At 42.2% G+C, this 125,181-nt stretch overlaps 2 protein-coding genes across 2 annotated transcripts; one reads left to right on the forward strand and one right to left on the reverse strand.

The window, feature by feature from the left end:
* Nucleotides 1–69,820: 69,820 nt before the first annotated feature.
* ASIP (agouti signaling protein) lies at nt 69,821–76,941 on the forward strand. Its single transcript, XM_076351990.1, has 3 exons — nt 69,821–70,001; nt 75,007–75,068; nt 76,765–76,941. Exons 1-3 carry the CDS (start codon nt 69,821–69,823, stop codon nt 76,939–76,941), a joined length of 420 nt encoding a protein of 139 aa, XP_076208105.1.
* Nucleotides 76,942–91,083: 14,142 nt separating this feature from the next.
* On the reverse strand, nt 91,084–120,082 carry AHCY (adenosylhomocysteinase). The gene is made up of 10 exons (XM_076351760.1): nt 119,994–120,082; nt 117,956–118,146; nt 115,003–115,078; nt 112,967–113,119; nt 106,587–106,699; nt 103,481–103,688; nt 102,539–102,626; nt 101,516–101,633; nt 95,217–95,411; nt 91,084–92,073 (listed from the first exon to the last, which is right to left on the reverse strand). Exons 1-10 carry the CDS (start codon nt 120,019–120,021, stop codon nt 91,942–91,944), a joined length of 1,302 nt encoding a protein of 433 aa, XP_076207875.1. The 5' UTR covers nt 120,022–120,082; the 3' UTR covers nt 91,084–91,941.
* Nucleotides 120,083–125,181: the final 5,099 nt, after the last annotated feature.

Here is a 125,181-nt window from a genome sequence, read left to right on the forward strand (position 1 = left end):
CCAGCAGTAGGTGCATACCCTGGTCCCTGATGTATTCTGAGTGTTAGAGCTGAAGATCTAGAAACAGATGGATTCAATCAGTTTTGTACTTGCATGTAGGGGACTGTGCCATGCAGAGTTTTAATTTCTTTTAATTTTAAATTGGCCAGCAGAAAGACTGCACAGCTGCAAATTGTAGCCACTCTTTAGATATATTGATGGATTTTTTTTTCCTGTCTGTGTTCAAACTGCACCATTGTTACACTGTCATCTGGCGCAGCAACCACACATCTTGAAAACAAAAACTCATAATCCCACTGGATTCCAAGATAAAATGAGTAAAAATTACTTGTTTTCTAGCTTTCTCCTCAGCCCTTTCTATCACATGTAACCAGACTAAAGCTAACATTCTCTTCCATCAAAGCATTCAAGAGGAGACTGAATTGTTAACTGACTTAACTGTAAGCATGCAAACTGCTTTGTTTTCTAGAGGAAAACCAGAACATTCAAGCAACTTTGAGAGTCATTCTAATTAGTTACATTTGGTTTTACGGAGTTTCTGTTCATGGGACTCACATTCAAACCTGTAACTGCATGGAAAGTGGTTGGGAATCAGCAGATCTTGCCTGTTTCCTTCACTGCATTTCCACATATAGGTCACTTCACCACTCTCTCTCTCCTTTTCCCCATTTGTAATGATGCTGACTTCTCTTTGTAAAGCATTTTGCAATCTAGTGGCAAAAGATTATATATATAAGAGATTATTATTAAAGCAATAGTACCAATGTAATATAGCCAGCGTTCAGAGAGGAATGCAGCACGGTACCCAAATAGTGATTAAGAAACTAAGAACCATACAAAACAAACAGTGGGATACTAAATAGGTTTAAAATGACCAATAATGAAATTAGAATCAAATGCAGTTAGAAATGGAGAATTATAAGACTGGCCATATTTGTTGGGGGTGTTTTGTTTTGTTTTGTTTTGGTTTGTTTTGTTTTTAAATGAGTAAACTGGGAAACTATAAATCATGAAAGATGGAGAGGGACAGAGGAGAAAAAATTGGTACAAGACAAGATGGATCTTAGAAATATCCATCCAAGATGGTCTTAGAAAGCTGAGTACAAACAAACAGCATGATCAGCAGTACAGCAAAATGTGAAGGAATGCAGGTAAGAGCAAAGGACGTGGGTTATCCTTACAAAATGCAGAGTCCTGTTCTGGGAAAGAAACTTCAGAAAGAACTTCCATGAAGAAGAGGAGACAGCAGAGTCACAGCCGCTAATCAGCTTACCATGAGCTCCCCACATGTTCCTGTGGTCAAGAAGGTTGTGTGTACAGCCAGGAGGATTGTGAGTAGGAAGAGAAAGTCCTGCCTATGGCAACATGGCAGCTCAGCTTGCTCTCAGGATGGGGAAAGTGCTGTAAACCACTTCCCATCCCTATGCAAAAGCATCTTACCTTCTTAAAATTTGAGTCCGGGGTTTTGAGATATGGTCCTTCAGGAATACTGGACCAGCACTCAGTTCGTAGTTGTGGTGTTCCTCAGAGTGGACTTAAAGTAGAATAGAAAACAAGGAGCATTCTGGAGAAAGAAGATCGCTCGATCACATTTTGCTCATGTAAAAGTTCAGCAGGCAAATAACCAATGACATTTTGATTCTCATGGGCAACGATTTCAACTGCTTGCAAAGAGTACTTTTCCCCAACCCTTCCCTGAGCCTGGCACAGGCAGTGAGCGAAAAGGCATATCAATAGCATAATTTCCTCAAATAAATCCACTCTTACTATTTTCTCCCCAATTACTTGCTATTTTAAACTCCTTCTCTATCAGAGGATGTACAGTCACCAAAGTCTGATATGTCATTAGAATAGAGTTTCCCACACTAGAAGAAAACAGTGGTGTTACTCCTTCCTTCTTCCCCTACAGCTTAACTTATCCCAAGAAGGGCACATGCCAGCTCATTTCAGAGATTGCCAACATGCCTACAAAGGGTGAACTCTTCAGCAGGCAATGACAAAGAGCAAGGGACAGTCCCTCCTTACACCACCTCTCTCTTGTTGTGCACCAGTTAAAGCTGGATACAGGTTTGCACTGGGCTTATTGCAGCACTGTTTATCAAGATATGGAGGGCTGTGCTCTTTGAAGTTTCTTGGAGTGGACTCCGAGCCTATTTTATTTTTACTTTCCCCACTTTTGAACATAGAGGTTGATCTAGATGTTTCAAGGAAACATGAAGATGAAAATTACAATTGCCCTGGTGCAGCAGACCCTCTGATTTGCATGTGAAAAGTGACTGCCAGGCAAAGTTATTGTCCCAGAGTTAACCCGGCTGGTGAGGAATCCTTCTTCAATTTAACACGTGGTAGCTTAAGACCAACACAGATATTTCATATATTGTTGTCCAGCATGTCCCCAAGCTGCCAGGTGTATGGAAAATCCACAAGCTGTAACCCTTACAGAAGGCAAAAATCCTGTGCTAGTCAGGAAGCCAGGAGAGAGCTGGATTCTTATGAAAGAAGAATTGGGGTGGCTCCTTCACCCAAAAGGAACAGTGCCCACATTACCAAAAAAAAAAAAAAAGAGAGCAAGAGTGCAGAAACACTCTATTCAGAAAACTTAAAAACTTCCAAATTCACAGCCACTCTTCAGATCAAAAACCTCCTTTTGTTTCTGGGAAAAAAAAATCCACCTCAAACTCGCATAAATTCCTTCTTATCAGGTCCATGTATGTGCAGGACACAGAAGAGCATCTCAAGAAAACCCCAACACTTGCTAACTGTGAGATGTTGAGGAGGGAGAGCTAGATTCAGGGAAAAAGACTTTGTTTATGAGCAGCATACACTAGCTTTGCACTGTTGCGCAATAGTCCTCATTATTGAAACATCAGTGTGCAGAACAGAACTGCCTGGTGAGTACAGCCAAGTGAGTACTTGTTGAAGATGGTCATCTGACTAATAGGGATGAAGAAAAAGCAGAGGCATTCAATGCTTTTTTGCCTCAGTCTTTAACAATACTGATAGACCTTGGGCTGCCCGGTCCCCTGAGTCAGAGGACCACGAGTGTGGGAACAGTGACTTTCCATTTGTGGACACTGAAACTGCGAGGGACCAGCTGTACCAGCTGAATGTTCACAAGTCAATGGGGCCTGATGAGATTCACCCCAGAATACTGAAGGAGCTAGCAAATGTTATGGCAGGACCCCTCTCAATCATCTACCAAAGGTCTTGGGAGACTGGGGAGGTCCCTGCTGACTGGAAGCTAGCCAATGTTATTCCAATTTACAAGAAGGGCATGAGGGAAGACCCAGGAAGCTACAGACCTGTTAGTCTAACCTCAGTTCCTGGAAAAATTACGGAGAAGATTGTACTGGGTGCTACTGAAAGGCATTTAAAGAATAATGCAATCATCAGGCACAGTCAACGTGTTCACAAAGGGAAAGTCCTGTTTAACTGATTTTATATCCTTCTACAATAAGGTCAATCGCCTAGTGAAGGCAAGGCAGTGGATGTAGTTTTTCTGGATTTTAGTAAGACTTTTGATACTGTCCCTCACAGCATCCTACTGGACAAGTTGTCCAGCTGTGGGATGAGCAGGTACATGGTGCACTAGGTGAAGAACTTGCTGAATGGCAGGGCCCAAAAGGTTGTAGTGAATGGGGCTACATGTAGCTGGCGACCGGTCGCCAGCGGTGTTCCTCAGGGTTCAATTCCAGGGCCAGTTCTGTTCAATATATTTATCAATGATCTGGATGCAGGAGTTGAATGCACCATTAGCAAGTTTGCCGACAATACCAAACTGGGAGGTGCTGTCCACTCTCTTGAGGGACAAGATGCCTTGCAGAGGAACCTAGATAGGCTGGAGCATTGGGCAATCATTAATGGGATGAAATTTAACAAGAACAAATGCCAGATTCTGCACCTGGGATGGAATAACACTGAGCACAAGTATAAACTGGGAGAGGAGTGGCTGGAGAGCAGCCGTGCAGAAAGGGATCTGGGGGTGCTGGTCGGCAGCAGGCTCAGTACGAGTCAGCGGTGTGCCAAGAGGGCAAACCGCATCCTGGGGTCCATCAAACACAGTAAAACCAGCCGGTCAAAAGAGGTGATTATCCCACTGTATTCAGCGTCGGTGTGGCCTCACCTTGAGTGCTGTGTGCAGTTCTGGGCCCCACAATTTAAGAAGGATGTGAAGGTCCCTGAATGCGTCCAGAGGAGGGCAACAAAGCTGGTGAAGGGGCTGGAACAAATGTCCTATAAGGAGCGGCTAAGGACTCTGGGTTTGTCTAGTTTGGAGAAAAGGAGGCTGAGGGGTGACCTCGTTGAGCAGGGGAAGTGGAGAGGGAGATGCTGATCTCTTCTCCCTGGGATGCAGTGACAGGACACGTGGGAATGGTTCAAAGCTGCATCAGAGGAGGTTCAGACTGGACATTAGGAAGCATTTCTTTACCAAGAGGGCGGTCAAACACTGGAGCAGGTGGTCAATGTCCCATGCCTGTTAGTGTTTAAGAGGCATTTGGACAATGCCCTTAATACCATGCTTTAAGTTTTGGTCAGCCCTGAAGTGGTCAGACAGTTGGACTAGATGATCATTGTAGGTCCCTTCCAACTGAAAATATTCTAGTCTAGTCTAGTCTAGTCCAGTCCAGTCCATTCTAAGAGTGGCTGGAAAGCTGCCCAGCAGAGAATGACCTGGGGGTGTTAGTCGACAGCTGGATGAATATGAGCCGGCAGTGTGCCCAGGCGGCCAAGAAGGCCAATGGCATCCTGGCCTGTATCAGAAATAGTGTGGCCAGCAGGAGGAGGGAAGTGATCGTGCCCCTGTACTCGGCACTGGTGAGGCCGCACCTCGAATACTGTGTTCAGTTTTGGGCCCCTCACTACAAGAAGGACGTCGAGGTGCTGGAGCGTGTCCAGAGAAGGGCAACGAGGCTGGTGAGGGGTCTGGAGAACAAGTCTTATGAGGAGCGGCTGAGAGAACTGGGGTTGTTTAGCCTGGAGAAAAGGAGACTGAGGGGAGACCTCATCGCTCTCTACAACTACCTGAAAGGAGGTTGTAGCGAGGTGGGGGTCGGTCTCTTTTCCCAAGTAACAAGCGATAGGACGAGAGGAAATGGCCTCAAGTTGCATCAGGGGAGGTTTGGATGGGATATTAGGAAAAACTTCTTCACTGAAAGGCTTATCAAGCATTGGAACAGGCTGCCCAGGGAAGTGGTGGAGTCCCCATCCCTGGAGGTATTTAGAAGACGTGTAGATGAGGCGCTTAGGGACATGGTTTAGTGGTGGACTTGGCAGTGCTGGGTTAACAGTTGGACTTGATGATCTTAAAGGTCTTTTCCAGCCTAAACGATTCTATGATTGTATGATTCTAAAACAAATGAAAATAATGTGGAAAGGTTACATAAATAAAACAAAACACAGAAATAGGCAGAAGAATACATATGGTCGTTCCGAGAACTTAGGGACAGATTGAAATAGTTAGTAGAGCTTTTAACAAAATTGTTGACAGAAATAAGGAAAATTTATATAAGGGGCCTTTTTATTTAATTACAATTGTTTCCAAGGAACAAGCAACAGCAAAACTTGCTTGGATTTAAGAAATTAGACATTCACATAATAACAATCACATACGCAGCTCTACCAATAGCCTATTCAGTTTCAGAGTGATGATAATTTATCACCTTGTGGTATTGCTTCAAGATGAGCTCAAATACAGCAAGACCAGATATAGCATAGGTGGAAGTTCTTAGTGGAGCTGCAACAGCTATGGATTGTAATGCAGTAAATAGCAGCAGATACATGGAGCAACGCAGTCAACACTTGAGAAGCCAGCATCCACAATACGCACTTTGCAGAGGTTTTACTTTAGTCCTGCTCTAACCTGGTGCCATGACCTGAATGGCAGCTAGAGGTTGGAGTGCAAGTGCATTAGGTGGGCTCCTGGAGTGCATCTTTGGGTGCAGTTTTACTTGGAACAAACCCGGTGGCTGCAATGCAAACCCAAGGGGGAGAAATGGGGTCTATCAGGAGATCTTTAAAAAGTGTGCTCTTGGTCTGAACTAAGACACTAATGTAGGAGCATGCTTTACTTTGCACCTACACAAAGCAGGTAGAAGCAGTTTCTGGCATAATTGCCTTGTCTTCACTAGATCCAGACTCTTACATGCAGTTTTAATAGCTACTATGTTTCTTAATGCTTCTCTCAGTGAAAAATTACTTCCAAATTGCTATTAGTTATTGTGGAGAACTTTGATTAGCTATAGTCTACCTGGATTGCTCATCAGTAACCACGAGGAGAGAATATGCAGGCTGCATCCCAGCTAACACTGTTTCTTATTCAACTTCCAAAAAAAGAGAAAAAAAATCCTTAAGAAGCAAAATCAACACCTTTTGGTCCAAAAATAATTTAAAAAAGACATATATCCACCACTTCACTTAAGTGACTTCTTACTTTCTCACCCACTACCATCGGTGCAAAATAAAACAACTGGAACCCAGCATGATTTTAAGATGACACGTGATTCTGTAATCAGAAATAAAGTTTTACACAACTGTCAAATAATTGCATGTCCATTTGGTAGCACTTACATACCTAACTACCTAACTGTTTCCAGGAGAAAGTTACCCTGCCAGCACGACTCCTTTAAAATGATTTCCAGGTGCAAACTTCCAGGCAGACTTGAAGTCCCTTTGAGAAGACAGGCTTATGGTTAACCTGTTACACCATAATATCTGGGGTCATGTTCTCTAATATTTGCATCATCCAGCCACTGGAACAAACCTGGGACTATCATGCGGGTAGCCCAGTTACAGCACCACGGGAAGAAGGAGGGAAAGTACCAGGGCAGCAAACGACCCTTATGGTTTAGCTCACATGCTTTTCTTAAATAGCATCTCTTCCTGCCACTGCTGGAGACAGAGTACGGGGTTAGGCAGAGAGCTAGTCTGCCCTGGTAAGCATTTCTTGGTTTCTTATGTTCATCATAGAACTTAACCTCTTGGATGGCACCAAGGATAGGGCTTCATGGGAAGGGCTGGCTTTCTGGGACTCAGCTCTTCTAGTACCAAGGTCTGAAGTTAATCCTCTGCCTTTTTTTCCTTCTGTTTTTAAGCAAGGTAACTTTCAAGTTTTTGTTTATGTATATGAGTACATGCTTTAAAGAGTCTGTGGAGATTACAAGTGGGGCGATGTATGGATGAGCTACTAATTTAGATACACCTGTCCTAAGGATTAGGTAGAGGGATACCATGAAAAAACATTTAGGTTTTTCAGTGGACAGCCAGGGGAAAAGAAAGAAAATGACTGAGAAGAGATGGTTAGATCATGACTACTTACTCTGCTTACTGTGAGGGAAAAAGTGGCTGACCCTGACTGAGATTGCATTGAATCCTGCCCTGGGGAATGACATGCAGACATCACACAAAGGTAGGCTAGTCCTTAATTACAAAAACTTAAGTGGTATTAGAAGAAGAGTAAAGAAACTAAATGCAACCCAAAGAATAAAGAGGTCAACACTTTGCTTGGTGTCCCTTACTGTCTGAAGGTGCATCAGAGCTGCAGAGACTGACAAAGAAATGCCATTAGCGGGAATTCCCATTTCAGCTCTGTTGCTTGGAGGAGGATCTCAAAAGATACATGCAAGGAGCTGGAGGAAGATAGGAGACCAATCTCTGCTCCCGAAGCAGCAGCTCTGAGATTATTTTCCTTCCTTTTGTTCAAGATGGATTTTTTCCTCTTCTTTTCCCAGTATTTATTCACAACTTCTGTTTCGTACTGTTAACCAAATAAGAATGTAGTTGAGATTATATCTTTCCCCCTTGCTTGTTCTCTGAGCTTCGATATCTGCCACTCCCTATTTAACAGAGGTTAGATTTCATTGCCTGATCTTTAGGCCAAAACAATACAATTAAATAATAAGAGCTTGTCAGAAATCAAGCTCATGGCATTTGAGACCTGACAAACTATATCACAAGAAATAGTTATTTGAATCTGAAGTTCAAAGTCCAAACCATCTCCTTCCTTACCAGCTTTTGTTAGCTTAAAGATGTTAGTCACAGTGATTAATCTGAAACAATTCTGAGCTGCTGTTGACACCTGTTCATATGTTAAGAATAGAGTATTGCACCAGTTCACACTGAGAAGTTGTTTTCTACACAGAGAGAAGGATGTATTCTAGCAAAAAGACATCTTCCCTGAAAGCCTCATTTTGGAGGGGGAGGGGAAAAAACCCACAAAACCAACAACAACAGAAAAACAGCCAAGCGTTTAGGGCCACTATTCCAAAAAGAGCACAAATCCAAGGCAAGAAGTCATCAAAAAAGCAGGCAAGACGTCATCAAAACCTGTTAGTGTTTTGGAAAGAGTTCATTGCAATTAATACATTTCTGCAAAACATTTTGATTTTATCAAGGTAGCATTTTCTGATCTATGCATAATTGACACTGTCTTTTTCTTTCCTCATTTTCAGTGCATCTGAAAAGCCAGGTTCTTGGAAACTCTACGCTTCAAAATTCTTCATTACAAAAAGCATAAAATAAATCTGTTTAAGATATTACTGCATGATATAATAATTCCATCCTTGCTGTTTTTAAAACAGAATTAGAAAAGAATAGCAGAATATAAAATTATATCAGAAGACAAAAAGATGTGCCGGTAAACACACAAAAGAAAAGTGTCTTTAAGATTCGGAGTGGAAAGTAATAACAATTACAGGTTTTTTTCTGCGAGCACGGGGAGTTGATAAACACCGGGTCAGCTGACAGAAGAAGTAGCAGAAATTTTATAAGAAACCAAAAGTCATTTTCAATTTGGGGTACTTTGAAATAATGGTCCTCAAGTAATATCATCATATTGGTAAGGTAGTAGCCAAAAAGAGCTATTTAAGTGCCTGGAATAAACCAGCAAAATGATTTTTTTTTTTGCAAGGTAGCAGTAACAGCCACAGTAACAGCCTCAACATTGGCTTTCCTACAGGTTTTCTTTTCAGGAAACACTCCAAATCCTTGTATGATATGTGCATTTAATTTTGGCAAACACATGATTATAAAATAACCTGATCTGGAGAGCACTTTTCTGAAAATTTGCCTTGCAATGACAAAATTCCACTTAGGCTGCCTGTGTGGATGAGAGTGAGTACAATCACTCTCCCTTCCTTCTTCTACTCCTGCCCCAGCAAGTTAATTAAGAAGCTTTTTTTTCTTCCTTTGTTTTTCCTAGAGTACTTGAAATTAAACATTTACGAACATTAGGGCCAAGTCAAATAGAACATTTTATTACCAGTGACAGAACATATTCCACATTTTCTGTTTTCACAAGGAAAAGCTAAACTTTGTGCTTTTCTCCCCACCCCCCATTTTTCAGTCAAATAAATAAAATAAAAAAAATTAAAATCATCTGCCTTCCTAGCCAGAAGGGAAGTAAAAGAAATAAGAGCTACATCGCAGTTATACAAATCTTTCACTTGCAATTGCTTTCTTTTATGAGCCTTTAACTTCTCACAGACTTAACTTCACAGACCCAATGAATGTCACAATCATAATTGATTAACATTGATGCAGATATACTGGGGAGAAGCCTGGCACATCATATTATGACAAACAGAATATTGCACTTACAGACTTCACAGTCCTAAAATCTGCTTGCTGAAGTACTATCAGCGTTGCAAGCTTGTGTGGGGGTCCTGGGATTTCTAACAGCAGCTTCAATGTGGCACTCCGCCTCTGCAGCATTTAAAAGAGAGTCAGTTAAAGAGCACCACTTTAAAAAACAACATCTTGCAGTATTACATCTCGGCCCGTAGTAGATCCAGATCACATATATCCACTTCAGAAGCTCACTTACAGAGAAACAAGAAACAGTCCAGAGCTTCGTGCCTGCCCTGCCTGCATTTTATATTACTCTCAGTCAAAACAGAGGTTTTATCTTTGTTAAGATAAAACTTCTGTTAAGATGCTCATTTGCCTTCCAGTTGCTGCGATGATTGTAGACCCTTCAGGAGTAAGAGTCGTTTCAAAAGTATCTAATCGCTGCTGAAACAATGTTGAAAAAAACTGTGATTTCATTGTGATTTTTGAGCTGTTTTTTCCCTTAGAGTATCAGCCTTTGCAGATGGGTAATTATATTAAGATTATCACTATAGGTGTATGTTCTTATTCCCATAACTCTTCCTCTCCATAGCAGTAACCACAGCTTTTCCCTCTCCCTCACCCTAAGTGGTCTGGTTTTAATTGTGAAACTATGGTCATTTCAATGCCGTAAGTCAGGTATCTCGGGAGGTTTTCTTGTCTCTTCATATTAGCTCAGATAAGACGGAGAGAAGACAGAAACGAAATTATCAGGTCAGAAGTACAGCCAGAACGTAGAAGTCAGGGACTGATTTCCATACAGCTGGATGCAATCTCTGGTCCAGCAGGGAGAACTCCTCCTGAATGATGAAGCCAATATCCAGCTTCCTCCTCCTTATGCTAATGAACATTGGTATATTTGAAAAAGGGTTCATTCAGAACTAAGTCTTATCCACAGCTCACATCACACAAGATTTTACAGTTAAAAGCACACAAAATAATTCCTTTCTATTCTGTGTTTTCAGACCTAAAGGTTTCCCTTTACTTTTTTAGTTAGATGATTGAATTCTCACTACTGACTTTCTTTTACCTACTTATGTGTTCAAACAATGTAAAAGAGGTTTCTGTGAAACTACTTAAGACGTTAACAAATGACAGATACCATGAACCCAATGCTCATAACTACATCCCCCACAGAAGGTGAGTGAGCCTAACCCTGCAAAAACACACCAACATGTGCCTCCACATTTATGAGCCAATGCTCATTAATATCCCTTCAGTAATAAACTAGGCTTCAAAAATCAAGACCCGACTTCACTATAATCAACAAGAACAACTTAAGGAACACATCTGTACAGTAAACAGCTTTTTTAGTTTTGCAGAAGTAGGATGATACCTGACTGCAAATTGAAGCTAAACTACCAATTAAAAAAAAAAAAGCATATCTTTGGAAAGGAGCCACCAGAGCCACCTTCTTAGATATGCAATAGACTCTTTATCACCTGAAGTTTTTAAGACAGCTAGGCACTCAAATGGTTGAGGAGGAAACTGCTGTTATATGGCAATACAAAGCTCTGATCTGCCAACAAACAGAATGAGCTGTAGGTTGCAACGAACAGCTGGGTTTTTTTGCAGGTCTTCAGGAGTATGGTATCTTCTTTAAATTATACTTGTTTGATTAACCTGAAGAAGTGGAATTCAGATCCTCTCTTTTTTTCTCTTAAAAAAAACCCAACAAAACCAACCCAACCCAACCCAACCCACCAAAATTTCTCAGCCAGCAGTGGGGCAGAAAAACCTGAAACCAAGACACAAATGTATACTAAAGGCTTCGAATCTAGAAGAAAATAATCCAGTATCTTTTAAGCCTTCTGATATTTTAAAATCTTGCTTTCTGCAAAGACTAATAATAATTCAGTATTTGGGACTGTAGATGCTGCTTCTAGTTACATAATATTTAAATAAAACTGAAGTCAGAGATGTTAGAGAATGAAACGTTTCCCAGTGGGGATGATTCTGGGGAGAGACCATGGAATTTTTTTCAAAAGTGGAGTGCTAACAGCAACATATTAACAACAGAAGTATATGTTGCCACTTCTGGAGAAAGAGGTGCCATCACCTACATTTATGAAGCTGCTGAAAAAAAGATAACTTGGGCCAAGAAAAGGCACTAATAGGAAGTACTGCGTCCAGTGACTACAAAGGTGAAATCTCTAGACAGGATCAAAACTTATGTACAATCTGTAGATCTACACTAGCTTTAAGACTTGATTTTCAGAGGCAATGACTATCAATAATTCTGTTGTGCCCATGAACATGGAGGTGCTCAACAGCACCTAAAATCTAGAGACTTGTCTCAAACAGGTTTTTACTATTTATGTGCTTAATGATCATGCATGAATGTGCTAGCAGGCTTCAAAAAAATCTTTTGACTTATTAACATTCTTGTGTCAAAAAAAATCAAGCTAAATAAGAAACCAATAATCTCTAGACCATGCTTCTAATTACATATTGTGTGAACAAACACATTATTTAATTGATAGTATAGCAGATGAAAAATTTGTAACCACTTATAAAAAATATATATAAAACTGTGATAGTTAAAATAATGAAAGTACCACTTTAATGATAGCCCTTTATATTTCTGTTATCTGTTTAATGCCTACTGGCTAGACACTTGGAAAAAAAAAAACAACGCTCCAGTATACAACTAAAAAGTGCCACTTTGAACACGAAAACCAGCCAGGAATACATTGAACTCGCCAAGATTTAAGCTTCTGACTTTTGAAAATTCTGCTCCTTAAACTACCAATTTTGTACTCACAGATGCCATAGTAATGAGTGCAACGGCCATCTGGAAGAGGAAATATTTTAAATAAGTTACTCATGTTTATGAATTTCAAATTTACTAGGAGAGGGACTGGGAGTTGTGCTGTACATAAGTAGTTTCACCGCCCACTTCCCTCCGCTGCTGTCTCAGACCCTTTTCCTGAAAGGGGCCAGTACAGAGCTGGCTGAACACAGGAAAGAAGGTGAGAGAGATGCAAAGGGATCTGAACAAAAATTACTGGTTCCCAAAGCAAAATGCATGTGGAGAAGAGAAAAAAAAACACTTTAGTAAGGGCGGGGCTGCAAAAGAAAGAAAGAGTAAGTGTACTACTCTTAAGTTATCTCAAACCAAGGGTGAATTGCTGACATTACATACTTCTAGAAAATGTTGTTCAAGTAACATTTAGAACTCAGATCTAACCTCAACACATTAAGAGAGCCATTAATATCTCAAGCCCTTCAACTTTGAAAACGCAAGTTCTTTAAAATCAGACCAGGATCGTGAAGTTAACAGAAGCTCCCCAATTCCTGCAAAGAACTTCACTGCAGAGAGTCGACAAAACGTTGATTCCTCTCTATTTCTTGTAAAATATTCCCTTAGGAAAGAGCTCTTCAGCTTGTAAGCTTCAAATGCTGTTGAATGCAGCTGACTCATTCAATTGGAGTTACAAGAAGAAAACATAAATAGTTGACTGAGCTCCTAACTTTCTTCATGGAAGATAAGGGGAATTTCTGATAAAGATTGATTCAAATGCTGAATCACTGTGAGTCAATGAAAGAGAAGAGGTCAGGGCATTAAACTGCTGTAATTGTTTCTATAGATATATAGAGGCACAACATTTGTAGTAAGAGGTAATGCATTAGCTCATCTGAGAGAGGCATCTAGCCTCTGAAGGGTTTTTTAGTGATGCGTGCCATGACATGCCTCACTTTGGCTTGTACTCAGCAGTCTTGAATAGAAATTAATTTGGTATTATTAAGGGCAGAATTACAATAAGATAGAACAATGCAGTATTATTCTCACCTGAGTATGGGCCAAGGAATTAGTGTCATATAAAGCCGTACAAGTTAAGTTGAATGATTGCCCACATACTCCACTGCTGTACTCCTGGCAAGCTTGCCCTTTCTGCCCAGTACTGTATGCCAAATTTTCTATGCCCACATGGTGAACCAAATGTTGTGGCTTTAACAGAAGGCACAAAAGACATGGTGATTCCAGATACTTTTTCTTTGCCTATAAGTATGTCTCAGAATTAGTCCTATCCAACTTTCTTCACTGGCCATCGCCAGTAACTTCTCTTAGCACCAATTAATTTTGTCTTTAGCACTTAGTGATACAGAAATTCCCTCTTGCCTCAAAGCACGCTATTTTCAGATAGCATGAGAGTTTTGACTACATGTGAAAAAGACCCATTTTTCTATATGTAGATCAGGCAATCTCTGAAGGCAGAGGATGCCAGAAATACCAATCACGGCACATTGGAAGTACCCCGGTCAACCAGCTGCTATAGCTGTTCCTTGGAAGGAAGAAAGGCAATTTTCTTCTTTTGTTCTAAATGTAGTGAAGGAAGTATCATCCGTTTGGCTACTTGGAATCACAGTCTTCAGGGCAATATTATAACTTATAATATATATGATATTATATGATACATAATACATTTTTATATATATAATATATGGGAAGGAGCCAACAGTGGCATTTAATATTTTAGGTATAATGTCAAAAAACAACCCAGAGTCTTTCCTAGTGTTCCTCACCTGTGGCCGTGCTCCTAGCCATGAACATGCCAGACCAGGTCTAGGTTTCTTTTATCCAGTTCACAGGCATCTAAATCTAACAGCAGTTATGTAAAATGTTTGCAGCACTGAAGATTCTGAAGTGGAAGACTGATGAACCTCATCCCTCGTCTTTGTTCTGAATTCCACTTTGTGCAGAGCTAGTCTGCCACAAAAACCTTCAGGTCACGCTAGACCTATTCAGGGCTCTGACAGGTCCAGGAAACCAGATAAAGTTCAACTCAGGCAGCTGGAATATGACCCCTCTTGTGTGTCTAATTCAGAATATTAAACTATGGGGATTACATGGATGAAAGATAGCTGAACTGGCTGCATCAGCCAACAGAGATCACTTGGATATACTAGTATATATTAGCTGAAAACAAGCCAAATTGGTGAAAGGGGCCTGAAAGTGTGTAAGCGCACTCTCCTCCCTATTTTGAAAAATAAAGACAGCTGTTCATTTAGTAACTTTCAAATAACTAGATGCATGAACTGCTCAGGAACAAAGCTTCAAACATTCTGGCTAAAAGTCTTTGCAGATGTGCAGAGTTTTCTTTCTATTTCTAAAAGCACTAAACACACTCGTGCTTTGGCTAAATAAGGGAGAGCAATACCACTCCACTGTATTGCACAACAGTTTGTCCTGGACTGCTCTCAAGATAAGTAGACCACCTGCCATGACCACCAAGCACGGACCCCTCAGCAAGTACATCCCAAGCGACCACAAGTAATCATAAAACAGGATGCTTCAAGAGGAGTGATTTGTGCCACTGCAGAAAGCAACTCTGAAGTGTCTAGAGCAGGACATAACGGAGGGGTCCCTTCTGACACATCTCTGTGTGTTATGAAGTTTGATTTTGACTTAATTCCCAGTTCTCTTGATTGTGAGCATTTCAGCACATACTAGTCAGCACCAGAGGGATATCCATGTGGAACTGAGAGCAATTTTCCTCCTGGCAAGCATATTTTTGTAAATGACTATTCTTATTCCAGCAAAGTTTATTTCATACTTCAAATTAAGAGGGGAAAAAAACAACCCCAAAAAACAAAACAACCCCAAAATCCCCACCACACCGTAGCTTAAACCACTTTGTCTTGACAAACAACAATTGGGCTGGTGGCAGCAGAGTGACTGTGAAGCTGAGATTAAGGAACGGCCAGCAAATGCTGATAGCTAAATTCTCTTTTTGAGATCGCAGTTTGAATTACTTGAGAGTAATGAACACGGGCTGGGGTGAAAAGGCCAGACAGGGCAGCTCTCTGCTCCCATTCCTACAACATCCTCTGCTCCCATACCTCTTGCTGCACTAGGTGACTAAGATATTTGGTAAATACTCACTCCTTGTGCACTGCTGGAGTCAAAGCGAAATGAAAATTCAGACTAAGAATTTGTGCCATGGGTGATGCTGAGAGACCTTAAGCTTTCAAAGGGACGCAGACCTGAACTAAAGCTTAGTACCTGCACAGCATGACTTTAGGAAGGGGAACAGTACTTCCAGCAGCAGATTAATAGCAGCTATCTGTTAGGCTTGAGCAGAGAGTGTTCATTTGCTGTAGCACGGCTTGCAGAGCCACCATCGGTGTTGCTGGGGCAAGTCCCACACACTTCAGCTGCCAGTATCTCATTTCAACCTGTTTGATGAGCCTCATCCAAGTATACTTCTCAAAAGCCAAGACAGAGATCTTTCTAAAGAAACAAACATGTCAGAAAGTCTTTCAGTTTTTTGTTTTTAAGACAGAAAGCTTCATAATTTATATGAACTCACCCTCATCAACTGAGAATTTGCAGTGGAGAAGCTGCTGGAAAACACTGAAAGATTTCAGGTTTTACTTACTTACATACACGTGTGCCAATGAAGAAGGGACAACAAAAGCAACACTGGTTTCCCAGCAGTCACACTACTGCATACGGTTTTCAAATGATACGTTCCTTGCACAGATACTATAAAATCTCTTTTTTCCGCAGGGAGACCCTGCACTGTGTCACTTCCAGATGTTGTCCTACTGTGGCACATGTTCAGTTCTCAGCTGCCATCCACAAGCAGATGTTTCTCTTCATGCTGTAGTCTGTAAACATTTTGCCTTCAGCAGAAATCTATTTAAGCAGTATTTTTGAAGTTCAAAGGACTGCTTTATTTCTCGTTCAGTCTTGTGTATTTCTATCTTTGAGGAGAAATGGAGAACCATAATTTCTCCCTCCTTTGATTCATGCTTCACAGACAATCCTCTATTTATCACTCAGCTCGGCGTGGAATTTTACTACAAAACTGACTGAGAGGTTACATTTTCACTCTATAAAATTGCAATCAATAATCAAGTTTAAAAATGCATGTTTAAAAAACCTTGAACTTCTCTTTCATTGAATAAGCACACAAAGCAGTGGGGGACTGTTATATGAACCCAAGCTCAGCTAAATAATAAAGGAGTAATTTTATTCTTTGTATGCTGTGATCTTGGTCCCACAAACCACTTTATTAGGTGGACCATATAGTTCCATCTCCATAAAAAATGATTTCTTTCAAAATTTGATTAAAAACAAGTCTTGTTTTACTTTAGGTATAAAGTTTATTTATTACCACCACCACCACTATTCCTATTATTTCTGAATAAATAATAGGAATTATTTATTATTATTTCTGAAGTTAATAATATTTCTGAAGTTAATAATTATTTTTATTCCTATTATTTCTGAAGCTAATGATATTTCTATTTCTGATAATAGGTTATTCTCAGAAATAGAAAGATTATTAACTTCAGAAATAATTAATATTAATTATTAATAATAATTATTAATTAATTATTATTTCCTATAATAAGTAATTATTATTTCCTATAATTCCTATTATTTCTGAAGTTAATAATAATCAGACACCTTGAATTCAGCAAGAATTTTCTACAGAAAACAATATGTTTTGTTTCACCAGAAGTATAAATGGTATGAAACATTTTCTTTTTTTTTTGCTTTTTTGCATATTATTTTGTTATTTCTTCTCAGACAAATCTGCATGATAAATATTTTAAAGAACAGCTGTGATAGACTGAATTTGCTGTTATTTGTAAATGTTTACTGTTCTTAAATATTCAGATGGTTGTTCTATATTCGGGAAAATATTGCAACCTGTCAAACTGTCATTTTTGCAAAATGATAATTCTAAAAGTTTAGGTTTAAAACCAAGTCATTATTCCATATAGTCAAAGTTGTGTTTATGCAAACAAGGAAAAGAAAATTCTGCAAATACTGAAAGTCTGCTCAGCAGAGGTTCCAGTCCCTGCAGAAATGCAGAAATAGACAACTACCGGCTTAAAGTTCCTATAGGCAGCTTATTTGAATGAAACACAGGAAAATATCTCCAGATATTCGCTTTTGATGTCACTGCATTTGCTTTGGGATCTAAAAAGACTTGGTTTCATGCAGTCAGAGAGATGGTAAGTCACAAGCGTGTTTCCTCCCAAAATAGTTAACGTTTCAAATATTTATCAGATATAGCGCATTGCATTGAAACACACATCCACAGTAAGTCAGTCAAGAGTCAGATAAGTGATTATCTGAGGAAATCATAAACTGTCTGCACACCATTTAGGAAAAGAAGTGTTACCAACTGGACTGGGTCATAAAAATAAATGCTGGCTTTTGTGTAGACCATCTTGAAATCACTTCTCTGTTAGGTATCTGGTAAAAATTTACCAGAGCTCAACTTTTAGTTTTCTCTTTCCACCTTTAAATCCACATAAACACAACACAAACTTGAATCCCATGGCCAGAGCTCAGATGCTCTTTGGCCCCTATTTCCCTCTGGACACTTTCATCTCTTTCCAAGCATCATTCTGAGATTTACCTCCTGTGAACATCTACTCTGCTCTTTCCAAACTTTGCAAGAGGATGTTCTTCCCCCTGTTCCCAAGTACTGCTTATTCTCCTGAGGTCTAAGCAAAGTTTATTAAAGAGGTCAGAGCAGGGGACCAGTTTTCTGCTCTCACCACCTGACATCCATCATTACGAGTTTCAGTTATTCTTCCTAATTCCCAACTTCTTTATTATACTGTGCCTGAATATGTTCAGTTTGCCTTGAAGTAGGAGAGAATAAGCAGAGCAAGTAGGGACAAAGCCATGACAGCCCTTGGAAACATCGTCCTATTTGGACGTGTCCCAGTAGCATGATTTTCTTCAAGCACAAAGGAGATGGCAGAGGACACCTGAGACTCATTAGGAGGTAGTCAGGGCAGGGCAGCTCTCCAGCCTGGTCTGTGTGCGCACCCGAGGGCAGTGCTGTACTGTGCACGTGCCGCTGTGCACATGCCGCTGTCAGTGCGGAGATCCGCAGGCTTCACGCTATGCAGTGCTGAGCAAGAGAGGGTTTATTTCTCTTATTTCCTCTAAGGGTCTTTGGTACAGGTTGGTCTCCTTGATACCAAAGTTATAAACCTCAGCAACTTCAAAGGCATGAAGTCTGGGACGATATGAGTGTAAATTAAATTTCATAATCAGAATAACTATGACCAGGACAAACTGAAAACATATTTTTATTAGCTTCCTAGACCATTTTACAACAAGCTCCACCTAGAGAGAGGAGTGAAAGAGAGGACTCCTGTAGAACAAACACACTGATAAAGAAACATAGAGTTAGTTAGTCAGTTAGTTAGTTAGGATGCTGCTCTAATTTTGCTTGGTTTTTCTTTTTAAGCTCTGCTTCTTTGAATTGAAGTATTGTGCAGCCTGTACTGCATAGGCATCTTGCTCAGGTCTATGCTGACAACCTCACTGGATGGCATTTCTGACCTCCTTCTTTCTTGAGGTTTTTTTTTTTTCCATTTAAAATAAAGTTTTTGTGTCTGAAAAATATGTGTGTTCTTGCCAAGTCAATAAACTTAAGCCAAATAGAAATTTACAAACTTCTTTCTCTCCCTGCGTAAAGGTTACATTAGCAAGTTATACCAAGATCTGTATGTCAGTAATGCTCCTTCATCCAGCTGAACATTGTCTAGAGTCTCAAGACAAATTTGAGTATTGGTCTGTGGTCTTTTACCTTACCTTTTACCACCCAGAGGGAAAAGCTGCAAAACTCAATATTTCTAGCAAAAGCACGAGCATATGCATCACTGCTGATGCCTTTAAATAACCAAAGTCTGCAGGAGCAGAAAGGGTTATCTTCCCTGGCCAGTCACTCTTGTTTCCACCTGCTGATCACCAGATCAGGGTAATATTGTGATCTATTTAATACTAACTTGGTTGTATTAATTTCTGATAATCACACTGAAATTATTAATAGAGACTCACAGTTTTGTTAAATAGAAATTGGGAAGTTGACTTTTATGGAGGAGGGGAGAGCAGAGAACACTGTCTACCCCAATATTTGTGTGTCCAAGTTAGGACAAGACAGTCTGGATGGTTGGAAAGCTAGATAGGTAAAAATCTGGTTGAACGATTGGGTTGAGAGATTAGTACTTAATGGGTCATACGCCACCTGAAGACCAGTAATAACTGGAGTACTGCAGGAGCCTATTCTGGGACATGTCCTGTTTAATATCTTTATCAGTGACTTGGAGGAGACAACAGAGCACTTGCTGTTGCAGTATGCTCAAGGGCATGGCGGCCATCCAGAGGGACCTGGACAGGTTGGAGAAATGGGCCAAGAAGAACCTTGTGAAATTCAGCAAGGACAAATGCAAAGTCCTGCACTTGGGAAGGAATAGTCCCTTGCAACAATACAGGCTGGGGACGGACTGGCTGGGGAACAGCTTTGCTGGAAAAGACCTGGAGATGTTGGCGGACAGTAATCTGAACATAAGCAGTGTGAACAAGGGGCATAGCCAGGAGATTAAGGGAAGCGATTATCCCTTTCAACATTCCCTTCTATCCTCACTAACCCCCATATCAACGCTCACTGGACCATGTGTAGAATACCTCATCCAGTTTTGGGCTGCCCAATACAAGACAGACGTTGACAAACTAGAGTTCAGCAGAGGGTGACCAAAGATGCTCAGGGCACTGGAGCACTTGCCCTGTGAGGGGACACTGAGAGACCTGGGCTTGTTGAGCCAGGAGAAAAGAAGGCTTCAGGGAATCTAATTGCTACTAAAATGTAAATTTGAAATGCACAATACAATCTACAGGACATCTGGTGACAAAAGAATTCAAAAGAATGCATAAACATAATACCACTACAGAAATATTAATACAAGAAACAAAATTCCTTCCATCTACTTGCAAAAGAACTGGGGAAGGCAGGCACAGTCAGAGATGATTAGAAAGTTCATTCACACTGATTTGCAGGAGGGAAGAAAAAATGCCTTTAATAAAACCAAAATTTTCTATAGGAAAAACATCAATGCTCTTCTCCTTTACCTCTCAACCTCCCAGGTAAGTTTTTTCAGGGAAGATGAAGAGGTGGACCTCCAGCTACCCATCCTGGAAGATTTTTTGATTTAGTTTTTGTTTATGTAAAAGTAGGATGCCAGAACCCTGCCAGGGACTAAGTCCAAGCTCTTGGCCAGCCCTGGCTGGATGCTCAGTGGAACGCAAAATCAATCACAGCCTTCTCGGTGAACAGACACAAAACTACAATATTGAAGTTTCACAAAACATGAAATGAAACTTTTCATTGTTTTCCCTCCAAATCAGGAACAGGGTAACACAGAATGGTTTCCATTAGAATGCAAGTTGTCATTTTTTTCTTTCTGGTCATTAGTTTATACAGTATCTCGGTTCTTACTGTCCAATATCTCTCTCGTGCTTTTTGCATAAGGATCTGCAAACAAAATATATTCGTTTCATAAAATAATTCACAGACACTACTCGTATATAACCTCTTCTAATCAGTCTTCCATTAATCACTACTTTACGAACTGCTGACTATCATGTATCAATCAATGCTGATTTTTAAAGTGTTAAAAGAGCAGTGTTTCCTTGAAGGTTTTTTTTTTCAATTAGAAAAAGAGTGGAGTTTTATCTCTGAAATTCTAGAATCTATTAAATTGAGAAACTGCCATAAAACTTTGAAAGCAGATGATAACTTCAGTGCCAAATGCTGTAAAAATTATGACACACTAATAGAGTCCTTATTTGAGCCATATCAAGCAACCCTCAAAGCTAAAATGCTTCCTGATTTTACACAGGCTACAATTACTGTGGTAACTTGTTTAGTAATGGTGTCAGAGAGTACTTCTGATACAGATTAATTTTATATAACCTAATACTTAAGTGAATGCAGACTCTAATAAACCACTTTAATATATCAACTACATTCTTCCCTAATCTTTTTCAAAGGGGTCAGAAAAGGTTCATTGGAAGAGAAAATGCGTTATTAGAATGTATGCAGAATATTTGAGCATCTTGAAAGAAACCAAGCTGCCAAATAAGAGATTATCCTATGCATTTTAGAAGCTGAAAAAGCAGGTAAATGCACTGTATGGGGCTTTATTTTGACCCTGGCAAAAGCTTATATTAGAGATAACTTCACACAAAAGATTAAAGGTTTACCAAATGGAAAGTTTCCTTTACTCAACAAAAATGGCTGAAGTTGCCGGCGCTTTGACACCGAAGGGTTGGAGTGTTTGGCAGAAAACAGCAAATCTCATCCTATTAAAGCTTCTGTGATCTTAGGAGGACCCATATACCTGCTCTCACTTGGGAGGTGGGAGATAGCCATACACACACCTTTGCTCTACCCGATTCAAAACAGAGATTTTACACAACAGGGAGCTCCCAGCACCACACAACAGGAGAACATGGTGCCCACTCAACTGCAGCACAAATGCAGATTCAAGCTGCTCATCTTCCAAATAAATATTTTTTGAGCCAGGACTTGAACGGTGGCATCCCACATCCCCAGCCAAAAGCCCTGAGCACTCAGTTACACAGTCCTACCTGTCTATATTTAGATAGCCAGGTATTAGTTAATTCAGAGCTAACTGCTTCAGTAGAACGTGTTTGTTTGTGGAAAGTGGAATATTAAAATCATAGTGCCCAATCTGATAACTTTGATGATGTGCAGCTGCCCTTCCTGCTAAATTAAATACTGTTTTAGGATACATGAGTATCTTTTGTTTTGCTAGCAAAAGTGTACCCTTGTTGAAAGGGGTACTATATCTCTATGAATTTTTTTCATCTGAATAAATTTATTGAAACGATGACTCCTTTTATCAAAAAATCCCTAGTAAACTTCCCTGAGGCACCATGAGTAGATCCTTGCTCACTCTCTTGAGAGCAAGACCAGGAACACCGATTTTTTTTGCTCCCCCTTCTGTTATCATCTCCAGGGCCCTCTGTTTCACCCACTTTTGTAGGAGTCTCAAATTAGTCTTCTGCCCTGAAAGTGCCTCCATGTGCAGATGACTCCATTCTTCTCCTTGAACCAGCAAAGCTCCTACCTGCACTGTACGTATCATCTTTAGTCCCTGCTCCTATTAACGTAGGTCTGAGGGTTTTCCCCAAACTACCCCGTACCCAGGCAAGTCATAATGTTGGCCAGTTCAGTTCAGTTCCTGTCTACACTTGGAATATATGAAATTGGTTCAAGCCTACAAATCTGCAGATGCATTCAAGCATTCTCAATGTAATAGTGTTTTCTGGCTGCTTGACTATTGATCAAGTGGTTTTTGAGAAAAGAAAACAAATACCTGCAAGCAGCTGGGAGCATCCCATGAATCCGCTAAAGCTGAGGCTGCTTCCAGACCAAGGGTCTGGAAGAAGAGTTTACGTGAACTTCTTATGTTAAAGACTTAAATATTTGACAATCTGCTATTATGAAACAGTTGAAAAGAGGCAGTGAAGCATGACTGAACCTGTACAGAATAACTAAAAATTGTGGACCACCTCTTCAAAGGGATGTCAGTTAAGATCTACTGCAAGGGCTCTCTCTTGACGATTGACAATGTCAGACCCCAAGCTGGGAAACAAATTGTATATCCAGAGATTTAAGTACCTTCCTCTGGTTTTGAGTATTTGTCTTTATCATTGCTTTCTTCAGATTATTTATTTTGATGAAAGTTGAGGTACCCTTTGTTTGTCAGGGACAACTGAATTAACCAGCAAGTGAACTTGTTAAAGAAAACAAGATTATTCTAGAGAAAGAAAAAAAAAAGAAAGAAAAAAAAACCACCTCTAAACCAACTTCAGCAAATCAAAACATAAGAATAAGTTATAAATTTAGATTACACACACCCATCTCTAACACATATTGAACTGCTGTCCACTTCCAGAGGGTTACCTTTTCGAGTGAACTCCTGAACGGAACCAATGAAGTTGGTATCACAGCCCTTGCTACTGGCAGGACCAACACATTACAAAGACCTTCCGAGTTTCTCTTTTTATTCTGAGCCTTCACTAACAGCAGGTTTTCCTCCATCGCTTTCCAGGTTTTGTATTTGGTCCGAGTCACAGTGCCACTCAGGCTAGGGCTCTCCCTGGGACCCTGAGCTTGCAAGTCTGCTGTGGTGTGTACTCAAGGCATTCCTCCTAGCTTAAAAGAGGAGGAATGAGACCTTTGTAAGGACTAGATGTGTTAGGCTGAACTAGGTGTTCAGCCATCCCCAGGAAAGCAGGGCTCCATCATGCATAACGGTGGCTTGGGAAGACAAACGCCATCACTCCGAACATCCCCCCCTTCCTTCTTCTTCCCCCAGCTCTATATGCTAGGAACGACACCATATGGTGTGGGATATCCCTTGGGTCAGTTGGGGTCAGCTGTCCCGGCCGTGTCCCCTCCCAGCTTCTTGTGCCCCCCCAGCCTGCTCGCTGGTGGGGTGGGGTGAGAGGCAGAAAAGGCCTTGACTGTGTGTCAGCACTGCTCAGCAGTGACGAAAACATCCCTGTGTTATCAACACTGTTTTCAGCACAAATCCAAAACACAGCCTCATACTAGCTTCTACGAAGAAAATTAACTCCATCCCAGCCAAAACCAGCACACTGGTCTCACTTAAAAGAAAAAACACCATAGCATTTTTGCCAGGAAAATATTTTTCAAAACAACCCCAGCAAACTCCATTATTTTCCTGGTGAAAACAAATGCTGTCTTCAGTGCTATCTGGCACTAGAAGACTGATTGTTAATTTGGCTGGCTGACTTGAGCAGAAGTCATTATAATTATAATTGTAATTATAAAGGAGAACAATAAGCTAGAAAGACCACCAGCCTACTAATAATCAAATGTAATTGCTTTGCAACCATGAATCAAATTGAGGTTTATTTTATTAGGACTCTCTTCAGAAAAATTAAATCACCTGCTTCTGAGTAGAACAGACTTTCCTGACTGCAGGTGAAGAGTTCAAACCCTGTTTCTTCTCCTTTTTCTCATGGATTTACAACCAGCTCAGTAACAGATAGTACTTTCAAACATTCAGGATTACTTCCATCCTGGACTTGCCTCCCATTTCTCATTCAGCTGCAAGCAAGTATGATTATTTCCGCTTCTGTCCACCATCTCCTGCTCAGATCTTGCACTACACCTCTAACTTTGGATGTCTCGGTTGTCTCCCTGCTCCACATGTAATGAACCTAATCTGACTAATTTGCCTTCCATACTTACAGTCACGCAGGCTGGGCCAAGTTGTCTCTATCTGTCAGACAACTGTCAGACAAGGAATATGGTAATTTACCTGCTCAGACTGCATTTCTGATTATCCTGAGTTTCCAGTCAGTGAGAATTTGCCTACCTAGAAGCTCTATGTGCAGTTCAACCAGTGGAATTGCTCTAAAAAGGAAAGCAACCCCCATGACCTGCATGTTTTTCTGGTCAGCCTCTAGATCTTCTCCTCCTAAAAAAAAAAATAATTAATGAAATTATCTTTGCTCTGAGCACAGAAATGGTACTTGGCTCCATGTGCCTTTTATGGTAAGGCGGTATGGTATTTGCCTTAGTTAATTTGCCCATCCTTAAGAAAACCTACACCCCCATGGGGCAAGAGAGGCAACCTCAACAAAGCACTGCAATGTTTAACAAAATTGAGCCCTTAAGGAAGGAGAAATAAGAAAAAAAATGTGTCGCTTATTAAGAGAACAACAATAAAGCATTGACTTCTTTGCAAAGAACCAAAGTATGAAAACAAAGAGCATTCTTAGCCTAAGAATTATTTCTCAAGGGCTTCCCAGATTTTTGCCATGAAACCCTCCCCTCAGACTCAAAGACTGTACCATTTCAAACTGACAAGTTATAAGGAGATGCCACCTCCCATCCATAAGTCAAGTGAAAGAAGAATTTTATGTAACATCTGGAGGGGAACGTGACCTTCCTGCAGCAGGGTTTCAAACACCAGAATCTATCCATCCTAGATCTAAGCCAGATCTCAAGGCCAGATGCTGCTATGGCTAGTCAGCCTAAAATGGTGATAGTATTTTCCTTCCATTGCCCTTTTCAAACACTCAGATCTTTAATAAACCTTGATAAATTAAGCCTTTCAAAACTTGGTCCAAAGACATGAATATTGTTTGCATTTAAAGAATTAAAAAAACGGGGCAAACATTGGTCTGGATCCTAGAAAGACCACAGAATCAAGAAATTAACATGGTAATTCCACTTTCTGAGTGCTTACTAAATGTGTTCCAACAAACCTACTTGTTCTGTATCTGGAGACTCAATCTTCGAAGTTTTTCTGCACTTCACTCACTATCTCCACTGTCAGACAGCCAAATTCTGAGTTATCATAAGTCTCATAATTTTCATAGAAATACCATAAGCACAGATACCCACATACACAATGAATCATTTGCTAGACGTTGTCTTAAAGAATTAGATATTATAATACTACTTCTTACTGCTCAACATCTCTCTAACAGAAAATTTCTGTTAGTCTTATTCTTTGCTGCTTCATTAATGAACATACATTTACTTAGGCTTTCCAAAATGTTTTCTGTTGAAACAAAGCTTTCTGCATTAGTTGAATTGCTTGAATTATTTATTGCAAGTAGTCTGTGCAATATTATTTTTTATTTGTGTATCAGTCTAGACAGCTGCAAATGCATCTTTTTATCCAGTGGAGAAAAACAGACATTTCCAGGGTGTGAGTCATCCAATCTATATCAGATGTTCCTTTTAGGAAAAGATACTCTAAATGCACCGTTTTCTGCCTTTTGATGGTAAAAGAGTTGTGGGCTGATTAGCTTAGTTGTTGACATCTACATTTAGTTACATGAATTCTATCCATAAGGACTGCAGCTTCTGACTGAATACTAAATATTTCTACCTATTGCTTTAAAAGCTCCAGATAAAGCGGGTAGTACCTGCGACTCAGTTGCAGAAACTATATTCAAAGCAAGGGAACTTCACCTAGAAATTCTGAGGTTGACCTCATGTCTCCAGAACAATAAACTTCTCGCCAATGAGATTAAAGCATGACTTTGGCAAGGGTAAGCACAATGCATAGCATCAAACCATGCTATTGAGGCAGGAGATAAAACATCCTATTCCCATCAGCTTGTGGGGACACCCAACAGTCAGCTCCATGTGAAATGTGCAGATAACAAAGGAGAACAAAGAAACTCAACTATTGAGCAAATCCCTTACCTGTGAGGAATATTAGCTGGCCTATACATAGTCTTCCATATTTATGACCTCCTTATTTAAGCAGACATTAACAAAGCTGCACTGAGTCCCATGAGAGCCCATATTGGTGAACTAACACAAAAATCAGTTACAAAAAAACCAGAAATAATCAAATTCTCCCATTTTAGACAAGCACTTTCTTCATATACTTTGGCTGTATACATTAGTATGCAACTGCTTTATAGGTGAAATCAGTATCTTTTGGATTTTCATATTCTCCCTCAGAAACACAGGTACCACTGAGATGGAACATGCTTTAACCAAAAAAAAGAGATTTCTTTTTAGCACTGTAGTCATGTGCCTTCTTAATTACTGATGATTTTCACTAGATATGGGAAATTGCCCACAAGGTTAAAAAGGAAGAAAAATATCTCTATGATACAAGTTATATACCTAAGAAGTAATACACTTTTTAGCCTTTTTTGCTACTTTTTATTTTTTTAATTTTTTTGCTGTTTAGCAAAGAGTTTGAATGCAGTATAATACTAAACATAATCGCTAGAGCAGTATAATATGTGTATTCTCTGAGCAGGAAGAGATGACCAAAATTAACTCAGTCTATCAAACCCTATGCAGGTAAGTCACAGTGCAGTATAAAAATGCACACGGCATTTTATAGACATGTAATAGACATAGCATTTCAGCTGAGAACACTTTGCTAAAGTTTTTGCTGTAAAACTCCACCTAGATAAAATCAGAGCTTTTGGTGAAAATACCAGGTCCAGTGAAACTTCTGTAAGTAATCTATTTTTTCCAGATCTGTGGGGCTGCATGCCCTGTTTTTCCACTGCAATTTGAGTTCAGGTGGAAGAAAGGGAAGAGAGGTTGGAGAAATTAGAAATTGCCGTGGGTTTCCCATAGCTGGCAATCCACTCAGCACAGTAGTGGTATTTCCAGTTGGACTGCCTGCAGCCAGGGAAATGGCTGTGCATGTACCATTTATGGACAGCAAGATGAAGATGTTGTCTATTGTTCGCGAATGCGTTTGTGGTGGAGCACTACCAGGACCGCCGTGTCCCAGGCGTCAGGCAGCCCCGCTGGAGTGGGAGCAGCATCTCCACTCAGACTGCCCGACACCAGGGAGAGAGCTGTGCCCATGCAAACCCACCTCTTCTCACTCAAAGCTCGCTACTCCCTATGCGTTACTCCCAGATTTCTGTCCAGAACTTTCTGGACAGGAATACAGGCACCCTGTCCTAAACAAAAAGAGAACAGTAGCTTTAATTCATCCACTCAGCAAAACTGAGAAACCTCCCTTCAATGAAATCTATCATATTAATTTTATAGTTTCTATTCATTTACAGAAAGGGAAACAATGTGCTTCATAGCTGACTGGCTTGAGCACTCAAACTGGCATGTACAAACCTTGGGTGAGACTTTTGTTCTTCCCAGTTCCCAACAAAGCACTAAGGGAGAACCTGCCACCAGCCATGTAAGCATCATAATTTCTTGGCAACGGCTAACATTTTTTCCATAGTCACAAAAGAAACTGAGTATACATTTCTCCTATGTAAAACTTTTCATTAAATGAAAATTGACTTTACGGATGACACTGGTTACAAATAAGACTTACAACCCTAGGAATCGTCTTGGAAGTCCAGAGAAGCACATCCCATTCAAAGGGCCCTTATGGGAATGCATGTGGTTATCTTTTAGTTGGGAGGCAAAGAGGAGCATGTTTAGCTAAAACCAGACAACGCACTTCACAGAAGACCTCTGGTTCTTAGAAGAGCTGGATGATGAATAGAAGATATAAATGTCAAAATGCTTCAGAAAGTCGCTTCGTGCCTGCTCTTTCTGGGAGACACATCTATTTGGTGTCCTGCAGAGGTAAAAGGTGATCCCTTCAGTGTATCAGCACTGTGTGATGCAGGTGATGCAGAAACACCCAAGCTAGGGCCAGCACACTCGTGCCACACTCTGCGAGGACCACCACAGCCATATGTGGACCCACCAGCCTCACAGCCACACTGGAGTGGGGCTCCCCCAAGCTGTATCACATCTGCTTCTACTTCTGTCTTCAATGTCTCCACCATTCCCACACCTACACAGCACCTAAGGTGGGGCGACAGGCAGGACAGAGCTGTCACAGGCACCCCCAGCCCAGCCCCGGTGCCAGGGTTGGAGCAGACATGGGGGCCCAGGGGGCATGAGGAGAGCCCTGGGGACACTGCCCAGGGCCACCGGGGCTGGGGAGCCCTCAGCACCCTGACACTGTGAAATTATCCCAGGGTTTTAAAACTGATGTGACAGGTTTGGGGAGAAAAAAAAAAAGGTTTCTTAGCCCCTTTCGCTATAATACTAGAAGGGCAGCACATAGACTAGAGGAATGGGATATTTTATTATTGAGAGAAAATTGATGTAAGCAGAATTACTACATGATTGGAAAGGTAAAAAAAAATAGCTCTTTACTCCCTGGATAAAGCAAAGGAGAGTGTGGTAAGTAAAGAGAGAGGAGCTGTAGGCACTAAATCTTACTTGCTGCACTGGGAGGAGAGTGTGCTACAAGGTGCAGGAGAGGTCCCTGGGCTGCGCAGCCAACTCTGCCCATAGTATTTACACAATTACACAACTATTTTACAATGCTTCATGCATTGTCCCTTTCCAAGATGCAACTATTTTGTCCACCTGGCAGTGTTGTGGTCCAAATCAACCGCAGCAATATCTGATGGAGCGAGCAGCAATAGTGTCTGCCAGTTGCTTGACATCATCTATTTAGAGAAAAGATCAAAACTGTGGGGCATCTACTTCTCATGTAACTTCCCATGTGCTCATCTACGTCTTCTTTAAGCTGATGAAAACAATCTATGTTCCTTTGTCTTATAGCAGATTTTAGAATAAAGCAGTTATTTAATTTGCCCTCACTTCTGATGGTACTGCGAGCGTATTTGTACCTAGTTTTTCCAAATATGCAATGGCTTGGACAGCCATGTGTTTCCAAACCAGGTCTGTGCCTTACACACCCGTATTAACTTTCCTGACGGTGGACTGCCAGGACTCCATAAGAGGACCTGAAAGGCTCCTGGAGGCCTCCTGGCCTGGTGTCCACCAGGGATAGGTACACTGCTGGGAACCGTTTCATCTGGTCAAAAAAACCATCCAGCAGCACTCACCAGGAAGAAACCCTGACGAGTGCTGGGGCAGTGCAGCTGCAGGGAGAACATTGGAAGCTACCTGGCCGTCTGGACAAAGTATGATCCTGCCTTCATATGCAATACCGTGAAAACACGCTGCATTAGGTACTGACTAAGTGCTCCAGAGTATGTATTTGACAAACACACATATACGTGTCAAACATCTGGGTTTCAAGGAGTGCATTTGTATCTTCACCCAGATGGTGCCCTTCTACCTTGCAGAACTCATTTTGACTGTCTAGTATCCAACTGTAGTGTCGGGCAACTGAACTAACACAGACACCTTGATATCACAAGCTTGTGAAAGCAGAAATTATTCAGACAAAAAGGATTTTTCCTATACAGCATTGATGTAAACAGATGGTTTAAAATGACAAATCCATTTGGACCTATTAACTTCAATCACCTGAAGATCTAGTCCTCAATATTAAATATTTTTACTCAGTACTAAATATTATTACTTCCAGGCTAACAGAAAAATTAAACAATATAATTGTGTTGTGTGAAAGGGGACAGTAGAAAAATATATACCTTGTGGAGAGAGGAGAGATTGCATCTTATACAGTCAGAATTAAAACACGTCTATAAAAAAAGTTGAGGTTTTGCTTAAAATAACCTCAGTGACAAAAACATGTCAGTGCCCTTCTCAGCTTCATTTTCTTCTAATATACAATTTAAGAGGCAAGTTTGGTAAATATACAATCAAATTCCCTAGGGGAGATTCCCTGTGTAAACACTGTCATAGGAAGCTGAAATAATCAGAGGTTTCAGGCAAATGTGAGGAGGCTCCAGGTAGTTCTGGCAAGGCTATGTGCTAGCCATATGTTAGGCCAGGTTCAGCCTGATGCAAACCAGGTAAACTGAAACAAGAGCAAGAAGCAGGGAAAATACTGAAAAGGAAGACAAATTACATGGTTTCCCCTTAAAAACGAAATAAGGATTTTACATGGTTACATTTCCAAATTAAACCCCAGTTAAAGTGTAAATTCAATATTAACTGTTCTTGGTTCTCTATCTTGACAGCTTACAACAAAAGTTGTTCCCAAACAATTTCATAACTAGATAATAGAGAATATTTTCATCTACTGAAAGCCTTAATTCCAGCTATTGAAGATTATATGTCCAAGAGCCTGCACAGCCGCAAAACTTAAGAAATTAAGACCCTAGAAATTCCTTCTCACTGAAATAATGTCCAAGACATTATTTCACCATCTTTTTTAAGGTCCCAATCTTTAAGTGTTTTTCTGCTTCAAGTTGTTGTTCTGTTTTCTTATTTCCTTCTTGGGAAAACTTGAATTAATAGATTGCTTACATGTGTAGTTCCAGTCCCCATACTTAGCATTGACTGACATGCTCTCACAGCCTATGTGTGGTACATTCTGGACTGTGAAAAAGCACAGCTTTCCATGTACAATGCTTTCAGCCCGGTACTGCTGTCATGCCCCTAGCAAAAATAAAAATCAACAAGTTTTGCATGCAGTAAAAGCAAGGAGAAGGTTTTTAAGACTGCACAATGCTTATTCATACTTAGTAATTGCTTAATAAAAATTTCAATTCAAATAAATGCCCTTACACTTGAGAAAGGCAGAGCTGCAGAAAGGGAAATGCAAGAGGAGAATCTACCTTGGGCCCTGTTAGCAGAGGCAGGAGGACCATCAGTCAAGCAGGTCTTGCAGAAGCAGGACTCACTGTCCCAAAATGTCATCCCCAGCCATCAGGGAAGCAGGAATTGGTTTGGATGCTGTAGCTCCATACTTCTTCCTCTCCCTTTGTCCTGGCATCATCCCCTTGATTCTCATCGATACAAGATCCATTTAGTTGCTGTGAAGAACAGCCTCTTCTCCCAGTCCTTGACTCACACAATGGAGGATGATGACCAAGGAGAAGACAGAGGGAGAAAGGAGTACAATTCTTGCAGCATTATCTGTACCTTTCTTTTCTGTGAGTATGGCTTGTACAAGCTGAATACCTCATGAGTCAGACTATAAAATGCCATGGGTTCTTCCACATGCTCCTCAACATGAGAGGCTTATGGCCATGTCCCTGAAGCCCACAGTCAGAAGTGCCCAGGCACAGCCTTGACTCAGGACACAGCTGCTGTATAGCATATGGACCACAACACTTTCAGCATAAAGATGGATGATGCACCAACACCACAGCAGTACCATGATGCTAACCGCGCATTACAACCAGGCACCCATACAATCACAATATTCATTACAGTAGCTTTGTGCCTCACCCTGCTGCCCTACATGGCCAAGTCAGACCCTCTTCTGCAATACATGACCCTGCTGTGTCCCTGCCTTTCTGTCTCCAGGCCATGACAGTGCTACCAGTGTAGCCCTTCTCTACCTTAGGAGTGGGAAAAGAAGAGGAGCCAGAGACAGGCTACACTCGCCCTCCTCTTCCTCTAGCCTTTGGTGTTTCTCCATTTCCTGAGCAAGTTGCTGGAGCAGAGCTGCAGCACATATGGGATCAGTGAGTGCCCTGGGGGTGGAAGGGAAGGAAATGCTCTTCCGCTGGGGAAGGAAGACGTTTCCAACTGTAGAAAGGAGCAAAAGAGAAGCAGCCCCAAGTCCTCAGCTGCACATTGTACTACAAGCCAACGTCATCCTTGGCAGAAGAGCCCTGGCGCTAAATCAGAACCTCCTGGCAAGGGAACCCAGCAAAGGAGCCAGCAAGAGGCATTTTGCCTTCTCTGCAGTTCCCCAAAGCTCATTGACCTTTTTTAATCCCCCACAAATTTGACAGAAACCCAGCATTCAGTGGGGGTTTATTTTAGCATTGGATGCTCAAAAGTTCCAGCACTGTTGCCTACCATTATTGAGGTGAAAAGAGGACTCTGGCTCTGGAGGCCATGAGACCTCATGCCCCTGGAGGAGGCAAAATATCTGGTTAGCAAAACCTAATTTTTTTGGGGGTGTGTGTTTTTTTGGAAAACCTGGAAACCCCATTAGACCAAACATTCTGCCCCTTCATGCCTCCAAAAAGGAAGGTACCAAACCAATAGACTTCCCCCTATGATGGGGTCTGTAGAAGTAACCTGCTATTAAGACGATACTGAATATAGTCTTTAGGCCTTTGCTTTCAACTTTTAATAGCTGCCAATACCAAGGGCACAAAACAGGTAACCAACAGGTCACAGCCATAAAAACATAACTGTACATAGTAGAACTAAATTATATTATCAGTTGCTTGCTCCTCTAGAACTGCACACTGGGTCTCCTATGTCTTATGTTCCTGATGCATAAACTTTTATTGTGTAAATACAAAGGACCGTGTGAACTGACAGCAGTAGTCCCATTTGACATTGCATTGGAGAGGGAGGAAAAAAATTATAACCCTTTCAAAGTACCACCCCTGCCAACATCTTGGATATTCAATATAAGACCTCTCACATCTTTAATTCACTGACTGAAGGTTAACTTCTGATTTATATGAGAAGGAAACAGAACCAGAATGTTAAAAATACAGACAGTGGAAGGCCTATAAGAAAGGTACGTGGTAAATGTGTTTGGAGGTTCATTTCTAATGCAGCTAAACAAAATGTATTGAGCACATCCTGCTGTTTCTTGCTGCAACTTAGGCTGATATTACAATGCCAGGATGTCTTAATGCTACAGCAGTTTTTACAGTTACCTTCCTTTTCTTTAGTGGTTTATTTTTAAGAAAAATAAATCTATAGAAAGGCCTTAAAACCTGAGTTACCTAGGAAGCTCTAAACAAATCAAAGGATTTAGCAGGATTAGCTTCACGTGACTTGCAGTGAAATTTCTTGCAATGAGAAAAACCAGAACTGCCAGTCAACGTACAGCACTTCAGCTATGACTTTCAAATCTGGCTGAAAGTACATTCTCCTCAGCTACATGCCTGAGGTGAGTAAATTATTTGTTATTTAAGTGGATGTTTTCCTTTTATTCGTAAATTATTCATAAATTTATTTTTTTACTGTTTTTCTAAATTACAACAAAATATTTTAGGAAGATATAGCTCCAGCGAGAACTGTAGGTGTGATATGGATTTAGCATATAGCTAAATTAGCAAGCTAAAATGAAAATACAGGAGCCAGAGAAATCTATGGTTTAAACACTCTGCTTATATGTATGCATAAATAGATACATATCATCTACTTTAAAAATAATAGTACTGGTCAATTGAAACATGAAGGGTCATAACTACTTACCAGCTTTTGTGAAATAAAAAATTAATATGTTAAAAAAGGAGACAACAAGTTTCAGTTAAATGAAAATATTAATTTCTGCAACTCTCCTTTATGGGCAAGATAGTGTTTTCTTTCTGCTTTTCAAATTATCAGTTTGCCTTTAGAAATTGGACAGTTAAGACTATAAAATCTTTCATCTTTTCATATGAAACATACTGCTTTTAGAGTTCTGTTTCATACTCACCTCAAATTCTTTATATTATAGGGGAAAAAGAAGTAGTTTCTTCATTGTGGAGAGTTAAATCTTGTTTTCTGTTTCAGGAGTGATTTCATTGAATGTTAGATAATTTTTTTTAAGCCGTTTCCAAATTTTTTGTTGCCCTCTTCCAGTACCAGCAACTCTTATTTATAAACATTATACATTGTATATATTCAGCTTTATACAAGATGGTTTTATGATGTGCATAAAATTCTGAAACCTGTAAACACACCAATGGTACTAACAAGGATCCATTGTCTTTCTTGTGTAGAATATAAGAAGGTGGGAGTTCTGAATACTTGAAGAATTTAATGAATAGGTCTTTAAATGTGATGCTTGATTTCATGTGCATGCAGTTTTGTGGCTCTCGCACAAACGCTAAAGAAGTTTTACGCTTTAAGATTAATTCTAGCAAGTTTCCGAGAACGTTCACTCCATTTGTTGAAGGAGGGTGGCAAGCTCAGATAATTTTTTGCAGGGCAATTAGATCAACAATCTTCAGTTCCAGTAACTTTAATTTTTAAATGGTAGAAAAGAAAAAAGAAAAAAAAAAGGAAGAAAAATTTATTGTAATGCTGGTTTTGTGAGTGATTTTTTTCCCTCCCTTTCAAACTCTTTTGCAACAAAAAATGTACTGATTTATCTGAAAACATACAGTAGCAGTACTGAGAACTGTCCAATACAAAATGTTATTGCAACAGACAGAAATGTGGGAATATTAGTTGAATACTATGGGGTACTTAAAATTCTTTTCTATGTTTCGTTAGAAAGTAGATGTAGTAGAACAATTAAAATTCATTTAGGATGTTCCAAGATACCAACAGCACAGCCTGTTTTAATGTTTAGATACATCCCTCAAAACACAGTCAATCACTAAGGTGTGAAAAATGTTATGACTGTAACATGAATAAACAAAGCTATGAATGTAGAATGTAAATTAGCTATTTAATTAAAATACTATTTTTCATGTGTTGGTCACGGCTATCATTAGAGCTTGTAATTTAAAATGCAAAGAATATAAGAATTCGATGTAAAATATTGAAGCACTTCCCAAACCTCATTTTATATATATATAGAATATATGTATGTAGTGCATATATTTGACATTTTTGAGGCATAGCAATGCACCATATATTAGTTTTGCAGTGATCAGAAATACAGCAGGTACTTCAAAGAGTAATGAAAATCCCTTCCCTAGAAACATTTACAACTTGAAGTCCTGAAAACCTGTTACAGACATGATCAGAGCTGAAACAGATGCGACAAGTAGCATATCTAGAAAATATTACTGGCAGTAATTAACGTATGTCTGCCACCTTTAAGTTTATGTCACTGTTGCCTCTTTCTTCCCTGCATTATTCCTAATGCTCCACTCTACCTGTTTTGCTCTTGCTGTCTTTATTCTTCAGGCAAGCAAAGAAACTTTTAACTAAGGACACATCCTCTAAAGTTTTACCACTTATTTCTATAAAAGCAGGAAGAAGCCAGATAAGTTTATGACACAAATTTGAAATACCTAGCCTTCAGTTAAACCCCTTTCTGATTAAGTATGAAAGAAAAAAAAAAAAGATTAGGATTAACTGTTCATGGGTGGCTGCCATTATTAAATAAACATCATGAAAGATGGTCTGGATTAATTTTTTAAGTTTTTCAGTCAATACTTCGCCTGGTATTGTTCCAATCCAAAAGCTTGACATTTTCAATATTTCTATGATCAATATACTCTCTATATTTCTCTTCTCTGAGAAATAAAGCATTTAAATTGCAAAGCAAAATCATATCTCATATTGGCCACAATGTTCTGAAAATTAGGGCAACAGGTAAAGAAATAAGGTCAAATCTGGCTGAAAGATCATTATGAGAGTGAAAGACAATCCACGTTATGAATTTCCTAGCAATGAAAAGGAATGAGAGCAGCTGTGATAATAATGACCATTACCTATCAACATGGGGGGCGGGGCGGTTTTTGTGTTGCATAAACGCAGCAGTAAATCTAGTACTAACACGTAGCCGTGTGTGGATTTTACTCCTTTTGCCTGCTTCCAGTGAAATAGCATTCTTTGATTTCTCAGATTTGAGGATAAACCATTAAATACCAGACCTCTCAAGCCTAAAGGTAAGACGTTCTTCTGAACTGATGTAGTATTATTTTACCAAAACGTAATGCAACTATTTACAATATTTTACTCAAAAGCATAAATCAGATTGATTTCACTTGCATTATTCACATCTGTCACTTCTCCAAACACTAAGGTTTCTCTGAATGTTCTCCAAATATGCCCATCTTCTCCATTACTTATTACAGAAAAAAACTCTAATTTTATAGCAGTGCAACTGCACAGAACTAGCAGCAAGAGATGTACCACTGAAATAATAATGATCTTAAACTTTTTGCAAAAGCCAGGTGTGCATAAAGTGGTATTGCTGAGATTTTTGTTACATCTATTCCCATACACAAGCAAGAACTAGATCAGATATAATCTGTTTAACCAAGTGATCTGTTCTCAGGAGGGATCAGGACCTCATATTTAAGAGAATGAGAAACCTCACTGAGAGGTGATAGCTCTTCTGCAAAGGAACTCTTTCATGGCTGATTGTATTGTTCAAACCTCATCCTATCAAGTTTCAGACGCTTCATTACTCTATTATTAATTATTTTTATCCATTTTTTCATGTATGGATAAGGATTTATTTGCCTGTGCTAATCTGTTCCCTTTTTAAAATATTAGTTATATAAGCTGTGAATTCCCATTCTGATGTTCCTTCTATTAAAAGATTTTTGTTAGTTGCCAGTTATTTCATATTTGCATTTCCAGATCTCACTGTATCTGAAAAATGTAAAGGTTTCTAATTAGAAGATGTCTGATGAGACATGTCATTGGCTTAAATTGATTCAGAAAGTTTATGAGAGTCTCAAAGTATGGAAATGCAGAAATTTGATTTTTCTCAGACAAGGTTTCCCATCTTTACACTGTGTTGCTGCCCAAAGACACATTATTTTTCCTCTTAGAAGTGAGCAGCATGTTCATGTGAATTCTGTAATTGTCCCTTCAGATTGTCCTTCCAGCAAATATGTTTAGATCGCCTGCCGATATTAACATGTCACAGAAGCAGAGAACCTTCTTCTAAAACCAGTGACAGTCTTGTAAATAACAGCAACTTTCATTTAAGCTGGACTTCTAACTTTCCTATTCATATATTAGAAAACACTTGTTAAGCCAAGTTGCAGAGGTTTTCAGAATAGCAATGGTTTCCCAATAAAAACATTTGCAACTGAGAAAAAATAAATAAATCAGAAGTGTTACATTCCTGTGCCATATAAATGCAGCAAAACAAGGATGGATGAGGCTGCTTTCTGTCACACAAACATAACTTCAAAATCAAAGAGATGTTGCCAAGAGGAGTCTGGTCTCATATACCCATGAAAGACATCAAATCCTATTATAAGGTAGTATGAGGCAGTTAAAAAATACAATCTGTAACTATCCACAGACTATTCAATGGACTTTGCAGATGATGGATGTACACTTGTCTGAACAGCAAACAGACCACATGCATATCCAGATCCTTACGGGAACAGGAGAAAAACGCTTTCTCTTGTCTCATCCCAGTCCTAATGCAACTAATAACATCTGCAGAAAGACGTACATGTGAGGAGGGTACCAGGTACTGGTAGGAGGTAGGCATGAAAGAGTCAGGGTGTCATGCAACAGTATGTGTTGGGGATAACAAACAGTGATGAAGGGTATGGTGAGGGAGCCAGAAGAAATTACAAGGAGATGGAGAGGGTGACAAAATGGGGGAATTGACAGAGAGCAAAAAGCATGGATAATAAAAAAAATAAGGTGGATAAAGCAAAGACAGAAAAGAGAGCCTGATAACGTATCAAAGAGAGGAAAGGGAAACAGTCGGACAGAAAAAAAAAGTGTAGAAAAACAAATGTCATAGAAGAGTATGTTCATGAGACAGTACAGAAGAAGAGGAAGAAAAGCCAAGATGTGCCAGCTGTGGAAGGAAGGAAGAAATAAGGGGAAAAAAGGAAAGGCAAAGTATATACTTTTATTTTTTTATAAACTTACAACAATAGAAAATATAATGAAGCAAACAGGGAGAAAATGAAGCACTGACTGAGATCAAACAGAAAAGAGAAAGGCACACAAATGCACACACACCCCAAATTTTTCACAAGGCTACAATGGCTGGTACTATGAATGCAAACCAGCCTTCTTGCATCATGTCTGACAACCTAAACCATTCTCCAGAGTGACAGCTGAGTTTCATTTCAAAGCAGCACAGAACAAATCCCTGGGATTTCTTTTTTAAATGAGAAAATTAATTACACCCCATAAATGTCTACAGTATAACGAGATGTACATTTGGTCCCTCAAGGCTGGCATAGAAGCTAAGAGCAGAATTTGGCCCTTATTCAGATAACAGCAGTGTCTGAAAAATAGGTTTTCCTTTATGGGAAATTTTGACTAAGTTATTTTTTTATTTCAAATGGAAAAAATGATAAAATCAGAACATTTTGAACTTGAACTTTTGCAATGGAATAAGAACAGCATTTTCAAAAGAAAGGAAATTGCTGATGCTGTAAATTCCCCTTAGATATCAGCACATAAGTTTTGTAATAGAAATTCTTTCAATTGAAAAATTTTGTTGCTCTTAAAGTTTTTCATGTAATAAATGTCAATTTTAACAACTAAGAACATTCCAACCCTCTAAAACTCAACCAGTTCTACCGCTAAGTGTACCACTTTGTATTCATCACCCAACAAAAGTGAAGCAACACAAGCAGAGAACAATGGGGGGAAAACATCTGTCCTTTGAAAAGCCTCAGAAATATTTTATGTTCGTACCAGCTGTCTTCCTCCCGCTGTTCTAGGTTTCTTCTCAGAGCTACTCTGAGAAGCTACTCAGACCACCACACAGTTATTTTTGCTCATCATGTTCGTCTCCATCTGGTCCCTCAAACATTGCTACTCAAGCATCTCAAGCATGTTCAGGTAACTCACAGAAGACACATTTTTTTCCCCACATTTCTGGTTGCTGGGCACATCTTTCCTTCACGTAGAATCCTGTTGGTGGGTAATCCCTAAGTGCTCCAGGATCCAAGCTAACACTCTGGATGCTTTTTGGAAAAGCAGGGGCTAAGCACTGTGCATTTCCTTTAGTAGGAACAGAAATCCCCAGATGTTCTGCGATATAATTTTTCTTGTATATTAACACCAAACATGATAGTTTCTGAAAACCTTTTTGCCTTTGCTATATTTGTCTGTAACAACAGCTGAGCAACATTCAAACTGGATTTAGTTACTTAAATTGATGTCACAAAACTTAGGTAAGGTTATCTACACACATTTCAAATCAAATGGGGAAACTAACTTTCAGTTAGATTTTCAAAGGATTACAAGCAAAATGGCCTATGCCCCAAGTATCCCAATCTTCCATGGTACAAGTCATGTCATTATATGTATACTTAACAAATAACTGATTATCTGTGTATCACCTGGCTGAGTCCTTGAACATTTCTGCTGGCTTGCAAAGCACAGAGGCTTGGCCACAAATGGCTGGTTTCACATTAAAAACTTAGTTCCTGATCACATCTTTCCACTATTACTGCCATACTACAGCAGCACATATTTTAGTAAAGAGCATTAAAAGAGTGTTACAAATGTGCAGCTTACTTACCTCTTTATTGTGTAATGATGTAAATATTAAATTCTTAATTACTACTTTTTTTAAGGCACTTAGAAATTTTTGTTTGACAATATCAGGGCAGAGAATGGAAAAACACATTTCTTCAAATTTTGTTGCAAAAAGAGACATCTTGGATGCAGAAGGTTTTCTTTGATTTATAAAGTTATTCAGTTTGAAGCAAAAAGATGTAACAGCCCTTTTTCACACTGGTGGGGTTTAATTTAAATGCTGAACATCTACATTAGTGCTATCAGTTTACTGCAGCAGTAATACTCCTTAGCATTGTATTTGCATAGTGACATTATATGGTTATATAAGTCTTCTGTGAAAAGCTGATTTTTGGTCAAATTTTATTCTCCAACTCTAATCATCTCCATGTAAATCTAGAATTGTTGCAGTATGACTTAAGTAAAACTCCTTTAGACTTCTGTCTCTGAAAAAAAATGACCTTGAATCAGGAAAACGTACAAGCCCACGGTCACTTTTAAGTGTTTGAATAACTTTACTCACTTGAATACATTACCTACGTAGTTAAAGCACATAGTTATGTGCTTTTTGTCCCCTTGGAGTCTTACCGTTCATATTTGTGTCAAATCCTTTTTTAAATTTTACGACCATGGTCTGTTCATTGCTCTGTTTCACTGTGTAAGAGGAGAACTGAAGGTGTAGCACTGGCAAGGTAAAACCCCAGTACAAAAATGGAGAAAATAGTTTTTAATGGAGGAAGGAAAAAAAATAAATAAAATCGGCCTACTTATAGAATATACATACAATACTGCTAGCAATGAGTTTCCTAGGAAATCAGTCGTGGCAGATACTCAGGACAATCACAAGAGCACGGTATTTTAAACCAAGCAAATAAATGGCTGCAGTCAGTGAAGAGTTGGAATAATTTACTAGAAAGAAACAGTCTGCAGTGTCTTAGTTCCCTCTCAGAAGAAATCTGTGATTAAAAAAGTGGAAACTGAAAGGCTTTTCAAATACAGCAAAAAGTATGCTACGTGCTAGACAGCACTCAAAAAAAAAAAAGCAACTTCACAATCTGTTAGTGCCTTAAATCAGAAGTAGTAAAAAAAATTAATTTTTAAACTTTTGATGTTTACAAAATTTTCCAATATGTGGGTTGTGAGGATTGATTCCAACTCCCATTTTGCAAATGTTTCAAGTCCTGTAAAGTCAGCTCATATTACCTTAGTAACGTCTTTCTCACCTAAACTACCACATTTTGGGAGGCCTACCGAGAAAAAAAAAGAAATAATAAGACCTCCCAAAAGAGGTATTTTTTTCAACCCAGGAATAGTCCTGATGAGATTCTGAGGGAACACTAAAAAAACTGTCTTTATAAAAATAGGCTTGTTAATCGCATAGAGAAATGTAAAGGGGCTGCAGTTTTATTTCATATCAGAGCCTTTCCCCTCTCCGTCATCTTTTTTCACGCAAACACTCTTGAGGCCATTAAATCAAATTTGATCATTCGGCTTCCAAAAAACCATTGATGCCTTGTCATTTATTCCAATCTGAAACTTTCGGTGCCCTAGGCTGCAAACACGAGCCGTCTTGTCAGCGGCTAAATAGCTTAAAGATTATTTATTTCTATCTATCCCCTCGCACAGAACTTAACCAAGTAGGCATAAAAAAAACCCTCATGGCACACATGACATGCACATGGCTGTAAAATAGCCAGCAAAAAGTTTTAATATACCATGGAAATGTACAATTAAACCCTTGAAATTGTAAAGGGACATTTGATATGTTTTGAATAATTGTGTCCACATTCTGGTAAGCTCATCTGGTTTTTGTACATGCAGTTACCAAGCTTAAGAAAAAAGCCTTTCCTCCTCTGTGTTCTTACTTTTAGTTACTCCACAAAACTACCCCATTGGAGTGGAGTTAATCAATTAAAAACTCTGCTATTCTCATGCTTAGGAAACCACCGAGGAGCTGCTTGTACAAATGCCCAGCATTTATAATGATCTTTCTAGGGAGCAAGACTGCCAGATACGGAAACTTGCAGGAATGAGCCCTAAACAAGTACTAAAAAGCACAACAGATTTTTTTTATCGGCAGGTCTTTTCAGTTGTTCCCCTGTTATGTACCTTCTTCTACCTGAGTGACAGAAAAAACTAGCTGCCACCAGCTGAAAATATCTCTGTCTGAAGACTGCTGGATGAGGACTGTCCCTATGGTTTTCAAATGGGGAGAAAAAGGAGGGGCTGAGGGTCAACTTTCCACTAGATTTTTTCAGAGCAACAGTGAAAAAGGGAAGGGAAAAAAAAAAAAAGGCACTGAGAAAAAGCAGAAATTCAAGTAGAAAAGAATAGACTGTCCATTCTTGTTATAATCTTGTCAGCTAAAATTTAGTAAATGCTTTGGCATTGCTTTCGGGAGGAGGTGTAATTTAAAAGCAGGCTGCTCAGCAGTCAAACGGGAGTACAAACAACTCCAAAAGCTTTGCCTATGTTCTCTGCAGATCAGCAGGACAAGGGAGACCAGCTGCATTGATTTTCGTTAGAGCCTGACGAATAGGACAACAGCTTACTGTTTCGGTAGGACCAAAACATTTAACCTCTTCTACAGGGCATTTAACTTCCACTGTGTTCCTTGGACTTAAAAGATCATGTTTTACTGCTACATGGCACTGGAGATATTTGTCTTCCTTTACGCTCGAATCAGTCGTGCAAATCTATCTCACTGGTCTGGGAAGCAGTAAAGTTTTAAAACTCTCCTTACTTTGATATTTTACCTTTTTGCTCTTCTGCATTTCTTTGCTCCAGTTTTCTGTTCAAATACTTCTTTTTCAGTATTGCCCGTGATTTAGATTGTTTCAATTCTGTTTGATGTATCTGGCTCTTCAATTTTTTGTTGCAAATTTTGCTTTTTAGTTTAGTCTACTTGTATCTAAGTTTTTTTCTGAAATTATTTTAAATGTTATATTATCTCTATACACTCTTTTACTGTGTGATTTTAATGTTAACAAAGTACATTTCCTAAGCTGTATTTTTACACTGCTTCAATTGTTTAGCTAAACTACTTTTTTTCCCCGTCCAAGTGAGGTAAATAAAATTACTATCTAATATTGAAATAAAATCTTTATTTTCCTGATGCTTTTATAACTCCTGAAAGATTTTAAGCATTTAGATTTTATTTGTTTTGGGATTGGTAATATTTCTCTTCAAACTTCAGACTGTAATTCTTTTTCTAATTTGCCCTGTAAGTTCTCTGTATAGCACGTCACAAAAAAGTAATTCTATGCTACAGATATCCAAGTGTCTAATCTGCCATTAGTATTCATAATATTATATAATTTTGTGCAAGTTTAGCAAGCAACAGTTGTTTTACATAATTAACAAGATATGAAATTGAGAGTGAATTTATTATTGCTATTTGCAATACCAGCATTTTTCTTCCAACCTAAATTTCTACAGCACTTCTATTGATTTTATAGTGACCGCAGTCACTAGAAAATGAACAATAAAAGTGTTCATTTTCTTACGTTTGTTATTTTCCTAAATGGATGCATTTCTTACTGTTTTCCATATTTTTGTCTACTTTTTTTCCTACTTTATTTCTCCTTGTATATTATTGTGGTGGGTTGACCTTGACTGAACACCAGATGGTCACCAAGCCACTCTATCACTCCCTTCCTCAGCAGGACAGGGAGGGGAGAAAATAAGATGGAAAAAAACTCATGGGTCAAGATAAAGGCAGTTTTTAATAAAGCAAAACCAAAGGCCACACTCGGAAGCAAAGGAAAACAAAAGATTTATTCTCTACTTCCCATCAGCAGGCAATGTCCAGCCACTTCCCGGGAAATAGGACTTCAGTACACGTAGCGGTTGCTCCAGAAGGCAAATGTCGTAATAACGAATGCCCCCCGCACCCCCACCCCCCCCCCGGCCCCCTCCTTTCTCTTAGCTTTTGTTGCTGAGCAGACGTCATATGGTGTGGAATATCCCTTTGGTCAGTTGGGGTCAGCTGTTCCGGCTGAGTCCTCCCAAGATCTTGCCCACCCCCAGCCTACTGGTGAGGGGGGAATGTTGGAGAGACAGCCTTGATGCTGTGGAGCGCTGCTCAGAAGTACCCAAAACACTGGTGAGTTATCAACACCTTTGTAGCTACCAGTACAAAGCACAGCACTATGAGGGCTGCTGTGGGGAAAATTAACTCCACCTCAGCCAGACCCAATACACTTATACAGCTCTCTTTTTCTTTTGACTTTCTGCCGTATGATGAAAGAACAGGATAGCTCATCGTGTTCAAAAGTGCCTTTGCTGCTTTGCTGGCATTTTCGTAGTTTGTGGGCCATCTTCTTAATACCAGAAACACTTCTGCCTGAGACAGGAAGGGTTCTTTAGAGGCATTATTTGACTGTAGAGTCTGCCCCCTCTCCCTCTAGAGTTACGTGCATTTTATTTGGATAGTTTGAAGTCTCTCCAGTCTACATTTTGGGCAGTTTTAGTCACAATCTCTCTCAAAAAGGTGTTTTGAGGCTATTAGGGGTTTGGGGGAGGATTTTTGCAGTTTGTTTTTGGTGGTTGTTTTGGGCTTTTTTTGTTGGTTGGTTTTGTTGGGTTTTTTAAAAAGAACATGTCTCTTGTTCGGCTTTCCAAATATCGAAGTTGCACTTCCCTACGCACCTCCCATTTTACAGAAAAATTATTTTTCTCCATTGAAGCAGGCTCAGAAAGCTTTCACAAGCGTTCTAGCCCAAATGTAAAAACACACAAATGATCACAGATAGGGAAGATAACTAGGGAAAAATATTATTTTTCTTGTACGTGGAAAAAAAAAATCACTGAAAACTGAAGAAGAATTTTGCTGGCTTCAATATAATTTTTTACCTTTAGTATTCCCTTTAATCTGTTACACATGAACAGACTCATAAGTAGAGCTACATGCATGAATTAGCCCCCAGTATTTTGCAGAGTAAAGTCCTACTAAAACCCTTGACTAGATACTTAACACCTTGTTAATTAAGTGTGCATGCTCATACATATTTGCATAGAAGAAATATTGCATAACTTTTTTATTTTTTAAGTTTTAACAACATTTCTTAAAAACAGCAAATTTGACGGAAAAATCCACTGACTTCTTGAATAGCATTTGCTTATGAAATTTGTTTTTCAAATCACACTATTTGTCTTCAATCTTCTTTGACTCAGGTGGTTAAAATTTTATTTCATTTGAAATAAGTATATTGAATTTGACTTATAAGGAAGTAGAAGGCAGCACTGACCAATGCTCTACTCAGGAAGCGCTCACTACACCTTTTTCATTTGCTTCTCTCTGCACTTTTAAATGCTCATGCCATGAAAAAAATCTGAGATGCATTCTCACCTACAAATGCTTAGGAAGATAGTACATTAATAATAGTGTTTAATTAAGCATTTCAAATCCATTTAACATGATAATTTTAACTGTTTAGCAAAATATTAAGTATGTTTTCATCCTGTCAATAGAAGTATCCCAGTTAAAAATGTCTAAACTGAGTGTACACATATAAGCCTGTTTCTGTTCTTCCTCCAGAATACACTTTTTGGTGGATTTTGCCATGTACTTTTCAAAGGTGTCTATAACTGAGGTATTTCCTGTACCTTACAGGTTGCTGTAAAGCAACCCTGAAATAAGGAGCTCTGCTCAGAGCAGCTGCAGGTCCGGTATCCAGCTGCTGATGGCAGCAGGTATGTTCTTTTAGGGGAGACCTTCTGGGAAGGCTGCAGCTGGTAACGAGAACCATGTTTCTTGTTGGTGGTAATATGTTGGCTTAAAAGAAAAATTACAAAGGTGACCAATCCCACTGTGGGGAACCGTCCGCAATGACCCACAATGAATCATCGGTTGTAACATACGATAAAATTAAATACAGCTCTGTTCTGAGCAGGTCTAGTTCACTCCTGGGATCAATTGAAAACATGATTTGGAAAGAATCCATACAGACACCTTTCAGAGCCCAAACCATGCAGAATCTACAAAGACTTATTTCCTATGCTATTTTTTACACAAAGTGGCAGAGAAGCAACTTCAGGCAGATCATCTGAAAGCAATACACTTTGCATTTCAGGGGACACAATGCATGAAAAAAATAAGTACATTGCAGTTACTACATATTTTTTTATATATATAAAATATATATATAACTACATATGTATATTATATATATCTACATAGATATTATTTAGGGATTCACCCTGAGCTTTTTATCATTTGCATGTTGAATTTCAAAGCTTGTTGTTTCAGTGTATGCTTTCTAAGATTTTTGAATGGGCTGCTTCAGTAGGTCTGACTCAAAGCCTGACACTCTAGAAATAAATATGATTTATTTTCCTAGAGCTAAAGAGGTTTCAGAGATCTCAGGATTTAAAAAAGAAGAGACAACGCATTTTGAAATAAGTAAGTGGAGAGGTAGGTCAAGTTGGTAGGAAAACTGTAGTGCCATAACTGTAAAAGCAATGTCTTTGTATCCAGGATTATCTGTGAGAAGTGTGTCCCCAGCATGCCCTAGCTGAAGTGAACATCCACACTCCTGGTACAGATTCAGAGACTTGTAAGATCATAAATAAACCTGGAGGTCTAATCATTAGTTAGCACATAACACAGACAATGATGTAATCTCCAGCAATTTTGCTTAGAATTTGTATTTCTTAGTTTAAAAAAAAATATATATTTTAAGTTTCTATAGTAGGAAACCCATATCAGCCTTTGGATAGATGTTCTAAAGCGTAATTGTTAGTGAGCCAGAATAGTCCAGATCTTAGAAATTTTTTAGACCTGGCTTCTACTTCTGGTGACTTTATCTCATTACACCTTTGTCAACTTGCTTGAAAACCCTTCTGTCATCCCATCCTCCCTCCAACCCTGCCAAGTATGTTCAGGAACTGAGACACTCCACAGTTTCTCTTTGGTACTAAAGAGACTGAGCTTTGAGAGCTCTTTTTAGACATACTTTTCCATTTCTTTGATCATTTTTACAGTTTATCCAAACTCTTTCCACTCAATTAGTGGTGTTCTTGAAGTGTCTTCCAGAAATAGCCATACCAATCTCAAATAAATATTCTCTCTCCTATTTAAGTTGGTCCTATTTTCTCATTCAAGAACTACATTAGTACTTTTGACAGCAGTGTTACACTGTGAGGTCGTTTCCACCACAACTCCCAAACCCTTTTGAGTCGCTGCTTTCCAGACCAGTATTTCCCATCCTGAATGTACAATATTAATTTTTTTCTTAGATGTTTGTCCATAATTTTTTCATTCTTAGAATGCGTGTTGTTTTCCTATGGGTAGTTTATCAATTAACACATATCCTCCAGACATTTGTCTTCATCCTTATTTCCCACTTATGGGCCACACATGGATTTCCCTTCTTCCATGAAGAAAACTGTGCCTTGCAGCACTTTGTAGAGATAGTCCAGATCTCTCATTGGTCTTGCGAAGATACCCAAGACTGCTCCAACATCTTTCTTCCATATGGTACACGATGTCTGAGTCTGTGATGCCAGGTTTTTCCACACGCAGACAAGAACAATGCAATCAATCTTATTCTTATTTTCTATTTCCTCATTTCTAAAAGGGAACATAAGTGCAACAAATTGATTTGCATTAAGTAGCTGCAAACTTTAACGGCTCCGACTGTTATTATTTGTCCATGCCATAGTCAGCATAACACAACCTTGCCTGGATGTGGAAGGAATGTCCAGAAACCTCCGTTTCTCCCCATAGTCATCAGTGACCATGCCAGAAAGGTCTCCCCTCCGCCCCATTCAGCACTTTTTCGGTTGTGGCAGGCCAAAACATGTCACCAACATGCAAGTGGTACCTTCAAGCAGAAATTATGCTTATTACCAGACAAAGATTAACACGAGTCAGAAGCCTCTAGTTTAGGATGTCAGGGATATGGGCAAGCAGAAGAGTAGGATATTTAGAAGTTCCGTTACACATGGAAAACAAATAAAAGATATTTATCATTCTTTTTTAAATTTAGCCCTTTATTCATAACCCCTTCAAGTTTCCCTTTTGAGGTCCTTCTGCCATCAGCTAAGGAGGAATTCCTGCCTTCTCTGTGGCATCCAAGGGAAGCAGGGAGCCCCTGAGGAGGCATCTCCCAGCTCTTCCGCAGCAGCCTGATCCCAGGTTACAGCTGTGCCATATCAGAGCTGGCCTTGAGCACAGGCAGCCAGACTGCCAGCAGCGGGGAAGACTGATCCTGGATTGATCACCACGTCTGATCACCACAGCTGTACCCTATCTTCTATGCGTGTACTTCACAGTAGGAACCTCTGTCAACACCACATCTCGTATTACTCACTTTGCTTTCCATCCATTGCAAATAGGTATCATATAGCGCTCAGCATTTCTTCCAATTCCCTTACCTTCACTGTGGAAACTCTCTGTCCTCTGACTTTCAAGCAAGTCACTTAATCAGCAGGAAAAGCCACAGAGTGATTTTATTTTGGTTTTACCATCAGATATAAGTCAACTATTGTTCTTATTTATCACATTGCCATCATCACCAGAAGGATTATTGTTGCCCAAAGGATTTCTGAAATTAATCCACCATCAGCCTCCACCAGACACAGATCAAATATCTCATAATTCATACCCTATTAAAAAAAAAAACTTCACCTCTTAGATGTCTTGATTGTAACATTAAAGCAAATTTGTTCCTGAATGTACAAATAGAACAAAACCTAAGACAATAGAGGCTTTATAGTGAATACAAATAGGAAATCTCATGGTTTACATGTCTGTAAACCCTGTATCTAGTCATGCATAGGAAGAGAGTAGAAGGACATGTCAAAAAAGTAATGTCTCTTAATCAAAACAGTATGTAAGCTCCTACAAGATAATAAGGGGATATGTTGTTTCTCTGGAAAGTAAACATGGAGCAACAATAGTTTCACAGCTTCCTCTTTCCTACAGTCTTCAAAGATAGACACTTTGCCGGTTTCCCATCTTCTGAGAACATGCCTGTCCTCCTAGAGGCAGTTCCATAGAGCTGGAAAGAATTATAACTTATATTTCTCCCAGATGAGCTAGGAGAAAGACTTAAACTTGGAGAAAATGAGGGACAGCCCAGAACACTTAAAGAACGCTTTATGAAGTACCCTAAATCCCAGTATGAAGGTGGGAGTACATTTTCAAACAATAGAAGAGTCCTGTCCCTGAGCTTCAAACAACCTGAGGACTAGGAGAACACAACTCTAAAGCAATTTTAAAAGGATAAAATATTATAAGACATTGATGTTAGTAAAAATAAATCAGAAGATTAGAATTATTTAAAAACAGGAAGCAAAATGGTAATCTGTGGCAGGCAGATTAAATTCCAAGTAGGGCCTGTAGAGTGCACTGGAGATAAGCCCCCCTAATAATGCTATGCATCTATTACATGATAGCGTATGACTTGAACTTAAACCAAAAATAACAACACAAAAAAGGCAAAAGTTTCCAAAAAAATTATTCCATTCACTATTGGGGTAAAACCAGATATTAAAAACACTTTACCTTCCACCAGTCAACCAGAAGACAGATATTGAAGTTGTTTTAAATCAACCGGTCTAAATAATTTGCCACAAAGCATTTAACATGCTGGCTGGTGAACAGGGAGCTTCTCATAACTGAGATGTACATTCAGCATTGAGAGAGAGGAGCACTCCTTCGTCCTGTAGTCCTTAAGGCAGGAATCCAGGATTCCTTCTGTAATCAGTGGACTGATTCATCCATCCATCCATCCATCTATCCATCCATCCATCCATCCATCCATCCATCAATCCATCCAGCCACAACACCATGGTTTCATCCCATACTGGTGGAATCAGTTGCTCCTTGATGTAAGGCTAGATAACCAGTTTAAAGTAGGTGCTAACTGTTAAGCTGGTGAAGCTGAATGGGAAGTTCATTTTCAATACGACATGGAGTAGCTAGATAACTGCCAATAACTTAAATGACTACATGCACAATAAGGCCATTATATGTGCATTGGCTTGACTCAGATCCTAGAAAAAATTCGGAGTAGAAAATAGAGAACTTGGTTAAAAATAACTAGAGTGGCTTAAGGAGATTACTTGGCATTGGCAAGGTCACTAAAGGAACACTACCTCTGCTTCTAATGAAAAATTAGAAAACTGAACAGAAGAGCCGTGTGGATAACTGAAGAATTGGGAGAAAAGTAATTTATGCTTAGTAATTCTACGGGCTCAACCTGTTCACCTGAGCTGGGACAATATTAGGAAGTTACCTCCTCATCCAAGCACCTCTCAGGAGTGAGGGGGGGCAGAAAGAAAACAAAGGCATTTTCCACAGTGAAGAGGAAAGTTTAGAAGGATTCAGTTCCTAGAAATTGAAATAAGACAAATTTAGAGTAACAAATTACCAGACACTTTATCACTTAGTTTAATTAAGAATTAAGCAGTGAAATCCAGTCAGGGTCTATAACCTGCCGCAGAAGAAGTCAGACCATATGATCACAATGGTCTTGTTTGCTTTTGTAAGCCTGTAGCTTCATTACAGCTTTGCTCTCTCCTAGGTATTTAGCAGCACATTGTTTATCCAGTCCTATCATAGAGGCTTCTGGATACTTTCTCAAGACCTCTTCTAAATCATCAGTTCAATAGTCACTTCTAAATCCATTGTAAACATACAGTAACAAGCACACTAACTCTGTTACAGGCAGTATCCATGAAACAATTTACAAGAACTACTTCATTCATACTGATCACCACAAATAGGCATAAAAATTACTGATTGCCTGTGCCTTTTCCACTTGGGTAGAACAACAGCTCCCATCATTCAGAGTTGCTTGTTCTGACATTAGTTGTGTCTAAGTATTTCTATTATTACAATCTATTCTTAGTTTTAAAATTCACTCCATCCTCAATTGTGGCATCTAACATCTGTATGAAAAGTGAAACAAGGATCCAACCCTTTGTTTTATACACACCATCACACTGGATAGTTTTTAAGAGGGTGTAGTTTTGTCTGTTTGGGGGTTGTTTTTTTTAATCTGTGTTAGTTTTGAATATGAGAAGTGGCATAGCAGAATGACTGACAGACATATGTCTAATTCATTCCTAAATATCTTGACTTTGGAGACTGAATAATTATCTCCAAGCAAGCCATTCCAGTGCTTCCCTATCCTGAACATTGGAAAGGTTTTCCTTATGTCTCATCTCAACCTTTTCTCCTGTAATTCAAACCTCTGCTTGTTGTCCTGTCCATCCTGAACAAAGAATGCAGCATCTGAGCAGATAGGGATAGCTCCGAATGAGCAAAAGAAGGGAGGAGAGCAAGCAGTGTAATTTATAGTGAATTATAGTAACTGTGATGGACAAGTTTTTCTTCTAATAGGACTCTTCCTTTTTAGTCCGAACATAGTTGATCTCTGAACCCCCGTAAGTCTTGGCTTCTAGCTGCCATAAAGAGTGATTCTCAACCTTTTTACCATCCTGAAATTTGAGTTATGATGGCACAGTGGACTCAGCTGAAGATCCTCAAGACGGAAATTTATTTTCTTCCTTTTCAGCCCATCCGAGCTCAAGTGGTTTTGGTCTAAACAGTGTGATATATGGCCTAATTACAGGGGTTTTGATAGACGTGTGTAGCTGCAGAGAGAAAAATAAATGCAGGGTGGCTTGAAAGAGTCTGTGCTGAGCTATCCCCTCCCTTACATACACACACAGAGAGTTAAAAATTACTGCATTTTTATATATCTACAAAAATAATATATACAGCATCGGTAAATCAGGGATTTTAAATATATACAAGCCCAGTCATTGCATATCTTGCACATGGCAAATCTTCTTAGATTGGCTGTGTGCCTTATTTGTCTTTCTTAACTGCTCTCTAGTCATCAAGAAACCCCAAGCAGTTTGAGGTCGTAAGAAGGGTTGATGCAGTCCGTACGACTTTTGCAACTGCATGTGTGTGTATGGTTATCAGACACAGATAAAGGAAAGGGTCAACTTTCTTCCATTGATCAAATTATGACTATTCTTAACAGGAATAGACTGTAAAGGATGCCATCAGTTTCATATTGATGCTTTTGTAATATATATGCATGATATGAGATACTCAAAGGTATGAAAGCTGTAAAGCCTTCTGCTTCAGTTAATGAAATGTGTGTTGCCCCAAACTTTGAGACCACCATCCGTCCAGAATTTGAGCACTGCAGTCCTCCAGGATGTGAGGACTGCCTTCCACCAAGTTTTGATCACTCCATTCCCCCAGTGTTTGATGGCTGTGCTCCTGCAGAATTCAATTACTGCAGTCCTCCAGGATTTGAGGACTTGAATGATGACTGTTATGTTATTCTTTATTTAATGAAAGAACAGGTAACATTAGACAAAAGAAGAGTAAAGCTCAAAGTCAGTACAACTGAGTTTACTACAGAGATGGAACATGCCTCAGATACTCTAAGAATTGCCTTCCTTTTTCAAAGTAAAGAGGGAAGTTTGAAACAATTTTCACTGTAGCTCATTTTACTTTTATTGAAAATACAATAAAACAGTTCAATGCAATCAAGGAAATGAGGGAATGGTATATGTTAGTAAGACTTTTTTAAAACTGTGCAGTTAGATGTAGTAACAGTGTATTAGTATCCAGGCATCCTTAAAAAATTCAAGAATATTTGACCCCTAAAGCATTGTTTCTAGGCATATAACAAGATCTTTGTGCCTGATAATTTTCAGGCTTATCACAAGTGTAATTAAAATGTTCTCACATTTGCCATCAATATGTATGAGGGAATGGACGCCCGCACTACTTTCCGTGTTAAGTCATGTCAGGTGGAGTACAAAGAAATTGGGTGTATAGGACAGTATAATTGGAGACATTGCTAGGTCACATGGTATCTCAAGCAATGACATTTTGTAACCATTTTATTATTCTTTGCTGACATCCATTCTAATTTAAATGCATTTTTGCTCCACATAGGTCACCAAAATTGGACACAATACGCTAAATGAAGACCAGTATCCTGCATACAATATTAAATGCTTTCATATTTCTGTTACTAATACTTCTCTTGATAGACCCTAGAATTGAATTTCCTTTTTTCATAGCTGCATCATATTGTCACTCTTGGTCATGCTGTGATCAATACACTCAGTTCTTCCCCTTCTATCATTTGAAATCCAGAAGCCATTAATTTCAGAAATTTTTTTGCTCTCAAGTTTAAGTGTTTGAACTTGGCCTCTGCACTGTTGCAGCTCATCCAGTTTCACTGCTTCATTCCTCAGGATTATCCAGCTGGAGATGATGAGGACAAGGTAGGGAAACAATGAAAGAGTGCAAAAGGAAAAAGAAGTAAATGCATGAAAGGCAAGAGAAATTTGTCTAAAGGAAACTCTATGTCAAAAGCAACAGGGCACAGTGGATCACTGAAAGTGAAAGAAAACAAAAGGTAGAACCAGAAAATAGAAATAAAAGGAGTAGAGGAGCAAGAAGGATAGACTGAGTTCAATAACTTAAAAAAATGTTAAAGTTGAAATTGCACAGAAACTTAACATACCGCATCAAACACTACAGAAGTTTCTCTGGTGCACTTACTTCTGTACAACATATACAATTCATTTTAGTAAACTTTTCTTTTTAGTAAACTTTTGATATAGAGAAATATATAGATATAGAGAAACTAGAGAAAAGACAGTGCCCCTTGTGCTAGGCCCCTATACCCGAGAATGAAAAAAATAAGTACACAAAAGACCAGAGATAAGAGTCTGGAAGAAAGAACAAAAGGAATGAGAATGAACTGAGAGAAGCCCTCCAATGTCACTTGCCAGTTTGACTTACAGTAGAAGTCAGTAGTATTTTATAGCCTTGTTTTCACTTTAAAGGAGAAAAGAAGCAGAAATTTGGATGTAACACACTGGCATCCCATAAAAATTTTAACCCTAGAAATTCATGTCATTTTTTTGTGTAAAAACAAGTTAAGATTGCACTGTCTTATACAGGTGAATAAGGATTTAAACCCATTTTATAAGAGGGAAAGCAGAGTTCTTGCGGCCACCTGGCCACAGCAGGGAGGAACCTGGTGTCCTGCCATCACACCATGCTCCATGTGAGGGTCTCGCACAGCCAGCAGGAACACATGCTTGTCTGGCAGCAGTTTAGGCAGATTGATGAAGTCCCTGAGTGAAAGGTATGTAACCACTGAGCTTCACTTGCAGTTCTGGCTCCAGGGTAATTTCTAGAAAGCTTAAGGGAAAATATGTAGGCTGGAGGAGAAACTTAGCTGATAGCACTAAGTAGAGGTATTAGAGGAGAACTATAAAAATAGACTCAACTATTATCCTTAAAAGAAAAAAGACTTGGACCTAAATTTGCTTGAAGTCTGAAAAAGGTTGCTTTTCAGCTACAGACATATCTGTCTTCATAGATAGCACATGGGTCATTTTTTAACCAAACTGAGGTTATATTTAGACCCAAGCACCACACTGCGCACTTCGCATTTTTTTAAACAAGTCAAAATGCAAAGGTAGAACATGAAATAATAAATGAAGTATCAGACTGGAACAGACTCTTGGAATATGGAACCTGTTTTCCACAATCGTGGGCAATTTTTTGAGAGTGAATCAGAAAATTTAAGTTAGAATGGAGGATGCCCAGAAAAAAGTACACAAATGGGACAATCAAATAGTGATATTTACCCTGGCCATTGACTAACACAAAATAGATATTGGGGGGGGGGGTATCAGGAATCATTGACTCTCATAAATATGTAATCATGTTCAGAACAAACGCAATGGCTATTATGGTCTGTGTAAAATGCATTTGTGCAATGATTTTTATAGTTATATACGAGGGATCCACATAAACGTAAATCTGAATTGCTGATTCAATGTCAAAACTCATTGGTAAGTGGAATTAACGTTGCTCTCATGGCTTCCAGAACAGCTGAGTTTGCAGGACTCAAATGCTGTGGTAATTATAAATGCAAGTGATTTGAACCAGTGAAAAACAAACCCTGCAGAGATATGCTCATGCAAGCAGATACAAACAGTAGGGCTGGCAGTAGCCAAGAAAGTTATCTCCAGGCAATGTAGTGGTATTTATTATACTGCATCTAGCTGTACTGAAGAAAAGAGGAAAACTTGGAGTATTTTGAGGATTTCCTATCATGATCAGTAGCAGATGGGGATATATGGGATACTTCCCACAGGAAAAAGCCTTTTATACTGACCCTGCACTTAAGGTCAAAGGGAGGGGATGGATGTGAGCTCAAGGAGACACACATCTTTGCCTTGGGTAGTGAGGCCATAGAAGTACTTTTGCTGTGATGATTATTGGTAGTTAGGTGCTTAGGTCATGGTTATGTTTAAGTGAAGGCAGCACATTCAGCATCACATGCACAGGGGGACTCTGAACGGGGGAGACACACCGGAGTTCAGCAGCCGACCAGCATGAATTGCGGCACTTAACTCTCAATGCAAAGACACCCTGGAGACGCTGCTTGAATCCTCTTGAGACTGCTACGGATGGCACAACAACAGTGGTCATACCCTGCAGGGCACACTGCTGGCACTGCTGTGTTGCACCACCCAGAAGAAGGATATGGTCATTTGGTCTCAGCCGCAGGGAGTGTCCCGGGCATCCCCTTGAGCCTCGCACCCCTGGGAGGTGCACACTGGTTGGGGTGCCACATCACCGGTGAAGGATCTGCAGGAGGGGGTTAGCAGACTCGGTGGCATCCAGAAGGACAAGGCTGAACCCAGTGTCCACATCAAAAGAAAGCGGTGGGAGATAGTCACCAGAGATACCCTCCTGGAGATGGAGGCCCCTACCTGTGAAACTCCAAAGGTTTGTTGCTTGCTGGGGGCTGAGATTGAGGAAGTTGCAGAGAGACTGCCAAGGCTCCTCTGGACCCTCGTGGTATTACCCGTTGCTACCCAACCACACAGCCACCAACAACAGAGCCAAGGGAGGCTCTGAGCATATCCAGAGCGACTCAAGCAGTCAGTGGAGCAGGGATATATAAAAAGATGAAGTACTTGATGTCTTCCCCAGACTGGTCAGGTCTGGTTTTGGCCTGAGCCTAGAGGCAGAGCCTCTGGGAACACAGCATTACCCACTGCAGAGGAAGATACAGTGCAGAGGGCACATAAACCAGCTGGACATAGAAGAGTCCATGGGACCAAGCAGGGTGCATCCCAGGGTGCTGAAGATGCTGGTTGATGTTACTGCCAGGCTGCTCGCTTTGAAAGGTCAGGACAACTGGGGGAGGCTCCTCATGCCTGGAAAAAGGAAATATCACATCCATCTTCAAAAAGGGCAAGAAGAGGATCCACAGAACTACAGGTCAGCCGGGCTGACCTTGGTACCTAGGAAGGTGGTAGAGCAAATATTCCTTGAAGCCATTTCCAGTCACAGGAAGGACAAAAAAGAATTGCGAACAGCAAGCATGGATATGCTCTAGAGAGGTGTGCTGCTTACCAGGGACTCGCATCAGGGATGTCACCGAGAGGCTACCAAGCCTTGTACAGTCCACTGACTATTATCCGCTGCTGCTGTTTCACGTGGGCACCAGTGACACAGCCAGGAGCAGTCTGAGGACTATCGGGAAGGACTACAGAGCCCTGGGAGCCCCGGTAAGGGACTCGGGAGTGCAGGTATTTTTTTCATCAATCCTCCCAGTCAAAGGGAGGGGGTTTGAAAGGGCCAGTCGAATCTGGCGAATTAACAAATGGTTACGGGACTGGTGCCACAGCCAGGGGTTCGGCTACGTAGATCATGGGACTCGCTTTGAGAAACCTGGTCTACTGGGGGCTGACGGGGCCCATCTGTCCGAGGAGGGGAAGAGCATCTTTGGTCATAGGCTTGCCAAGCTGGTGAAGAGGGCTTTAAACTAGAGATGCCAGGGGAGGGGAACCTCAGTCCATCCCACTCCCACCAGTTTGATGCCAGGGCCAGCAATAGATGCCCAGAGCCTGGAGAAGGATCACAGGTCAGCAGGAGAGTGCCTGAAGAGCAGCACAAAGGAACTCCAGCCAGTAAGACAGCTTCATCGGGGGCCCAACTTCAATGCCTCTGTGAAAACACACGTAGCATGGGGAATAAGCAAGAGGAGTTAGAGACGTGCACACGCCTGCAGGGCTACGACCTTATTGGCATCACGGAGACGTGGTGGGATGGCTCCTATGATTGGAGTGTTGGGATGGAAGGCTACAGGCTCTTTAGGAAGGACAGGCAGGGGAAACGAGGAGGGGGTGTTGCCCTTTGTGTCAATGACCAGCTGGAGTGCATGGAGCTCTGCCTGGGGATGGGTGAGGAGCTGACCGAGAGCTTGTGGGTCAGAATTAAAGGGAAGGCAGGGACAGGTGACATTACTGTGGGGGTCTGCTACAGGCCACCTGACCAGGAAGACCGAGCGGATGAGGCCCTCTATAGACAGATAGGAGCAGCCTCACATTCACAAGCCCTGCTCCGCATGGGGGACTTCAACCACCCCGACATCTGTTGGAGGGACAACACGGCAGGGCATAAGCAATCCAGGAGGTTCCTGGAATGCGTCGATGATAACTTCCTTCTCCAAGTGGTAGAGGAGCCAACGAGGAGAGGTGCTATGCTGGACCCTGTTCTCACCAACAAGGAGGGGCTGGTGGGGAATGTGAAGCTCAAGGGCAGCCTGGGCTGCAGTGACCACGAAATGGTGGAGTTCAAGATCCTGAGGGCACCGAGGAGGGTGCACAGCAAGCTCACTACCCTGGACTTCAGGAGAGCAGACTTTGGCCTCTTCAGGGATCTGCTTGGTAGAGTGCCATGGGACAAAGCCCTGGAGGGAAGAGGAGCCCATGAAAGCTGGGTAATATTCAAGGATCACCTTCTTCAAGCTCAGGAGCGATGCATCCCAACAAAGAGGAAGTCAGGCAAAAATGCCAGGAGGCCTGCGTGGATGAACAAGGAGCTCCTGGACAAACTCAAACACAAAAAGGAAGCCTACAGAGGGTGGAAGCAAGGACAGGGAGCCTGGGAGGAATACAGAGAAATTGTCCGAGCAGCCAGGGATCAGGTTAGGAAAGCTAAAGCCCTGATGGAATTAAATCTGGCCAGGGACATCAAGGGCAACAAGAAAAGATTCTATAGGTACGTCGGGGATAAAAGGAAGACAAGGGAAAATGTGGACCCTCTCTGGAATGAAATGGGAGACCTGGTTACCTGGGATACGGAGAAGGTGGAAGTCACCCAATGACTTTTTTGCCTCGGTCTTTACTGGCAAGTGCCCAAGCCGCAGAAGACAAAGGCGGGGACTGGGAAAATGAAGAGCCGCCAACTGTGGGAGAACATCAGGTTCGAGACCATCTAAGGCACCTGAAGGTGCACAAGTCCATGGGACCCGATGAGATCCATCCACGGGTCCTGAAGGAACCGGCGGATGAAGTTGCTAAGCCACTGTCCATCACAGTTGAGAAGTCATGGCAGTCCGGTGAAGTTCCAACTGACTGGAAAAGTAACCCCCATTTTTAAAAAGGGAAAAAAGGAAGACCCGGGGAACTACAGGCCTGTCAGTCTCACCTCTGTGCCTGGGAAGATCATGGAACAGATCCTCCTGGAAGCTATGCTAAGGCACATGGAGGACAGGGAGGTGATTTGAGACAGCCAGCATGGCTTCTCCAAGGGCAAGGCCTGCCTGACTAACCTAGTGGCCTTCTATGATGGAGCGACCACATCAGTGGACACGGGAAGGGCTACAGATGTCGTCCATCTGGACCTCTGTAAGGCCTTTGACACGGTCCCCCACAACATCCTTCTCTCTAAACTGGAGCGGTATGGATTCGATGGGTGGACTGGCCGGTGGGTGAGGAATTGGTTAGATGGTCGCATCCAGAGGGTAGTGGTCAACAGCTCAATGTCCAGATGGATATTGGTGACGAGTGGCGTCCCGCAGGGGTCCGTATTGGGACCGGTACTGTTTAATATCTTCGTCAGGGACATAGACAGTGGGATCGAGTGCACCCTCAGCAAGTTTGCAGATGACACCAAGCTGAGTGGTGCGGTCGACATGCCTGAGGGATGGGATGCCATCCAGCGGGACCTGGACAAGCTCGACTAGTGGGCCCATGTGAACCTCATGAGGTTTAACAAGGCCAAGTGCAAGGTCCTGCACCTGGGTCGGGGCAACCCCCAGTATCAATACAGGCTGGGGGATGAAGGGATTGAGAGCAGCCCTGCCAAGAAGGACTTGGGGGTACTGGTGGATGAAAAGCTGGACATGAGCCGGCAATGTGCGCTCGCAGCCCAGAAGGCCGATCGTATCCTGGGCTGCATCAAAAGCAGCGTGGCCAGGAGGTCGAGGGAGGTGATTCTGCCCCTCTGCTGTGCTCTGGTGAGACCCCACCTGGAGCACTGCATCCAGGTCTGGGGTCCTCAGCATAAGAAAGACACGGACCTGTTGGAGCGGGTCCAGAAGAGGACCACAAAAATGATCAGGGGGACAGAACACCTCTCCTATGAAGAAAGGCTGAGAGAGTTGGGGTTGTTCAGCCTCGAGAAGAGAAGGCTCTGGGGAGACCTTATTGCAGCCTTTCAGCAGTTAAAGGGGGCTTATAAAAAAGATGGGGGCAAACTTTTTAGCAGGGTCTGTTGCGACAGGACAAGGGGGAATGGCTTTAAACTAAAGGGGGGTAGATTTAGACTAGATATAAGGAAGAAATTTTTTACACTGAAAAGGTAAAAAATGAGGGTGGTGAAACACTGGAAGAGGTTGCCCAGAGAGGTGGTGGATGCCCCATCCCTGGAAACATTCCAGGTCAGGTTGGACGGGGCTCTGAGCAACCTGCTCTAGTTGAAGATGTCCCTGCCCATGGCAGGGGGGTTGGACTAGATGACCTTTAGAGGTCCCTTCCAACCCAAACTATTCTATGATTCTATATACCAAAGGCAAATCATACCTGACCAACCTGATTGCCTTCTGTGCTGAGGTAACTGGAGGTGCAAATAACTGGATGTGTGCAAAAATGGAAAGGAGAGCATATTGCTCAACGTATACTCTGAATTCAACAAGGCCTTTGACAAAGTCTCCCGTAGTCTCCTTATAGCCAAACTGGTGAGATACGGACTGGATTAGTGGACCATAAGGGAGGTAGAAATCTTTATTAATAATCTAGTTGATGGAATATGGTGCACTCTCAGCAAGTTTGCTTATCATACCAACTTGGTAGGAGTGACTGATCGGCTGGAGGAGCTGATCAAATGAGAGGTTTTGTGAACTCTGTCCATGGAGATATTCAGGTCTTGACTGAATGAGACCCCAAGTCAACCTGATCTGATTTGGCACTGGTTTGAGCAGGAGGTAGGACTACAGACCTCCATACATCCCTTACTGCCTAAACTACTCTACAGCTCGATGGCAAATGACTTGTCAAAGCTGATTTAAGGAATACAGTTCCACAGCACCACAGAGATTACAAAAGTATCTCATGTAATAAAATAAAGATGGAGGGGTGCGTGGTTGTTTTCTCCAATAGCTGAGCAAGAAAGGAAAAGGAGAGAATTCAGTACTACAGGATAATGTTGCCACGAGGCCCATAAATATATAGCGGCAATGAATAAATTCAGGCTGAAAATTAAAAGGAAATATAATTTCTATATGGAAATTAAGGAGGGAGATACAGAAGGGCTTTACAATTGGAATAACAGAGGTCTACCTAGTCTTGAACCTATGAAGAGACGAACATGCGCTGATTGTGGGGGATAACAGTGTATTGGACTCAGCAATTCAAGAAGTTCCACTCAGTTTTTCTTCCTCAGGCCTCAAGAGCTAGAGGGTTAACAATCACACCAAATGGTTACAACATCAAAAATTTCAAATTGAAAAAAATCAAAATGAAAAAAATTGCAATCCCCTTCTTTCACAGCTAACAAGAAGGCCAAACTTGTGTCAATTGTTCTAAGCATTTTTTTTCCAACAGGCCATCACGTATTTACTCTTAATCATTTGATTCAGTTTTATTCTAGCTTTCTAACCACAAATTAGTTTTTGAACGCTGTTTTTTTTTACTTTGGATTTGTTTCTTGTGGAGTTTAATCTATCATTTCTGAACTTATGGAAATCTGTTTTCTTGAAGTCCATTGCTCTAGTTTGCTCCCCTCTCTCCTTTGTTTCTGAAGACTGAACTCTTGTCAAACATCTGCATTAACTATTATGGTTCTTCTACACTATGAGACAATTTTCTATGAGGTAATGTCTATTTTGCTGTTGTAACCTTCTGTTATTAATCTTCTTACTGCTTTTGAAGATTTCATGTTTCTTCTCCTTAATTCTCAGTTTTACTATACATAGGCCATATTTACATGCTGTGTTCTCTCCCCCATATTCATTGCTTTTTGGAAATTCCACATTAATTTCCTGAATATACAGTATAGAAGGTCACTATAGCCCTTTTCTATTCACTATTTCCCTCTATCTGGGAAATTCTAGTTTACTTACTAACATTTTTATGAGGAAAAAGTGTGCTCCTAGTGATAAACCTTTAACATCAGCCCCAACTCAAATCTTCATCCATAACAGTTTCTGCCTTAGCATCATTGTTCCCAGTGTCAGCAATGGCAACCCCCATTGCTAATGGACCATCAAGTCTGAGATTGTCATTACTTACTAGATCGCTGTAAACCAGAGCTGATCTCTGACTCCATTGGTGGTTCTCGTTGATACTTAGCCTTGTAATGTGTGAAAGTGTCAATGATGTGTGTGAAACCTGTCTGGAGCAAAAAGCAATCTAGAAGTGATTTTCTTCTGCTGAAATCACAAGCTATCATACTCCTTCAGAATGGCAGACAACTTGCCTTCCCAAACATGTAATACTCTCACAGTTTCTTTTAATCACTGTTGAGCCACTGACAGGGGGTTTTTTCTTTACTTTAGAAATTTCAGTTATTTTCAGTAAATCCTTGAACCATAGATGAAGATTTCTCTGCTGAAGTGGTAGATTAAGTAACCTTTTATGTTTAACATTAGTTAAGGAACTCTTAGACCTTTAGTTTCTTGACAGTTTTCCTCAAGAGTTGTAATTTTGTTCAAGATAGCATGCTAAAATATTTGCCACAGCATATTTCCTCAATTGTTTCTCTATACATTTGCTTTCGCTTATCCTATAGTAGCTAACTGAGCATTTCTCAGCAGCAGGACCCCTGAATAGCTTTTAATTTTTGTAGATAGCTTAGGGAATTGTGCCAGGAATTAAAACTTGTTTGGCACAGCTCTTACGGTTGTTGCATATATACACCTTCCCATTATATCAAGCCACACCAGACATTGTCTTTATGAGGAGGATGAGAGAAGAACCAGACAGTCACCCCTCTTCCTACAAAATTTCAGCAAAGCAAGTCATGGCTGTAATGTTTCCTCCCTTTCTGCGAAAAAAGCTTCCCCTGTCACTAATGTGGGTGATGCATCATCACCTAGCAGAGTCAATGAAGGTGATAATGATTAGAAAACTTCTGGAAACTGAACTTCATGGGCAATCCCAGAGAAACCCTTCACCTCTATCTGAAGTGCAGGCTGTATAAAACAAGCTGTATTGGTCCTCCTTCAACAACTTGAACAGTGTATCACAACTGCCAAGTTGTACTTAAAGTAAAATATTAATAGATCAGAATGCCAAGGAAAACATATTTCCTGATATACCCAGGAAATTAAAAAGTTCTTGCATTATTGTTGTTTTGGATGTGCTCGAGTATTTGGTTTTTGCAATTGCATTTGAAAAGCATGAAAACCTGATCCCCAAATGGCCTAAGAATTCAAAGACCAGAACACAGCAGAGGAACAGAAACGCAGTTATTTTCTTTCTCATGCTTCCAAGGGCCCACCTCATAAAACACAAAGGCTGGAAACCACACTAAACCAACCAGAATTGAGCATATGTTAAGTGTGTATGCATACTACATGGCCACATTTTCATAAAGCTGCTGCTGTTAAGCTCTCATTCAACTTTTCTCATATGCAGCACGGGCAACAAACAGGAGGAGCCATTGTGCAGCAGGAAAACTATGATACAGTTGCCATCACAGAAACACGGTGGGATGACTTGCACAACCAGAGTGCTGCAACGGATGGCTATAAAGTCTTCAGAAGGGATAGGCAAGGAAGAAGAGGCGGTGGGGTAGCCCTGTACGTTAGGGAGTGTTTTGATTGTCTAGAGCTTAATGACGGTGACGATAGGGTTGAGTGTTTATGGGTAAGATTCAGGGGGAAGGCCAACAAGGCAGGTATCATGGTGGGAGTCTGTTATAGACCACCCAACCAGGATGAAGAGGCAGATTAAATAGTCTATAAGCAGCTGGGAGAAGTCTCACAATCGCTAGCCCTTGTTCTCGTGGGGGACAACTTACCCGATGTCTGCTGGAAATACAGTACAGCAGAGAGAAAACAGTCCAGGAGGTTCCTGGAGTGTGTGGAAGGTGATAACTTCCTGACACAGCTGGTGAGGGAGCCAACTAGGGAAGGCTGGACCTGTTGCTTGTGAACAGAGAAGGACTTGTGGGTGATGCGATGGTTGGAGGCCGTCTTGGGCATAGCGATCACAAAATGATAGAATTTTCAGTTCTGGGAGAAGTAAGGAGAGGGGTCAGCAGAACTGCTCCCTTGGACTTCTGGAGGGCAAACTCTGGCCTGTTTAGGAGACTGGTTGAGAGAGTCCCTTGGGAGGCAGTCCTGAAGGGCAAAGGAGTCCAGGAAGGCTGGACATTCTTCAAGAAGAAAATCTTAAAGGCGCAGGAGCAGGCCGTCCCCATGTGCTGAAAGACAAGCCAGCGGGGAAGAAGACCAGCCTGGCTGAACAGAGAGCTTTGGCTGGAACTCAGGAAAAAAAGAAAAGTTTATGACCTTAGGAAGAAGGGGCAGGCCCCAGGAGGACTACAAGGATGTTGTGAGGTTATACAGGGAGAAAATTAGAAGGGCCAAAGCCCAACTAGAACTTAATCTGGCTACTGCCGTAAACGACAATAAAAAATGATCCTATAAATACATTACGAACAAAAGGAGGGCTAAGGAGAATCTCCATCCTTTATTGGCTGTGGGGGGAAACATAGCAACAAAGGATGAGGAAAAGGCTGAGGTACTTAATGCCTCCTTTGCTGCAGTCTTTAATAGTAAGTCCGGTTGTTCTCCAGGTAGCCATCCCCCTGAGCTGGGAGACAGGGACGGGGAGCAGAATGAAGCTCCCATAATCCAAGGGGAAATGGTTAGCGACCTGCTACACCACTTGGACACACACAAGTCTATGGGGCCGGATGGGATCCACCCAAGGATACTGAGGGAGCTGGCAGAAGTGCTCACCAAGCCACTTTCAGTCCTTTATCAGCAGTCCTGGCTAACCAGGAAGGTCCCACTTGACTGGAGGTTAGCAAATGTGACGCCCATCTACAAGAAGGGCTGGAAGGAGGATCCGGGGAACTACAGGCCTGTCAGCCTGAGCTTGGTGCCGGGGAAGATTATGGAGTGGTTCATCTTGAGGGCGCTCACAAGGCATGAGCGGGACAACCAGGGGATCCGGCCTAGCCAGCACGGATTCATGAGAGGCAGGTCCTGCTTGACCAACCTGAGCTCCTTCTATGACCAGGTGACCCGCCTAGTGGATGAGGGAAAGGCTGTGGATGTTGTCTACCTAGACTTTAGTAAAGCCTTTGACACAATTTCCCACAGCATTCTCCTGGAGAAACCGGCTGCTCATGGCTTGGATGGGCATACTCTTTGCTGGGTAAAAAAACTGGCTGGATGGCCAGCCCAAGGAGTTGTGGTGAATGGAGTTCAATCCAGTTGGTGGCCAGTCACAAATGGTGTTCCTCAGGGCTCAGTTTTGGGGACAGTTCTGTTTAATATCTTTATTAATGATCTGGACAAGGGGATCGAGTGCACCCTCAGTAAGTTTGCCCCAAGTTGGGCGGGAGTGTTGATCTGCTCGAGGGTAGGAAGGCTCTGCAGAGGGACCTGGACAGGCTGGATCGATGGGCCCAGACCAATTGTATGAGGTTCAACAAGGCCAAGTGCCGGGTCCTGCACTTGGGCCACAACAACCCCATGCAGCGCTACAAGCTTGGGGAAGAGTGGCTGGAAAGCTGCCTGGTGGAAAAGGACCTGGGGGTGCTGGTCAACAGCCGGCTGACCATGAGCCGGTAGTGTGCCCAGGCGGCCAAGAAGGCCAATGGCATCCTGGCCTGTATCAGAAATAGTGTGGCCAGCAGGATTAGGGAAGTGATCGTGCCCCTGTACTCGGCACTGGTGGATTAATTCCTTTCCTTCCAAATGCCCCTTAACACGCCATTTCCCTTTTTATTGCTATACCTTTGCTGAAACCTGATGGTTGAGATGGGATTGCTCTGGAGACTGGATAGCACGGTTCTAGCTCACCATGAAATAATCACTCAGAACCTCCCCAGTCATCCTATTAACCTCGACATTTAATTTCCTAACTTTTTCAGTCTCTACCCATTTTAAAATTTCAACATCTTTCAAGGCATCCACTAACTCTTGCCTTCTTCCTTGCATTCCCTCTTTTTCTGTCCTATCCTTTTCAAAATGGGAGCACAGCAGCAGAGTGTAGGTGAAGATATGTCAGCGAGTTACTGAGCAATGTAACACAGTTTTCAGTATTTTATATTTCTTTGTTCACGTACTTTAACATTTTATTTTTCTAAGCAGTTGTTTTCAGCTATTTATAATGATGCCGGTTTATTTATGAGTTAGTCCAAATTTGTCAGACCTCCTAAGAAAATTTCAACCTGTCCCTTCCAGTGTTTATGGCAGACTTTACGTATGAATGTCTCAAGCTGTTCACTCTGTTGTTGTATGAGGATAAATCTCCAAATAGAGTGAAATCAGCTGTGACAGGAAATGAGTTCCCCTCAAAAGTGTTCAATATACGGTGTGTTTCTGGGGAAATCAAATTTCTTCATGAAGACTTTTAATATGACATCACAAAAAATAGATTAAAAAGAGACAAAAGCTGTTTCACATCATCTGTCATTTTCCAAATTTATATTCAGGAAAAATGCTTCTGAGAGCTAACAATTGGGGTAAGTATTAAAATACCTTATTTACATACTAAATATAATAAGCCAAAGCACAGAGGAAATGGCATAGAAAGGGGTACTGCAATCTCTCATGACAGTCAGCAAACTTTTAAATGCTTGCTTTTGCTTTGTTTTTAAATGTACTTCTGTCATTCCCTTGACAACAAAGGGCACTGCCACATGTGAACTATTTACTTACATAATTTGCTAAAGTTCAGTGGTTAGATTTCAGCGCTGTGCAAGACTAAGTCCCCATAAACAACAATTAAAAATGTTAAAGTTCTCCTAGTACATTTTAGCATCATTAAAGCAATAAATGGTAACCCTCTAAAGATACTACTATTAAAGCAATTTACTTCTCCATTGTTAGGAGCTCAGCAGGAAAATAAATTCTTTTAAAAATAAGTGTTCATAGAAAAGCAGATGTGAAGCTTGCTGGAGCTAAGGAAAATAGTTTGATTGTCTTAAACAGCCTCTGATGAGTCCCAGAAGGAAAATTAGGAAAATAATGGGCAAAATTGGAAAGTAAATCTCTCTTTAATGCCAAAAAAAGAAGAAAGCAAACTTGGGCAAGGGTTTTGTGATACGATGCAAAAGATGAAACCCAAGATTACAAGCACCTTTCTTCTCCTCTTCACTTCTGATTCCACTTTCCACCTCTTTCACCTTTTCATGAATTCTGCTGCACACATCTAGCAGACTATGCTGCTCTAAAGAATGTTACCTTTCTAGCCAGTTGGTATAGTTTTCAGACCAAATGCATGTTCACCAATATACACATTTTCCAGGTTCAAACAGTCACTTGAAGGCTGTAAAATTCCTACCACCTAAGTGCTTTTGGCAAAAAAACCCATGTGCACAAGAATGCAAATCAACACATGCAACTAGGTTTACATTTTAACACTAGAGCATGTTCAGATGTCACTACTCTGAAATGAACAGATGCAACTGTAAAATTTTACTATTTTATTACATTTACGCAGGCTCAATCACATTCATTGGCAGTTTTGCTGAGATAAAGACAAGGAAGTACAGTGGAAACAACATTTTGGGATGGAAGAAGTTTATTTAAACAGTACTTTGGGGGCATGTCAACATGGTGTCCAGCAGACGGTTATGTGCCAGCTATGCCAATACTCCAGATGGGCAGCACACACTGATCTGAAAATCATAGGTATGATAGATAGGTATGATCAGAGCATATCCTGCAACTAGGGTAAAAAGTTGCTTAAAAAAGCAAAATCTACAGCATGAACACCACTATGTGCAAATCTAAACAGCTTCCAGCTCACAGCCAGCTCTTTTCACTCCAGCTCAGAGCATGAAAAGAATTAGAGCCCAAATGTCTACATCTACCTGTCATAGACATGCCCTGTATCATAGAATCATAGACTAGTTTGGGTTGGAAGGGACCTCTAAAGGCCATCTAGTCCAACCCCCCTGCCGTGGGCAGGGACATCTTCAACTAGAGCAGGTTGCTCAGAGCCCCGTCCAACCTGACCTGGAATGTTTCCAGGGATGGGGCATCCACCACCTCTCTGGGCAACCTGGGCCAGTGCTTCACCACCCTCAGCATAAAAAATTTCTTCTTTCCCTGTATGCCTAGATCCTGCGAAAATCAGCATACTTAAATGTTAAGCAAGCTAAGATTTTTTAAGTAATATATTTTATTTGACCAACTGCATATTTGGAAAATGTAGACAAGCTTTTGGGAACACAAACTGTTATTCAGCTCTTTTTTGAATTTTAAGCATATACCTAGAATATGAACATCACCAGGGATACTCAGGTTGGTAAAATTAGTTACATAAAAAGAAGTTCTAATTTTGACCTGAATGGTTATGGTTATGACCTAAATGGTTATCTACATATATAACTATGTGTTAGAACAGTCTTTAGAAAGCATCAAGAAATCTCAGTCAGGTTTGGGCATCTTTTGTGAAAGGAGACAGGAAAAAACAATAAAAGGGTATCTGTTCCACATAGAAAAAAAATTTCAGGCTAGGTTCCTGACCTAGCAAATATTTTCACATACTTCCCATTATTCATAGGCAATTACCACAGGCTGAACTTCTGTATAAGAGTTTGCAAGACCAAAGTATGTAAAAAATGAAAACAGACATGCCATCTTGATTCTTTACTAAATTGCAATAGCTGAAATTTCAAGCCCACAATTTTACCGTCACAACAAATTTTCATGGCAGGACTTGTTCCTTTTGTTTATTGCAATTTTTATTTTCTTCTAAAGAAGATGTACTTTCTCCTGTAGTAGGTGATTTGTGATCAAATTAAAGACTCCTCCCATCTCCTGTTACAAAATTTTAATCAACTCATTGAAAGGATACGTCTACACACAGTCATGACTATGATCCAGCTGGGGTCTCAACTGTCATACCAGCTTTGAACTACACCAGCTGCATAACATTTGAAATACAGACATAGCAGCACTCAGTTCCCCAGTTAATTCCCCTACTGTAAAGCTCCAATCTCAGGTATATCTGTTTCAGTTGCAGCTCATGCAGATGTCTAAATCACAAAGATCCAGCACATGCGCCCCTGCAAAACCTAATAGAGTCCTGATAGATCTGGGTGCGTATCCTCATGGCATAGCTATAACCAGCAATGAAAGCCATGTCAATGTAACCAGCACTGATTTGTTAGATGACCATGGCCTGTAGAACAGACTATTTTAGAAATGAGCCCAAGCACTTGGAATTAGAGGCATAATATTCGACATCTCACAAGGAAGAGTGGGTCAGTGGAGGCTGTAAAAGCAAGCGTAACACAGACTCAGTTTAGCAGAGGCGATTAGGTTGAAGCTCTTCCAATGCAGAAACTCTTCATCTTTTAACTCTCTAGTAATTAAGTCATTACAACCAGATTAATTTCTCAAAACATTTGGTTTCAGTCCCTCTTTTTACTGCCACTAGTAGCTTTTCACTGACAAAAAATTACCCATAAACCTGGAGGCTGGCAGTGCCTCGGGGGGAAGGCTCCCATAACTCTGACACAGCATAAACCTTACGCACGTGGAAATAAAAATCAACTTCGAAGTTCAACTTCAACAGTGTTAAGAATCTACAAGAAAAGGAGACCAGGATGGTGATACGCTCTTTGTACCCTGTATAGCTGCACTGCGTCACGCAGAGGTTGGCCAGGGCCAGTGGCTTTCTTCCAAGGTGTATGGCCACATTCTGCAAAGCTCAGGTTTCTCCATAAGTATGCTCAGATCCCATAGACTTTGTTACATCTTCGAAGTTATTAAGTACACGCTAAACCCTAAGGCCCATAAATGCTTTACAGCACTGGGCCTTTTATAACTTGCATGATTTATGGCTATGATTCGCTATGGGATCAGAGCAGCCACATAAGGGTATAATAAAACAAGATATTTCTTCATGACTTATTTTTAAGTGGAGAAAATTAATAGGAAACATAATTTGTGGTTTTTTCAATTATCATTATTTTTCTAGGTTTTATAATATCTTGTAAATCTTGTAAACAAGATTTTTCTGGGAAAAATCTGATGATGTGATTGAGCTGGTCAAAAGTGACAGCAGAAGTTCTTCCCCCCTAGGTCATACAATAAACAACACTGTAGAACTCAGTGGGGAGAACTCACTCACAGCTTTTGGGAAAATAAACCATTTGAGAAAAGAATCAGGAAAAAAGAAAAAAAGACCATCTAAGTTCTATTTGAGATAGCATTTTTCCACTCAGACAACTGCAATCTTAGGTATTCTGGTATCAGAGGCAAAGTGCTGGAAACAAAAGAATTGTCAGAGGTACGTTGCTAAAGCTGCACAACATGACAGAAAACCGTTGCTGAGATTCGTATCCTTGCGTCTCTTCTACATGCAGGTTTTGACCAACTTTGGTTTTCATGACGATGGAATTTTTCTTCCCCAAAATGGAAAGTAAGAACCTCTTCCTAAGCCTATTGCTCTGCTACAGTTTGCTCAGAGCTGCCAGTTCTCATATGGTAATTGAAGAGAAGACAGAATGCAACCTGTCAAGAAGCAACAAAATGAATCTCCAAGATCTCCCACCCATCTCTATAGTAGGTTAGTAAAATCTGCCATTCGGTGCCAAATTAAGAAGATTTGCAGAAAATATAATTGTCAATTAATATGGATTATTTTGATAGCTTACTGCAACATTGCAATTTCATACAAATGCCTTAGTAGTATGCAGAACTGCAGTGGCAATGCAGCCACAGCATCCAAGAACGGCAATGTGGCAAACCACAGTTTAGAGTAAAAAAAAAAATCAGACAACTTATTTTAGTTTTACAGATTTCACTTCAGGTCCTATCATACTGTAAGTCTTTTTATATTGAAGATATATTCTTCTGTTAATATGGGCATCAATCTTCTTTTGAAAGTCTAGTGCAAATAGAAAAAGTGAACATAATTTTTTTTTTCAGGGTCTGCTCTTGTAGCAGAGAAATCAACAGTTCTCTAAGGTATTAATATAACCTCAGTTCACCTGTGTGCCAAGCGATCTTTAACCAGGGGAAGAAAAGAGCACTGCAAGGGAGAGCCAGAGGTCATCTGTTTAACCAAGACAGGACCAGTTATGTCCCTACCGTTACTGGCAGGTGACCGTCTGTCATGTTAGGGAAGAACCTTGTTAGGGCAATGCTTAACTCTTTTCTTCACAAAATTTTTTCCTAGTGTCTGCCCTAACTCTTTCAATGTAATTTAAGCCAACTTTTTTCTTTCAAGAAACTTACAGGTATTTGGGGATAATTAGCTGCAGAACGTCATTCATAACTGTATCAAAATTTTAATAATTCAAAAAATAAAGGTTCTCTTGTTTAGCTCCTTTCTACAGGCTTTTAGGACTTTTGCTTAAAGCAGGTTGGTTTCTTACCCCGTTTCCAGTATTTTCTCTGCATTCTTGCTCAGGACAACATTTCTTTAAGGAGAAACAGTTGCCCCACACATGCATTTCCAATGAAATCTGAACCTCTGAATCCTGAGTTAACTCAAGGTTGTTTAACTGCAGGTTTATTAAAGCTTGTGCTGTTCTGCAGCCTCCCAAGCCATATCATTTCATGGTCCTTGTGATCCTAGATGCCACTTCCAATAATTTTTTTATTCCAATTAAAATCAGAGTTATAAAATACATTCCCTTCAGCTGATTTCTCTATCTTCTCACAAAAATGTGCCCATGCCTTAGACGTGGCAAATAGGCTACGTCATGCCATATTGCTTTGCCAACAGACATTGAAGATAGCAAAAATCCCCTAATGCTGTCGGGTCCTTTTGCTTTGGATGGGTCTACAATGCCTCACAAAAACCCTTCCTCCCTGCCTGCCCCATTTGGTTGTCTGCAAGAGACACCTCCTCCCGCAGGAGCAGCGCATCCATGTATCCTCACCACTCCGCGGTGAAGCCTGGCTGCGCTGCTTTCCCATTTTATAGTCAACAGAGAGAGATGAAGCAATTAGCCAAGGTAAGAAAAGAAATCCACAGCAGACTAAGGGGCTGAATCTAAGCAAACAGCATAACCTCCAGCTCACCTTTACACTCGTTCCTCTCCTACATGCAAACAGAATGAACATTTGACACTGAAAATGCAAGAATAATTCAAAAGAGCAATCTTGGCTTAACACTCACCTCCCGTAGTCCACTTGTCTTGGCTGACTATTCCAAAAAGGAAAACACAGATGCAAAACCCACTGTAACACCGTTGGCCAGGGCTGCACTCACTTTCTTGGGGCACGAGGCATTTCCAGAGGTATCCCAAGGCCTTTCTGCAGCCCACTTGTTCAAACGCAAGAGGCCAGTCTGATCCTCCACTACCCCACACCTAAAGAAAATTGAAAAAATATGACGTGAGTAATAAAACTGAGACAAATCATTCCTGTTTTTCTCATTCAATAGTATCTGACCTAAGTTTTGAAATAGTTTATTTTGGAGCTGAAATGGCACATGCTCAAACCTTTCTGGGTTTTATTTCAGACAACCAGGAGCCACATTACCTCTATCACTTATTAACTAAAATAATTGAATTATAACTTGATAAACTAAATATAAATTAATCTAAGCATGCGTTAATGCATGGTATATGAAGAGCGTTTGAAAGTCCCTAGCCATGACCTTTCAAGTGGGTGGAGAAAGAAGGTGCAGGAGAAGGGACACGCACTGACGTTGTTTTGGGATTCAGGTTACCAGACCAAGGGACCTTCCAGCCCTGCTGATACCTCCTGCTGAGAGCAGGAGGATGACAGGAGGTATCATCATTTTCACTGAAGCGAGCTGGGAATAACGTCACCTGCCTCACTCCAGCATATTGTGAGACATAACTGGAGGCCCATCCTTTTCCCCGGATTTTTGCTGGGCTCTGTGCATTACGCAGCAGCCGGATGAAGAAAGGGAGCTGTGCCCTTCACGGCGCCAGGTGCTGAAATGAGTGGGAAAAGTTGCTAGAGGGAGAGAGACTGCCTTGGAGACAGTCCTGCAGAGGATGGAAACAGGTCGAAATGGGAGAAACTAACGCAGACAGGGGAAAGCAGCTGGAAAAAGCAGCCAGACAGAAGCGGGAAGGGCAGGCGCAGAGGTGGCTCCTCCAGCGCTGCCACTGCTCCCTCTGCCTGCAGCCCCAGCAAGGCCCCTGCAACACTCGGGGGAGAGGATGAAGCCACACGTGGTAATATTTATTATAACAACAGTGTCGTGGCAAAAGGCTGACAGGCTGGTCTTTCCCATCACCGCCACAGAAACAATTAATTTAGAGTAAATATTAAGAGAGTGTTTAAATAACCACAGCCTCCTCTCCCCTCCTGATACTGTCAATTTCTTTACGATTTATGAGTTATAATTTGTCATGCTGATATACCTAATCTATTTTTGTATAAGCTAACAGAAAAATTTCTTGTCAGCTTGATTTAAACATTCTGGATAGAGCTTTCTATATCAGTGACATTTTCTTATACCAAATCCTGTTCCTTCTTGTTGGCTACACAGAACAGAGACGAAGGCACTCATGTTACAGCTCAGTTTTTAAATGTTGCTGTAGCCATACTTGAGTAATAAAACTCATTTGCAATCAGCTGTTTACACACCGGTCAATCAATCACAGTGCTCATCGTATCAAAAAATGATATGTCTGGCTCAAATTCAATAAAACCCAAGGCTGGGTTGAATCACATCTTAAAAGGTAAGCGAAGGATTTGCTAGTATCAACTAGTAAAACATGCAATCATCTAATTAATACATGCTTTTTATAGCACTTCAAATCGCAGTTGTATCAACAGGGGTTAGAGGTGTGTGTGATCAATATTTTCACAAGCCTATATTACATTTCCCCATATTGTCACAGATGAGGTTTGTAAGGAGCTGGTCGGTTGGGCAGCTGTTGAAAACACAGTAGGTAGAGCATGAGGAATATGAGATTAGAGTCCAGTTGGGAAAAGCAGGTGTTTTACCCAACCCAGAGGAACTATAAAAGAGACAATTACAGCACTCACCTGTCAAAAAAAGCATCTCTACATTTCCCTCTCATCTGCCCACCAGGCATCATTCGCTTCTTTACTGAATTGCCTGGAATAAAGCGCATTTACATCACGCCAATGTTTAAATCGCTGTTAATGACATTATATACCCTTTAACTGAATGTTATCAAAACAATTTTATAGGCAAAGCAATCCAGACAATCCTGTACAATAGAAAGTTAAATTAATGTAGAATTAAATGGCTTAAAAGCATCTTGATTACCATCAGAAAGTTTCAAAGGGCAGCATAACAAGGCCAACATAATCTGCCAGCTGGAACTGAATCTAAACCACTAATCCTAGTCAGTGCAATGCCTTTTTTAAGACGTGTTCTTATTAAGTGACAGTAACTTTACATGCTTGAAGTATAGTTTTTCCTCCCACTGTTTCTTAGAGATTTATACCCCTAACTGTAATGACGCAAGGATAATAAATGAAACCTCCCCCAAAACAGCCCAAAATGTGTATTCTTCATTCTGTAATTCTGTAAATCCTGGCAATTACTAAATATTCAAAAAGATATGGATAGCAAATACTGGAACAAACAAGGAGCCACCATTCATCGGTGGGCATATCTAAATTTTTTATCCCAATCATTCATTGCATACAGGTGGTGCTTATTACAAACCTCACACACACAGAATAAAGGTATCAAAAATACCACAACAGATTAGTGAGCTGGGAAGCGTCTCACACTTTAACAGTCTTGCTGTGTTAGATCCCAAGACAAGTCTTAGTCATGGAGTTTATTTAGAGTAATAAATAGCATTAGAGCTGATAGGATAATAACAACAACAACTGCAGTAAATGCTAGTAGCCCTCAAAGGATAACATGAGGAAGTTCACAAATACTAGTGATTTGATCTAAAGAAAAAAAAATTTACATCAGGCATGAACACCTCCCCCTAAATTTACTAGATCCAAGATTCAGCTCTACAAATATTCACAAACCTTTCAAAGCTACAGGCACATTAATGAAACACCTTTGCAAGTAACGTTTTGTAAAACAAGATGGTAGGTGAAAAAGGACCAAAGAACTGAAGAATGAAAGGTGGCATCATACAGATGAAGAGTTTATGCCAAATCAGCAAAGAGTTTTTTGCTTGTGCAAACCAGCATACACTTTTTAATTCCTTCCAAAATTATGCAGGTTACACCACCTTTTAACAGAAAAAAAAAGGGACTTCTAAAGGTTTTTCCTATTTTTGTTCATGTGACTAATGTGCATAAGTACCCCCATCTTTTACACAGAGACCTTTAATTTTATTTCTCTGAAATTATTTTCCTTGTTTGCATCTGACCAAACATTGTGTAAAAAAGCTCTCCTAAAATAGAAACATCAGTGCTCTTCTGCTTCGCATGAGCAACAGTGACAGCACGAGTTCAGACACACTATGTGTAAGTGAGGATGGCTCCTAGAGATGAACGTCTTCACTGCAAAACATGCAGTGATGAGATGGCAATGCAGGTTATCTGCCTTTTCTCACACAAAAGTAGTATTAAGCATCTCAATTAAATAACATGCTGTAAAACTGTTTTAACATTATGTTGTGCTATTCTCTTTGAAGATTTAACTAAAAGATCCCAGAAAGTCAGCAGGAAAGAGGCAGAGAACAAGAAATCTTCCAAGGTAGGTGGCTGTTCAGAAAACAATGTTGAATTAGAATGGTTTATTACTTCTATAGTTTTCCTCAGTGCATTCATTTGCAAGGCTTTTACAGCCATTCCCCAATTCAAATAATTTACATACCGTTTGAAGCTCTAAATACTGTAAAAACAGATGCAAAAGATTAATGGTGGAAAGAAAACTCTGTGATCTTAGATTAGTTAGAGGTTATTGTTCGGGTTTGGGAGGTCTTGTTGGTTTTGATTTTGCTTTTGGTTTTTACAGTCCTCTCTTACACAAAAAGTACTTTAGCCTTGAGCCGGTTTAAGTATTTGTAAAATCATTTAGGCATCCACCATAAAGAGGTATCGTTCCCAGTCACATCATGTGGGTTAACTGTACAGGCTCTGCAGCCCAGGGACACAAACTCACTATCTGCTGATTTTTAACTGCAGGTGCCAAAAAATTAAAGTAGAGGCATACAAAGAAGTTGGTATTTTGTTGAAAATGTTAACTAGTAATTTTATCAGATCAGTAGATTCAGATTGATAGGTTTCCTTAATGTGATGTTACCCATAGGTCTCGAATGTGAAGTGTTATTACATGGGCTGGACTCCTATATTTTAAAGACTGTCTAGAAGAGTAGAAAATAGCATTTTTACTTTATTTTTAATATGTCATGATAGCCATTTACAGCCAAACCAGCCATTGCTGCAACCAGAAGCATTTAGAGCTCCTTCTTTTTCTTTCTAATTGATGTCTTGTGTGGTTAACATTCCTTGAAACACTTTCTAAATTCATAGGATGACCCAGGTTGAAAGGGGCCTCAGGACACCATTTAGTTCCACCTTCAGGTCAAAGCAGGACATTCTTGCGATCAAACTTTGTCAAAGTATTTTGGCTTAAAAGCTCCTAAGGCACTTAGAGACCACAGAACATTTTACCTTAAAATTGAAACTCCTGAGAAACTACAAAGTTACAAAAGTGCATAGGGAGCCTGTAGCTGGAGGGCTCCAGAGATCTCTCCCATGTCCCAGGCACATGCTGATCAACCCAAAGCTTTCCACCTTTCCAGACCACAGATGGAGAAGCAGCACTCCTTGGGTAGGCTGAGAGATCTTTTTCAGCTCACTTACCTGTGTCTGCAGTTAAGGATTCCCATGCACAAATCTGATGCACAAAGGATTACCGAGCTCCAAAGGCAGCTTGACAAAAAAACCATGTGAGGTAGAGCATTGCCGAGTCACCTCCCCTCCCTCTCAGCCTCACAGCTCAGGAAACAAAGTGGGTACAAGCCCCACAGATTGACAGGGAGGTTTCACTCTTTCATTTGAAAAGTTTGGGGCTCCAAGAGTAATTCCTTACTTTGTTTTACTGATAACATCGTTGTCTTTGCAGATTCTTGCATCCCTTTCTTTGCTGCTGCCACATTCTTCCCTACAGAGCATTTTCCAACACTCTATCCAGTCATGTTTCTAATTGCTTAAAATATGCGGCTCATGAGGTTTACCATTTTGCTCCGTAGGTTCGTCTCAAGCCAGCATTTCCCATGATCCAGTCCCACCACATCTCTATATTGCTACTAATATAGGTCTCACTGCTAGCAACTGCCTACTCATCTCAAGCCAGAAGCTCCCACGATGCACTTCTTTGCACCTATGCTTTATTCTGACCCATACTCATTTTACGTTTATATGAAATTTCATGTTTTTTCTTCTAGAAAAATGCTGAACCAAAGACATCTCTGAAACCAAGGCCCACACCAGCTGCTGACTGTGTGCCAAACTTCAAAATCTGCAAACCACACTTGAATTCGTGTTGTAACTACTGTGCTTTGTGCAAATGCAGAATTTTTCAGACCATCTGCCAATGTCTAATGTTAAACCCAAAGTGCTAAGCCAAACTGGGAACACAATAAGGCTTCTGTCTTTCATTAGCTTCTCAAGTGTATATTTCAAACTGCCCCATGTGTATAGCAATCAAAGTGGAGAGCTTTGAAGCTGGCAGCTTGGATTTGCCCCTCTTAATATTAAATGGACAACGGGTTTTTTTCATGGGGTTAATGCTATCATGAACCAGATGTTTTTTCAGGGAGTAGACAACCAGGGAGATTGACATTGAACTGGTATTTTTAGCAAAACTGACCTGCATTTTAAGAAGAATTCTGGGTTCTTGTTGGTTTGGGGTTTTCTTGTTTGTTTGGAGTTTTTTTTGAAGGGTCATATTAACCACAGACTGCAGTATTGTCTAACCGGCACCGCAAAACCTGCACCAATGGCACACAAACGGCCACACTAACACGGGACTGGTTAATCCGGTGAGGACCCAAAGCTTGGATTTGCCCACAAGAACAGCACAGCACCAGCTTCCAGCACAGCCAAAATATCATGCTGAAAATGCAGGTTTCAGGGTTAACTCCCTTTTCATACATTCAGCAAAAACCAGGACGAGAATTTATATAGCTTATTCTACCTGAAAAGACAGACCCAAACCAATAAGGCAATTTTTTAATCACCCCCAGCTGAGCATCAGTACATCCCCTCCAGGGTTTTCAGACATTCTACCAGTAACCAGTATCTCCAAGATGTATAACATACATGTATATTTGAACCCTGAATGTATCTGTGCCTCATGACTTAAAAATGAGAATTTTTTCGCCAGCCATATCCATAGAAAGAGTCCTCAGCCCTTCTACTCCTGCTGCCAAGGACACAGTGCATACAGAGCCCAGAAGCAGGAACACATATCCAGGACTTTGAGGAAGAAAGGAAAGATCAGCAAAAAATGGATGTGTATCCCACATGCACATCTTGAAGAAAGCTATTACAAACAATCAATCTCTCTTTCTTTGCCTGTTCTTACTACGGGCAACTCCCAGCACCTACCCCAAGTGTGAATTTAGGTGGCAATCTCCATGTGCTGCATGCAACCAGTGACCACAGGAAAAAAAAAATATCGAATGCTGTATCAATCCTTAAAGTTGTATCAATCCTTAAAGGCTCAGAAACAGCTCGGAAGGTATGGATGAAGCTCAAGGCAGCAGCAAATAGGTGTCCAGAAGACATCTTTCTCTCGTTCCTGAAGCTCGTTGCCTTAATCTTGCGTTATCCAAGATGGCACAGGGGGAAACCCCTTCTTGGCTAAACTACCAGGAGAGATGTGTAGGTCACAGGAGAGCAAGGAGGGAGCAGACCCAGACGCTGTCCCCAGCATTGAAGACTCTTCATTTGCCAGACTCTAGCTCTTGCTTTTTACCTCCTCTCTGTTCCTCCACAATGTTCCTCTCCCCCACTCCTGTACACTCTTTTTTCTTCTGTGGGCCTTTCTTGATTTTAGTATATTCCCTTCATTCCACTGCTATTGCCAGTCACTACAGGAGCCTTGTGCACTGCCAGGGCTAAAACTCTATCTTCCGTGTTCACTCCACCTGCCTGCTAGATGTCTGCACCAGTGTCCCTACCAATGCTCTTTAGCTTTCACAGTCAGGTATTTTCTAACCATGAATTTCTAATCCCAATCCTGAATTTTCTAATGCTCTATGCAGGTCTAATTGAGAGAAAATTTCTTTACTGATTTATTTCTAAGCACAGCTGAGGGCCACAAAAATCTTCCAGGCAGGCCAAGATGGTACAGATGATATTCTAAAGGGGCTCAAGCCATATGAACTTTTTTTTCTTCTAATAATCAATCCAAAGCCCAGATTTCAAAACATAGGTCAGATTTTGACAAAAATGTTTGTTCATCTGAGAGATATATAGATGACAGAGATTAATCCAAGAAAGAGCCCAAATGATGACAGGATGTCATTGTGTTCCTTATCTTTTATAAAATATATCAGCTGTCATATATGATGCAAGCTTGAATTCTTTTAAATGTACATAAGTATGTCTTTTAATCAGATATCCTGGCTCAGGAATATGTAAGCCATTCAGTTATGATAAAAAGAAGATGAGAAGGAAGAATGATTGTCCTGGTTTCAGCTGGGACAGAGTTAATTTCCTTCCTAGTAGCTGGTACAGTGCTGTGGTTTGGATTTAGCATGAGAATAATGTTGATAACACACTGATGTTTTAGTTGTTGCTAAGCAGTGTTTATACTAAGACAAGGACTTTTCAGCTTCCCATGCTCTACCGACTGAGCAGGCTGGAGGTGCCCAAGAAGCTGGGAGGGGGCACAGCCAGGACAGCTGACCCCAACTGGCCAGAGGGACATTCCATACCATGGGACGTCATGCTCAGTACAGAAACTGGGGGGAGTTGGCTGGGGGGCAGTGACTGCTGCTTGGGGACTGGCTGGGCATCGGTCAGCGGGTGGTGAGCAACTGCATCATTTGGTTGTTTTTTTTCTTTTTTCCCCCTGGGTTTTTGTTTCTCTCTCTTTTTCTCTCTTCTTGTTTTACTTTCCATTACAGTTTATCATTATTATTATTAATTGTCATTATTATTATCATTACTATTATTATTATTATTCTGTTATTTCAAGTATTGAACTGTCTTTATCTCAACCCACGAGTTTTCTCACTTTTACCCTTCCGATTCTCTCCCCCATCCCACCGGGGGGGAGTGAGCGAGCGGCTGGGTGGGGCTCGGTTGCCGACAGGGGTTAAACCACAACAGTCGTTTTGGTGCCCAACGTGGGGCTCGAAGGGTTGAGATAACGACAGATCTGACCAGAGCGTGTTAAAATAGAACTGTTACAAGCATTTGATAGTCGCTGGTCACAATGTTCTTTTATTTGTTTGCATGGTTGTGTTACGGAGATCCTTGCTTGCAGTAGGTGTTCCCTGCGGTGCTGTTTATCGCTTCTGGGAGGCGGGTCAGGATTATCACTTTGCTGCACTGTGTAACATCCGCTGGCGATACGATAATATTGCTGGTAAATGGACTAATTCGCTGTTTGGATTAGGTATTGCTGTCCTCGCCGTACCTCGGGCGCCATCTTTTGGAAATTATTAATAATGACACCCTTCACCTTTTCTCGCAGAACGAATCTACCGGTGAGACCGCGGGGGATGCTTTCCCCCGTTCTTTCACCCTCCCTCTCTCCTTCAGGCGAGTTACACCAGTTCTCGAGAATTTTGAATATCCTTGGGACGTCCAAGCCAGCGTGCTCCTATTGCTCCGTCTCCTGCATGTGATTCAGGTCTTGTTTAAGGTTAAACAACTATTTAAAAAAATCACCCAGAGACCTGCCCCGAGGCTGGATAGTTCTGAGTGGCAGGGTGTGTGGGATGGTATGGGGCAAGTACCTAGGACAGTGGGCACCTCCAGTGTTTTGGAACTTCACCCCTGAACAAGTCCAGAATCCTGAAAAACTAGTAAAGTGGCTGTGGAGGAACTGTCCCGGGAGGTCCAGCAACTCAAAGAGGATATGTCCTACTCCCCACCTGTACAGACCAGTATCTCAGCCGTTAGGAGTCAGCGTCCCTCTGCTCAAGAGAGAGGATAGAGGATATAGTGGATACACACCACGGGCCACCCTGTGGTTTTACCTACGTGACCACGGAGAGAACATGAGGAAGTGGGATGGAAAAGCTACCTCGACTCTAGAGGCACGGGTACGTGAGTTGCAAGGAAAAACAATCACAAAAGGGGGTTCTTCCAGGAAAATTGCTGCTCCAGTTTCCAGTGAGCAGTTCCCCAGACAGAGTAGAAGGGCTGATTTTACTTCCAGTCTTAATAAAGGGACTTTTGATTCACATTTACAAGAAGTGAGTAACAGATATTATGACCAGGACTAGAGGGGCCCTGCCTCCAGCCAGGTGGAGGAAAGGGACAGCCGGGTTTACTGGACTGTGTGAATTCGGTGGCCTGGCACATCGGACCCACAGGAGTATAAAGCTCTAGTAGACACCGGTGCACAGCGTACCCTAATGCCATCAAGCTATATAGGAGCAGAACCCATCTATTTCTGGGGTGACGGGGGGATGCCAACAGCTAACTGTATTGGAGGCTGAAGTGAGCCTAACTGGGAATGAGTGGCAGAAGCACCCCATTGTGACTGGCCCAGAGGCTCCGTGCATCCTTGGCATAGACTACCTCAGGAGAGGGTATTTCAAGGACCCAAAAGGGTACCGGTGGGCTTTTGGTGTAGCTGCCTTGGAGATGGAGGAAATTAAACAGCTGTCCACCTTGCCTGGTCTCTCGGAGGACCCCTCTGTTGTGGGGTTGCTGAGGGTCAAAGACCAACAGGTGCCAATCGCCACAACAGTGCACCGGCAGCAACATCACACCAACCAGAACTCCCTGATTCCCACCCATAAGCTGATTCATCGACTGGCGAGCCAAGGAGTGATCAGCAAGACTCACTCACCCTTTAACAGTCCCATATGGCCAGCGTGAAAGTCTAATGGAGAGTGGAGACCAACAGTAGACTATCATGGCCTGAGCGAAGTCACACCGCCCCCGAGTGCTGCTGTGCCGGACATGCTAGAACTTCAATACAAACTGGAGTCAAAGGCAGGCAAGTGGTATGCCACAGTTGATATCACTAATGCATTTTTCTCAATCCCTACATTTACAATGGGCTTAGGAAACAGAATTTGGCCCCTTCTTTTACTAGGTAAAGATGTAGGTTCCTGTCAAGTTGTTTCAAAATTCTCATAACTATAAGAAATTGTCCTTGGTTGGTACTAAAAATCATATCAATAATTACACAGCAACTTCTCATGTAGAAACAATATCACTTTCTTACCAGGTTCTCCAGCTGGTCAGAAAAATTATATTTTACCAGGGTGGAGGGGAGCAGGAGGAGAGGAAAGGGAAGGAAGGAGAGCCAGAAATCAAACAAACAGCTGTTCTCTAGACAGCAGCTCCCACTCCAGCTTTGCAGAATCACAGAATGGTTGAGGTCGGCAGGGACCTCTGGAATTCACCTGGTCCAAGCCCCTGCTCAAGTAGGGCCACCTAGAGCAGGTTGCCCAGGACCATGTGCAGACAGATTTTGAATATCTCCAAGGAGGAAGACTCCACAACCTCCCTGGGCAACCTGTGCCAGTGCTCAGTCACCCTTGCCATAAAAAAAAAAGTTTCCTGATGTTTGACTCTCTCCAGTCTGTCCCTGTCTCTCTCGTACCGGAGAGCCCCGAACTGAACACAGCACTCCAGGTATGGCCTTAACAGTGCTGAGCAGAGGGGATCACCTCCTTGACCTGCTGGCAAGTCCTCCTAACACAGCCCAGGACATCATTTGCCTTCTTTGCCGCAAGGGCACGTTGCTGGCTCATGTTCAACTTGGTGTTCACAAGGATTCCCAGGTCCCTTTCTGCAGAGCCGCTTTCCAGCTGGGTGGGCCCCAGCATATAGTCATGCATGGGGTTGTTCCTCCCCAGGTGCAGGACTTCGCGCTTCTCCTTGTTGAACTACATGAGGTTCCTGTCAGACCATTTCTCCAGACTCTCAGTGTCCCTCTGGATGACAGCATGACCCTCTGGTGTATCAGCCACTCCTTCCAGTTTTGTGTCACATGCAGACTTGCTGAGGATACACTCCGCCCCATCATCCAGATCACTAATGAAGATGTTAGCCACAGCTTGCGGCTGTCAGTTAAGGAAATGAAAAGTGCTGAGATCCACAATGAGGAGCTAGAGACATGGAAGTTTAACCAGCGGAGTACAGGATGGTGCATGTATGCAATGAAGGAAGAGGAAAGATCTTTTCATATGAGAACGAGGGGATTTGTTTTTCAACACATACTTTTTAATATAGCATTTATACGTAGTGCATTTTGACACATTTGATTTATTAATCATTATTTTTGTAATTGATTAGAAAGAGGTTACACTTTCTTTGCCATTCATCTATCACACCAAAGAATATATATAATCAAGTACTCTGAAATTGTTATCAGCCTTAGTGACTTTACATTTCTGGGTAAAGATCGCATTGCATGAGGTATTGATAGGATACAGAAATCAGTAAAACATGTATACCTAATATTTGCCTCCTGTATTTAGTCTGAACAGATATTTATATTGAGGAATTGTTTGTAAGTGTAAGAGTTCCCTAAGGGACCTATCTGAAACATCATCAGCACACAGATGATAAAACATACGCATGACAAAGATGGAGTGTTTAATTTTTAGTTGTCACGTACCAAAATGTCTCCACTGAAAATGTATTGGAAGTCAAGCTTAGAGACAGACCCAGTAACGCTCTGTGACAGTAATTTTGCTCCTAGAAACTAATGGAAATTTTACCCTAATTACAGCTTAGTAGGATTAAGCACAAATAAATCACTATTAGCTTTTCTGAATATTGCCTATCTTGTGTGAATTTAAAACAGATACTGTATTTTCCCATCCAAAGTCCTGACTTGATTGCTTATTGTCACACTCAAAGACCATAAAATCCAAGTTTATCCCGATGGATAAAACAAATGGTAGAATTAACATTTTAATGGCTATACCAAACTAGCTCTAAACACCTCATAGTTTTCCAGGCTAATTACTGAAACTGTCTGGGAGACCCCAGAAGGAAAACAAACAACTCCCCATGTCAGTCTTTAGGATATTCTCACAGAAGGAAAGATTTGATGGAAGGTAAAACAACTTTTTCCAAGTTCTATAGATGAGTCAACAGTATCTGTGATGCTGCTTTGGCTGAGGGCGATGAAAGATTCAATAAAGTCTCTTTGAGATGCAGAGATAGTGCTAACCTCATGATGAAATGAATTATAGGAGAACCAGATGGAGATTTGTATAACCAAACTGAGGAGCCAAGGAAGAAGTTGTATGTGCCGTGCCCAAAGCTGACTCTGTGGGAGCTCTATTTTACAGTGCAAAAATTACATCATCTTAGTCCTACGGCAAACATGCTTCTTGGGTATTGTGGGACACACTATTCATGAGATATGGCAGTCTTGAGGTCACTCACTGTATGGGTGTAGACACTAAATGACATCCAAAGCCAATGCAAAAAAGTATTAAATCATAACATTTTTCATCAAAGCATTTCAAGCTGAATTACACCATTCTATGGCCAGAAGTGACTCTATAAACACTAAATAGACCAATTCAGCATTTGTTCATATCCAGCATCTTATTTAACTCAGACATGACTACGAGTTGAAGAATCAGGGCTCAAAGAAAATAATTAAAAACAGACTCCCCTAACAAATGCATGAGTGCTTCACATGTTTTTCTGTCTACTTGAGCTCTGAACTGTTGCCCTTCTGGACAGCCTTCTCCACACGGCTATCTCCACCATACAGAAGGAAATGCGTGGGATGGCCTGCTATGATTACTGCATTGCAAAATCCCAATTGCCACTGTAATACCTGGAACAGATTGGTCACAGACACTTAATTTCCAAAACTGAAAGTGCTCGGCAAACAGATACTAATTTCCAAACAGAAACATAATCTTAGATTTTTTTTGTAGTACATTTAATAGTTGAAATAATTGCTTCCCATGTCAGATGCAAACCACCTCAACCACTGCATGCTTTTCTAACTGGGGGGGTGAGAAAGTCCCATGTCACTTTTGATGGGCACGCCACCAAAGGCTGAGTGGAGTCCCCCAGTCTGCTAAAGGCTACGGTTAACAAGCCACAACGTAGTCATAATAATGCAACTAGGGGCATCACAGGTGGCCCCACTGGGCAGTGCTGAATCTTGGCCTTCCATGAGCGGTTCTTTCGTCTCTGTTCATACAATCTCCACTCTGAGCTGTTCCAGCTTTCGTTTTGCCAGTATCCAGACCCCACTAGGTATTTTTCAATGGCATCATCAGCTCCCATCAACGCAGATATAGCACAAAGCACAGGAACACACACAATAGACCCACAATGCATTTCCTCACTCTTAGTAGCTCCTTGAGCCTGTAAAATGAGCCACAAGATTTCACTTCCCTCACCCAAGCTAGTTACACAGACAGCTACAGGACCTGTTCTAATATCCCAGTACTCATAACATGCTTAATGCCATTCTTGAACACAACAAAGACAATACCTGCTCCAGAAAGCTCCAGATTAGAGATCCTGAGATGTTCTGCTGATAATTTAACATGTTTTAATGCTCCCGATTTCTTCGGATCCAACACTATATCGAGGATCCTGAAGTCAGCAGGAGCTTGCAGCTCTGTTGTTGTTTAGCTATTTCCAGTACATTGAACAACAGTGAGAGAAGTTTTATACCTAGAGAGGATTTGGTAGAATTTTCTTCCCCTTCCCCAGCAAATTACCCTGATCTGGGGGCCAAAACACCCACATGTCAGTCTGGCATGCCAGGCTAGTTTAGGTTTTTCTGGTCCTCCAGAATCACAGGTATTTTCTGCTTCTTGCACAGTTATATTTGAAGGAGCTAAGAAAAGGGATATGAAAATCTGCACACACACACCCTCTTTTTCCCCTCCGGTAACTGACTTTCACAAAAGGACCAGTTCAGCAGCATCAGCGTAAGTGCCCAGTGCCATCTTAGACACATCAGGAACACCCATGCAAGGCTGGCAGAGGTGACATGGGACCTATAGGGGACCATCCCCATCTGGAGCAGCAGCACAAGGCCAGAGACACACTAGGCTACCTGAAAAAGCAATCAACCACTCTCAAAGTGCCCTTCATAAATTTTGCAGATTACTTTCTGAGGTAAAACAAAGATTTTATTGGCAAACTTCTCAGATGATAGCTAGATGGCCAACATACAGCTAAGTCCCTCTCCCACCTCTCCCAGAAGAAAAAGGAGGTGTTAGTCATTTCTGCAAGATTTTTTGAGTGAAATGAAAAAAATATTACAATTGCTGCATGGCATATGCACACGTATTTCTACCCAGGAAATCCTTTAAGATTAAATTCTGGCCTGAAATATGGGAGCCCTAAAATGGCTGTAATAGTGTCCTAACACAATTCACACATGGCATTCATTTAATACATATAAAGGCAGGAAAAGACAAAAATATACCCTCCCTAGTGATCCAGTTCAGGCCCCTTTGAATCAGTGGAAACCTTCTATTGACTTCAATACACTTTAATAAACACCTTCACCGCTCACTCTCTACCATCAGGTAGATTTAGCTAATAGCAGTGTTCTTGAGCTACCCTTGCTATTTTGGGCAGTTTCCTCAGCCAAAATGTCATTCATGATCTTATATGGGCTTCCCTTCACTCTGCGCAGCTGCCTCAAACATGTAAACAACAGTATTCTACACCTTATAACAGCAATAGCCAGAAATCAACCATGAAATATACGGTCTCACTCTTCCCTGTGTTCCATAACAAACAAGTGTGGCATTTTAAAAAAACATATAAATTCATTAAAGGCTAATGGTCTTTCACCTATTGGTGAAAGACAGTAATTCTTTAGTCTTCTAGAATGGAAATGGGAGCAGATGCATTCAAAGTAATTCAACAGCCACAGGTCCCTCACTCCGAAAAGGCCTCAGAAATATCTGGCAGAGCCAGACCACTTTAAGCTAGAAGGTTTTAGTATTTAAAAGACCTTCCTGCTATAAAGCTGTGATTCAATTCATAATAATTTCTCCATTTGGGAAGCAAATATTTGGAGCGCTACATGAGCATACCAGATGGTTTACTTCCCTTTATTCTCTTCAACTTGTTCAACATCCCTCCATCACTACTGCTTTCTTCTAAGTGCAAGGATTTGGTCAGAGATGTCATTCTTTATCCACAAAAATGGCATCTCGGTGGCAGATCAGACCGTATCACAGGCAAAGGCCTTCACTGCCAAAAAGGGTCAAAAGGAGTTTGTATTCAGTTAATAAAATACATGTAGGAAGCAAGTTTTGGAGGGGAGGAAAAACAGGATCACCAAATGTTTGTTCTGAGTGGAAATCAAGTTAGTAATGCAAAGCAGATACCTACAATAAGCATTGGCTCAAAACAAAATCTGGTGTCAGCCTGAAAACTAAGCATTTAAAGGTGCTTCCAACATCTGCAGTATTGCAACTAAGATGCTGTTCAGTTTACTTCTAAAATGCTGCTGTTACATCAGGGAAAAGGAGCACATGCCAATGAATGTGGCCCATTTAATATTCCCTTATGGAAATGATTTCCCAGTTGATGAAACCAAAACCAGAGTGCTACAGAAAAGTAACAGATTTGCTGAAAAGTGTCTCTGGACTCTACAGATGGAACAAGAGGTAAAAACTTTGCTATAGACTTTCTAAATATCCTGAAGAGTTTAATCTCTCCGCTATGGAATTTCAGGGAATTAGACAAGCAGAAGGGATGTCAGTCCCCATTCAGTTCAAAAGGATGCTGCAGAACCTTAAACCCTTTTTGTTTTCATCCTATTAATGTCTGGAAGTATTTTTCCACAGGACTTTTTTTTTTTTCTCTCTTCTTCTTTCAGTCTTTTGTTTGGTTTCGCTTTTTCTAAGTTGGCATGCAAACCACAAGCGCTCATGAAGGGTTAGTGATTTTAAAAAAGAAAAAAAACCTTAATTGTAATTGATGCTTCTTATAGTTATACAATGTTGTCCAGTGGCAAACAATGCTACTGCAAAAAACTACTTAGGCTTTACAGTGTACACTTACTATATTTGATTTATCTTAACAAAAAAGCCCCAAAGGCTAAAAACCACAATTGGCTTCTGAGAAACTTCGTATCATCTTCAAGAAGAACCACTGCTATGAAAACAAGCTCAGTCGTGAATCACAGAGTCATCAGTAGAACATTCATTTACCCATCCTTTGTTCTCTGCTCACAGCGATCCGTATTTCCTAAGGCTCTCTGTACACCTCCAATCTCCATGTCACATCTAGCCGTGCGAAAAAAATAAAGAGCAGGACCTAGCAAGACTGTATTGCAAATCAGTTGCTTTTTAAAAGTCATGGAGTCTAGCGTATCTGGTTGAGATAAATGGAGAAAAATGTACAGCCTGTACTCTTATCACTTCTGACTCAACAGTGGAGGGAAAACAGGGGCAAGAGTTGCCATATTTAAAAGAGAATAGTATTTTCACTGGTAACAATAAGGAAAGCAGTAACAGAAAATGAATCTGAAAGACATTTGAGGAAATATGTCGTTACTCTTCTTGGCCAAATCAGAGACCTGTCTAAAGACTAGGAGTACAATCCTTCATCATTAATTTCATTTTACCACGAGGTTCAATTATTTGCAGGGGCAGGCTGCCCAAGAAGACAGTGCTCGTTACCATCCTGGGACAGCCTAACCACACTAAAGGCGGCGGGCCAGTGGAAACTAGTGAAGATGTTAAAAAACAAACTGAAACTGGACATAGCATTAAACAAGAACTTTTCCCAGTGTGGTAACCAGGTCTGTTTTAGCACTACTTTATTACTGGGGTATTTTTCCTGACCTACTTAAAAATCCCTGTTAAATTAATAACTAGGAATGGCTAAATTTGAGGAACAGCTATTAACTAGAATGGACTTCGGCATTTCCCAGTTCTCAGCCAGTGGCTGCCAGTATTTGGGGGATAGGGGGGTGGGGGGGAAGCTATAAATCTGAGTCAATTCCTATTTTATGAAAAAGAGCACACACCACCTCTCCACATTCCTCTGACATACAGTACACACTTTCCCAAACTGGACCTCATTTATGCACAGATGGAAATCTCAATTCTTTGATTTTGCAAAGCAGATGAGATGTTTCAGACCTGGTCAAGCCGCTGGTGTCTGGACACTTCCCTGACTCGTCTATGGAATCACGATTTCATGTGCTTAAAGCCTCTGGAGTTTGAACAGGGGCTAAACAACATGAGTTTGCATTGGGCTCTCCAGGCATAGTTTTGCACACAGAATCTCTCACTAGAAATATTTTCGGAAACTCAGGAGCTGCTGCCCCTGTGCCTAATGTTTACCGCACTTCCCAAGAGCTCCAACAACCAGGAAACACAAGACCTCAAGTCTTCCAAGAAAAAACAAATGTACATATGTATATACATACACAAATAGATTTCTCTACACATTCAACGCATGAATTCTGCAAGGAACCTGTAATGATTGTAAACAGAAATGTAGAAAAAAAAGGTCCTGACCCACTACCCAACATACAAAATGACAACAAAGCATCATTAACACAGAACCACTGGCTGCTAGGCCCCACTCAAAAACACTCTCGACAAATCTTCCCAAAAAAATTTTCAAACAAAAAAGCGCACTGCTATCATAACACACTGTACATCGATCACCCAATGGAATATGTATTTAGATAAGTTCAGGGTATCAGCTAGCCCTTTCATCTTTAACTTCTGTGAGACTGCAATTCTTTGAGAATTGAGTCAAAAGTTTCTGGGTTAAGTAACAGAGGACAGACCAACTCAGGTGGCTCTGTGGTAGGCATCTGACAAAGACCACCCGATCAGAATAGGAAGTAGCTGAAAATTTCTTTAGATAGCAGGAAAAAGCCTCTTGATAGCAAACCCTGGCAGACTTCATCTCAGCCACTCTGGCATCTGCTGAAAGGGCAGTAGGTTTGTGCACAAGCAATCCAGGAGACGTACGGAGAACATCAAGGCCAATCGCTTGACACAGGTGGTCAATGAGCCAACTAAGGGAGATGCTCTGCTGGATCCATTACTCAAAAAACCCAAACAAAACTTATCAAAGACAGAAAAGTGAAGGCAGCCTTTCCTCCAGAGACTGTGAAGTGTAAGGTCCTCGACTGCCCACGCAGTAAAGCAGCCAAACTTTATCCAGAGCTGTACCAACAAAAGCAGAGCCAGCAGGTCAAGAGAAGGGATCCTTCTCCCATTTGGCACTTTAAAGACACCTGCATCCAGTTTTGGCTCCCCAGTATAATGACAATATTGACATACCTGAGGGCATCCGAGTACAGAGGGCCACCAAGATGGATCAGGGGACTGAAGCACAGGACGCACAAAGAGACCAAGACCTGGGTTTATTCAACCTGGAGAAGGTGAAGGGGGATTTATTGCTGCCTATGACTACCTAATGCAAGCATGAAGTGAAGATGGAGCTAGACCCTTCTCAGAGGTGCAGAAGGATAAAATGAGCATAGGCTACAACAGGAAATTCCAGTTAAATGTACAGAAAAATATTTTCATCTAGGGGATGGTCAAATATTGGGAGACAAGCCTAAGGAGGTTGTGATCTCTGACCCCAGAGACAACTGAAACTCACCTGAGCAAGCTGATCTCCAATCTGATCTAATTGGCCCTAACTGTATGAGGACAGGGATGAACCAGAGACCTCCAGGTGGCCCTTCCTAACTATTCTATGAATCCATGATCCAAGTCCAACAGCAGAATTACAACCCTGTACTTCGGGATAGCAGATGTTCAGCTGAGAAATGGGTTTAGAGAAGCCAAAGCCCAGCTAGAGGAAATTAATGAAGGACACCACCTAGTCCTTGTTTTTCTATTGCATTTATTCTACTACAATGATGTTTTCTATCATCATTATTCTCTGCCACATGCAGCTATGTATGACACAAGGTGACCATCGCCTACATTTAGATGTGTACAGCAACTGTGTGTGTATCTGAGTGGAGCTCAGTGTATATATAAGTTTAAAGGATAATCCCCTTTGGGATTTGTGGGACCCAAATTCAGTTAAAATTGGTGCTTTTTAGAGGTCAGTGCAAAACAAAGCAATGAGAAGAGTTGCATACTGAGCAACACCTTGTCTACTTATCCCCTTTTTTTCCTCCTCCAACAGTTCATACTCTACACCATCTGTTTTAATTGCTCGCTGACATCACACCTGGTGCTTGGACATAAATCTCAGAGCACTTCAAGCATGTTTTAACATCATACCAAACCTTTCATCTCCTTACATCCAGAAACAGAGGTGCTGTATAATGTTGACTGAAGAGGACAGTGGCAAGACAGGACTTCCATGACATATATGGAGACAAATCTGTGTGTGCGCAGAGGGGAAGAGTGCTTTTCCTGTAAGATTCAGCCCTTCAAATATTTAAATAACCTGAGGAGCAGCTTTCCCCAGCTCAAGTATATGATGCAGGCTAGCCACAGCACTGGCTTTGTGCCTTGAGGAAACCCCATGTGGATACATTAAATATTTTCAGTAGCTTAAGGATCACATTAAAGTAAACAAATCCATGGCAAAACCCAAAGCATCTCAGTATACAAAACAAGTCAGGCCACAGATCTTTAATAAAAGCACTTTGAGTCAGTGACAAACAAGATACAGCAGACATGACAACTCAGAAAAATCAAGCTGGGGGTAGAAGTGTGCTGCTGGTGTTTTCAGAGGATCGAACAAGGTCCCTAAACCTAACCACCCCCCCTCAGTGGCTTCTCAGCCATTCATGACACACTAGAAGGCCACTAAAAAGTCACTCTTGCCTCACCCCTCCTCGAGCTGCTATGGCAGAAGCATAGAAGTCTTTGTTCTGACCAAACCTGATGGAGTAAATTAAGTCAGAAAAAAACTCCAGCTCTAATCTCTGAGTAGGAAATTAAGTTCATTTTATGGGAAGGACACCAAGCAACCTATACTCCTCCCTACTTCCTCCACTTTCACAACATGCACTTCAGCTAGGGCACCTTTGTGGAAAGAAGCCTGACACTGCCAGCCTCCTAATAGGATTCATCTAATTTGAGCAGGGCATGGCAGAAAGCATCTCCCTGTAGAAGCTGTTCCCCATCTTACTGGTTAGTCTGTTCAAAGAGGCTGGTCAGCCACATGTTTGACAAGACTATGCATTTTCATTCAGCAATCTTCTGTCCTGCTCCCCTTATTGGGACATTAGGAGGCAATAAAAGGTGCATAGGATCCTTTTCGCCATGACATTAGCTAAGTAACCAATTCTAATTCCAAGAGTCAGAATGATCCTCTTTAACAAATAAGGCCCTGAAGCTCCCTTGGGAAGGGGAGGGGTTCTGCAGCACTGAGAGGAGTACAGTAAAGGGCTTGTTCTCAGAAGCCCAGCACACACAAGAGCTTTGGAAGGTTGTATCCCTGCACTTTGGTCTTTGGGTAGTGCCACCTGCTCAGTATCTGTAGTGGTCTGGCTTGAATGGCCCATCTCTTGATAAGCCTAGGTATTTGGCCTGCTTGTCACTCAGCTTCGTCAGCTTCACACACAGTTTATCCAGATGAGCAGCAGCCACAGCTTCATCCAGCTGGAAAACAAAACATTGAGACAAGAATATGGGAACAGAGTCCTATTAGTTCAGGAAATCATGGTCAATAGTGAGAAATTAATATGTGAGAACCAACAGCAGCCCCAAGGAGGACTTAGACTGTCACAGGTGAACAGTCAGACAGCTCTTTTCCTGCCAACACACCTCACCTGCTTGAGCACAGAGGCATCTGCTTTGAGCACGTAACTGCATTCAGATGGAAGAGCCACATGCTTTTGAAGGAGTCAAGTTAAGCTTAAGTGAGACAGACAACTTTATATAATCAAGCCCATTTCAATCTCATTTACACATTCACATCCATCCAACAAGTAAAGAACAGAGATCAAACTATTCAGAGATAAGAATAGCCAGTTTGGTAGAATGGTAAAGCCCCAGTCATGTTTCCACTACAAAGACACCTGGACATACTAGACTATCATCTTACAATTTTAGGTAAGTTCCAATACTGGAAAAAATGCATCTCCTTTCCAGATATCCCATCTTAGGGGTACATGTATTAAAAATTTCATTCCAGAATCACTAATTCAGCAAGAATACTAGTATCTATTGGCATTATCTTCATGAAGAATAAAGCCAAGGTGGGCTGTAGGACATATGCTTAGAAATGTTGACATACTTTATCCCAGAGGTGTCAGGCAGACATGCAAACTCAATGGATTGAAAAATGGGGAAGTTACAAGACAGTTAAGTGCAACAGGAGATAGGTACAGAAAAGTCAGAAAACAAACAGTAAAATGGCAAACTAGGTGCTATGTCAGAGGGGTACGTACAGCCATAAAGGATATTCAAAGATAGAAAGGACAGCACTAAGAAGGGATCGGGTGCTGCTGAGTTACAATAGAAGGACAAGTTTGACCACCATTTGTAATTCCTGCAAAATACAAGTAATCATTGCTAAGGAAACAGATATAAGGTAAGTCTAAATTCCAGCAGCACAGGAAAGACTGGTGATATTTCCCCATACTAGTAAAATAGATGTGAAAGGTTGCAATATATTTGAAGGGCAATAAATCAACAAAACAATCAAGGGCCAGATCTCCAGCTTGTGTGAAGCAGCATCTCCTAAATGATTCAGTAACTAGTCCTAGATTTCCCACTCAAAGGGAGTGTGGTAACAAGCAACTACTCTGAAGTCTGAAGTAATCCCATTGTAATGAACCAGGTAAAAAGCTACATCTGTACAGAATATAATTCACTGCAACTCAACCTGCTCATAGTAGAACTGCCAACATCTCTTGAGAACCAACACAGCCAAAGATGTACAAGACAATTAAAAACGTAAGATGAAGAGGTTGAAGAATGTGGAAGTGAACCATGAAAGCTACTAAACATAAGAGTCAGTAAAATCACAAAAGAAAAAAAACTAATGGGAAGGACTGTTTAGAAGCAAAGCAAGTATTTAAGCTTAGTAGACCCTGCCAGAAGAAAAGAGGGTTAAAAATTGAATGCATATATGGTTGACTAGACTGATATGTGAAGATCAGATAGGTGTATTTCCAGCAAGTTTAAGACAGATTACACCCACTTGAAAAGGAGTTCAGTCCCTGACATTTCCCAGATCAGGTTCTCAAACTGCAGCAGAGATAAGTTGTTTCACAGCTGCTTCAGCTTGGGGGCTTCAAGATTTAGATAAAGGTACACAAATTTAGATGAAGGTAAGCTGACATTCTTACCTTAAAATCAGATAGCTGAGCATAAGGACAGACAGATTTGGTGCCAAGAACACGGACACAGCAGTTCGCCTAGACTTCCAGGAACACACACTGCAGAAATGTGTGCGTGTTTGTAAAAGCTGATCATGAAAGCAATATTCTTGCAGTCAAAGAAAGTGTAGTGTAAGGTACTTGGTAATTCTTAAATTTTACATTTGGACCTCAAAGCTACTACACAGAACAAGGAAAGATACTAGCCAGAAAATTAGAGAAAACTCCTCTGCCCATCTTTTGTTGGTTCTGACAAGGCTACTGCTTTATTCTTTGAAATTCTCTATGGAGCACAGAGGGTAAAAAGAGCATTTTGTCACAGTTTATGAACCTGAAAAGATCACTGCTATATGCTCCACTAACATGCAAATCAATTTGTAACTGATCTGGGCATTACTTCTCATTTCCAGTTCAAGTATGCTTACTAGAAATTGTTATTCAGGAAGAGGATGAATACACATTTTATTAGCAACATTGGACTATCATTTTCGACAGAATTGTCAACAAAACTCTTCCTTTGAAGATGATTATGTGTCAGCTTGCTGATCAAAACCTACATTGTATTTCTGGTATGCTTTGTTTGACCATTAACTGATCATTTTGGAAGCTTAAGTCCTTCAGCAAACACTTCATAAGTAAGCCCAAACATACACATTCTACTTCCCAAATGAAAAGTATTTTCACATTTAGTCTCACACCTGGCTGCATTCCAAAGGCAGGGGGATTTAACTCCAGCATCTTTTTCAATAACCATCTCGAATTCTCAGGCTTGTTTTGGAAAATTAAAGCCAGGTTAGTTTTATAAAAGGAATTTGCGAATTGTGACATGATGCAGATTTTTCCAAGAACACAGAATGCAGAGATAAGTTTAAAGGGAAACCTGAGGGAATCTGTCATTAATATTTTGTGAAGCTATTAGGACCAGATTGTGATAAGCTCTGCTCGGGTGCAAATGGGACCCAGACTCTATCAACCACAGTAAAAGTAATTCCTAGTTTCACTCCAGCTTCAACTCTGCCCCCTAGACTTTACTGCTGGATAGGCATGTGAAAGCTTGCTGTGAATGCTGACATTCAGCAGAAGGAACAAGTTGGTTGGGAGAAGCTCCCTGACTACCCTGAGGCAGCACAGGGCTTCCTAGCACCTTAGGGAAGAGCCCCAGGTCAAGCCAAAAAGTGACTGGACGTTCCTATCGCATGTGACAGACAAGTCCCAGTTTTGCACAACAGATTAGCCACAAAAAACAGCCCACTTCAGACTCAGCATGGCCAAGGCGAGTCAGTCACTGAGGGACAGAAGCTCCTTGCAACAACAACATGCAGTAGGAAATGAACTCAAGCACAAACTAAACAAATCTACGTGATCACATCTGAAGTCGGCTTCCTTACAAGCCTGCGTCTTTCCGCTATTCTAACTCACCTTCTTTGGCAGAAAATGGACTCCGACAGAGTATTTGTCACTATTGGTCCACAGCTCGATCTGTGCCAGCACCTGGTTGGTGAAGGAGTTGCTCATAACAAAGCTAGGGTGACCCATGGCACAGCCCAAGTTAACCAGTCGGCCCTCTGCTAGCAGTATGATATGACGACCATTCCTCAGTGTATAGCGATCCACCTGGGTGGGGAAAAGCAAAAGCAGTGTGATGTCAGGGTAAAGGGAGCATTTTAAATCGCACAAAGCTTGATCAGCTTTCTTCCCACATCAACAATTCAGCAGTGGGCTTGCAACACAGACTTTGATTACAATTGAGACACCCCTCCCTCAATTCCCAGCCAGTGTTTACGAAGCCTGTAGCTATTCTGGACTTCACACAACATGAATCTTATCATCTGCTTCATACTTAACCAGTTATCCAGTTCTTCTGGTTTTTCCACATGCATGTTGTCTCAGACAGCTGTGGTGGGGAGCATGCTGCTAGCAGTAAAACATAGTTCATATATGCCTAATTGTAACAACTAGTGTGGAGAGACAGGAGAGAAGAGGGAACACCTCTGCATGCAATGGTCCAGAGCCTTTGCATCAAACACAGGGCTAAGAGCCGGAGCTCTCAGCCTGCTGAAACTCTTCCCACTTCCTTACGGAAGGCCAATGCTTTACAGTATAACAAACAGCTGTCCGAGCTTCTGGTGTACCCTCCTTTGCTCTCAGGGGGCCAAAGACATGGTCCTCCACTCAGACCGATTTCCAAGCTATGCTGGGGACAACAGGACTCTGCACACAGAATCAAGTCTCAGAGGGGCTGAGGAGAGGGCTCTTCAGCTATACAAGAGAGTCCCACGCAATTCAGAAGATAATGTCACTTAATATGTGCCTCAACTGCCTGGGCCAGATTGGGCTCCTGCAATGTTAAAGCTAATTCTACTTCTCCTTTCCACCAGTCACTAGCTCCTCTCTTCCCTGCCTTCACCCCTGTAGGTGGTTACAATATTAAAGCCCAGAATGAAACGCCAATATGGCCTATAAGTCACAAGAATATTCAGTATTCACTGGTATTTATGTCACACCAAGCACATGGGAGTAGAGCAAACCTTTGGAAAGACTTAAAAGATAACCAGTGACCAACTTTGTCAAAGTTTAATGCTTTAGACAAGTCCGTTTATCTTCTGCTGTCATAGCACAGCAACTGTAAAAGACCTAAAAGGGTCCCTCCCCACAGCTGTATTTATACTTTTAGTCTCAAAAGTTACTTAATATGAAGCAAAACACACATCGCTTTCAGTTTTATTCTTAAAGCTTTGGCCTGTAAGTTAAAAGCCATGTGAGATGAAGCTTTAATTGTAACAATGCCATCTTCTGAAAAAACATCTTTGTGCAGGTCCTTAGCAGAGATGTAATAAGTAAACCAATAGAAACCATTTTATTAGAACAGGTATTTTGCCTTCAGAGCGAGTCTGTGCCTCCACCTGTCTTCCCCAGCTATGCTTTAATTGCAGCACTATTTTCTACTTCTGGGTTCATATAACAGATTATTATGTTTTCAGCACAACATATGCAGACAGTAACCACCTCAAACAGAAGCCCTAAATAACATTCTTAATTTCTTCTGCCCGAGAGCAGTACAAGAAGGTAGGGTTAGTAAGAATGCTCTCTACTGAGCAGTTGCAATATTTCTTATGGATGCTGATTCTCCGTTGTGGACCACCAGTGGCAGTGCTCAGTCCATGCAAAAGATACCATATGGGCTTTCATAAGATTATAGGAGGAAGTAATGAAACAAAGAAAGCAGCCAGAAAGCAGAACACTAAAAGCCCTGAGAACAGCTACAATATTACTTATATTAAACATTACATTTACAGATCAAACTACTACAAGGTAGCAGTTAAATAGCATTTCAGTTTTGAAGTCTGAATCAGGTGGTTCAGATGTCAACATATTATCTCCATGTAATATCCACACAACTTGCACCTGGACAGCTGCTGGCTTGCACATGGAATCACAGACCTTCGGCAATCTGCTGACATGACTCATTCAATGCACAGGGTAATGCAGAAAATGCAAATTAATGTCTTTGCACAGAAATAAATACAAAATAGTAGTGGTACCAACAGAGGCTTAAGTCAGTACTGTGGAAACACATCTCATCTATGGGCAGATAAACAGGCTGATTCATAAGCTCAAGAAATAGCTATAGAACTAGAATTCAAGTTATCCAAGTATTAAGTTCATCTCCACATTTATACAAATGCCTCCTCCCTTTCCCCACTGGCATATAGCTTGCTCCGGACTTTCTGGCTGCTTTACACTTCTCTCCACACCATGATACACAAATAATTTATTTTCAGAGCCAAACTTCATTGATCCCACCCTGACCTTTCCTTTCCCTCTAGAGTTGAGCTTGTGCGACATGTCAATCTCTAATACCAGAACGCAGCTGAGCAGGACTGCAGTGCAAACCCATATTCAAAGCAACCTGCCTGCTTTTCAGTAAAAAGCCTATTTCCTCCTTAACTGTACTTTGAAAGCAACAGATGAGTCAGAATTGCACAATTAGAAGTTTTCCTTTCCCAAGTATTAAACATTTCTTACACCAGCTCACCACTTGTAAACGGAGACCATATGATACTGAAAACTACCATGTTGGACACTTTCACAATTACTCTGTACCTCTAGCTGAAGTCTAGCAACCCTCAGCTCATATTAATCCTCTGATCAAGAGACAGATGTCTTCATAGGAGGTTAGAGATTTTTGCTCTTGCACTATATTCCCCTCCCTGCTACAGGATATAGAAAAAAGCTGCCAGGTCTTAGTAAAAATTTGAATATTTAGTACTTGGTATTAGAAAACATAGGGTATCTCACCCAGAACACTGATGTGAAAAAACATATGTTATTCTAAGGATAAGTGCAAGATCTCACACCTTTAACACAGGACTGACCTCCCCTTGAGGCGCCCAAAAGACTGTGGTCATCTTGTCCCCAGAAGTGTCCCTTTGATGAATCTGAGCAACAAAACTGAGAAACCAGCAATGGCCTAACCGGCAAACTGGTAACTTCCTTCCCCAATTCCAGTGTAAGAGCAATTCTATCAATTATTGTAATGACTCATCACTGCTGCCCTGAGAAAATTCCCAACTCACACAGATGAATTCGCATGCAGGTGTTGAGGGACAGAAGCTGCAGGATACCTACTGGGAGCTCATTTCTAAACCTAAAGTTAATGCGTGTCCTGGAAGAATTAAGCCATTGCAGCAAATTTCTACTCAATGCCTGTTAATGTGTTTCAAGCACGGAATTTGGGGCCCTAAAGTCACATTTCACCTCCCAGTCCTGCCTCTCCCCCTTTTGAAACAAGTAAGCTTTTAGGACATGTATAAGTCCACCTCCGCTCAATTGCCCAGCCACCATGGCAATCAGGCACAGCGAATGAAAATGAATAGTGAAGCTTTTACACAGCAGAACTTGTTCACATAACACCTGCTCAGCAGGTACCTCCTTACCTTCTCATGCAGGTCTGAAGTCTTTAGGGACAAGACATTAAACAGACAAAAAATGGAGCATAGGGGTATACCACTAGCACAGTATAGCTACATATAGCATTAAATACACCAATAACAGAGTCCAACTGGACATTCAAACTAGTTAACAGTGCTTCAGGTTCACTACTAGAAGTCAACAAAACCCAAGTATTAACTTGAGTCAGGGACCAGCTTTTATGGGCCATCTATAGGCCATCCTCACTTCAGTAAAGCTTCAAACATGCAGAATGGCCACGTAAAAATCAGGTTTACCTCTAGGTACATCCCATCTCCAGTGGCAACCAGCAGATGGGTAAGGAAAAGTAGAAGAACAGCCCAAGGGTAAAGTGCTATTTCCCCCATGTCCTGGTTTCAGCTGGGATAGAGCCAGGGACTGGCTGGGCATCAGTCAGCAGGTGGTGAGCAGTTGTATCACCTAGTTTGGGTTTGTTTGGTTTATTTTTTTTTTCCCTTCTGTGTTTTATTCCTCTCTTGTTGTTTTACTTACCTTCCTGGGTTTTGTTCCTCTCTTGTTTTACTTTCCATTATAATTTATTATTGCTGCTATTATTTTATTATTTCAAGTATTAAACTGTTCTTATCTGAACCCACAAGTTTCCTTACTTTTGCTCTTCCAATTCTCTCCCCCATCCCACTGGTGGGGGGGAGGGTCAGCAAGCAGCCGTGGGGTGCTTAGTTGCCAACTGCAGTTACACCACACCACCACAGTAAATCCTCTTCAGCTATGTGTGCATCAAGCTGAGACAGAGATGGCCCAGTCAGGGCTGCCAGAGACCTTTTACAAACTCTAGCTAATGACTTTTAAGCAAACACACTTGTGGCACCCACAGCACCCTGGGCAGCTGTTTTCACAGCTTCTGCTCTGTGAGCAGGTATCTCCTTTGCATCACTCTGAATATCCTGCTTGCGACAGCAGCGGTTTATATAACAGACCAGAGAGATTCAGGGTAGGAGGTAGGTCTTCAGCATTAAACCATATGGATGACCTTGACCCTAAATTCTATCCTTTTGAAAAGGTAATATTCTGTTTTTAACCAGAAACTTTTTACAGTTTTCATACCTTGGACTAGACTGCATCTCATTGCACCTAATACATCTGTGACAGACTGGCTCCTTCAATACAGAGTATATAAAGAAAAAGGGACTACTACCTCTGCCAACAGTGACACAGTTTTTCATATGGACTTTAAGAGCCACATTGAATGGCCATGTGCAGGTAGCTTGTATGTTACCATATTAACATCCAATTTAACCTTCAACAATGTTTACTTTTTGAGCAGTCCCAGTTCTAGTTTTAAAACCCAAGCTACCAGAAAGCAAGCAGCTAGCTGCAGGCTCCTCTAGGACAAGAGCTGTTGAGCAGTCAGCTCCACACTAAGGTCATGGGCAAGAACAGACTTGAATGCAGTGAGAACTTGAGGGTATAACTTCATACCTACTAGTTAAGCCCATGTAGCATGTCCCAACAGCAAACAGGATACTGAAGACTCACAACTGCTTAGTAAGAGTTTGATGTGGGTGGCCCATAAGCCACAGGGGAGTTATGAAAATTGGAAGGGCAGACTGAGATTTACTAAGATATGCTTGGGTGTGGTGTTTTTTAAAAACTAGAAAACCTGTCCCAGAATCCTGCTATCAGCAAGCACACTCCCTCTTTAAAAGGTAACTAGAAGTCCCATGCCAAGTCAAACAAAGCCTGGTTTGCTTTATGTGATGTTCTCCCTCAATGCTGGTGTTACAAAACAGTTCTGCTTTAGTTTTGTTTCTCTGCTTTAGGGGACACAGCTGAAAAGGTGAAATTTAGATCCTTATTTTCCTGTGCAGCTACAGCCATAGCCTGAAATAAATACATAGTGGGAATGCAAGCTGAGCAAGGATAAAACATCTCGCCTTGTCTGCCCACGCATAGACTTCTGGTCTACACAGGTTTCTAAAATGAAGCCACTAAGTCTGGACAAGAAGTCTGAGTTTGGCAGACCTCCAGATAGGCTTTCCTTAGGCTTCAATCTCCAAGTAAAAAAAATGCTTTGAAAACAAAGAGGTGTGAATTTTTTCAAACCTTGACAGAATCCCAGAAGACGTTCCCTTGAGATTCACTCTAATCCTGGCACCCTGCACCAGGACCAAGATCGTTTTGGTGCAGAGCAGTACATGAGCAAGCAGCTTCCCAAGAGGAAATTCAGATCAGCCACCAGACAATCTATGGGCTCGTTCTTAAGAAGTTTGATACAGTCTCTAATGGTCTGTTCTGTATTCATCATTAACTTGTTTTTGAAACTGTTATGGCATTGTTTTCAGCTGGGGGCTATCAAAGAAAGCATTTCCATACCTCCTCACCATACCCCCAACAAAGCTGACTTTCTGTATGGAATGAACTTGATGCAATTAATTGTCTACACAACCGCCACTGAGGAGTAGACTACTGTTTGTCAAGGAATTAGGAACACATGGAGAAAGATGCATCCATACCAGGCGCCTCTCACCAGAGACCACGCTGTACACTTAGGCACTGACTGGAACCAATTGCTTTAATACCAACACAAGAATATGACGTGCAGCTTGTTCCACGTTAATCAGGGAAGAGCAGAGCAGAATCTCCATTCTGATCAACCCAGAGCAACACCGGCTCACAAGAAAGCTAGAAATAAAGTACCTGAAGAGAAATAACCCCCTTTCCAGAAACAGACACTAAGTAGCTATTGCCTCTTTCTAGCAGGAGAGCTTGTGCAAGAGCTGTCTCACCTGAGGTTTAACATTCACCGCCTCTACTGCATTTTCATTCAGCCACTTTGCATCAACTTCCACATCAAAATGGCCAATATTACACACTATGGCATCATCCTTCATCTGCTCAAAGTGCCTGCAAAAAAAAAGTTTTGATACAAGTTAATGCACAAAAAAATTTCTCTTCAGCATCAGAAGATGCTCTGGTCCGCAGCTCTGCTCAAGGAGAAATGAAAAGTGCCTGGCTCACTGACTGCATTTGACTCTCACAAGATGTGTGGGTCTGGTAATCTTCCAGGCACGTGAAGTCTACTGGAAGAAACTCTCAAGCTTCTAGGGAAGAACACTCCCCAAGGATATAAGAGGTTATTGGAGAGAAAATATTTTCCCAGTATGGAAAGTAAAACTATTTTGTTTAATTGGTCAAAACTGAAATACCTACAGTTAGTTATTCTCTTTCCTACACAGAAGAAATAGTTTTCTTCATGACTTCAAAGTTTCCAGCAGTTTTACATCTCTATCTCCTCCCACTTAATCTGATCTTCCACTACAACAATCATGATGGCAAAGATAGGAATGAGTTTGTGTAGAGTGGAGGGGCTATAAATTGAGATCTAAGAAGCAATAACAAAAAAAAATGCAGGGTGGTTTGAGAACAGGCTAGTTTCAAGTCTGCTATGTGTAGTCACAGATGGAATCACTTTCAACCTTTACCTACCTCCTCTTCTGCTCACATTTATCTGTCCTAACACAGAATTTAGCCCCGAGGCTTTCATACTCCAAAAATCTATCTATCTATCCCTCTACACCTTTCATTTCTCCATCATTACATGCTGTAAGACAGGAACAATTGCAACATGGCAGCATCCAACAGAACTGAAAGACCAAAGCCCTGATTTCTCACTAAATTGATGCTAAATTCTGATGTCCAGAAATGAGACTGTGTGCTAGCCCTCACCATACTGCTGACAAGTTATGACTGTATTTAAAAAATCTAACTGTACAGGTATGCTTTCACTAAATCAAGTGGCTAGACCATACCTGCCCTGAACAATGTCAGTGCAGCCAGTGGTGGTAACAAAGATATTGCCTTCTTTGCAGGCCTCCTCCATGGTTGTGACTTCATAACCTGAAAAGAGAAAAAGTTATTCCTCTACCCAACCACCAGCACTTATTAAAACACAGGCTACAATATTACAAGTAGAAAAGTATGAAGAAAGAATGACTAAGAGAAGTCTGTGCCAACACCCAACCTATGGAGGATGCAAGGTAGTGGGCATACTTGTCTTACTAAATACCAACATAGCACAAAAACATCTATCCCTCACCTGTTTCCAGTCTGTAGATCTATACATTCAATGTCTTACATCCATAGGTGTAGTATCTGGCACAGCACACAGACTGGATTCAGGGGGTCAAGTTTGCAAAGGAAAGTGCACCCACAACACCTGCAGGTTCTAGTCAGGTATGAACAGAAATGGGATAAACTGGTACTAAGAAGCATAGTTACATGAGGCACCCACAGAAGAGAAGGAGCACAGCTTCCAGAACATGACATGAGCACAGCTGGAAAGGCAGATAGCATGGCAACACTCTCCAAAAACATCTACTGAAGGTAAGACCTGTTTTACTGTGGAGACATTGTAGTGAAGTCTTAACCCACACTGGAGGTTAGAGTTGCACAACTTGAAGATAATACACCCATTCAAAACCAGGCTTAGTGTTGTGAAATGGGGACCTTACCCCACTACGGTCTCTATATCCTTGACTCCAAACACACCTTCAAGGCCTATACTAATAAACTCCTTCCCTATCCATAAGGAAAGAATTCCTACAGTTAAACTGGAGTCACCTCTACCTCAACGGGGACAGGGCTGAAACCCACTGAAACTTTCTTGGCCAACTATCACTTATTGCTCTACACTGACCTGCAGAGACCCCCCCGTCAGGTGCATTAATTTCTGCATCTCCTTCAGTTCTCACCTTCCATGGCTGCCTGCAGTGCATTGATGGGATCGATTTCGGTGATGATGACTCTGGCTCCAAAGCTCCGCAGGGCCTGAGCACAGCCTTTGCCTACATCACCATAACCTGCCACGACTGCTACTTTTCCAGCAATCATGACATCTGTAGCACGTTTGATGCCATCGATGAGGGACTCTCTGCAACCATAAAGGTTATCAAACTTGCTCTGAGGAAGAAAAAGGAACAGTTTCAGAACAGATGAAAGTCACTCAAGTAGAAGTTCCTTAGAGAAACAAAATGGATTTATATGCAAGTACTGCAAACCAGGAGGCTGACAGTCAGCTAAATACTTTAACCACAGTGAGGGATAGGAAGAAGGTAACCTGGTTTGATGTTTTTATTTATCCCATTTCAATCTATATAGTTATACCAGATACAGGCTTCAGCACACCCCTAGTGAGAAGCATTTCATAAATATGTTGTGTCTACTGACTAGGGCTTGGACATGTTAAAAGCTTGTTAGAGGTAACCTGAATTTACCAAGTAAAAGCACAAACAATTCTTGCATACAGAGGTAGGTCCAAGTTCTTTAACCAGATGTTCACCAGTTCTCTGCTGCTGTTTATCAGACAATGAACTGAACTAAGTGCCACAGGTAGGCAAAAAACACCAGCAGAGTATCTGGCCAATTGGGTAGAGCACATATTCTTATCTTTGCAAGACACATGCACCCTGCAGAAGCAGCAAGTTGCCCCCATCAACCATGAGAAATTGGTTCCTGCAACCCAAGAAGATCAAAATTGCATCTTCCCTCAGGAAGAGTTACACTAACACTGCCAGACCTCACCACTGCTCAGATCTAGAAAAATCCAGCAAGTAGCCATTCACAATACCAGTCACTGCAACCAAGAACCCCTGAATTTCATCTCCTAATGCCCCATCGCACAACCACCTCCCACTGTAGCATTAACACATGAGCTTAACAGCCAGACCTCCAAATCAAAATTCCCCTGCTAAGTCAGATGTCAAATAGTACCCCTCTTGAGCATCTTCCTAAACTCAGAAACACATATTGCTGTACTGATTTTTGTAATGCTCCTCCTTTCTCTCCTTGGACTAGGAAGATGGGCTGTATAAACAGATTTGATTATCTGAAGAGTTACAGAAGCCAAGAATTTAAAAAAAATCTGACTACCAAAGTTGTGGTATGCTTCCCAAGGCAGGGGTATAAAGAACTCACCACTCACAGCAAAATTCTGGTCTCAAAGCCTGCCCCGTGCTTTCTACAGCCTTAGGTCACCAATCATTCTTGCTTTCACTTAACACAGGTAGCGCTCTGTCTGCTATAAGCAATCTTAAGACTGCATACCTAGATGTGAGCAGGGGCACTGATCTTTCAAATGGGACCTACCTCACAGCTATGGCTGGTGCCATCTAGCATGTGTGAGATGATCTAACAGTTTGGTTTTCAGTCTACAGCTTACAACAGTAAATTTTTTTTACAATAAAAATGCAAAGTCCATGTATAAAAATGTTGCAGCTATGACTCCAATGCATTGTCTAAGCAAGTTATGAGGTATAGTGGCATATCACTCCCAGCCTCAAAAGCTGCCCAAGGACTAATGTGTAAGAAGTTATACTTCAGATCCAGAAGTTCCTGACTCAGTGCCTGTAAGTCTTATCACAGGCACATTTGCTATTAATATTTCAGAAAATTTGTTACCAATCCTTCAAATTCCAAAGCTAGTGCCAGTCAGTAATCCTCTTTTCTAGTCCTCCAGCAGATTTTCCTTGCAGTATAAGCCTTCTTATGGAGGAAAACAGCATGGTCAGATTTGATTCCTCATCACCAAATCCCCCAACTGCAATTAAAGCCTTCCAGGTGCCTGTGCATTCCCATGCAGGCAAGGTAGCAGAGTGCCAGATGCAGACATCTGTCCCACCCAAAAATACATTTGAGTGGCAGGAGGGAAGAACAGAACTGGATGCTGCCTGCCTTCTCCCTCCAAATACTAGTATAGGAACCTGGCATCAAGTGAAAATATCAAACTAGGAGAGCAGAATTTGTCAGCTCAGTTGCATGTCTTCCTGGAGATCTGTAACTGTGGTTAGTACAAATCTTTTACTACATAAATACCAAACAGTACTTGAAAATAAGCACTTGTTTGGCACTAGAATAAAGTAAGCTCAACCCAAATCCACTCAAGAGGCTTTTTTAGAAACATCTGAATTTCCAAATCTACTAAACAGTATTAATAGTTATTATGCAGGAGGCACAAATCTAGGTGAAAAGGATGCAGAGAAACAAGCTTCTTCCAAGACCAAGTGGATTCCAGCCCACTAGCTATGAAATTAAAATGTCAGATGCATCTTTGTGAGCAGAAAGGAGATACTTTTCAGATAGCAAATGGCAGAGAAAGCAAGCCAAACAAACAGTGAGAACTGCCATGCCCAATAGGATAATGTTAGTATGGTAACTTGATAGAGATTTAGCAACTAGATTTAAAAAACACCTAGGTGCATAAACCTTAAGTACACCTAAAATTCCCACTATAATTCATCTGCATCCAAAAAGCACCAGCACCCTTTAAACACCATTCCCCCTCATCCCTCTTTCACCAGGATTTGTCTCAGGAAGCAGTAATATAGCTAAGCAAAGAATAAATACCTCCTGCCCTATCCTTTGCCACTGCTGCTCGCAGAGATACCTTGTCAGATCAACCGACCTTTACCAGCCACAAGCTCATATGTCACACTTTTCCAGCTGGTACCTGCCACCTGCCTGTGGGCTTTAAGCCACTCAGAGCAAGGACATGCCCCTTGCCACAGGAACTGACTGTACCCCAGGAGCCATGATTTCCAAAGGTGTTTTCACATTATTAAAATGCAGAAGAATGCACGTCCTTACATAAAAAAACCCTTGATGTTCTGAAAACAGGGTATTCGCAACAGCATGTCCCATTAGACACATCACAGGCTCACTTCAAGGATATGGTGAAAATCTGTCCAGTACCAGGTCAAGAACAGCTCAGCAAGAGAAGGAATACTTGCATGGGAATGACAACATCCCAACACCAAACTGGTCAGGCAGCAGAACATAGCAGAAGGGCTCTAGCTGCATTACCTTGGTGACAGAGTCATTAACATTGATAGCTGGCACTTTCAGGGTCCCGTTTGCCTTCATCTTGTACAGGTTGTGAACTCCAGTGGTTGTCTCTTCTGAAATACCTCTAATTCCTGTGGGGAGAGTAAAAGGATTCACCTTAGTTGGAGTTAATGCTGCTGCAAACCAACACATCCAGGTGCTGGGAGCATCCTCCAGAGGCCTAAGTTAAATAAACCCTTTGCATGAAGCAGGGAACAGATAAGAACCCTCATTTGGATCCTCAAACAGTAGTTTGAAACTTCAAACCAGTTTCTTCCCCCACAAGGCAATTAAAAGAGCAGGACAAAACATTCTTTGGAAAAATGGAAGGGAACAGCTCCAGACCAGAGAATCAGGAAAGACCCCGCTAATTTATTTTTTCACAACACGATCAAAAAAATTATCTGGAAAAAGGGCAAGATGTTCACCTCAGTGATGTTTCTACAGCCTAGTCCATTCTTGCAAGGTGGCTTGAAAGGAGACGATACCTAGATAACCACACTTAAATCTAAAGCACTTGGATCAACTGAAAAAAGTAAAAGAGTCAAATACGCAGTTCACCATTCCCAATCCTCCTGTTGTAATCAACTTCAGCTCTGATTAAACTGCAACACCCCCCTAAATCTGGATACTAGCTACATGAAACTTCAGTTTCACAGGTGTTACTAGCACAATAAAAAAAACATTATTTCAAATATATCCTTGTTTGAAAACAGTCCAGGAGGCAGAGACCAGAGACAAAGGACTGTCTAGAAACACCAACATCATTTAATGGACTAAGATCCTGATAACACAGGAACTGTCATGGGGTTACCTGGCTCCACATTACACCAGAAAGCCAAAGCTGTAAAGACACCCCCTGCTTTAAGGGTCCTGACTCTTTGTGGACCTTTTGACAGCAGCCAGTTGTCCAGAAGTGGCATCACTGCATGACTTCTGGATCTCTCTCCACTATCTCTCCTCTCTAATGTCTCAGTAATACCTCATTGTATATAAGCTGTCTAGTTGCTACACTGGGCAACACCCTGATTACTTAGAAAGCCTATCTGCACAGAAAGGTACACAATTTATGCAATCAGAATAAATCTGAAACTAAACAATCCAGTCTGGCTGAATTTCCACTGTAGAGAATATAATTATGTTTGTTCTTTAAGGACTGGAGGCACACTGCAAGACAATTATTTTGTTGAAGTATGAACTATCGGGGGGAAATAGAGCAATTCTGCTAAATCAGGCTGAAGCCACCAACACGAGCAACATCTCTACAGAGATCCATGTGGCACTTGGAGCTAATTCAGATTCACAAGAAAACAGAAAATATGAAAATGATTAATACCAAGTTCTACATACACCAGAGATTTATGCAGAGAAGATATTGCCCCTCCAGGCAAGTGACCTCTCACGTTGACCTTACAGAATAAAATTGAAAGGATGCTTACAAGCAAAATAATTTTACAGTCATTTTGATAGAAGAACTCTGAGAAATAAACAACATTCATAAATTGTTCTGTTCAGGCCCTTATACTGATGAAGCAGGTGACAGCCCAGGTTATCCTACGTGAGTGCATGTGAACAGAAATATTGCTCCTTTTCATGTCATTTTTCTTAATTCCTCTCCCTCACTGTATAACATATAATCACTCCCAATTCCTACATACTTTTTTTTATCCACACTATCCACAGCCCTCCTAGTATTTCAAAAAGGTGAGAACTAGCCTTCCTATTTCACAAAGAGCAAAAGCAGAGGGGCCAAAGGACTAGCCCAAGATCACCAGCCAGCGGCAATGGCAGGGGTCCTCAACCACAGCCCACGCACCTCCTCAGTAGCCGATATTACTTTAGGGATGGGCAAGTGGGAACCAACAACAATAACTCCCAGCAAAATCCCAAAAATTTACATAGTCCATTAATGCCGGGTATCGAAGAGAAGTGTCCATGTGTCACTACCTCCCCAGCCACCAAGATCTACGAGAAGTTTATAGGACAGGATGAATAACTGGAGAGTCACCTCTCTGAACGGCATGCAGAACAGTCATCACTGTTGGGAGCAACAGCATGAGCACAGCCCAAGGGAGGGGAAGAGGAACAAAGCTAACAAGATCAGCACCTCCAGCTGAGCAGCTGCCTTTGCCCACAGAGGACAAACAAAGAGGTCAGCCACCCAAGGGGCCTGCAGGCTCCGGGCAGGCTCCTTGAGGCCAGGCCAGGACCCCGCAAGAGCACCGGAGTGCAGGAAGGCCAGAGCATGCGTTTCAGAGCTACAGGCACCTGCACCCTCCGGGCACTCAGGGGTGCTGTGCCTAGCAGGTACCTGCTCCCTCCGGGCACGGCTCCCTGGCAGGCTACAGGAGCATGGCTCCTGGGAGAAGGCAGGCAGGTGCTCTGCCCCAAGCCTTTAGGTTTCATCTGCCCAGCTGGAACAAGAGCCACGGCAACAGCCACCGGGAACCCAGGGGCTCAGGTCACACACCACACACCCCCCCCCCAGCAAGGGGCAGGGGGGGCGAAAGGTAGGAAAGGGGAATCCCAAATTTGTACCAGAGCTCAATTAAGTGAGAAAGAACAAAGCTTGCTAAAGTCATCTTCAAAGTTCACGGCTTAAGCCCTCGGGAAGTGCAGCTCGCTGCCTTTCTCCCAGCCCCCATCTGGGAGAGACATGCCCCCGGCCCGAGATCTTCCCACTCCCAAACCGGGGGGGGGGCCCGCGGCGGCCCCCCCCGCCCCGCCCGCGCTCCGCGGCGCAACACCGCCCCCTGGCGCCGCCCCGCAGGGGCCGCCCCCACCCGCGTCCGCTCTCCACAGTCACACTCCACCCGTGGAGATGCTACTGCAACCCCCCACCCGAGCTCCTCTAGTCAGGTCAGCGGCACGCAGATGCTGATTCTGGTTCAAACCCATCCCTACTGCTTAAAGAAAGCTGCGAACTGATCTAAGCCTAGATGAGCGACGCAAGCCAAGAACACAGACGGCTTCAGCTTAAGTCTCCGAGTGCGACTCAAAGCAGTTTTCAAACCAGAATTTGTACCGATGTCTCAATGGAGTCTAAGACAGACAGAGCCATTAGACCTCCCGTTCGCTTCCCAGACCACCAGGCAGAAGCACCAGCACGCTGTGTCACACAAAGAAAATGAGACCAACAACGCTAGAAGGAAATAGAGCTCGATTAGGCTGACTTGTCCCCACGGAGGTTTGTCATCACAGACCTCACACAGAGCCTTCGGTAACTACACTCCCCACATGGCTACCTGCAGAGAAAACGAGTTCAGGCTTTAGCATATTTAGGGCTTGCTTGGAGGGGACAGGACAGTTTAAGAACATTGCCTGGTACACAGTGAAATATAGCATCTATAGTAAGTCTCCCAAAAGTATTGATTTTCCAGTGCCTAGATCAAGTACAATCATCCCCTTCGGAAGGAAATCTGTGTGAGGTCATGGCAGAAACCTCCAGTTCAAACCTGCCCTCTCTCTTCTGGTCTATCTGGCAACTAGAAGACACACTCATCATCCTTCAAAAGCTCTCCAGGCTGACATTACTAAGCTTAGCAGACTGTCTTTAAAATTACAGTAAGCGAATCTCACATCGCATATGCCAGCAGCTTCCCTTCCCTGAGGGCCACCTGCCTGCTGCCCCCAGGTGACATTTATAGCTGGTCTAAACCACTTTGCAACTCTGCTAAAAGAAGTGCTGCCTACACCACTCGATTTCAATGCCTGAGTGACTTAAGTGACAGGAGAACAGCGAAGGGCCTACAGCAAGGAAAAGGTTGAATTAAACTGAAAAAGCCTTGCTAAACACTCAGACCTGCTTTGCTCCCCTGTATTTCTTCCCTGATCAATGAGCAAGTCTGCATCAGTGGACCACAAATGATCCGATCTTCTCCATCCTTTCTCAACAGTAGTATTCTGCACAGATGCCAGAGACCTCCCTTGCACGAGTTCAGATGACTTTCTCCTTTGTTCAGTTCTAGCTTTCCCCCTCTTACCTTTATTTATCTTGGTTTTAAGGGCATTTAGTTTAGTGGAATAAGCCAATAGTACAAAGGCTATTCTGCCCTCTAACAGCAGTCACAATTAGGGAGAGCATTCCACACAGCTATTTAACACATCTCCTAATTGAAGTAGACTTGAATGAGCCCTACTTTCAACTGTTAGTTGCACACCAGGACTAAACTAACTTCTATGTAAATTAGAAGCAGCTGAAGCATGGAAGACAGTTCCCTTTGAAATTAGCCCAGAAAATTTGTCCAGCCTTTAAATGGCAAATGGCACTTTCAAATGCTGCATGCCAAAATGCCTCCTGCACTCACAATCCAGTCTTTCCACACTGTGCGTGCTCTGCTAACATTACTTTTGTCCTATCTCTGCCCCAAAGAGGTCAAATATCACCACAAGCCCTTAGGATATATTAGTTTCTATTATCTTCAAGATAGAAAAACAGATGCTATACAGCTTCATGTAAGCAGTCTTTGCAGCAAAGGGCTAAGCACAGAGCTCAGTTAAATGAGATCAAGGCTCTACTCAGTGGGTCCCATTCTGGAAGTTTTGCTGTTTCTGAGGAGCAATGGACTGGAACAGATCAAGTTCCATCACCCTCCACAGAAATCAGTCTTAATTAGTTTACTGAACTGCAGCAAGGCGGCTTTTCACCTACAGTCAGTGCAGACAGCACACACATTTCTGCAAGGGAAGTGTTGATGGGTATGGCATCCTGCTTAGACTCTTTAAAAACCCAGTGGAAGAGCCATTCCTATGAATTTAGGAAGCAACCCCAGGCAGTAGGGATGTTTTATCAATGGCAGACTACAGATGGATGCCAAGACAGAAAACAGTTCAACAGTCATTGCCCTACTGAACCATACTATACCAGTCCCTTCCACACCAGGAGCACAAGACAAGAAAGAAAGAGCAAAGGGCTGGAGGGAAAGAAGCAAACAGCAGGAGGGCTGGAAGTGTGAAAGGAGCTCAGCACAAGGACACCCAGGAACAGGGACACCAACTGAGGTGCTGCATGTGCATGGCAGGGAAACAACCCTGCAAAACAGAGTATGAACATGGAAAATGCATTTTTTGGCCTCTGACAATGCCAGGAAGATGGAGGCATGATCAATTGTGGTATTCCTTGGCATCAAATGGCAGGAAAGCAAGAGGTCATGAACATCAGACAGAGGCAATCTAGGAAGCAAGAGACCTTTGACAGAAGATAGGGGATCCCAGCATGGCTAAGCAGACACCAATGAAAACCTCTCATTACAGTTTAAATAACACAAAGATATGACTGTTGGATTACTAATGACATCAGGTTGAGGATGAAGGAGAAAGCAAGGCCTGTCACACAGAAGTTTCCTCTCTTCCCTGTGCCCCTACCCACATGAGCACACGGATGGGGAGCAGCCCCAGACTCCTCCCCTCACACAGCCCTGTCCATGGCCTGCTGCCTTCAGATTTTTTTCCCCATAGCTTCCTCCTAAAGCAGTGCAAGAGTCAGAGGAGAGCTGATCCAGGAGGCTTCTACAGCAACCACCAAGAATGAACATCAGCACACCCCACTGTATCAGTTTAGTTTCCACCCCATATCACCATCCAATTTTCTTCACATCCCAGACCAAACATGCCCTTTAGCAACATTGGGCATCTGTGGCTTGCAGCAGCACAGATGGACACTGACAGAGCTAAGGAGAATCTGTCATACTTGTCAGGCACAGATCAGCCTGCTACTGCAGGTCATGCCAAATTCCCTTCAGACAAATCTTTTTACATAAACATGTGCTAGCAACACTATACAGATGTGTTTTCAGTTTTACTAACTTACACTGAAAGTAGTAAGTCAAAGCAGCAAGAGTCCCAACCCTGACTCCATCAGCATCTTCACTAACATAAACTGCATGAGTTAATGCCTTGTAGCTTATATAAGGTTTAGATAAGGTTTCCAAGAAAGACTACAGGTTGTCATGACTTCATCCAGAGGTGCACTAAGAGGATGGGGAAGAAAAAGCATTAGTGTTAAAAATATTAATTGCAAACAGACATTAAGCAATTCTACAACACAGCCCATTTCCAGGAAGCTTTTGGCAAGTCAGTAGTACCACTGGTCACTCTCAGGTAATGGGCACTGTGAAGGATGGCCAGGTCAGGTCACTGTAGCTTATACACTACAGAGCAGAGATGGAAACAGCTCCTGCAGGTAAGAGATTCTGGTCTTGGACTGTAAGCGATTTTCATAGACTCATTCATAGCCTGTTTGCACATGCCTGTCCCTCTTCCCCCACCCCTTTTACACAAGCAGGAAATTCCCACAGAAAAAGACTGTCTAAACAGCCTCCCAAGCAGAACTGTGCCTGACAAAGCAAAATACAAGTCACCTTTCAAGAGCTGTGGGTATTTGGTATGAACTAGGTTGGTAAGATCTCCACCATCATCCAAAATCATGTTGAGGGGCTGCCCATCCTTGAAGTACAGGGTCTGCTCAATGCACCACAAATACTCCTCGTCGGTCTCCCCTTTCCAGGCAAACACTACACAGGAACAAACACACACAATTAGCCAGTTTCTTACTCAGCATGTAGTAAAGCAGCCAAAGGAAGATTTCAGCAGCAGCTTTCAGTAGCAGAGCTGACAGACAGATGATTATCTGTGCCTGCAAGCCAGAAAAAAGACATTTGCATTGAAAAAAAGATCTCAGAATGAGCAGATTGAAATCACTTTGCCTTCTGTTCCAGGCCACGAACTTCGCCAAAATTTTGAGACTTCACCGTTCTCCTCATTCTTCTTCCATGTTAAAAGGGAGAAGGCAAAACAAACTAAAGCAGACTCACATCCACAACACCCCACTTGCTCCCCTATCACACCCTACATTACCAGGAATTAGCAACAGCCACTGTATATATTGATACAGACAAATGAAAACACAACTACAGCATTTTCTAGCACAGCAGAAAAGAGGGACTAGACTTTAGCATGAGCTAAGCACCAGACTACAAACTCTTCAGCAACTTTGAGTTTAAATTCTAGTCTAGCACAGCGCTAAAGTCCAAGCTGCTGTGCCTTATTTGCTTTTACCAGGGCATATTTCTATATCAGTACATCTACCACCAGCAACATGCTGCAGCCACTAGCATGTTGTATCTAGCAGCATTTTTGCCTTTCCAGGCATTTGTACTGGCCTCATGCTATACTTGAGCCTCAGTGGTACTCAGCCATTCAAACATATTAGGCACATGATTTACATACCCCAACATTTGGCTAAATTGTCATGTTTTCACTGTTCACACAGAAAACTAACTCTTGAGCCACAAAGAACCAATCATGCAGTTGCCCTTTCTGTGTGCAGCAGTATCTCACACTGTATCCAAAGGATCAGCATTCCTCCAAGGTCTTGTAAATTCAGTATGTGAAGTGCAATATTAACAAAAAGAGCAAGTTCCACAAAACAAGGATACCAAGAGCAGAGGTCAAAAACTTAGACAAACACTCCACCTGTAAACTGCTCTTCAGCTGAGTTTTGGGTGTTGAGAGCAGTGACGAAGGCAATATCCTAACATCCGATCTAGAGAGTCCCGCCTGGTCCTTTGACATCACATGCCAGAGACAGGCAGAGGAGGTGATGCCTGCAGCTAGTAATGCCAAAGGAGCTGATGAAGGGAACGCTTTCTTCTGTTACCTTAGAACGTACCACAGCTGGGGAAAGACTTGTGGCAATAGCTAATTATAACAGAAATGAAAGACATCTCCCAAAGCAAAGAACCAGGCTGGCAGAAATCAGATTTAGCCTCTGCCAACATCCAGGCTCAGGCCATGCAGTTCCCAGCACAGAGTCCTGAGGACTGTATGTCCTTAAGCTGAGTAACACAGCAGACAGCTTAATGTATTCATACTGATCCACAAGGAATCACTCTTTATTGGAAGGTGACAGTAACAAAACAGCAGCATCCTGATAAACCACTTCAGGGATATTAGGGAGCAACACAGCTGGCCTAGCTCTAGCCTTAAAATATCTTGAGTATTGACCCTGTCACTGTAACAGGGCACACTGCAATTAACATCCCTTCCCCGACCCCTATTTAGCACCAAGCTTGCTGGAAAGCACCAAACACCTCCACACACCTACACACCAATCCATTTAGTTACCCAGCCCATTCAATCATCTTAACCAGGCTTAAAGCTGGCAACATACAGCCAGGCTCTTCCATAGCCTACCACCAGTCATTGTCAGGAGCGCTATGTGTAGTCTGATGCAATGCAGCCTGAATCAAATATTCTGTTTTGTAACAACTACTGCTTTTGATGGACTATTTCTGTCCTGAAGGTTGTTCAGAAGAGCTTGATTTGTACAGTTTGATTTAGCTAGAACAGGCAGTACACCCCAACTCAGAGGCAAATTAGAACATGGAAAACTTACCAGGGATACCAGCTTTTGCAATAGCAGCTGCAGCATGGTCCTGAGTGGAGAAAATGTTGCAGCTTGACCATTGTACCTGGAAAACAACCCAAGTTTTGTTTGCTGAACAAAGTTCTGAGATATCAGGCACTCTCTTCCAGACACAGGAGTTAAAAAGGGAGCAAGAGCAGAAAGGCATATTAGTGCAGATTCCTGCCTTTCTCAGTAGCTCTGCTAAGTTAAGGTGAAAACTAAGTATCTGACTAGGACAGGGAAAATAACGTCACTGTGGGGGAGAATGTAATGGAGCTTTAGCTGTGCCACATATTCAGCCATCTCCTTACGAGAGCTTCTGCCAGACAGCCAGAGCATACATTCAGCTATAGACCTTCAGGAAGTGCACAGTAGGGTGGGTTTAGAAAGTTTTGGTCAATAAAGTTCAGATTTTCAGAACAGCCACATAGCAAGTGTCCACTGAGGGATACTGACATGCAGCAACACACCTGCTGGCACTCAGAAGAGTCAGAAATGCAGCTGAAACACTACACTCGATCAACAGGCATTCTCCAAGATTATGCTCACCCAACTCCCACTCTGTGCTCCAGTCATGGAAGATTTTCCAGCTGAACTAAGCATTTTTCCACACAGATTTCATAACTAGGCTCAGGCACCTAGAAAAGCAACAGCATGTTGCTGAGTTGCATTGAAAAGTATCTGCATACCTACTGCAGCTCCCCAGCAGGCACAGAAGCCACCACATCCCAGAGCCACACACGAGTTCTCACTCTGCTCCCTACAGGGCTGACTGGCAGGTATTTGCATGCTTATTTGTAACAGACCTTGAGGAGAGAGGGCAGTAAGGCATAATCCTTCAGCCTGCTTTCAGATACTCATCCCACTTTATCAAGAATTGACACTTCAAAGTAAGGGCTGCAGTACGAAGGACCTCATCTGAGCCTACACAACCAACGCTTGTCAGTGAAAACACACCTGGAAGGAGCACAGGAAAACCGAATTCGTGACCTTAAGCACTGCACCTCCTTACCTAGGTTTTTCTAAGCTCCCTCCATATCAGCACAGATGACATCAGGAAGTGTCATGAAATTCAAAGTATACAGAATACCTATATATTGTTTACACGTCAAGCACTTGATACAAGACATAGGCCACTTCAACTCCGCATCCGCAGATCTGTAACACCAGTTTGTGACAACAGCATAGACCCCAGAATAACTGGCAGACCTGAGGGGGTCAGAGCCTAATATTTACATCACTGGTTATGAAAAGGATGCATTTTTATTACATTTTTAGAACTTGGAATAAATACTCTGAGGCACAGAGTATTTATTCTATCTTCGTTAACCTAGCCAAAAAAGGGATACCAAGATTACCACACCGCAGTGAGCTCCATCCTCATTATGCAGGGTATAGTTCCATCAGTTTCACTCCTCCCTCCCAGGCACCAAAGTTCTGGCAGAACAGATGAACCAGGGCTGAATCCAAACTCAAGTTAAAGTCTAAACTAACATGCAGGTATCAGGACAAGGAAGGAGTTAACACAACAGCACACATCTTAAAGGCACAACCATAACTTGTGCTTAGAGGAACCAAATCTCTGCAGGTACCTCCCTGAATGACTTGGATGAATCCCATACAACACTGCTCTGGGGTTGTGCTCAGACTAAAGCAGCTTGGCAATGTTTAAGTAAGCACACAACTGCTGCCAAGGCCAGCCATACTGGGACACAGCAACCAACAGGAGCAACAAGGAGCTTCCCAAATTTCAGTGGCTACTGCTTTCTTTTAAATCCTGTGGAGGGGCAAGAGTTTCATACACAGAGTAGCTGGAATAAAGTCAGGACTGTACCTCCACATCAAAACTCTCCTTCAGCACTACACCATATGCAACCGTGGAACAGCTCTGAACAGGCTGAAGAACACCTGCACAAGAGCACATACCTTGCCCAGGCTGACCTGGCATGCTGTCTAGACCTACCCCCTCCGCTTTTTGTGGCAGCTAAGGCATTTCTTCAGAGAGAGCTTCCCCTTCTCCCAGTGCCTTTTGATCAGCATGACACTGCTCAACTCTTTTAACCATTCCCAGGCAGGGATCCCATATAGGGCACCTTTGGGCAGCCTGAGTTCAGGTAGCTAAACTTCAGGAAGAAGGAATTTCAGATCACATATGTACTTAACATAATCCATCATCAAGTTCCAGTCAGCTCCCTGCTCAACACACAAGGTATGTGGATTGTGCTCAGATGCCTGGCTCTCCTCATGTCCTGTACAGTGAACACTCAGCCACGGTGTTTGGACTTCATTCAGCAAGCCAGGCAGAAGACACAATGCAGTAAATGGCTTATAAGTATCTCAGTCTTTAATACAGACCAGGGTAACTGGTCCATAGTCACACAACAAATTCAGTCAGTGGAATCCCCAGCCCTTGATCACTGAACCACACTGCCTCCCTGTTGTTTTCCTGCACAGCTCAAGGGCCAGCATGAGCTCTCAGAAAGCTTCATTAGTTTTTGCTGACTTTACCAGGGCACAGTGTGGTTCTTAATACAGGCTAATCTGTGCTGGAGGCAGTCACTAGAGCTTCAGGATTACCAGCAACAGCACTGCATGCCCGAGCACAACACAATTGTGTGGGAGCAGCTTCCAGCACCACTGCTCAGGGTGCTGTACACACAGCTGACAGAGCTGCTGAAGCCAGCGACCCAGCCCAAAACAGGCACTCATGAAGATGCAGCTTGTCCAGAGGGAAGACACATACCACATCCCAGAGGTGCATGCAGTACAGTTTTTGCTTAAGGAGAGAAGACAATCCATCCACCTGGAGATCGCAGCACAGCCTCTTCCAAAAAGTACAGACATTTGCCAGGATCCCTAAGGTAGTTATATAAGCAGAAGCAGTGCCCTGGGCAGAACATTACCTAAGGGCACCTGAAGAAGAAACTCAGAGACACTTTACCTCAGCTCCCAGCTCTATGAGGGTCTCTATGAGAACTGCCGTCTGCACAGTCATATGAAGGCAACCGGCAATACGTGCACCTTTCAGCGGCTTTGATGCAGCATACATCTCCCGCATCTTCATCAGCCCTGGCATCTCATTCTCTGCAATCTCAATGGCCTTGCGACCCCAGTCTGCAAGGCTGATGTCAGCTGCAAGAGAAGGAGGACAGGTGTCAAGAGTTTAAATAGCTGAGATCTTCGTATCTGTTCACACACTTGTGGATAGGCATCGACTGCAACAGCTGAACTGAACACCCAGCAACAGCTGGGAGACAGAGTTGGGGGAAAAACGGACCATTCCAGTTACTCCCTGCTTTTTTACTATGGTACACAGGCTTTCAAACAAGTTTAGACCAAACCTAACAGCCCCTCTGAAAAAAGCATGCTCCTGTATGAGCATATAATCACCTGTGATCTAGTGTGCAGACATCCTGAGGCCCATTAATTCAGTAAGCCCCAGCCTTAAGCACTCCTTACAGATACTGCCCAAGGGTCTGACACTTCCTATAGGAAGTTACTTCCACAGTATTAAGACTTGCAGGGCGGAGTGGGGGGCTGCCCGTATGGCAATAGCTTCCCCACATGAGAACACACATAAGCATGCTCCCTGCCAAGTGCACCAGGAGCTGAGCCCAGCCCAGCTCCCCCTCTTAAGAGCTAAGCTGCAGGGTTCCTACCCCCTCTACCTTAGTTACAAGTCTCCTACTGCCTTTGTAAAAAGGATCTATAGAAGAACAGTTGAGCAAAAACTGAACAGAAGAGACTTCCAAAAAACTAGCTTGGGGTAGAAAATACTGCACTCACCATGGATGTCTGACTCCAGCCTTAAAAAGGCAAGGGTCAAACAGTTAATGCCTAGGTGCACCACTTTGCAGCATCGGCCAACACCACGTGTCCCTCTTACTCGATTAGCTCTTTCTGAGATTTCAGAAGCTTACCATTTCACTTAAGAACATGGTCAGATACTTTTCTTTCACCTACCTAGTGAACACAGGCCATTTAAAGCATTCGAGAACACTAGGATCTCTGAGTCAGACCGCTGCATTTAATACAGACAAGCTAATTGCATTTTGCTCCAGAATGAAGCCTAGGGGCCACTGAAGCTATTGCCTATGCTTTAGCTGACTGGTGCACAGCCTTGACACCAACGGGGGACTGAAAAAAGCCCAGGCTATGGAAGGACCACAGAAACAACTATATCAAGAGGGGGGTGTTCTTGAATCTTAACCCTCTTAAGGGCTCGGTATTTTTATCAGGGCTGCTTAAAAGTATATCCTGTAGTATTTTAGGTTCATAGCCTCCAAGGCAAATTATTTATGAATCTGAGCCTTATAGATGAAATTTCTTCTCTTTAAACTTAGCCTTCAAAGAACACACAGCTCTTCATAAAAATTAGGTTTTTTGTGGAGTTTCAGATCTACAAAAATACCCACCAAAATCTTTAGGGAAACGTGTAACACAAGTCCCAGATTTAAAGATACTTTCGCATTCGGAGTGAAAGCCTGTCCCCAGCGAAGGGCAGCCAGACCAGCAGAAGCTCTGGGGACAGGGCAGCCGGGCTCACCCGCGCCGTGGGCTCCGGGGCTGAAGAGCAGCAAAATCGCGGGTGGAAACCCCACTCGTGCCGCGCTGCGGACAGCGACAGCAGCTTCAGAGAGCTGGCGCAGCCCCCCGAGAGGCCCCCTTCTCCCTTCTCCGCGGGTATTTCAGCAGCACGGGTGCAAACGCAGCCCTGCCCCACAGCGCAGAGGGGGTTCTCAGGCTTGGTTCCCCGCCTGCCCCGCGCTCCGCGCCCCCCACGGCGGCACGGCGAACAGGCAGCTGCCATCTTCCCCCCGCCGCCGCATCCAGCCGCGGCACCGGGGCCGCGGAGCCCCCGCGGGCCGGCCCCGCACGCCCGCCGCAGCGGGCCGGGCCCGGCGAAGCGCGCTCGCCCCGGCCGCCGGGGAGCCGCCAGAGCCCCGCGGAGGCGGGCCGGGCCCGGGGCTCGCACTCACCCACTTTGTACGGCAGCCTGTCCGACATGCTGGCAGGGCGCAGGCCGCGGCAACCGGCGGAGGAGGAGGCGGCAGCGGCCCCCAGCGCGCTTTAAGTAGAAGCGGCGCCGCCGCCTGCGTGGGGCGGGGCGGGGCGGGGCGGGGCCGGGCCGGGCCGCGCCGGGGCCGCGCCGGCACGTGCGCGCTGGAGCCCGGCCGCTGCGAGCGTGAGGGGGGCCCGGCCGGCCGCCCCCTGCTTCTCCAGCCGCCGCCGGGCTCGTGGGGCCGGGCCGGCCGCGGATCCGCCTCCCCCGCGGCCAGAGAGGGCCCCGGAGCCCCCTGATGCCTGGGCTTTCCCCAGAAGCTGCCCCTCCCCCCCCCCCGTCCTGGTTTCGGCTGGGACAGAGTTAATTTCCTTCCTAGTGGCTGGTGCAGCGCTGTGTTTGGGATTTAGGATGAGAACAATGTTGATAACACACCGATGGTTTAGTTGTTGCTGAGCAGTGCTTACACTAGTCAAGGACTTTTCAGCTTCCCATGCTCTACCGACTGAGCAGGCTGGAGGTGCACAAGAAGCTGGGAGGGGGCACAGCCAGGACAGCTGACCCCAACTGGCCAAAGGGACATTCCATGCCATGGGACGTCATGCTCAGTACATAAACTGGGGAAAGCTGGCCGGGGGGGGCCGCTGCTCGGGGACTGGCTGGGCATCGGTCGGCGGGTGGTGAGCAATTGCACTGTGCATCACTTGCTTTGTGTATTCTTATTATTACTATTAGTAGTAGTAGTATTTTACTTTATTTCAGTTATTAAAGTGGTTTTATCTCAACCCACGGGTTTTCTCACTTTTACTCTTGCAATTCTCTCCCCCATCCCACTGGGGGTGGGGGAGTGAGCGAGTGGCTGGGTGGTGCTCAGTTGCTGGCTGGGGTTAAACCACAACACCCCCCCAGTACCACAGTGGGCTCCAGAGGCCTCCTCTGCCCCTGGGACCAGAGTGAGCCCCAGACCCACACCAGGGCAGGCTCTGGCGCCCACTGGTACCTGGAGCGGCCCTGCCACCCACCACCACCGGTGCCAGGACAGGCCCTGGTCCCCAGTACCAGATCTGGCCATGGAGCCACTGTGAGCACTGACCAGGCAGCACAGCCCGGCCCACTCTCCTGGGAGGTTCCCCAAACCATCCCATAAGTTCGTTAGTGTAAGCAGTTACTCTGTGGCGCACGGACCCTTTGCTGCAGCGGGGCCGAGGGCAATGTACGACTCAGCCAGCCAGGCCTGCAAGGCAGGGCAGCGCGCTGGTGAGATGCCATGCAGACAGAGCAGAGGCGCGGGGCGTGAGTCGGTCTATCTGCCTGGACCTTGGACTTGGCTGTGGCCTGTTCCTCTTTCCAGCCTGCAGCCGGTTTGCCAGGTGCAGGGCAGGAACAGCGCGGGCAGGCCTGCCAGACGCTGCCCCCCGGCCACAGCCAATGCCCGCTGCACACGCAGGAGGCAGAGCCCTGCTTCAGCCTTGTCGGGGGTCATGCACACATTCACTCCTGTTCTAACACCTGAAATACATTTTTCATAAGCCTCAGTCATAAACTGGGGTGAACTTTGCAACCAGGGTCTTATACACCTCTTCTTTTATCTGTGAAATATTTAAGTGAAGACTTCCTCATACTTACCCATAAATTCTCACTGAATTATTTTGCAAAGTTTGAAATAATTCTCAGTGCAGAGTTCACCCTGACACCCCAACTCACAGTGCTCCCTGTAAATGAGGTTCAGTATTCATTGTCTGAGCAACAGCTGATCTTCAGTGACCAGTCCTACAGTGAACAGTCCACATAGAAAGACAGAAGTCCTAGTAGGAAACCCGTAGCCCTACGGCCAGTACACGTGCAAGCGGTAGCGTTTGTGTTTGATATTCAGAGTGCTGCAGATGCACCGGCACGCCTGATAACATACCAAGCAGTTCTGTAAATCAAAAGGTGCCCAAAGGAATAGCATGTCCGGTCCCCTGGGACAGGGTCATCTAAGTCAGTCATGCTTTCATTGGTTTACATCACCAGCAACCTTTTTGCCACAGCTCGAATGCACTGGCTTGCAGCAGCAGGACAGGAGTTTGGTCTCTGGCAGTTCCCCACCCACTCGTCCGAGACACCGAGGTTGTATCACTGGCAGACTGCAGTTTCTGTGTGCTCCTGCGTGCCTGCCTCTGCCGACAGGCAAACGGGGGACTTCCAACAGCCCTATGTTACACAGTGTGACCTCGGGGCAACAAAATGCTCCAAATATGCCTTGCGTTAGGTGTCAGCCCACAGCCCACAGCCTCCCTGACAAACCTGGTCATCAGTTTGTCAATTAGAGTCAATGTCTTTATGCACTAACCCACAGTAACCCCTACACATAAAATGTCCTTCATAAATTAATGAGCAAGGCCAGAACAAAGACATCATTTCATGTAACTCCCACTAATTTCAGCTCAAGGCATACTTCCCTGTGAAGGCTGAAAGGGACCAGCACCTGACTACAGCTAAGCCAAGGAGTGGGTGGCGGGAGCTGATAATATTTATTAAATGAGGACAGATCAGTTCCATCTAGCGTGAAGGTGCTCCAACGCTTGTCAAAATATTCTCAGTTGTTTATAACTGCATAAGGAGTGCTTAAAGACAAGTCATGCTGGCGGCATGGTTTGCCCTGACCCTCTGATTTAGGAGATTAATACCTCATAGCACTGTATTATACTACATCTTAATGTGTAAGTAGTCAGTGCCTTGACTACTCATATGCACCCCGGCCCTGACATTGCTGCAGTCACTGGTGGATTTGGGACACCAGATGGCACAAGATAGGCACCAAATGGAGGGAATAGGATGTAGTGAAGAAGAAAGAACAGGAAAAAGAACAGAAGAGTAAAAAAAACCCACTACCTAACAGAGTACATGAAACAATAACAGGATGTTATTCATGTTATACATCCTGTGACTGTTTCATTTACTGTAGCAGTTCAAGTAGGGAAGTTCTGGGTTGTAAATTTAAATATCTCACAGTCACTGAAAAGCTGTGAAACTCAGGGAAAAAAAACACTTCTTAAAAAAATGAGAATGACATTTCTTCAGAACTATATTTTAAAAAAAGATTGGGCTTACTGGCATGGCTAGGAAATACTGTAGATTTCAAGACTAGGAGAAAACATCAGTCTAAGCTTCTGTATAATACAGGTGATACTTCACACAGTTACTCCATACAAAGCCAGTTAGTTGCTTGGCTGGGGCAATTTATATATTATATACATTATAAGAAGGATTTTGTGCAATCTGATACTTTTTTTATAAAAAGAATGCCCGTGATTTGTTCATTCTCACTTGACAGTGCACTGGGCATATCTGTGCTGCGTGTGAATTAGAAATGTACAGAAAACGAGGCTGTTGTTCCCAGGACTTCATTTGTCACAGCAGGTAGAAGATGGGTATCAAAGAGTGGCAAGAATGGTCTGACAATTAATGCAGTTCTGTGGGAGCATGGAGAGCTGGGTTCTACCCCTGTCATAGCACATCATCCCCTTGTGGTGCTGGCTCAGTCCCTTAGGACAGGCTTTGCATGAGTGATCATTAATCGCATACTCATTTTCTAGGTGTCCACGATAAGCATCCTCTGCTCTTTCCTGTTTTTTGACCAATGTTCTGCCAGGCTGCGTGGACTGAAGTCCAGAGTACATCACTGACCTTAGAAAATGCAGCACAATGCTCTGACAAAACAAACCCTGCATGTCTCAAAGCGGTACCCACAAACAATGAGAACATTTGATGTTGTATTCTGTACCTCAGTTCACCCTTACCCATAACCTACAGACAATTATTTCACTTTCCCACAAACTTTCATACACATTGCAAAAATAAATTCATTTCTGCCTGTGAAGCACTACGATATTGTGGTGGCAGCATTCAGGAGCACCCTGAATTAGGAAACTAATGTTGTTTTACCCTGCACAGAGGTTTGATGAGGAGTGAAGAAGGATGCCCACAGTGAATGATGCAGATGAAAGAGGTGTTGCATAACTACCGTTTCAGCTAGCACAAGCTGTTCTGTGCAGTGAGGCAGGTACAGTGTTTCATGATCCAGTTAGATCGTATCATGGTAAATGTCACAAGGTGCCTCATGAAGGTTGTAACAGTGATGCCATCACTGCTGCCTTCTAAGTAAAGTGCTTTGCTCTGTAGCCTTACCACCTGTGAGGGCCCCAGCCAGCAGCTGAAGGTTGCAGCAGCCTTCTTATATGCACGCTGGATGACTCACAGTGCTCGTTTAGCTTAGCAGGGGTCCCATGTGGACTAGAGCCCTTGTTGTTCATCCCTTAAATTGGCTTTTAATATAGTGCTGTTACGGGTAGCATAGACATACACTTACAGTACTCACAAACGTGTTACAGCTCATGCCACAAGTAAACTCTCCCCACCTGCCTCAAGCATAAACTCTGAGACATGTATGGCCTCGTGTGTTTGCACAAAGTCCTTCACAACGTGATTTCCCGCTCACTATCATCCTGTGCAGCAGTACAGAATAACACCACTGGGGATCTAGTTCGGTTAATACTCTCTCAATCCACAGCAACATTTATATTGTGGTAGCAAGCATTAGCATTATGATGATAATACCATTTGCCCCAGTAATATTAAATTCAACACATTCCAGGTTCACCGCAGCTAACTTTCCCCTCCCCTCTCCTCAGTAAAGACTTCTGCACTTCACCAGGTCCTGATTTTGTGTTTATGGTACCATCCACTTTCCAACTGCCCAACAGAGGGCAGAGAGCGCCTTCGTTTTGACTTCCCTGTCAATGAGGACTACCAACATTTACCTAAGAGTTTGGTATGATCAAGCTGGTGCCTTTTGGGAGGAGTACGGACAGTCCAAGGGTTAAAAGGAGGCTATATTTTTCTTGCAAGAACACTAGAAATTATTTACTTGTGAACATGCTGTCTCTACATCCAGTGCAAGCATGGACTGAAGCAAGAGCTCGAAGATAATAAATGAACTGGTGTGAAGGGAAGTTTGGACTAATTTTACCTCTTGCCTCTTATTTTCCTTATACGCCCAACAAGAGAAAAAACACCAGGTTTTGTTTCTTAGAGGAACCCCGGGGCCAGCCTGTTACACAAGAGGCTGGTTCAGTCCCTGAGAGCCTGAGGCTCTGGGTTGGTGGTAAGTCAGTACAACATCA

This window comes from Aptenodytes patagonicus, chromosome 14, assembly GCF_965638725.1.
Source record: "Aptenodytes patagonicus chromosome 14, bAptPat1.pri.cur, whole genome shotgun sequence".
Lineage (NCBI taxonomy): Eukaryota > Metazoa > Chordata > Aves > Sphenisciformes > Spheniscidae > Aptenodytes > Aptenodytes patagonicus.

Excerpts from the sequence above, each read along its gene's own strand:
- ASIP (XM_076351990.1), top strand. The coding sequence starts at position 69,821 with ATGACGATGGAATTTTTCTTCCCCAAAATGGAAAGTAAGAACCTCTTC. Across the intron at positions 70,002-75,006 it reads CCCACCCATCTCTATAGTAG|ATTTAACTAAAAGATCCCAG; the intron begins GTTAGTAAAATC and ends TTCTCTTTGAAG. Across the intron at positions 75,069-76,764 it reads AGAACAAGAAATCTTCCAAG|AAAAATGCTGAACCAAAGAC; the intron begins GTAGGTGGCTGT and ends TTTTTCTTCTAG.
- AHCY (XM_076351760.1), bottom strand. The coding sequence starts at position 120,021 with ATGTCGGACAGGCTGCCGTACAAAGTGG. Across the intron at positions 103,689-106,586 it reads TTAATGACTCTGTCACCAAG|AGCAAGTTTGATAACCTTTA; the intron begins GTAATGCAGCTA and ends TTTCTTCCTCAG. Across the intron at positions 101,634-102,538 it reads ACTGACATTGTTCAGGGCAG|GCACTTTGAGCAGATGAAGG; the intron begins GTATGGTCTAGC and ends TTTTTTTTGCAG.